The sequence below is a fragment of the Coloeus monedula genome (assembly GCF_965178545.1).
Source record: "Coloeus monedula genome assembly, chromosome: 4".
Classification (NCBI taxonomy): domain Eukaryota; kingdom Metazoa; phylum Chordata; class Aves; order Passeriformes; family Corvidae; genus Coloeus; species Coloeus monedula.
In genome coordinates, this window is record NC_138784.1 from 41,179,482 (window position 1) to 41,288,490 (window position 109,009).

At 39.0% G+C, this 109,009-nt stretch overlaps 2 protein-coding genes across 5 annotated transcripts; both read right to left on the reverse strand.

The window, feature by feature from the left end:
- Window positions 1-32,294: 32,294 nt before the first annotated feature.
- Window positions 32,295-72,894, reverse strand: MYRFL (myelin regulatory factor like; the record flags this gene model as incomplete). Its single annotated transcript, XM_082280356.1, has 24 exons — window positions 32,295-32,381; window positions 32,474-32,548; window positions 34,595-34,703; window positions 35,685-35,759; window positions 35,977-36,064; window positions 43,611-43,775; window positions 43,906-43,952; window positions 44,077-44,142; window positions 44,921-45,006; window positions 45,731-45,794; window positions 46,388-46,551; window positions 49,944-50,053; window positions 50,509-50,617; window positions 50,997-51,197; window positions 53,973-54,063; window positions 54,622-54,732; window positions 55,992-56,068; window positions 56,501-56,696; window positions 59,889-60,036; window positions 61,866-61,957; window positions 62,747-63,005; window positions 63,101-63,168; window positions 66,118-66,208; window positions 72,849-72,894. The coding sequence occupies 24 exons, from the start codon at window positions 72,892-72,894 to the stop codon at window positions 32,295-32,297; spliced, it is 2,625 nt and encodes an 874-aa protein (XP_082136482.1).
- A 2,518-nt stretch (window positions 72,895-75,412) lies between these two features.
- RAB3IP (RAB3A interacting protein) lies at window positions 75,413-108,496 on the reverse strand. 4 transcript variants are annotated; one of them, XM_082279832.1, is made up of 11 exons: window positions 108,424-108,496; window positions 99,881-100,156; window positions 99,415-99,676; window positions 92,497-92,592; window positions 89,937-90,014; window positions 89,372-89,575; window positions 84,503-84,631; window positions 82,159-82,271; window positions 78,700-78,799; window positions 78,522-78,591; window positions 75,413-75,781 (listed from the first exon to the last, which is right to left on the reverse strand). In XM_082279832.1, the coding sequence occupies exons 2-11, from the start codon at window positions 100,129-100,131 to the stop codon at window positions 75,699-75,701; spliced, it is 1,386 nt and encodes a 461-aa protein (XP_082135958.1). In that variant the 5' UTR covers window positions 100,132-100,156; window positions 108,424-108,496; the 3' UTR covers window positions 75,413-75,698. The 4 variants fall into 4 exon arrangements, with proteins under 4 accessions (XP_082135958.1, XP_082135959.1, XP_082135960.1 ...); XM_082279833.1 differs by lacking the exon at window positions 108,424-108,496 and adding an exon at window positions 107,752-108,013; XM_082279834.1 differs by lacking the exon at window positions 92,497-92,592.
- Between the last annotated feature and the right edge of the window lie 513 nt (window positions 108,497-109,009).

Genomic DNA, 109,009 nt, shown 5'->3' on the forward strand with positions numbered 1-109,009 from the left:
GAGGACCAGAGATGAACTTTTCTAGGAATGGGGAAAAAGCCATAGATGTATAAAATGTAGAAAGTCATGAAAAGGACAGGAGAAAGTAGGAAAAGTTTGGGCGTGGGTGGTCCTGGGGAAGTTCAGGGAGAAGGAGCATTTAAGAGAACAAAACAAGTTTTATTCCTAGTACAGTCTATTACCAACAGGTACATTTTCTTTAAGGGATTTCAGGTTAAGCAAGGTATATCTAAAACATGTTGAGCACATTGCATGAGGTGAGCAAACTCCTCTGATACTCCACCAAAGATGTAATGCCTTTCTAGCATCCGGTTTTGTGCCTACGTCTCCTCATGAGCAGTTCCTTGGTCTGTTCATTTCTCTTCTGGGCAGGGCAGGCAAAGCTCACATGAGACTGTGACCACCTAGAGCCATTGGGGTCTTCCAGGTGGGCCATGCCTGGTGCAGAGATGTGCTGCATTAACAGCTGCTGATGCTATTTGGATGCAATTGCCTATGAAATGAGGTAAAGATATGTATAATCCATACCCAACAGCCCACGTCGAGGAGATGTGGTGTCCTACAAAACCCTTCCCAGGGTAAGAGGACAGCACTTCAAACCATTTATGCTCATATTAAAAAAAAGGTTAATTAATCACTCATATAGTTGGGATTATGAAGCAATTAAGAGATAACATTAGTTAAGACCAGTAAGCTAGGCTTGGCATCCTTCTCCCATTTTCAATAGAGGTTCACAGAGCTCTGTGTTTCTAGCAAAGCTCTGACACAGGGAAAACACCCTAATGTTCCTGAGATGAGAAGGAAACTTCTTGTGGTCACCAGCGTGAGGTCAGATCCTGGTACACTGCAGCCTCTTTCTCTCTTCCTAGTGTTCTTTTCAAAATACTGATACCACTGTGTTCCTAGAAAATATCAAAAGATCAACACGTAAATGCTGCAACAAACAATACTTCTTGTCCTCACGCAGTTCTTTTCCCTCCAGGGCTATAGATAATTTAATGGGAGAATTGGTTATTTCAAAATGAACTGTTCATTATGGTATTTTCATTGACAGTTCAGTGAAACTGTCAGCTCTTCTTGCTCTAATTGCTTTTGATCAACAAAAGAAAAACATACACCCTTAAAAGAAAATTATTTTGATGTAGCTGGGACAGCTCCCTCTTTAAAGAGACTGATGGGGAAAAGAGCAAGCAACAGAAAACGACGAGAAAAGAAAAAAAGAAGGAAAAGAATTGACACATTTTCCCAAACAATCACTTGTTACTTCAGTATTTCTGCAGTCAAATGCAGTTACTCCAGAGGAAAATTTTCCATGTCCTTCAGCAACCTCTGCCAGAAGAATTTATTTGGATTGGCTCCTGCAAGCACTCATGAAAAAGCCAGTTCTCGAGTATTTACAGGGGAGCAAGTGGTTAGCTTGTGTTGCATCGGTCAGGTTTCTCACTGGTGCCATTCAATCAAGCTACAGAGATTAACTTGAATATACATCTAGTAAAACCTGCCATAGAATACCCATCATTGAATATAGGCTACAACATTAGTCATAACATAAGTAGCAGCAATGTAATCTTAAACTCTAGTGGAAAGTATGATCTGCCAACACTTAGGTTTTAACAGATTTCTGTAAAACACCTTGCATAAAAAAAACTTGGTTGCTCATTGCTTGCCCTTGGTAACTCATTAAACATTACTACGTCACACAGAAAGCTGACTAATGCCACAGGCCTTTAAAAATTAAACAGAAATTTCTGTTTCTTTTTAGTTCACTTCTCTTTCCCAAATCCTGAAGTATGGAAGAGAGAAAATAAAACTTTGAATCCCAGTTAGGTTTGGGATCAGATTACAAGGAAGGCCTTGCACATTCAGAAAAAGCACAGGAAAGCCCCCAAACACTAGATAACCACCAGCTTGCACTTTCATGGGGCTCTGGTGTGGTCAGGGTACTGTTGCCCCACAGAGTGCTCTTCCGCATGAGGCAGGATGGGGATTCAAGGCCAGGTCTCACCTCTCCTGCTCATCTGAACCATTCACTGCCCAAATATTGTCAGCCCTTCCTGATTCCCCTGCTGGTGCTCCACCCCCCACTGATAGCAGTGCTCTGCAGGACCCCGCCTCAGCCCTGTCCTCCCTCCTGTCTCTAGGCACCAGTTCCCTTTCTAGGGCCAGGAGCACCAGGCTTTGTCTCCAGGAAAAGCCCCTGCCAGAGACCTGGAGGGAGATGTCCCAGAGAGTGATGCAGATGAGAGTCCCCGTTTGGTTCCTAGCCAGAAAAGTTAGATTTGGTGTATCAGGTCAAGAAAAATAAAGCAGCAAGACCAACTGCTGACCACCTCTGGGACAGGTGTCAGCATGCTCTCTGAGAAGGACATGGCTGCACACCTGATGCTCCTTTCTTCTAACAAGGGCCTTGATTTCTAAACAGGTAAGATTAGAATTGATTTGGTTTGTTTCAAAAACCTGTGTACATAGCATACATTCTCTGCTAGCCAAAATGGTCACCCTTGGGATTTCAGCAGATTATGTGAATGCTCAGCTCTTCCAGGAACTGAATCACTCTTATTTATGTACCTAATCACAGATTTAAAAGCTTAACTTGTAACATGCTGGTTTGAAAAATACAGCCACCTCCTTTCTGGTTATGTGCAGCAGACATGGAAAAATAAAAATGGCTCAAGAATGTCTCTTAACCTGAAAGAGCTTGTTTTAAAAGCCAGATCTCCTGGGAGCACATGGAGGATATCTGTGTTTAGATGCAAGAGATAAACTCACCAGCTGTGAGACGGGGAGGATGGGAAGAGACCTTCATTTATCATGTCAAATCCAAGCTTCATGTGAAATTTCAGTCCCAATATAATCTGCTATTTTGAATAGCTGGTACTCAGTCACGCAAAAGCTTTTGAAGAGCAGAGTCCAGAATAGGAGAGGGAAAACAAGAGTATCCATCACCTCCCTGATAGCCTCTGCCAGCTCCATCTGCCCGTTTTCATAAAACATCTTCACCTTGCAGATACAGTGCAATTGAGAAAATCGCACTAGGCTTCATGTGACCACATTTTCCTCATGACCTTAAAGAAGACAAGATGAAAAACCAGGGGTTTCACTGTGCCTTTGCAGCCCTGCCTTTGCCCAGCCTGCAATGATCAAACCAGGGAAGGTTTAGATTGGATATAAGCAAAAATCTACTGAAAGGGCTGCCCAGGGAAGTGGTTGACTTACCATCCCTGGAGGTATTTAAAGATGTGTGGATGTGGCACTTGGTGACAAGGTTTAGTGGTGAACTTGGCAGTGGTGGTTTATTGTTGGACACTACAATCTTAAAGGTCTTTTGCAGCCTAAATGATTCTATGATTCTTCAAGAGTAACACCTGCAGGAGGCCACAGAGCCCACATGCTGTGTGTAATCCTGCAACAGTATCAAGCTTTCTTTGCTTTCTGACGTTTTTTTTTCCTCCTTCCTCTATATTTCCCTAGAAACCTCACAGTCAAGTTTATTCTAATTTTGTCCTTTCCTCTATCAGGTTATTTTTACTCCTGCATTCCTAATGTAGCTTGAAATTAGTGCAGCCCTTTTATTTATATATCAGCCTCCTCAATGATGTATATACATAGTTTGAGGAGAGATATAATTACAGGCTGTTGCAGAAGAGCACAACAGGTCATTACATCCCAGAGAAACTTCAGCTTTGTTTGGAATTCATGGCATATAGGATTTTTTTTAAGATGTTTGATCTGAATGTCATTCCCCCAGACCCAGTAATAATCTAAATCAGATCAGGACACAGCCAGTTTCCCTGTGAAGCATCAGAAATCACAGCAGAAGGGGCTGAGAGAACACGTCCCTGCTGCCTGCTGGACAGGGCAGTCCTTCATCCAGGGATTTTTGAGCCCAAATAAGGAATAGGAAAGTTTTGACTAACTCTTTAAATAAAAGCACTCCAGAAAAACACATCTACAACTAAGCAGTGGAGGGACAAAATCAATAAGAAAAACCTAAGTCCCCTTTGCAATGACACCATTCTTGGATCAGTGATGTGTTCTCGAACTGTGGATAAATCACTTATTGCCAGGAAAAAAAAGGTAAACCTTGCATTGCTATTTGAGAGAAGAGGTTTAGCTGTGACCCACTGGGGCCAGCCATGGCTGTGTATTTCATATGGCGAGGATTGCAAATGAGGAGAAAACCAAGGGACATTTTACCTGGAGACTCTGACCTGAAGCAGCTGCTAAACAACAATAAAAAGAGGAAAAAAAAGAGAAGAAGGATTAAAACTTTCTAGTGTCTTTCTAATGGCTTTTGCTGGGGTATCTTGGTGTGGCCTACAAATATTTAGACAGAATAAGTAGTTTTAATAAAATTAATATGATTTTATTTTTTTAAATAAAGCTCACCTCACCTTATCAATTCCCCCAAGGGTACTGTGGTTGAGATTAACTCTGGCTGGAAAATGGCTTTCTCATGCTATGAAACCCCAGAGTTTCCTAATCTCAGGGTCTTTCTACCAAAAAAGAGAAGGTGGATGGGAGCCTACAGAAGGTACCAGAGGACAAGGCAGAAGAGCAAAAAAAAACCATCAAACTTCCAAGACCTTCTTTTAATACTAAATAGAGCATCATCCAGGGATTATGTATATCTTTGCTTTATAGGAGGGACTGAGGTTTAAACAACTGAGGTTTAGCCTTTGGATCTGTCATTTCTATTCTTGGCAAAATTTGATTTCCATTGAAGAATATTTGTTGAACCTCCTTCATTTGCTCATTGTACAAATGACATATATAATAGTGATGAAGGCAGGAAAAAAATGAAACAATTGCTTATGAAAATGAGACATTTTAATTAAATTTACACATCATGGTATTTAAACAAGGCAGCACTTTTTGTTTAACATTGTTATGAGATGGTTTTTCCCTTAAATAAATTTTGTGTTCCAATCCAGGTACCAAACCAGGACTATTCTGAGCATTCTCAATGAACACTCTGGCCAGTTGGATACTGCACAACCTTGTGGTATAAAGACCTTTGCAAGTATGTAAGTAAGGTGGTAAATTGGGATGGTACTTGTTTTACCTAGGTGTAGGGTAGATTAATCTCATCTAATCATGCAGGCTTCCTCCTCTGGCAAAGGGGAAAGAGAGCATCTCCAAATGGCAGATCATCTCCTTAAGGGTTTCAGATTTGTAGGTTAAACAGCCATCTGTGGGTGCCTCTCTGCCTGCTCTGAGCATGGAGCAGGAACTAGAAGAGTACTTTTGACATCTGTACTCACTACTAGATGAATAAAAATAGAGGGACAAATAAAAATAGAGAGATGACCTCATGCTTTAGCTCAAGCCTTTAATTTACTAGCTTTGGCATGAACTGTTGCACTAATTACTAGGAATTACTCCCATATTTCAGGGGAAAAAACCCAATGAAACAAACATGGAAATAGTAGAATATGAGGCACTTCAAAAATTACTGTCCCACGTAAGCAGTTTTGTATAAAATGGTAGATCAGAAACCAATTTAAAATGAAAGGGGGGGGGGGGGGAAATAATCTCTGCAGTCTGTAAAATTTCAATCTTATAAGAAGCCAGCTATAGTTGGTTTGGTTCTACTTTGAAAGGTACATTAAAACATCTCAAAAGAAAATTTCACTACACTATGACAACAATAAATAATTTTTTAACTAACCAGCAGAGCACTTCTAGAGAAATACCTATGAAAGTACTGAGCAGGAAAAAAAAGTGGATGGATTTTCTTACTTTTATGCAAAAACCTCGCTGGACAAGTTTGGTTGGAAACAGAGGGAGGTTCAGCTCTGCAGACCTCTCCATTTAGGAGGAGGTAGGACCTGTGTCACACTGTGTGCACTCCCACATATTCATCAGTCATCTAGAAAAAACCAAAAAAGTTTGGAGATGGACTTTGCTGGATGGCACTGAAAGGCACTGGAAACCCCCCAGCAACCAAGGTGGGTAAGTAAAATGCTTGAGACTAAAACCAAGGAGTGAGGGGCCTCTGCTTTGACCCATTCTTCTGATGATGCCAAAGTAAGTGCTCCTCAGGTCTGAAACAAGATTTAGCCTTTCCACATCACTGCAAAGATCCAAATTATTTCTCCAGTGAATATCAAGAAGAAAGAGTCACTTATTGGCCAGAGACGCACGAGGGCTATATCCCCGCCTTGGCAGATCAGTGGTTTGCCCCACTGCCCCCTGCAAAAAGCCCCTTTGTTTCTTGAGAGCTGAGTGTTGGATTTTGCCAGCATCTCAACCCAAAACCTCCCTGACATATTTTATTTCTTTTCTCTTATAAGGCTGGACAAAAAAATCTGCACTGTTTGCCCCTAGCTAGCTATCAAACAAATGCACAGTTACATATCTGAAGAGGAGATGGTGAACATTAAGGCTATTCCAATTATAAAACCATCCTATTCTTTACTGAAACCTGTCATCACAAAAACGCCATATTTCAATGTGATATTTTGTGAAATGGTAATACTGTGATAGCGATACAATTACTGCAAAGCCTGTATAATTGGATGATTTAGGATATGCAGGGCTTTTGAAATACATTGGGCTTGTTCCTTTCTGTAAGATTGCTAACACTTTCTTTTAAGTCTTTCATTTTACATTAATGTATTCATTTTACAAAATCCCCTCTTAAGCTAGTACTAGAAGGAAAGTCAGTTGGGCCAATTTGCTTTCTCTGTACTGTTTGCTAATGTACGTCCTTCCACATGTCTCTGCATTCATCTCTGCTCTAGCTGAAAATATCTATTTTTTTCTGTTGTATTTCCCAGAGATCTTTTCCTGCTCTCATTAATTTTTATTGTGTGGTCCAGAGCACTCTCTGCTCTGCTAAACAACAGGAAAACAGAAGAGAAGTAATGTTCCTAGTAAAGTGGACAGCAAATTCCTCAAAAGGAAAAATAATAACCCCGTGTAATTTTTTTTTCCACTCTGACCCTTACACAATCTGGCATTTGAGTTGTTGTTTTTAAATTACTAACTACATCAGCTGGAGGTTTTCTGTGTTCTGTCGTCAGTCACATCTAGCTTTTTCTCTCCACCCTGTCTGCAAATTAATCCAGCATCCCCTGAGGTAAATTCATTGTTCAAATCATTCCTGTCAGCAGCTTGTGAAGGTCTTGGCTGGCTCACCAGCTCAAACACTGATCCCAGACCTCGGCACCTCAGCCAGGACACAGCTGCTCAGTGCCACGCCAGGCTGAGTCCTGTCCCATGGCAAGGGCCAGACCACCCCATGGCAAACTCACACAGTGAGTTTTGTCTCTCAGCAAGAGGTAGGATTAGTGCTTGCTCTCATTCATCATCCAAGAGGGGCAGAAGTACTTTTTGACCACTGCATGCTGTAACCTGAAAGGGTTGTGCTCCCCCCTTGCACACACCAAAATGAAAGACCTTAGTTAATTGTTCTTCCCAATCTGCCTGCTTTAAGGGGAAATAGCTAGCGCCAATGAATAATAAATTGAGTATTTGCATGTTTTCTTTTTTTTTCCTAACTGAAATATTTGATGTAATTTGCCAATTATGGGCCTATTTTCTTATTGCCCCTTTTTGAGATGATTTGTACACTGAGCAAACAACTCCATGGCTCAGCTACAGAAGGTGGAAGTGCTGGCCTGATGAACGTTGCCAATTTCAAAACCAATTATTTCCTTTCTCTTTTGATTAGGAGGAAAAGGTGGCTAAAGTCTGTTTGGTTTGCCTATTACCTACCTGTTTTATTTGAGCCAAGTTATTTCCACAATCCATTCAATGCACCAGAGCTACTCAGTTTAATGGAAATCCTTCCCTCTGAGCTCACAAAAAGAACACAGCCACAGCTCCTGAGGAGCTCTTCCCCTTGGAAGTGTTGAGACATGGTGTCCACTGAGAGACTGGACTCGCTTCAAGCCTCAAAGCATTGACTCTGTGTGACAAAGCCTCAGCATCCTCAATGAAAAAGTAATCCTGCCGGGCTGGCTGAGTGCAAAACTGACAGAAAAAACTGCTCAAATGATCAATTTTTTTTGTTTTAACCTGAATACCACTGAGGTGAAGCTCAACTAAACAACATATAGGCTTAGCCTCAACTAACTATGTAGAATAAGAAAAATTGTTCTCACTGGGATTTTTAGGTTACAGGAGCTATTTCAGTGCTTTTACACGATTGTAAGGATAATATTTAAGAGTAATTAATTTCCTAGTTTATCTGCAGAGTGCCTAAGTGAAGATAATTGTGTTTTACAGTGCTTGAGAGAATCCAGAAAGCAGTTCAATGTCAACTTTTCTGCTGAGGCAGTCCAATCTTGCATATTAAATACTGATAAACATACTGAAGATGCATAACTCTTGGTAAATGCTAAAGCTCATCATACTGTAAGTGTAATTTTGATGATGACTACTTTGCCACTAATTGAAAACAACACCTGTCATTGTGTTCGAAGTAGGCAAAGCGCTGAAATGACAGTGCTGGAAGCTGTGCTCCTTTATTCAGAGACGTCTTACGGAGACACAAGTGCAGCATCAGCTCCTGCAAACCAACTCGTCTTCATGTTTCCACGTCTTATGGGAAAGGCTGTGGCTTTCAGAGAATGAAAAAATCTCTCCTTGCTCACCCCTGATCTCTCTACCAAAACAGGGAGCAGCAGAGTGCTTCTACGATACCAGCTTTTGCAAGAGGCTTCCTTCCCTGTTGTTGAATAAATAACATAACACAAATAACACCCATGATACCACACCCCATTGTGACAGGGGTGGGTGAAAACTTAGCAGGGGCAGCAGCCTTTGCTCCTAACCTATGCTCAGGAAGGTTCATTCACTGCCCTCTCATGCTCTGCCTCTCCCAAATCCTGCTTGCTGGATATCCCTGTATCACCTGACACCTTCCTTAATGATACAACTGATTTCTCTGCTCCTGTTCATAATATATCAGCCACTATATGCATTTCATTGTCTTCCTGACCAGTGAAAAGAAAACCTAAAAGTTAACTCACCTAAGAAGACATCAAAAGACACATACCGAGAACCAGTGGGCTACAGCACTCAATTCCACTGCTTTTCCATCCACATCAGATCAGCCATGGGTTTGCCATGCTCCTCAGTGCCGAAGCACATACTTGTCACAGCCCTGGAAGGAGAACAGGGTGCACTGGCAGGGTGGGCACAGGAGGGCTCCCCATCTCACACTCATACCCCAAGGACCTGCCCCGGGCAGGGCAGGTGGAGCTCTGCACAACCTCGGCCCTCAGCTTGGGCCAGTGTCACTGCACACACCATCAAAGAGCTCCAGAGTTTTCATCTTTTGTGTGACTAATGCTAATTTACTGCTTAATTACATCTCAGTGAGAAGCAGTCCTTCTCCCAACAGAAAATATTACTGATGTCAGATGGGGCCAGCACTGGCAGGGCAGCAGCAATCTGTGCTTGAAGTAAGACATTATCAGAGCAGATCATTTTCCCTTCTTCTATTTTAAATAACATATTGCTCTTTAACTAGAATTTAGCAATCACAATACAAGTTTAAATACAAATCAACAATTTTAGATTAATTAAAAGGCACACGATTAAAAACAATCATATTGAAGATTGATAACTTTGCAACTAATTTTATGTTTCATAATTCCTGTTCTCCGATATTGTTTGCAAAAATCAGTTGGCAATTAATTAACCTTACATCATTCAGTCTAAACTAAAGGAACATTGGACATCTTATTCCATCTGTTAACAACTCTATTAAACAAAATAGCCAAAGACCCAACTACATTTTCATAACAAAATTCCTTGAGGACAGTTTCTGTCCCCAGCTTCTTGCAAAATGAAAATGAGTTGGAAGAAGTCAGATTTATCCTGAGGGACAAAGGAGGGCACCTCTGTCACATGAAACTGCTCCAGGATACTGTGAAAATATGCTGGTCATGCCTACTGACCTTCACCCAGCCACGACCTCTCCAGAGCTGAGCAATGATCCCCCAGCCTCTGCTACAGAAAAATAATTCCCAATGGGTCATTATACTCTGTGCACTGAGGTGCAAAGCCAAAAAGCTTCATTAAAAAAAAAAATCTGATGTCAAACAGAAGAGGAGAAATAAGAAGTCACAACTGTGAAAAGAATGTGTCAACTAAGACTGTCTCACTTATGGGACTTTGAAATAGCAAATTAAAATATCTCTGCAGCGCAAGCAGGCAAATGTAATACCAGCTAACGATAAAAAATGCAACACCTGAGCCATAATTCTCACAGACAAGATCTGGAAACCACCTCGTACTTACCTCTGCCTACTAAAGCACCTGATGGACAATTAGAGCTGTTTGGGGGGGGTTCATGACTGAGCTGCTGAGCTGGAGACATCCCGCATGGCTCACCTCACACCCCTTCCATTCACAGGGCTGGAGCTGCAGTCTCACCAGGAGCACCTGAAGATGAGGATGCAGAGACCCCCTGCCCACCCAGTCAGAAATTGCCCCTCACCCACACATAAAGGACACTGGGAGTACTGGGGACTATGTAGCAGGCAATAAGCCTAGTAATAGATGTATGCAGGAAAACAACTTTAAAAAGCACTGTAGGATTGAAAGTCTTCCCCAACAAAATGCTGGATGTCAGCCTCAGTTGATTAGCATTACAATTGAAATGTCCCTATAAATATATCATATTTTTGTAGCTCTCAGAAACCTCAAGAGCATTAGACAGTCCTCAGGACACTTTCCCTAAAACACAGCCTACAGAAATGTTCTCATTTTCCTCAACACACTGGAGAAAAAGACAAAAGTTTTATTGGTACTCAGGCATCACACACAGGTCAAGGGGAACATATGGGCAACACGTTATTACAGCATTTATGGGCATTTTTCCCAGCAGCATGGACCAGTTTGGAACATAGGACACCGACCTAGGTGTGGACTTGGGATTATCCTGGAAGGCAGTTCCTACATCCACAAAAGAGTGACAACAACCCATTACTGAGAATCTCTCATGGACATCTATTAATTATTTTATGACACACGAAGCTGAGAGAGAACAAATACCAGGGAAAGTGCTTCCCCAGTGGTGATTTATGGCCCTGTACTACCCCAGCTTGGTACCCGCAGGCAGAGACAACCACTTTGCACTGATAACAACCAGAACCTCCAGGTAACTAAAATGTAGTACAACCTCCCCAGTTTTCAAAGGTGATGGAATTTGGGGTGTCCTTTCTTGGTGCTTCTTTCTGCCTAAGAGAAAAACACCACCTCCTTTCAGGGTGGACTTGGCACCTCAGTCATGCCCATGTCACGTTCCCATAGTCACTCTCAGGCAGGGCTGGGGATGCTGCTGCCACACAGGGTGTCAGATCAGCTTATGGGTCTGACCAGGCATTAACCTCAGCTCCTTAATTTGATGTACTAGTTCTCAGTGTGTTCTCAGCCTGCATCCAGTGTACCAGTCAGCGGCCCCATAGTGTAGCTACTGACACCCACACAGAAGGGAGTGAAACATTGAAAGGGCAGACCCAGACGTCCCCCTGCACTCTTAACTCATCTTAAGCACATCAAGGTAGACTTGGTGAAGATGGTTATTGGAGAAGATGGTTATACTGAGACTGGGGATGTAAAGGAAAACCTGTAGCATTCTCTGCATTGATCTGAGCAACCAGCTGAATGTGACCTCATCACTTCTGTGATGAAAACTCAACATTATATGAACTTGAAACAAAACAAATACCATTAAATCACTAAGAACAAGCACCCTACAAGTGCAGTTGGCTGAAAGTTAAATGCATTGACTGCTAGTGAATTTTAGTGTGTGTCTGCATATACATATTTTTGTGCTTTTGCATATAAAGTATGCAAGGATATCTGGAGGCAATACTTTAAGCAGGGGGAATAAGGCATACTCCAAAGTCAGATTCGAAAATAGGATTTAATTATATTTTTCAACTTATTTGATTGTGTCATCATCAAAAGTCAAGGTAGGGATTGTTTCAATTAACGGACCTAAACCTTTTCTTCAGTGTGATTCTGTATTTTAAGGGCATATTAAGGAAGAAGCATCATTAGCCAAAGTTTAGGCAGTACATATGATCTAATTATTTATTGAGTCAAAATACATATTAAATAACATGGATTAAGATATCTTTTCCAAGCCTTGTTTTCTCTCATCCACAAAATTAGTATAAACACACATCTGTCTCTCTCATCTCTTGGGGGAGATATACTTAATATTTCTCATGTGATTTTACCTTTTGGACAATGTTTATGTCACTATTTATATTATGATTTCTCGCCTGATTATTCCTTATTATTTCAGTGTTATCATACTCTGCCGGGATACATGTTTGGTAGTCTCCCTTTTCAAGGGTATAGAGATGATTAAAAGTTTATTTTCACAAAGTACGTGGAGTGGTTCTCTCTGCTAAACACCAAAACAGTATTCAATTGGGAGAATTAAGCTTATGAAAGAGATGTTAAGGCAATGTCAAAGATCTTTTAGGAAGACGGAACTTCTATGCAATAACAACATGGTTGGATTAACTTTACAACAAAAGGAAATTAGACTGGATTTCTACGGAGTCAGTTTTGTTATTCTAGCTAACAATATGATTAACATTGAATGAATAGTAAAGGCTTCATTCATGCTTCACTTAGCCCAAATTAATGTGACTGATTACCCAGCCTCTCTGTACTGGCAAAATTCCCATGTCTCCTAGGCTCGTTTATCCAGAAGGTCTGTCTCACTTCTAAAGGAGTTGACCCCAGGTAAAAAAAAAACAATAGCTGAAGCCTTTGAAGCTTTTGCACTTTTGCTTTTTCCTCTGGACAACCAGCTCAATCTTCATGTTTAAGGTGCTAACAGTCTACAGCCCCAAAGATCCAGCTGGGCTCCCTTGCAGACACGCAGTTTGACAGTAATTTCAGAAATTGATCCTTTCTAGGGAGGTTAATTTTTTCTTAAATTATTCCCATGCTCCACACTGCCAGTGACCACAGACCATCCTAGACAGAGGTTTGTACTAGTCTTGGGATTAGCTGCTTGCCCTCCTTGAGGACCACCCCTGACTCCCCAAGGTCCCATGAATTAAAGCTTCTGCCAAGCACCTGAGGAACCTGAGAAGACCATGTGGGCTGTGAAAACAACAATATGCACATCAAGAGCTGTTTGTGTTTGCGGTGAAAAACCAAGTCAGCACAGACTGACATCAATGTCAGCATGATGAAGGCTGCAGAAAAAAATGTAAGCTGTAGATTTATCCTAAGAGGCAGGAAACCAGGCAGGAGCAGATAACTCCCATCCCTCCTGCTGCCACTGCCCCATTGCATCAGTAATACTGGAGCAATCCACTGCCAAAATGTAATCAACATGAAGAGTCTTGAGTTTGCCTTCTCCTCATCCTTACCCAAGTACAACACAGATGAAAACTGGAGGCAGTGAAAACAGTCCACATGCATACTCACATGCTCCTTACGTTATCCCTCAAAATATCTTCTACGTTCCACCAGAGGAGCCTGACTTTCACAAATGCACAGAAGGCACCTGCAAGACTGAGTGTCTTTTGTGGTTTCAAGACCTGCTGATGCGTGAATCAAAAAGGTCTTCAGCTGGATTTCTAGAACTGGACTGAATGGGGAACTGAATCCTGGTTTTATCCTGATGTATTCATGGCTGATTAAAAGGGAAGCCACTAAGGATGTAATGGCATTGCCAGGGTGCTCACTGGGATATTGGCACTGACGAGTGGGGATCTTATTGGACACCCTTCAACTTCTGTCTCTTTGATCACCAGAAAAATGACTGTACTCTCTTAAATGGCACTAATTCTCCTGCTGGACCAAGTGCAAGTCAGTGCAGTGCTGCATTAGGGGCAAAGCAGAAGGGGCTGACCTGAGGGTAGCCTGGAGGGTGCAAAATAGGAGAAAATGCATTGAGTCAAATTAGCTGCAGCTTACTTGGCTTCTGCTACTGGCAAGGTACTGAGAGGGCAGCACTGGAGGAAGACAGGGAAATGTGGGAAGAGGAGGACTGAAGAAGGCTCTGATGGTCTAAGTGGGAGAGGAGGAAAGCAGGTTGCTCAGAGTGAACATCCAGAGGAAACTCTGACACACCTAGGGACATCACATAATATTGTCACATTACTTCAATTTTTAAAGGCACTCACAGAAGTTGAATGCCCTACATAGTAGAAGGAAGTTTATCCAAGCTAGAGAATAGGGTATGGATCCTACCACTGGGGAAGTGAAGACAGCATCTCCTTTTTCAATGGATTTGCTCAACAAGAGTGCCTGAAGGAAACTAGTTCAAGTACTAGTTATTAGGTAAATTACTTTGAATGCAATTCTTAACGCTATAAGCTAGGTAAATCTTAACTGCTATGTTACTTCAGATAGAAAAAATCCAAACCCAATCTCATACCAAAGCTCGATATTAAACCAATTACTGCTGACTGTGAAACATATGCACATCTTGAAGGCTTTTGATCTTTCAGAATGGGTGACAGAAGCTTCTCCTTGCAACACGCTCCGTACTGAAATGATCTGGCTGTGGTGCCATGACTCTGAACATTGGCATGTGCTGCAGACAATCTGACCCAAAAAAAAAAGCTTTACTCCTTCACACTGGTCACTGATTTGAGCAGTGGAAACCACTGTTTTGGTCCGTTTTCACAAACCCATGTGAGAAGAACAGAAGGAATTACTGAATGCCTTCTCTAAATCACATGCACTTGGTAGCTCCTGCATGACAGGGTCTGAGTATCCTGAAGTTCTTTCTGGCATCTGCAACGTACATGTCACTGGCAACCAGAACCAAGCCAAATCCCCCTCAAGCCCTCTAAGACAAGCAAGAGAAGAATGGGAAAGTTTCCTAATATTCTTCCTGCCGAAATTATACAGTGGCTTATTTTTTATAACCATCGTGTAGACTATGTTTGCAAAAGTAAACAAAAAATAGAAAGTAAAAGAAAAGGTTTCTCCAAGATTATGCATGTAATTTTCACAGCAGAGTAAGTCATTGAGTCATGCAAAGGACAAAGCTGTGATAAAGTTAAGGTGGTATCACCTTAACTTCAGGCTACACACACTAAACATTTCACATCTAGCAACATTTATGTGTACTCCCAAAAGTAAAAATAAAGAAATTGTTACAGAAATGAGCATTCATACATATATATGTCTGTTTGACTCTTGACTGGAAAAAAAAAAGAGAGTTGTACATTAGATTGGAAAGCCCTATACTCCAGAATATGGTTCCAGAATGAAAACAATTAAAAGTCCATTCCAATAGATTGTATTGTCATAGTTTGTCCTTAGATAAAAGCAAATATATGTCTAATTTTAAAGATTTGTCATTAGGACATATATATATTTAGTAGTCTGAGCAAGAGACAGGAAAGGTGATCGGATTTTGTTACATTTTCTGGTGTTGCTTTTTCATGGTAGTTAATTCATCTACAAACTTAATTCTTTGTACAAAAGGTTTTGTAGAACTTACTGACTTCATGCTTTTGAAAACTATCCTGACATGTAACACAGATCACTGTTTTGATGATGGCAATGGTGTTGAAAACCAGTAAGACAATCATTACCCTTCCTGAAACAATACACAGCTTTTATGAGCATTTCTAGAAACAAAACAACAATAGTAATATGGCATTCCAGCACCAAAAAGGTGTGTATATGAGAAGAACTTTCAGAATAACACTAAAAGGATATTTAAAGTGTGTTGAGATGCTGGAGTATGTCCAGAGGACAACAAGGCTGCTGAAAGATCTGGAGCACATGTCCTGTGAGGAGTCTCAGAGGGAGCTGGGGTTGTTTAGCCAGGGGAAGAAGAGTTCAGGGGAGACCTTATCACTCTCTGCAACCACCTGACAGGAGGCTGTAGCCAGGTGGGGGTCGGTCTCTTCTCCAAGGCAACCAGCAACAGGACAAGAGGACACAGTCTCAAGCTGCACCAGGGGAGGTTTAGATTGGACATTAGGAAGAAATTCTTCATGGAGGGGGTGACTGGGCATGGGAATGGGCTGTCCAGGGAGGTGGTGGAGTCACCATCCCTGGACGTGTTTAAGAAAAGACTGGATGTGGCACTCAGTGCCATGGTCTAGTTGACAGGGCAGTGTTCAGTCATAGGCTGGACTCGATGATCTCTGAGGTCTTTTCTAACCTCGCTGATTCTGTGATTCTGTTCTCCTTGGGCAGAACAAAGAAAGGACTCAAGTCCTGGCAAGACAGACATGATACCAGAATCCAGGGCAGGGTGCATATGGGATTAATTAGACAACAGGACAAACATCTACAATCATTGATGATGATAAAACACTATACACACAAATACATCTGCACACTACATTACATACTATCTTTTTCTAAATCTAGCAAGTTTCCCTGCTCTGCCACGCACGTACAGTTTTCCGGGCTGGCTTTTACAAGGACAGAAGTCATTTACCCAAGGTAACTCTGCCAGGAAATCCCTCGGGATGGATGAAAAGCAAGAGTTCTCCAGGGCCTCCTGCCTGGAGCCCTTTGATCTCAGCCGCATGTCCCCGCTTGGCAGCAGGCAGGTACTGCACACGATGGCCCCGTGCCAGCCGCGCTGAGAGTCCGTGGCTCCTGGCAGAGAAAGCGTGTAATTCCCGGGAAGGAAAACCTCTTCTGGATGCCAGGGGAACAAAACAAAGTGACACCTGGCAGGATTCAGAACAGGGATTGTTCAAGCACAGCAGATCCAGGTATCAGTTTGCAGAGTCAGAGATTGAAAAACTGACAAGGCAAACACGACGGGGAGGAGGAGGTGGGACAGACAGATACAGAGATATCTCCCCACTTGCAAGCCAAATATACTGCTTCTGGCAAAAACATGATTAAGCTTTAATTACTAGGTAAGAACAATCTTAGAATCCCCAAAGGAAAATCCTGAGTTGTTCACAGCAGGAATAAACCACCAAATTAATTTTTGTCTGCACTTGCATAATCCGGGCTAAGGCAGAACTAACATTTGACTTAAAATTCCTTGAAGAGCAAATCTTTGCCTTATCCTGGAAGGGATTAAATATCCATGAACATGCTCAGTTGTGGTATCACAAACAAATAGGTTTTCTGGTAAAATAAACATACGGAATAGGCTTTATTGTGCTTATTTCATAAACCAGACCGGGGCAACAAACTCAGAAGGGCTGCCACTGAACCAAACCTTGCAGCTTCACTCTAAGATGGACAGGGAGACACACTGAATGCCAGGTGGGAACATCTGGCTGCCATGATCAGCAAACTCTTTTCCCCACAGCCTCAATTTCTTCTCCAGAAAGACACAAGGTACTGTGTTTTCCATGTTTTTGTAGAGGACAGAACAGCAGAGTAAGGCAAGTTTGTCTGCTTGGCTAGCATCATATAACATTCAAACCAAAACTTTCAACGCTCTTAAGAGACAGAGACACTCCCTGTTGAGCTGCATGTGCATTCCAAACTCAGGCAACAGGGACACTGTTCTAGTGTTTCACCACCCTCAACAAAAAGACCCTCTTCCTTAAATCTAATCTGAAGCTCCCCTCTTTAGTTTAAAACCATTACACCTTGTCCTATCACTACAGGTCCCATCAGTTTGTCCCCATCTTCCTACTAAGCCGTCCATAGGTTTTGCAGAGCTGCAGTAAGGTCTCCCCAGAGTTTGGAGCCTTTTTTGTCCCAGCTGAACAACCCCAACTCTCTCCGTTTTTCCTCATAATAGAGGTGCTCCAGCACTCCAACCATTTTCATGGCTGTCCTCTGGACCTCCTCTAACAGGTCCATATCTTTTCTGTGCTGGGCACCCCAGAGCTGGATGCAACTCCCCAGGTGGGGTCTCACCAGAGCAGAGCAGAGGGGCAGAATCCCCTCCCTGCTGGCCACACTGCTTTGGATGCAGGCCAGGACATGTTTGGCTTTTGGGCCTTCAAGCACACATTGTTGGCACATATCCAGCCTCTCATCCACCAACGCCCCCCAAGTCCTTCTCCACAGGGCTGCTCTCAACCCTTTCATCCATCAGCTTGTGTTGGTACCAGGGTAATCATGGCAGTCAAATAAACACAAGCAGCAAAGAATAGAGAAATTTTACAAGAAGCTGCACACAGATGTAAGCAGGAAAGGACCACGAAACTTGGGACACCTCATACTACAAACCTATAAATATTTCACCAGCTGATGCAAGTGAAGCTGCACAGTTTTGGCTTGCATAAGAGCAAAACTGGCTGCCACTGCTTCAGGCATGAAAAAAGGCTTGTGGATCCAAGCCCACGTCTGTTAGATCAGTTGATACAGCTGGAAAACACAGACAATACCTGCTCTTAACCCCCAAGCCTCACCTTGCTCACATTCACTGTGACCAAGCCCAGTGCAGCTCCAAGAACCAGGCACATAGCCCTGCCAGGACTTACAGGGGAGCCATGGGACCTGGGACCTAAGGGCCCTCAGTCCTGTGTCACAGACACCCCACTCTGGAGACCAAATAGCCCTGCCAGCCTGAGGGCTGCTCTGGACCAAAGCACCACAGCTATTTCTGACGATCAGGCTCGGACAGCGCGTGTTGGCACCCCCCTCCCCAGGCACACACCAGGCTGTTCAGCAGCAGCTTGTCTAGCTCAAGCCTGCCATTTGTACCCTGTGTGTGTAAATATGCCCTTTGCAGCTGTACAACCCCTTTGGATGTTTCACTGACCTATATTCCCACGTGTGCACCTCACAGAGCAGCACCAGTGCTCTGCAAGCACTATGTCTTCCACACATCGCAACAATCCCACCCATCACCTCACACACTGCAAAAAGGACCACTTCCAGCATGTCTTCAAGTCTCAGACAAAAACACAGCTCTTTGGCTGAGAATTTAGGCATCACCTCAGCTTTGACACTCTCACTGAAGGGGTTCGAGAGATGGAGCAGCACAGCTCACATCACCAGATGTACAACTGTGTCTGAACAGCAGCGGGCCAGTATGTCAGGCACTGCAGGAGCTCACTAAACAGGCCCATTAGCCAGAAAAATAGGGCACTCTGCCAATTAAATTATTAACCTCCAGGCATATTTGCATGCATTGAACATACTCAGCTTCTCCAGTTTTACTCCTTTTGCTACACTCAGTGACCCATACATGTCACAGCACTCCATGTGGCTAGGAAAACATTTTTATAACATTTTGTAAGTGAAGAGTAGCAGAGACTCAGTCCTGCAGAATATCATATGGCGAGTCAAGGGAAGAGCCTGGAGAAATGCCTCCTGACTCACCATGCAGTGCTCCATCCATCACATCACATTTCAGTGTAGGGACATTGCCACATGCTGATAAAGCCGTACAAGTGCAAACGAAGGTACTAAGTATGAAAGCTTAAAGCACGTGGGATTTTTACCTAAGTGAACAGCCTCTTTGTTTTCCATTCAACTTCTTACATGGATGAAGTTAAATGCACCTGAAAGTCTTTGTAGGCCATGCTTTAAAAAGTGCAAAGACCTTGCATTTCAAAATCTGTAAAAATAAAAAAAAAAATACATATAATAATAATTTTTTTTTTTTCAACTTGCATGGAACTATTTCCCTCTCCTTTCTGCTCTGAAGCAAATGCATGCTTCCAATCAATGGCACTCTGGGCTCTGTTGCATGGGGTAAATTGCCCTGAAGTCCTATCAAAATGCACAGCAGCCGCATAGGCCTCAGAGGCATTATTAGATCCTCTGACTACATTTACGGTCACAAATTTTTGACTGTAGTTACAGCTGAAAGAGTGACATTCTTTCATTCCTCAGATCAAGCTAATTAATATTTTAAGTATGTCAAAACTTCTAAAAATCACATGTAAATCACCATGGGTGGTTTTTTTCCTCAGTTTGAACAGGGGAAGTACAGACATAAGCATGCTGGGGAAGCTCTGCAGCACAGGAAACTCCTAAGTACAGCTCTCACTGGTTTTCAATGGGAATTATGCCCTTCAGCCTCACGAATGCTTTTGAACACTTACTCCACAATGCACATCTCTCTTTGCAAGCTCCATGCCAAGCAGCACTGCCCTTTGGCAATGGGGAATGTCTGACTGCTCTCCTGATGTAATGCAAACAGAGGAGTGAAAGAGAGACAAAACTGACCTTACTTCAAATCACAGAGCGGGGTTGTCTGTATTAATCAGTTCAAAACAAGAATATCAAAGCGAGGTTTCCGTAAGTTGATATATTTGACAGGGCATTTTGAGAGGCTCAGGGAAGCAGAAACTACTTTTATATAGTCAGAACAAAAGCAGCAGACAAAACCAGGTGCTAAAAAGCCTCTAACACTGCAGAGTTTCCCTTAGTATAGTCTGTTTTGATCATCGTATTTTAATGTCACACAGCTGCTAGGTGAACATCCTCTTAGCTGTATGCTCTAGCACCATCTAGCTTGTACCTAAGGTATTTTCTCCTCAAGTGGGGAAATGGTTTTAATTGCATCGTTTCCTTCAAATATGACTGACTGTGCTTCGGTTTTTTTAGTTATTTTGACATTATAATCCAAATGAAAGCAAAGGTAGTGAGTACAAATCCGCCTCACACGTTAAGAGGCCCCTTCATGGAGCAACTCCTTCAGCTGTATTCTTTTCCATCTGTCAGTTTCTCTGTTCCCTCTTTTCTGTGCTTGAATCCTACCAAAGATACATATGTGTGTTAAATATTTCTTAAGTTCACACTTCAAATTTTGTTTGCTTAAACAAGGTTCCTTAGAGGAACTCATTAAGAAAAACAACAAAGAAAGGGTCAAAATAACACACTACCAATTCTTATTACAAAGGAAAAAGCACCAACCAAAAAACAGGGAGGAGTTGCTATTCATCACAGGCTAGGCTAATGGTCAGTATTGCGAATGGCTTTGCTCATGGAGGATTGAGGTGGCTCCCAGTGGCCCTTGTACCCCACAGAAGCCACCTTGATGCATTCTCTGGCTCAGAGCTCAAATGCAGGCAATGCAAGTGAGAAGAAAGCCTCCAATGGACAACTTAGTGGTGTGGGAACTGATGTTTAACTTGGATCACCCAAAAAATTACACACGATTCCATTCAATGCTTGAGCTGACATTAACTCTCCTGCCCAGATTCCCTAAAGTGAGAATCATACTTACAGGAACTGTGATAAGGACCACCATTACCCTGCAGCAGGTGTCAGAAGACTTCTCCTGAGGAGACAAGAGGGCTGTTCTTCTTTCCCTAATCCTTGATGGAACTGTCAGGACAGTTTTTACAAGTTGTTAAGGCTCACTAGTTACACTGCTGCAGGGCTCATCAGCAATATTTGTACAGACCTCACTAATATTTTTGGGGTGGGTTTCTAGCTGGCTTGCCCACTTCTCTTTGGAAAGACCACGTAGTTGAACACTCACTCTGATGGCACAGGTTTACACTGCAGCAGTGTAACAGAGGATGAGGCTCGCAGACAACTTTTGTGCACAACAAATTGTGTGCAATGCCACTGAGGGAGGTCACATTGAACTAGTGCTCATGTTATCTCCCTCCTGAATGAGAGCAGACAGGTCCTAATGCACGGTGTCTGCTCTGGCAGCCCTAGGGAGCAGCCTCAACTCCTCCACTGCAAAGAACTTTGGCAAAAAGCAGCTGGGGCAGGCACTGATTTGGGTATCGTTCCCATTTTTGCTGAGCCAAAGCTTTAGGAAGGAACTCAGCTGGTTTGTTTTCCCATCAGCAGCTTCATGACTAAATCAGCTAGTGAGTTACAAAGTGGTGATGCCAAAAGGGCAGCAATGCAGGGAGCCCAGTCACAAGCAGGTGTATCTAGAGACCAGGCAAACCCTATCCTTCTGCCAAAGCCGCAGTATAGCTTTATGTGTTTATGTGAAAAGCCCTAAAGGCTGTCGGTCAGGAGCTTTCAACTTAATTTTGCAAACATGGTAAGTCTCCAAGACTTGAGTCTTTCTAATACAAGGTGATGAAAAACCCAGGAACCAGGCTCAGCAGGGACATTGCCCTTCAGAGGGATTTAGAGATCTCCAGCTCAGCACTACACCAGAGCAAACCATTTTCAAAAACCGCATTTTCCTGCCTGCAGGTTACAATATGCTCACAGAGGCAGAAAGCTCATTACCAGCCCTAATCTAAAGGCCATCCTCCCTGACTCGGCGTCCGCACGACACGCCCGTGCCACCGTTTTCCCGCACGGAGGGCGGGTCCCTGGGAGCACTCCCACCCCTGGGAGCACTCCCACCCCTGGGAGCTGCCGGGGTGGGCAGGCAGAGCACGGGCACGCTGACAGACGGCGCGTCTCTCTGCGGCGTTTGGCAGCACGGAGTGATTTCACAGAGGATGCTCCATCTGTCACCGCGTTCTGCAGCAGAGCTTGACCTCGCTAGCACTAAGGAAGCCCCAGCAGATTAACATTTAATGATGCTTTCAGTTTCAGCCCTTGTAGTATTTCATCTCTCAGAGGGCAGACACGGAAGAGAAAGAAAATGGTATACTATGTACAGCATATGGGTCTTCTTTCGGCCATCTGCTTTAATATGCTTGACTTTGACAGAGTCAGATTTTTTAAATTCTTTCTACATTGAAAAAAAAAATTCTACATATATCTTATTCCAGAAACAGAACATTGCTGCTTCTTGTATACACCGACCATTCTTGTTTTGATTTGTGTAGCCACCATACCTAATTCAGTTTAAATAAGTAAACACAGGGGATATGGTTCTTGGTAGCTGAACAGAAGCAAGGAAACTCAGCCTTGCCAAGACAGATGGATTAACTGAGATCCTTCATGTCACTCTTTGTTGTCTTGAAAAACACATACAACCACGCAACATAATGCAAAAATAAATCCTTAAGGGACAGTAAAGTGAACCAGAAACACAGAGTTTCCATTCTTTTTGTTAAGCACTTCTATTCATTTTTTGTATTTTCTGCTAGTGAAGCATCCAGCTTGCACTCTGTGTCCAGGAGCACATGTAGCTAAAGCACCTGGAGGTCTGCTATATGTTCCATCACTGCTATCTGGAGCACCAGCTGAAGTCAGTAACATCATCACAAACACCGAAGATGCTGAAGAAACAAAACCATGGTATGAAAGTTCACAAAATATATATTTGGTGGCATGGCTAAGCATTTGATGACTTAGGTAAGTATTTGTAGGAAATAGTGACCTGAAAGAGGGATTTACATGAGAAAGTATAGGGACAAAAGTGGTGGCCCAGAAGGAAGGAGAAACACAAAAGCCAACAGAGAGATCCCAAGCCCATTGAATATTTCTGAAGGATAAGAGTAAGAATTTTAATTTAGGGATGATATTTACCAAAAGACAAGGCAATAGTCAGATCCTTAAAGCAAGTAGATCACAAAGGAAAGTGATAAAACAACTGACAAGAGGATAATTTGTGCTACTTCAGCCATGATGCTGTAGGGGGAAGCTAGATGGGAACACAGGAGGCTACAGGGGGAGAGCAGGAACTGAATACCACCACCAGTCACTTCAGCTGCCAGAGCCCAGCTGTTATGTGCACTTTAGTAAAGAGAATACCTGAGATGGCAAAAGTCCAATGAAGGTAAGAGCTGTGCAGGGAGGGAAAAAAGGCAATTAACCTGTCCTACCCAGTAGCCTTTATAGTTTGTTTTTTTAAGTAGTGCCCATGAGCCTTCAGCAGCCAGCCAAGCAATGCTCACCAGCACCCTACCAGCAATGAGGTTACCTCAGCACGTTGCTAGCGCAAGTTTCTTTGCCTGAAGAAATCAGAGCTTCAAAAACTATTACCAATGCCTAAAAACCTGACAAAAGTAAATTCAAGACCCTCCAAAGGAAGAAAAAGAAATTGCTTTTTAAAGTTTGAAATTACAAAATCATACGGTTGCAGCAGACTCCAAAGCAGCCTAGAACCTGAGAATCACAAGTTTGTGGAAAGGGCACCAAATAAAGGCTTACAAGTCTCACAATAAGATAGAGAACAACTCCATTCACAGATAGAGCTCGTGCTCAACTGCTCAAGTCACAGCAGATCTGGCTCAGAGGAAACTTCATTCTTCTTGGTATCGTGGAAGGCCATGGGTTTAATGCTGCAGGTATTTCATGTCTTCATGGCCCATCTCTGTCCTGATCTGCTTTAGGATAGATACCCCTGCACTGGTGAGAGACATACTGACCTGAGGCATATCATTTCTCAGAGTGAAAGAAAACCTAGTAAAATTTGGGGCCTTGACTCTTCAACCTGTGCATCTCACATCACCTTGCTAAAGCTCAAAGGAGATAGTAATGGTATGAAATTCAAAAGGCAATTTACTTTGAATAGTAAAAATGGGTGTTTGCAGTTAAATGCAACTATGGAAACAAAAGAGTAAAGCCTAACACCAAATGGAACTCCCTGCAGCAAAACTCTGAGTTATTAGCAGGCATTATTTATAAGAATCATCATATTGTATTCTCTCTGCCCCAAATGTATGCACTGACACAGTCCCCAACAGCAACACAGAGCAGGGAAGGGAAGAGTGCAGCAAAGACCTGTAGGCAGATCTGTCTCCCTATGTAATATTTTCAATGAGTACCATCCTTAAGTGTAGGATCTCGGCCCACATATAGGTGGCATAACTACAGGATATAACCACTATAACCACCACTAGATGCAAAGATATCCAAACACATCAGCAAGAATATTCACAGTCTTTAATTAACACTGTGAGAAGTCAGAAAATATAGATCATGCTTAGTTACTGCCTCATTTTGTTAACAAGAAATAATTGAAAAAATACATGCTAAAGTGATTGCCTAATCATCACATCAAATTTGTTAAAAAATCAATTCACCGTGATCAAATAGTTATTTACGAAAAAAGCAACAACACACAGAGTACATTACTTGTTCGGGGTCCATCTCACCCAGTCTGAACAAACAGCCTTTGTGCAAGGAATTTTACAGAGGAAGGAAGATCAAGACTGTGTCCCAGCAGCCTTTGGGCTGATTTTGGGAATCAGAGCATCCTTCCTGCTGCTTCACCACCTTCAGTTTGAGAATTATTCTTGTCCCTTTGCTGTGCATCCTGAGGAACCCCTGATGTTGCCCCTTGCAGCAATACCCTGATCCCAGCCATTCTCCCTCTACCATCAAGGTAAAGAGTCCACAGGAAGAGTTTACATGACTCTGTGCCTCCAAAATGCAGGATTAGGCCTATTGACAATAAAAGTCCACTGTCACCTTCACCCCCTAATGATATTCTCTTAATCTAGGTTTTCAGTGAGGAAATGTATCAGCCAAATGCATAATGAAGTATTTGTAAGTAATTTAACTGGAAGAGCTTCGTTCCAAACTCATGTCAAGCTCTGCAGATATAACAAACCATTCAGAACAACTTATTTTAGGAATCAGCAATATGCTTTAGGCAGAAATCTCAACTTGTAAAGACTGCATTCTGGCCCTGCAGACTTCTTTCCTGATAGACCATGACCACTTCATAATTCTAGGGCAAAACCATGAAGATTAATAAAAAGCAGAAAAAGGATTTTAATCAACACAGCCAGCTGGTCTGTGGCTTGGATTATGTTGTGGAAGGCAAAGTGTAACATTAAGATTGAATGAAAAATGCAAAGCACTGATTACCCTGCAGACTATCTACCAGCTAAATTAACATTAAACTCAAATTTGCAAATCCTGTGCTTATATTACTGCATGTAGGCAATTGTGATATATTTAACATCAACTAGAAATTTTTAAATCTGCCTTTAAAATAATGAGTGTTGTTTCAAATCCTGTTCATAAAAGTCACTTTCCCCTCATTACTAAGATGATGACCTAGTTTAGATCTCATCCTTTAAAAGTATTGTGATGAGTTCCTTTTCTGGAGGGAGTAAAGCACGACACAGGATGTCTGGAAAAGCAACTAGTGAGGGACGGAGGAGAGGGAGACTGCTTAAAGCCCACGAGCAGGAAGATGAAGGCTTACCCAATACAGGGGCATGCAGCCAAAGGATAGAACTGTGGTCTGCAGAGGAACAGCTTTGGGTGCCTGGGAGAAGGTGTCTCCTCCAGGACACAGACCCAGAGAGGCTTCAGAGACTGCAGCCTGACCACTTCTCCTGATCAGCAGATATAGGCTGCTGCCAGCTGCTGTGGGGTGAAGGGAGAAGGGGGAAACAAGCTGGCTGGACCCTGGCCAAGGAGCAACAAAAGGCTTGTGTGCCATCCCCTCATCGTCCTGCCCCGCCGGCCACCCAGCCCGCAGAGCACCATGGCAACCAGAGTTAAAATTGGGTCAGGATTGCCAGTGCAAAACCTGTTATTTTAAATATAGGGTTCGCACTGAAAATGTTCATTCATGCACTGTTTTGACAGAAAACATGCTATTTGGTGAAGCTGAAGAGGGGAGAGAAAACTATGCTTATGAGGAAATCAATGCCCAAAGTTCTGTGAGTGCATGAATTTGTCTTTTTTTACTTACACCATGCCTGGACAAGACACACGAGGACTAACTATAGTTCCATTACATGTCTTGAACCTTGAGGTTCACCACCTGCCAGCACGGCCCAAAGATAAGCAGGAGGAGAAGCAAGTCACTGGACAAATATATGTAGTCTAGGACTGGGACATACTTGTGCCTTGGCCTTTCCTTAGAAAGCACAGTTCTTTCAGTTAAATGCGTGATTCATAGCCAGCAACAGCCACTCCAGGTATTATGTGCTGGTTTGCAGATGTTAATTAAAATTACTCTGTCCATATTAGAAGAATTTGACAAATACTTTGCATGCATAAGAACAGGGCAGGGGGTGTGGAAATATAACAATGAAAACACTTTCTTTCAATTACTTGATCCCCACTGTACAGAAAAAAATCATTCCTACTTTTCCTGGAGAAATATTTATTTGTAGCTTAACAAGGATTTTGAGTTAACATGCCAGGATTAAAGCATTCAAGCTGAAAAGCTAAATCTAGACCCAGTATACTCCTCACTGGGCCTGATTTTTCAAAAGTGCTGAGCACGTTGTTTTACTAAAACAGGACCTGTTTGATTAGTCCCAGTTTGATATATAATCCTGACACATCTGAGCATCTCAGTGTGCCTAATTCATTTACCCTTACAACACTGACCCACTTCCAAATCCTCTTCCCCTTCAGGAAGAAAAAACACAATTAGCAAAGTTTTATTAGTGAGCAATGGAGGCATGAAGGCTTCATCAGTGGTCCCAGGGCTACAGAGGAGCAAGACTGCATCCCAGCCTCCTTGTGTCACAGATGTCATCCAAAGCTCTGGAGCTACAAACTAAAACTTCCCAAATATCCTGTTTCAAAAAGAACCATCTCCCTTAAGAAACCTGAGAGACATCACTCAAGATTCTTTTGTCTGCAATGAACCAAACCCTGGCTTTTAACCGAATATAAAATTCAGAAGCTGATATGGTCAGCCTCACTGTTCTGCTTACTAATAATTTTAATGTGTTGACCAATTATGTTTCTTCAAGATTCAATAAAATCTGAAGTCAAGAAGTTAAAAAATACAAAACTTGTGCCCACAGAAAGAAACAGACAGGAACAATTTAATATTTCCAAAGGCAAGTAGGAAATCCCTGTGTGAGGGAGCAGCCAGTTATTCCCCATCAGTATGAGAAAAGCTCAAATCAAAGCCAGTCCTGCCTTTTGCCTTGTCCAACTTGTAGGGAGCATGGGAGGAATCAAACATCTTGTGGAGGAGCAATCCACAAAAGCCAGCAGAGCAGCTGGGATTTTTGCAGTGGCAGACTGTCAGCGATACCAGACACAAATCTGAAGGAAGTTGTTTCTCTGTAGCACTACTTATCTGGGACATTAATAGAATTATTCCAAGATTAAGGTAAGATCAGTAAATGATTCCTTATTGTGAGTTTCCATCAGCTGTGTTCAATGCTTCCAAGTGTACTGTAATGTCACATACAAAGGCCGTGTCTTCATATAGAGCAGCAGATCATAGAAAAGTCTTACAGCACTGCAATTGAAAAATTAGGATAAGTTTTCTGTGTATTTTGAAAGTAGTTTCTACACCTAAAATGAACTGGCTTATTTTAAACACACTGTAGCACTCTTATCAATAGAAAGAGTAAACCTGATATAAACCAGGTTTGCATTTTGCAGATGGATTGGCTCAGGTTCTATGCAACAGATCTGTCATTCAAGAAGTCAGTGACTCCTGAGTGAGGAACTTCTTGTACTGTGAGCAGAATTTAACCAATAGCAAATATTAATAAAAGTACTTTTCTGATTTCATAAAGCAAGCAAAATCCTAGAAAAATGTAGATAATCAGGACTTAATCAAAACCTCACCTCCAGGTCTCCCTTCAGACCTGTGCTGTGCAGGACTCCAAGCTCAGTTTTGGGATTGCTAATTTCTCAGGGTGGGCTCACATCATGCTACCAGACAGCCTCTTAACTGGAGAGTCACTTGAACTGAGCTCTATAAGAGACCAAAATGCCTCTTTGCTCACAGCTGTCTACAGCTGTGCCAAAGGCTATCAGCAATTCTAGCTGCAAACCCACACCTCAGAACCACTCATTCTGCTCTTTTGCCTCATCCTTGGCATCCGTGGAGTGGCCATGCAGCATTTTCAGTGCTCACAGCCTCTTGGCTTAGTGCACTGGGCTTTGAGGTGATCTCAGGTTCTTACTTCAAATGCCTCTGCTACTGCTAGATCAAACTCAGTAAAAGCACAGTGAAGTAATTTGTGTTACAGTCAAGTGAAAACGTGAATTGCCACATCATGCTCTTGGTATGCACAGCACAGTTTGAAACCCAGATCAAATGGTACAAGATTACCCCATTCCAGCCCTGCATTTCCTCCTGCAACTTACAGCTGTGACTTTCACACAGACTGGCAGTGTACTTTGCCTCAGCTCCCTCTTAAGTTAGGCAGAAATATTCCAGTGATGGATGTCTGAAGGTCTCTTACAACCACATCGTGGTAAAAATAGATAAGGGAAAGAGAATCTCCTGTTCCAAGTAGAATGTACATAAACCATTCATAATTCATTATTCAGTATTCACAAGAATTGTTTCAACTTAGAATGACCGCTATTAAAAACTGCTGTAATTTTGTTACTGAGAATGGTTACAGAAATGGCAAAAAAAAAACCCCAACCTAAACCTAACAAAGGACGCGCTTAAAATTTTTCGAACCTTTTCATTTGGAAAGGTCAATCCATACTTCCTTTGGCTGTACAGGATGGAAAATGCTGCTGGCCATGTTTTCCCTGTGGTATTCTTCTGTGGTAGTTCTAGTTCAATGCCATAAAAGGGAGAAGGACAGCAGGAGACCAAGAATGTCACCAGTCCAGTGCTGTCAAAATGAGTTCCACTTCCTGAAACATAGTAAAGTGAAAGCTCCGCAGTTATGGGAGTGAGAATCATTCCTAGAGCTTCTAGATTTCCAGTCCAAAATGGATCAAATTCTGGTCATGTAGGTCAGTCACTCACTGGGTATCTGGTGGGGCTGTGTCACAGTTTAACCCCAGTAAGCAGCTAAACAGCACCCAGCCACAGTTCTTTTAACTCCAAGTACGTAATTTGTGCTAGGTCTTCCCTAGCTTTTGCCAAGATTGGTATTTGTTATCTTAGACATGTTAGAACACAGCCTTCATACAAGCCACATGTCACCTTAAATCTGAATGAAATCTTCAACAGTATCTTTCTACAAACATAGGACAGGAGTAAAGAACTAGTTGAAAATTCTTAAATGGGCAAACTGATGTGTAATTAAATCACCACAAGCTTTTTAAGAAAGAAAATAGTTGCTATCCTGCACACACCTCACCTTAGACTCTAATTACAGAAAGCTTTTTGATGACAGGAAACACTTAGAGTTTATATTCTCCTGCTGCAGTGCTCTGTGCCATTGGGAAGACTATTAGAATCCAGAACAGTGTGATGAAAACCAGGTGGGCCTAAAAAGGTAGAATTTTTGTTCAAAATGCACCTGCTTTATCATCTGTGACCAGTTGACTCTTCCCTCAAGTATGGACTACAAAAAACTAAAGGCACAAACTTCTGATTATTTTGTATCCAGAGTTCCAAGACCAGTTAGTCTCTGGAATATTATAGAACAGTGATTTACACCACAAATAATTCCCAGGAAAAAAAAAAACCCACACCACAAAAATACCCTTAAACACATAAGGTCAAACTAGTGAGTCATTTAAGGAAAAAAAAGCCTGACATTGCAATTGACCCCAACTAAGCACATACATCTAAAAAAAATCAGTGAGAAGGACATCCTTAAAGGAAATCCCAAAATAGTGACAAAAGAAATGCCAAATCAAGGCACAGAAACAAACTCTCCCATCACATTATCAGGCCATAAATATACAATTAAGGCACACTGGTGTTTACAAAGACTGTGGCAAGGTCTTTTTTAGACATTCATTTTTCTTCCTAATGTTTCCCTTTCACCGCTAAATAATTTCATTCAGAGAACAGTTGTTCAAATGTAACTTTCACATCATAAATCTTTAAAAACCTGAAGTCTCTGTGTTATATTTACTTTCTTTTCTCTACACAAAAAGAAGGATTGATCTAAACATACCCTACAACACTATTTATACTTGATTATTATATCTGATTTCCTTCTGAGCAACTAATGTAAAATTGCATTCAAATAGCTTTTCCTTAAAAATGTGTTTCCTAAATATAAACAGAAAGAGTTTTCCCATGCAGGTGCATATCCATATGCAACTTAGAAAGCCACACAGGCAAGATACTCTTCTTCTCAATATTTCTATTCTTTCATCACACTATCACAAATCACAAACACCAAAAAAAAATATAACCTGAATTTAGGAGTAAATAGTTCATTCCTGCTGTACAGTTTCAGGGAAAAAAAAAAAGGTAGCTAAAACATAACTCATTGAAACAGCAGTAGCATTGTTAAATCACACAACTGTGGCGGTAATGATGGGACTGCTTTCTGAAATGGAAACACACAGGCAACTGAATTCACCTATTGTTCCCTAACTTACACTTATTTTAGAGGGCATTTTCACAGTGCTACATTTCTCTTTTAGAGTTTTGGTTGGGTTTTGTTCTGTTAGCAAAAAAATAAATAGATTTATATCCAAAATGGGCAGCAGATACTAAAAGAAGATGTATGCCTGTAGGACAGAAGCAGGTCTCCTTATTGCAAATAATATTTAATCATCTTCCCATTTTCTGAAAACTGAAGTGTATCCCCACTCAGCAGTGCTCCTACCCACTTGCTCTTGTCTGTTTAATGTACAATATCATATAACTTCACTATGATCCATATGATCATTTTATTTACAGATCTGTAGCAGGATGCTCTGTCTGGGATGCAGTAAAAATTTGAGCGATGCAAGTTTTGCAAAACTATCAGTGGTGAACTGAGAAGAGGTGTCATGTCTCTTTTGATGTTGAATTATGCAAATGAAATCTGACTCATCAACCCCAAAGTTAAACATCCTGATACTGAGGTGAAGGTGTGGCAGATATAGTAAAGTATCCTTATCTAAAGATGCTGAGCTGACACAGCTGACCTGGAGACATATGAGTAACAGTGAATCACTTTATACTAAAAAAGTACCACTTACATATATGCACTATATAAGTGCCACTTTCAAATGAGAGGGATTTCTAGCATACCCCTTCTTGGAGCGTGCGTGGAGATTCCTCCCTTGGGTGGGCATGCCTCTTAAGGTGAGCTAAAGATGTTTGCCCACAGTCATCTGTATGGGTGAGTAACATTGATCTCTACTCAATAATTGGAGGTTTTTTTGGTAGTTTTAATATCATTGCTTTGATACAGTACACTATCCTATACTATACTAGTAGCATTAGCTTCTATACCATGTAGTAAGTAATTCTGATTAAGATCTTTTTGCTCAAACATTTATCATATTAAATCATTCATTTTTATACATCTGGCTTGCCATCCTTAATCCTGCATGACAAAATTGTACAGAGGTTCAATCACATGTGTACAATTCCTTTGACTTAAACCGTTGACCAAGTCTGGGACTAAGATTGGATCGAACTGCACCTACACTCCTCTCTGAGTTTAGAAAGTCAGAGGTCATTCTGCACCTTGTGACTCAATGGGAGGGCTTCTCTAATAAACTTTGAAGCTCTCACTCCACCCACAATATCATCATATACTCCATTACCTCTTGTCTCTTTAGAAACAACTTCTGGAAATGCAGAGCTATGGTTGTTGTCAAACACTTTATTTTTCTACTTTTTTTTTTAATCTAAAATTGAAAAAAAACCAAGAAAGTCCCACACAACTCAGTAAGAGGCTTAAAAAATATCCAGGGTCATTTGCAAGTCTCTTTTTCATATCACATGTTTCTTCATCTTTTCCCCAAAGAACAGAATATTTGGCAACATTTTAGTTACACTGCCGATAAAAGTAGAAGTAGTAATCAGTAAAAAACATTCCAGCAAAATAAGGGTCTGTCAAGCAGCTAGCAAAACCCTGCAAAAGAAAAACAAAGAGATTCATATAGGAACTTCTGTCATTTCAGATGCTATTTGTCTTTTGCTATGTTGTCGTTTGAAAAGGCTTACCGGCACAGCTACACGGAAAGAATATGCGCTGTCATACAGCTTAGCTACCGGGAGAGCCCAAACATGCTGGCGTCCCTAGGTGATAAATGGGAGACATTAGATAACCCTATTTCATGGGGAATTGGAGAGAAGGATAAGCTCTGGAAATATTTAATTGACAAATGCAGTGCAAAGTAATTACAATACCAAGCCTTGATAGCTGTAGTCAAAGTATTTAAAGACCAAGTGCTGACTAAACCCTGTGAATGTCGGTTTACTCTGATCAGCTCCACAAGGGAACTGCAGGCATCTGACTCCCAGTGACACTCAGCTGGCTCTGAATAACTGGATTCCCTCACTTGTTTTCTAAGCAAATCCCACAATAAATAGGGATTGTTCCTGATGTGCCAGGTGGTCTGAGAGCTTCAAGTTGTAATAGTAGCAAATGGCAGCTCTGCTGATTTTGGGCCAGCAACTTTAGCAGTGCTCAGAAGACAGAAAAGTTCCTCTTTACATTCTGAAGATGTGGGTAGTGTCTTCACTCAGTATTTCAAAAACAGATACCTGCAAGGTTTCATGCTAATTTTTATTACAGTGTACTGCCATGTACACGTGAAACAATATATATTTTATACCTGAAATGTTTATGCTACAATGAATAAAACAAAATTCAATCCTCACCTCTCTTTTACCCAATGATCCATGGTAACTTTTATTTCTAGTGTCTCAACTTCTTCATCTTTTTCTCCTCACTTCACTTTCTGACACATCCTCTCTGCTGGAGATGATATGTTCACATGACAAAACTTATGTGGGACTGCTGAGTCCAAATGATTGCTGCTCTGCCTTTTGGTAGGGAATAAGCCTTCCAATCCCTAGAAAAATCCTCTTGAAAGAAACCTCTTCAACTAGGCAGCATTTCTATTCTGAGTCACATCAAATCTGAATGCTCACTGCTGCTGGAGGCTAGTTAGCTTTAGTCTTTTGATGTGGATTTCAGGTTGACACACGAAATCTCTTTGACCAGTTTTGTCAGTAAGCTTCAAGGACATTTCTGCATTGCAATACTCTCTATGTCTGACTTAATTCCAATTCTGTTGAAATTACAGCAGACAGGTCAAAACTTAGAAAATCTGGGCTTTCGGATGACTTTGCCACAGTTAGAGAGAAGCCTGCAACTTTTTGCAAAGACATTTGAAAACTTGAGCAAAAAGGCAGCTTAAGGCTGGAGGTATCTCAAGTGCTCTAATTTGACTAAGCACAAAAAAAAAATTAAAATCAATTAAAAACCTGTTATGTATGGGAGCATAGATCAGAATCCTAAAGACGACTCTGAAATTACTTCCAAATTCAGGGATGTTTCTCCTACAATGTGTTCAGAAATGCTATTATCATTGCTTTTGCCTTTCCTACCATTTTAGCCAGAATAAGCATTTCCAAACAAACATTGACAAATGGGGGCCTTAAGGAGTCTTGTATGTCCAGGGAACTCGATGAGAGTTTAAAGCCTTCATCAATTTACTGGAGATGCTTAAAGATTTGCAAGACCTGGTCACTAAATATTTTTTTATTGGGAAAAGCTAACATGTTTTAACAGTTTTATCCCCATCGAGGCAATCCAGAGAATGATAAGTAAACAACTTTTGCTTTTAAAATTAAGAATTTTCCCTAGAGGGATGTATTGGTAAACTCCTGTTCGCACAGAAATAAAGGGGAATACTACCATTGTTATCAGCAAATTCAAGACTTTAAAACTGGAATTCATTACCCATAAGATAATAATGGAAACCATAAAGTAGATGAGAGTTTGGAGGACTCTGTCTCCTAAAGCTCTGAGTGATAAGTTATTCCCATTTTTAAAGAATCTCTGGAGTTATAATGAGTTAGAGTGGTGACTTAGGCTGAAGCAGAATTAAAACTGTCCTTGCAGAGAATCACTGGATAGATTTTTGTAAAAGTCAGCAGAAAACTGACTCCAAAAAAGTTATTGCATCTCATTATGGTCATGCCAAAGTCAGCCATGACTGACAGACTCAAAAGTACCACTGGATTTTTAGTACTTTAACAAAAGTCACAATTTTGCAGCCATTAGTTTTATAAAAATGATCCCCACAAGCCAGAGTATTGCTGCAAAAATCTTACCTGTGTGGTTTCTTGGAAATCCTTCCTACTGTTTTGGCTTGAAGAATAATGGGAGCAATAATTTCCAAATGTGACTTTGCAGAGAAATATAATTAATGGTTCTGTGGTGCTTCAAGAAACAGAGAAAAATAAGGATAAATTACTTTATTTAAAATAAAATCAGTTACCCCCAAACCACAAACCAATATTCAAAATAAATTCATACTCAGTGAAACTCTGAGTGTGATGTATTAATCCCTACATGGGAGGGCTGTACTATTGGATTATAATGGCATACACTTAAAAGATAAATTTTCAGTGGCTGTAGAAAACAAGCAGACACTTCAGGAGTGTTCAGTGAAGTACAAACAGTACTTCAGGAGTACTGTTACATGTCATCTTATCTGAAAAAGGCAGATGTTTACAGGGATAACATTGAAGATCAAAAGACTGGACGAGTCCTTTCTTGCAGAGACAGGAGCCATAAAGTGTCATCAAGCAGATGGTTTGGCAGCTGTTCTGGCTATCACTGGCCTTTCTCAGAATAACTCCAAAAGAAAGGACTTGTTCCCTCTGGGAGAACATGAAGGTGGGCTTTTGAGGAGAAAATACCTGCTGAGAGGAATAAGTCTGCTGCTTTTCCCTGCCCTAAGTCACAATTTTATGTGATACCAGAAGCTCCTTCACAAGAATCCCCCTTTTACAGGGCTTGGCACAACAGGCTCAAAGAAGGTACTCTCTGGAGTTACTCATGTTATGTTCCTAATAATGTTTCTCTACAACAACAAAAAAAAGCTGATCCCTGGGCCAGAGGCCACAATCCTGCCAATATACACATACATGTCTGCTCAAATGATTCCTAGGATAGAAGCTTCTGGATTTCAATATCTGCAACATTGGGTGAAATTTTCCTTGAGTTGAGAATGGTATTGGGCCTATGCTAGAGCAAGGAATCTACCCAAAGATCTGCATTAAGAATTTAATTGTGCATAGATCTTTCCCACTCCTCTGAACAGGACAAATTTGTGTAACAATAGACATCAGGCAAGAATTTCTATCAAATAATGAACCACTGCAGTCTTTTGCATGTATTCCTTTTAATTGTACTTACTTTATTTCCAGTGAGATTTCTACATCCATGGGTGTGTATTTGTTAATAGGAATAACATAGCTGTAATTTCCAGAGCTGAAAAAGGTTGCATTAATACACATAGGATTTGAGATAGACAGTATCTTTGCCAAAACATGAAAACTGCATTTAAATTTAAACAGAAAGAAACATAAAAAGGCATCAAAGGCTCCTGCATGCTAGAGGAAACAACTGTGAGCAGGAGCCAGCCAGGCAGCCAGGCCACATTAATGGTGTTTTATTCCACCACAGCATAATAAAAAAATTCACCTACCTGCAGTGCAGATTTTTTCTACAATAGCGATTGTCAATGCTTTGCTGAGTTTCCAAAATCTGTATGGAACTGACTGTTGTATCAATCCCTAAAAGTATTAAGAACAATGGTTTATTCCTGATTATTTCAGAAACCTTAGATAAGAGCATAATAAAACTACAGTTAGTCTACTCTCTTGACTGACACTACAAGACTTGCTGCAGGTCTAAATTAGCACTCAGTTAAAAGTCTCTGGTTGATTACCTTCATTCTGCCATTGGAAATAAGATCCTTGTTTAGTTTGCAAGGACAAATATCCTGGGAACCTAACACTGTACCATTTTCTTTTGGGCAGACATTGAAGGCTGGTTTGATGGCAGCCCAAGTAGAATACAAATGTGTCAATATTCATTTTAATGTACTAGAAGCCATACTCATTCAAGTAACCATTAACTTGAAAAAACTTATCTTTGTTGAGACAAATAATACGGAATGCAACAAAACTTGTTTCTAATTCTCTGCGCAAGAAAACATAATTCCTTCATAAAGCGTTGCCTTGAACTTTCAAGAACTTTTGGGTTTGCAAGAGTTTTGTAATATTCTAGATATAGATGATGAGCATAGCCATGATAACGCTGTTTTTCCCTCGGGCAGATTAGCCCTGTTAGAGTTAGGCAGCAAGAACTAGGGTGCTAACACAGAAGTACAGGTTCTGCTTTCACAGCTGGCCTGGGAATAGCTTCACTGAGCTGCATCCTGAAAGCCTTTTTTCTTCTGGATATATCTACGTCATCCAATCCACAGTTAGAACCTGCAGCATCTCAGACTCTGAAACCAGACCATTTCCGTGTGCACTGTGGCAGCCCCTTAAACACAAGGGGCTGAACAGGCTTAATCCCTTTGAGTGGAACTAAGCTGATGCTGACAATGGTTTGGGAAAGGGCTGGGTGATTTGAAATCATAGCATTATAGAAAATCCTGAGCTGGAAGGGACTGACAAGATCACGGCGTCCAACTCTTAGCCCTGCACAGGACACCATGTGTCCAAATCCTTCCTGAATTCTGGCAGCCTTGGTGTCATGACCACTTACCTCGGGAGCCTGTTCCAGTGCCTGACCAACCTTGAGGTGAAAAACCTTTTCCTAACACCCAGCCTAAACCTCCCCTGACACAACTTCATACTGTTCCCTTGGGTCCTGTCACTGATCACCAGAGCAAAGAGATCAGTGCCTGCCCCTGCGCTTCCCCCCAGGAAGAAGCTGTGTGTCACCAGGAGGTCTCCCCTCAGTCTCCTCTTCTCTAGGCTGAATAAACCAAGTCATCTCAGCTGGTCCTCATATGGCTTCCCCTGCACACCCTTCACCAAGTCTGTGGTGCAGAAAGCACAAAGAGGACTTGGTTCGGCAGGCCCAAGCCCTTCACATCACGCTGTGCATGCTGGTTTTGCATTTCTGTTTCTCTGGTCTACAGCAACCATTCCTTGCTTTGCAAAGAAACTTGATGAGTATAGGCTGACCTGTTCTCTGATTATAAAATCTCTGTGTGGAAGTATATACTTAAATTTCAGCCTGCAAATATCTACAAGTGACAGAGGGAAATTGAGTATGTTCATCTCAGAGAACTAGCACAGGAGAACATTTTCCTGTGACAGAGCATCTCATTACAACATGTAACATAGTGATGCCCCAGAGGATTTTGTCTGGGGTGTGGGTACCCATGCAAAAAAAAAATCAGAAGGGGAATGATTTTTCCCAGATCATCCAACTGGGGCACATCTAGGCAACAAGCAGAACCTATTTCTCACCTGCTTTAAGTGCATTGTCTAGATGTCCAAGTCTAGGTGTTTTATCATCCAAATACTGCCTACTCTTTAATCAAATATTAATTTTAAAAAACAAGCCTTAAAACAGAGGATGCACATAAACCAAAAAGACACAAGGCATAATCCTGCTCATACTGAATGAATGCCAGAGCATGCTGTTATAACATATGTAGTCAGCAGATACTCGTCTTTACATAAAAGAATCAATATTTTCAGCCCAGACTGGCTCTGACAGCAGTGCACAGTCTCTAAAAGGGGAACCTGAAATCAAGCCAAATGTCCTGTGTCAAGGAACTTCATTTCATCTCCTCTGAAGCAGGCAGTGTCAAGATCTGAAGGCAGAGATGGCCCCTTTCAGCAGCTGACATTTTAATCCCTCAGGTGAGATGAGGCAAACCCCAAAACACTTCCTTCACACTGCATCATGTTTCCTGCACACAAATACTCACATACTTAAGCACTAGATTTTAGCCCCTGTCAAGGAAAATGCCAGTTATCATTTTATTGTATCTGAAGCCAAGCCTAAGAACTCTGTAGAGAGGGCAGTCAGAATCTATAAAAATTTAATGAAGATGTAAGAATAAACTGAAAATTACAGTGAATCACAGGTTTCCTGTGGTTCACAGGAACTAGACTCACAAGTGCTAATTCTCTATAATGATGAGTTATAGCTGAAACTTCTCTAAATTCCAGAAGCAGAATTCCAAGCCTAAAAGTAGATCTTCAAAGTTATACAAGTAAACATTTTAACTTTTTTTTTTTTTTTTTCATTTAAATATAGGACTTACAGTCATTTCCAAGATCAGGTCTTCCACTAGGTTTTTTGACCAGATGTCTTTTGGGTAACATGTCGCTTTTTTTTCCTGTGAAAGGATGAATGCACAAACAACCCCCAGATTAGTCTTGCTCAGCTGTAACAGCAAAGTATGAACACAAACCCAGGAGATATTTTTTTAATTATCTCTTGAGTAAAGTCAGGCATAACCACAAGAGAAGTCTTTAAAATATAAACCACCTCTATTCAGAAGAAGATATACACAGCAAAAGTAAGTTTGCAGATAACAAGAAACAAGCTTTTGACATCTACAGGATATTGAAAACATTTCCAAAAAATAGCCTAATAGAAAAGGCTTCACCACACACAGAGAACATCACCAATTTCTATAACAGAGAACCAAAGCGAAGGTCAATAAGCAGACAGGCACTTCAGCACAAATCTGATCATAAAGCCACATCTTTCTTATTAGTGAGAAAATGGCATTAGGAATGCAATCTGGATGCAAATGTAAGCTGGGAGAACAACTTGGATTTTTGAATGTGAGATGTTAAGATACTGAGGACTGAGCCATTGCTTCAGAGAGAGGATGCATAATCAAATTAAAAAGCTAATACACAGCTCTAACAGCACAATCACCATGTTCACTGACGTCACCTCTGTAACTTCAAACAATGAACTAGGCTGGGTAATATAAGCTGATGACTTCTTTTTCTAATTGTTATTCTATTAATTTTCTCAGCACTTCTCTAGAAAAGTGAACTTTAAAGGTCTTTTGAATAATCATCATACAGTACAACTTGGGGAAGGCAAAAGGCCCTTTGAGCCCATGGGAAATGGTTTAATGCTATTTAATGCTATTAATTTGTGCTTCTACAAAAATTGCCAGCTAAGAATCTGTTCAGAGACGTGTTACCAGGAAACGGGCACTGGGAAATGCCAAACTTGCCTAAACTAATGTGCTTCATCAAATACCATTTCTAGAATACCAAAATACTCCATTCCCATGTTTCCCAAAGGAATCTTTCTGATTTCAGAATGGCTGCTTAGAATAGAAATGACAGTTTCATGATAGGAAGGAAGGATGAAAATGCATTATAACTGATACTGAAACAAGACAGGTGGATTGACCTGACTGTTCTCTTATTCATTCCAGATTTGGATTTCATTTCAGTACTGGGAAATAAGAAAATCCAGTTTTTTCTCATGCTAGTAAGTGACCAAGAGCATGGAGCAACATTAACAACTGGAATCCAAGGGCCCAGAAGCAATGTAATACAAAATCCTCTTTGGGATTTTAATCTGTTTTGTGATTTTTTATGAACCTCTCATACTGCTGCCAGCTATTCCTTGAATCCATTTTCTATTTACTAGCTCATCATACAGATCTGCAGGTTCTGCCAGCTTTGGTGGTAATTGCAGCATTTAGTAGTCATCTGCTGTTCCATTTCGTTATGTGGTTCCACACACCTAGAAAAATGGCTACTGAACACATGCAATCACTTGTACATGTACAGTCATCTTGGGGCAGATCTAACAAAAGCCTGTTCATTCTCTCATTCCTCCCTTTAATTCACAAACTAATTGTCACACCTTCATTTTCTCCTGATTTCTCTTAATAATCCAGATATGCTCGCAATGCATTAAACACTGTAATTTTGTATTTTCATTAACAGAGAACTATTCTGTAGAAAACCTAAATCCCCTAGTAGAGGTAAAAGTTTGCTCTATGTAGACAAAATAGTTCAGCCCATGCAAGCATTGGCAGGAATGTATATTAAAAACTTGGAATTACCGAACACTTAAAACTGATTCTTTTGCAGATGACGGAAGAAAGTATTAAGCAGTATCAGAATTTTGTACAAAAATCAGGATAAAGACAGATTTACTTCACTAAGATTTCAACTATTCAAACAGAGTCAGTAACCAGTGTAGAAATTTATTTTCACTTGGGCTTTTACTCATCATAAAATTACCATTTCATTGTCCTTTAAGCTGCTGCATTCTAAATTTGGAATACAAGGTGCCAATTGAGAACACCAAGAATTACCATTAAGCACCACAGCAACCTTCAATAAATTGTAAATAAAATTCCACTCTTTCACATATAGTAACACTGAGGGTTTTCTTAAAGGCCCATGTGGGGTGTGACAATCCAATTCAATAACATACAGAACTACAAGCATGATAAGAACATAATGAGGAAAACAATCATCTTCAGATAAGATTGAGAAAAACTCATCCAATAAATGTGGTATCCTTTTTTTTTCCCCTCAAACACTCTATGGTTTTAATTCAAGTGAGTTGTAATATTCTGTAAGCAGTGCGGGAAAAATCTGCTGATGATGTCTCATGGTGCTGGTACTTTACCATGAATCTGTTAACTACCCTCTGAAGGCAATAAATGTGAATGCATGAGGCTGACCAAAATCCAGCAGGAGCCCTCACCAAACTTTTATTGTGAGGGGAGAGACACAGGGGAGAAACAACACTGTAGGAGGAAGCAAGTACAGCTCCTGGTTATTGGTGACGCTTAACATTAAGGGGAGAGCAATGAGCATTAATGGCATGGAAACAGAGAGCAGAAAAGGCCCAAATGCTGAAGGGTATTCACATTCCTCAGTTCCACTGAAATCAGTGGAAGCTCAAAAGCCTAAATCCTCCAGAGAAATCAATTAAAAGAAAGTATGAGGGAAAAAGGCCACATTAAGCTAGACGACATAAAGATGTGCTGAGTTGTTGTTTAATGCATTTTCTCTTGCTTATGAATGCTTTTGCTTCTGCTTGAACTTTCCTAACAGACTTTTCATCAACAAATCTGGGATGCAAAGGATTAGGAGCTCCAATGGATGCACTCCATAGTGGTCTGCTCCCACTGAATTCAGGTACTGCATTGTGGAACAGCAAAAGGCCTGTACTAACTCCTAAATTAATTCAATTGCAATTTCAAACAGTTCCACCTTTCCATTAATCAGATTAATCAGCTGATTCTAAAGTATCCACTTTTTATCTTGATTATTCCCCATATTTTAACTCGTAGCTTTTGGTTCTGAAAACATTTTCCTTTTCATCTATCTTGGTTACAGCTACATTAAACAGCTTGTTGGTTTTCCTTCTGTTTGGATTTCATATTGACATTGTTACCTTCCATCTGGGGATATATTCAGGTTCATTAAACTTATGCAGAACTGAAATCTTTCAGTAGCTTGTGTACTGTGCTGATTTTTCACTCTTGAATCCACAGTTAATGCTATTTGGAGCATAAGACCTTGAGAAGGTAATGCTTTGTGTTTATTCTTATCTTCTCTTTCCACCTAATATCAGAAGAAGCCAGCTGGGGACAGAAGGTTTTCATATTTCATTTTGACCCATCTACAGTTCCCTCACTTATAAATGAGATTAATGTCTTTTTAATTAATCAACACTCTTTCAGGCTTCAGAGCAATACAAATTACTCAGGTATGACCTCTTGAAAGCACTGTAGTGAGCTATATCTGCCACAGGGCTTACTGCAGCACTATTCACAAGAATCACAAGGACCACTTGCATACAGCTTGTCTGCAGAGTAAGGAATGACCAGTGGATGAGTCCCACTGAAACAGGTCATGCTGAGAGTGCCACAGCAGTCGGTAATGCCTGCCCGGGCAGATATTTGTACTTCAGAGGCTGAACTGCATCCATCCCCAGTTTAACCCCACTTTGCCAACTTTGGTGCAAGAATTGTTCCAAGGCCAAGACAGGAAGAGTATGAATGCTGGTTTAGTAATATTAACACTTGCTTCCAGAAACTGGAAATGTTAAGGACTGGGAAAGAGGAATACAGATTCCCATAGTTTATGCATACCGTTGTGGGATATGCCCAGCCACTGCCCTGGAGAGATGTCTGCTGAGATAAAAGATTTTGCAATTGCCCAGCAGGACTCCCTGGAAAGGTGACTACTTTGAGTCATGGGGAGGAAAAGTAGACCCACAATCCTTCGGGAGACCTTATGCAGATCATTCTGTAACCCATTGGTCTATCCCAGACCCTCTGTAATCCATTGGTCCCCTTGCTGATCCCCTGTATCCCTATAAAAGAAGACCAATTCGCGTCTGTAGAGAGGGTTCTCGTCCCTGGTTTTCCCCTTCGCCGGAGGGGACCCACAATAAAGCTGCCTCTGTGCGGAACCAGCCACATGAACCTCTCGTCTCTCTCTCCGGTCTGGCTTGGCCTGGAGGCTGCCCTGCAGAGCTGAGCTGGAATCACGAGCTGACAATCACTAAAGAGCTGACAGTCTCTGCAAGGGCCCTCCTGCCAGCAGCTGAGAGGAAGACACCGGACCCCGGGAAGGCGATTCCTTTCGGGACCATCTCCCCAGACCGGTCACCTCTTCCTGGGTACCAGCCTCGGACCCCACCACCAGCTGTAATATACCTTTATGCATTAATCCCTTCTTATAAATATTATAAAAGTTGTAAACAACACACCCTCTCATACACTACACATATAACATCTGGCAGACAATATCAGTAAAGAATTCATTCCAATTATTTTATTTTATAGAGCTCTGCCTACAAATAATACTACCCAAAACCCCTGCCTGAACAATCAGAGTTTGAAGTGTAAGTTTTATGTTTTCAGGCAGTTGGAATTCTATCTCTGCCCATAGAAAAGATGTAGTATCATTACATTGTGACACGATTCCGTTTTTGGGGGGTTTTTTACATCTGTTAATTCATTCTCTACTACCCCAAATCAACTCCCATCCAACTGTAGCCAAAGGTTAATTAAAAGGATTGGTGACTTTCCAGTTCACATCAAATAATTTACCAAGAATGGCCAGGAAGAACAGTGACACCTGAAAAACATCTTAGGGCCCCAAATTCTTAAGGGTAACCAGGCCAGATTTTTCAAAAACATATTGACTGTAGTGATGATTAGTTATATCAAGATTTTTTAAATCCTCTGGACTAAGCTCTTTTGTAGAAAGCTAACTACCTTTAAATATTCTTGCCCCTTCCCCCACATTTTCCATACAGTCTCTGCTCAAATCATAAATAACTAATTTTTCAACTTACCTTTTTCCTTTGCATTGTTTTTTTCATAACTTAGAGATTTGACTTTTGGTTGATGAATTGGACAACAATAGACCTTGTCACAAGGCAAAATGTCACAGAAATTCACTTCAGGGATCCTGCTAATGGGCTGTGTACTCTGAGAAATTGTGCTTTCCCTTTGCAATGCTAAAGCAAACAACAACAACAACAAAAAACAAACAAACAAACAAACACAAAACCTTAATTCTCACAAATGCTGTGTACAGGATTTTATAATAGCCCATTATGTATATGCAGACCAGCAGAGACACAGTACCTGCTGTGGTGGTAGAGGGAGAGACTGGAACAGAACTTGAGTTGCTGCTGATGAAGAAAAACAATTCATTAAGAAATGAACATTAGAGTTGAGGACCATAACAAATTGATCCACAATCTATTACTAATTCTACTCATTTGAATTCACTAATGGTAATTTACTTGCCTGTACACTGGATGTTTTTCAAAACGTCTGTCATGAATGCTAAGTAAATAAAGGCTCCATATTGTCAAAGCACTGTAGAAAGAGAATTATTCCATAGATTTACATCCATCTTTTATACAACACAATATGAATAATACCTTGACAGCACCATGTCCAAATGTAGTTATGCAAGTGTTAACTATCTCATCACTTTCCCTTTAGCGGGAAAAATTTCAGCTGAATATAATGGGGTTTAGATGAGATACCCGTATACAATTTTGTGTTCATATACTTGTATTCAACACAAAATATGGCCAGTTTCCAACCTAAATAGTATCACAACACCACTTCAAAGTACTCAGTTCACAAAGAGATTGTAAGCCACAGGTTTTTGGCCTGGAAACAGAAAATGGTAGTCTCAGAAGTCCAGAGCATACTTTCCTTTCCACAAGTCCAATGTCACAAGCTAAACTTTCAGTCACATACTTGCCCACCACAACGGGAACGAGTTCAGCTTCATTTCACACAACAGAATCACTCTGTACATCAGAAATTGTTCTTAGGCACAGAACGATTGGATAAAACATGCAGAGTCCGGTTTTGCACCTGTAGCACAAGCCACTGAGGGACAGTGAAGTTGCACCATATATTGTGACATGGAGAGAGATCAGCTGCGTGTCCATCACCTGAGTACCTCACTTTTATACAATGGTTTCAACTTTACAATATTACCAGGATATTCATTGTTAATTTTAACACATTGTGTTCTTTGAGTAGGAAAGGAAAAGAAGGGGAAAAAGTGCTATATTCTTTCAGATAAGTAGAAAAGAGAAGCAAGAAACAAGTCAAATTGTTGTTAATTAATTGTTACCATAGTGCCATAATAGCAAGCAAAGCTATTACAGTCACTCGGAAAATCTTCATGGAGCAGGATTCTTTGGTCTTTGACAAACAAACCTAGGGGGAAAAAAAAGTTTGGTTAATTCAAGTGGCACATATCTAAGCCACTACTAGTAGATTAAGAAATACTACACTAGGCTGACTTTACATCACCCTTGTTTCTTTCATGATCACCCTTATACAGGCGTCAGCATCTACAGAGGAAAAAATTCAGTTATTAAAGGGTCCTAAAATTGCGAGTGCACTGTGCATTGTTGATAGTGTGGGGACAAAAACATTACAGAGGACGAAAGGATAGCTAAAAGTAACAGCTCCTTGTCCTTTCTTCCTGACTTTTTTCATACTTTTGAGTATTTCAAAATCAAATTAAGAACCCAATAAGTGGCCAGAACTAAAAGTTCAGCAGCTTTCAGTATGTGCTCAGACCATGTTAAAGCAAGACTTGTAAAAATACAGAAGAAAGGCATTTTCCAAACAAGTAGGGTGATCTTAAATGATGGAGCATTTGACTGTCATTATGGTACAAAGAATATTTGACCTATTATATTGTCTTGCTCTTTGTCACTGGCAGAAGCAAGGTAGGCAAATGAGCATTGGTTCATCTTAAAGAATGGGACTTGGCAGCCTAGGAAGACTGTCTTGAAAAAGGTCAATGTATGTATTTCTTCCCTCATACAATCCCAGTGAAAAGGGGTATCGGCTTTCTATACCACCATACAAGCAAGAGAAAGTGAAAGCAAATCACAGTGAATGACTCAGACAAGGATTTAATTTCACTCACCTTCCTGGATTTTAGCGGGACTGGTTTTATTGATGGCAAAAGACTATTAGCTCGACTGTACCTGCTGTAAGAGACAAGATCTCTTTAACATTCAAATGCTTCAGCAACTAATTAATGATGAAAAGATATTTTTTAATGTGTTAATGTCATCTTGCTTTTCAATTCTAACATTTACAAAGGGAAAGGCAGAAGTGTCAGCAGATTCACTTTCAAGGACAAAGGTCTGCAGTTAACTCATTCAGGTGAATGCTCTTTAATGTTACATTTGATTTCAAAGCAAACTTGGGGAAATGGCTTAGAAACAGGAAATGCTCATCACTTCTGCTGAAGCCCCAATTTCTTTAAAGATTCCTTCTTGCAGAAGAAGCTCTGCAGATTTGCCTTAGAAGCAATTTCCAAGTTCCAGAGCTGTAACTGGACATAATCTACCCTTGCTTTATGCAACAGAAGCAATTACAAAGATTTAACAGCCATTTCAAATATGAATTTTGTCAGTGAGTAAAAAAAAATATGAGAAATTTGGGGTGTTTTGCACAACTTAAATGCTGGAAATTAGCTGAACTCTACTGTCAAGGAAAATCAGTTTTCACTTCTATCACAGAGATCACTTTAACAATTTGTGTGACAACTATTAGAAAAAAAACCAGCCAAACGTACCTGACTTTGCTCTCTTCACTGACTGTTGACTTTAAACTGCTCAGCCGTTTCAGCCTGGCCAGTTTCCTATTCCACTGTTCCAGTTCTTCTATTCTGACTTCAAGATTGTTTGTTAGTTTACAAAGCTGCTTTACAGCACCAACATTCTCCATAAAGATCTGATCCTGAGAAGCAAACAGTAACAAAAGTAGATCCATAGTATATTCATCAATCAGATGTAACAAGAAGAAATGAGTGCAGGATTTGCCTATAAAAACACAAGTTATCTCATTGTAAATGGGATGCACATATGACTATAAAAGCCTTTTTCTAGACATTTAAATGGCAGTAAATTGAAAATGAGGACTTGCAGAAAAATTTGAAGAAGCTAAAGAGATTTTTACACCAAGAATTTAAACTGTATTTTACCTTCATACTGTATTGAAACCTTAACACTGTTCTAACTACTTGATTTTCAGTGCTGCAGCTGAATGCAGATTTCAGAATTGCTTAGCAAAATGTCCATCCAACCATTTACCTACAGGCATTAGGTAGGCTCATACAAGCCAGAGTTTCTATCCATGTTGTACACATAATGTTAATCACACAGAGGTGAGACAGGTTAAAAACCAAAGCAGGAGTCAAGCTGTGATTGCATAATATTTTGCTTTCCCCTTCAGCCTCTCCAGTCTCTTACAGGAGTCTTGTAGTTTCTAATAACATGATCATCTCTGCAACTAAAACAGTTCAGACACCCTCCATTTACTCCTTCTGGATATTTTACCAGGGAAAAGCCTCCTATTCTCCTACCCCTGCTTATCATCTAGGTATCAATCTGCTGCTGGAGAAGCCCTCAGTATAACCATCCAGGTAGTAAGTATTTTATCCATTTCTGAGACAAAAATGGTTACTGATCCACTGCAGGAACATAGTAGCAGAGTACTTTGTTTGCTGTGTTTGAAAGAATGGCTTTCTCATACTAATGTGCAACCAGACTGGTACCATTGGATGAAGTTATTACTGCTAAGTGCTCCAGTCTAGTAAAAGCAGTTTTTCCTTTCACATTGTAAAAGCCATGCATACCTTTTTTTTAAAAGGTGACTGCATTCCACAAAACCAGACAGCATTTTGTGTAATCAGAATCAGAGCACATTATCAGTGGTAAGTCACAAGCTTCCTTACTGCCAGGGTACCAACAGCCCATTTAAATAAAAAGTGATTTCAAAATAATCTCTTTGTGCCTAGAACTGTGAAATTACTTATATGGTCACTTGCCCTCGTATCAATGACATGTGAGCAGCTGCCCTTTCCTTTGTCTTCAAATCAAGCATGAATCACTTCTAGGTGGCTTCAACTAGCTGAGAAAATGGCTCTTCTGGCAAAATGAAGAAATACTCTATTTGGGGAAAAAAAACTGATCAGAGTTTTACTGCCTCTCTCGTGACAAAGTACTGAGCACAGTGCAACTGAGAAGAAAAGAAAGATTCTGTCTCAAAAAACCAAATTTCACATAGTTGAGATGTTTCTCTAGAAAGTAGCAGAGCCTGGTTCAAATGTGTAATACAATCAATTAATTTTACCAAGTTCAACAGCTCCAAACAGCTAACTGAAAAAGAGACACAACACCCACCAGCACCCTACTTATCTGGAAATAAACTTGGAATATGAGATTAGAAATTTCAAAGTGTCAAAAAAAGTTATGAAGCACTGTCCATTTACTATCCAAGGTGCTGAGCTATTTCGGAGCTGGGAGCTCAGGAATTTAAATCAGATGTTCCACCTGGACAGAAGATGTTCCAAATCTCTGAATTCAGTATACATCTTATATTGTTAGATGCATCTCTCCAGCTCCTGTCACCCCAAAGCTCATGGAATTGACGTTCATATGCTCTGCCACAGGTGTTAGGAAAAAGAGGAGAAAGCACAGATTTACCTGACCATATTAAAACACCAAAGTGTCTGCGAAGTAATCCCAGGTCCAGATCTAGACAAGCAGTCAAGAAAATGCTAAGGAGCAACTAAGCCATTGCTGTAACAAACCATTCCTGCATGGGCCACATACACAGCAGAATCACACCCCGCAGGCATGAAGTAGAAAGCAGGCATTCTCCATTTGTAGGTCACATCCCTGGAAGACACCCTGGCAAGCACCCTCCAGAGACCCAAGGTACAGAGAAGAAAGGGAACGTGATGGGCCCAAAAGACAGTGGTGTGAGGCACTGTTAGAGATGGTATTTTGTGTGATATTTCAGCAAGGAAGAGATATGAACCAAAAGCTCAACTCTCCAACCTAATCTTCTGTCAGACAAAAAAACTGGCTACCCCAAATCAATTCTGGGGGCGTTCAAAAATGCAAATGATGCTACAGCTGTCATACAATGTAATAGGAAGGCCTAAAGGGCAAAACTAACCTGGAGCCACCACCTACCACCACTGCTCCTCTACTAGCATCTAGAAATCAGCTACAGGCTGGAACCCTGACCAAATACAGCACATTTTCTAAACATCTCCTTTACAACAGTATCTCCAGAAGTGCTCTTTCCACAGCTTTATTAAAGGTATCTAATTCATACTTCTTTTATATGGAATACAACCTAGAAGATTTAACCTATGAATTTAAACTATTTATAGACTAGCAAGAGATGACAAGTGAAATACAGCATTTTTATAGGTATTTTCCCCAAGTTTGGTGGTGTAAACTTGTGATTTCTATAGAATAATGAAAGAATGCATTATGATAATGAATGCCGGATTGTGTTCATAATAACATCCGGAAAATATAAGGTCACCTATCTCTAAAACCTCCCTCTTCTCATTATCAGCTGAAAGTGGGAAAAAGCTGGGAAGTCGTCTTTGGCATGCAGTGAACCAGCACTCAGCAGAGGGGCTGCTCTGAGACAAGTGCTGTCTGCAGTCTTGTGTGACTGGACTCCGTGACTGACAGTTCCTTGCAGTCCTATTTCTACAGAAAAAGGAGGGGAAGAGAGCACAGGACAACACCCAGACAGTGTTTTCAACTGATGAGCATGGTAACTACTTTGTGTGCCATTTCACAGCATATGACTTTGAACCTATAAAAAGTATTTCAGATTGCCAAAAAAACCCCCTTCACACAGAGCTAGCACTTGGATTTGGTATGTAGAGGTTATACCAGGATTAGAGTAAGGAAGTTTTTATTTAACAAGATGAATGTCATCATTGCTTAATTCACTTCTGGAACACCTAATTAACTGAACACTTCAACACAAAAGAATGTTTTGGAGTCCCGCTTGTTGAAGCAACACTATGAAATCGCTATCCACTTTTATTCAGAAAAGCTAGGCCTTTTTCTTTTTAACTGTATTATAGTTTATATAGTATTGTAATTAGTTTTTAGTATAGATTCTTCTTGTCATTAAAAGATTCAGTCCTTTACAAACAGCTGTTGTTTCAGTTTTTTTCGGTAATCCGCCAAAGGCCGTTTCTGTAACGCACGCGGAGAGCTACAGCTTTGTATGGGGCACAGCGCGTGTTCATAGCTCTCCACATGAAAGAACAGTCTAAATACACACCCCCACTTTCTCCCTCAAGACCATACCTTGTCAACCATGAGGAAGTTTTCTATTTTTTCTCCATCATTACAAGCAACATCTCCAACTTCTCTAACAGCTTCAGGTAAAAGCCCCTTCACTTCCTGGGCTATTATTCCTGTTCGCAAGGTAACAAAAAATAATGTCACGAAACACATTGGCATACCCACTGACTATTCTAAAAACTACAGGCAGAGCAAAAAAAGATCTAGAATTTCTCTGTGGTACAAAAATCCAGTATTTCAGGGTTTTTTCTCCATTCCACAGAGAAAAACTAGAAACCTTTAGAATTCTCATTTCTCTGCAGTAAGAACAAAATTGTTTGTAAGCACATACTTCATTCTCATTACTTCTGGAAAATAAACTCCCCATCTTTAAAAATTGAAACAGAAGTTGTAAAATTACAGACAATACCTAATTTTGGCATTTTTATACCACAAGAGATAGACGGCAAAGTGTGCAATTGCAGTAACCTAAAAAATGAGGATTAAATAGCAGGATGTTAAAAGGCCCTATGGCACAATAAATATCAGTAGATGTTAATGAAAAATGGGAACAGAGCTGACTTAATACCTGTTTCATGGGTATCTTTTATTCCCATAACAGATGCAAATTCAGGCTTGTAGTCATATTCCACCAGCCTCATTTGTGTTATTCTTCTCAACTGCTCATTTGTATCGACCTAGTTGGAAAAATACCAAGATTTACATGTTGAAACACTAAGCATGGCATCTAGGACACCACTGAGAGAGCAACTAGCCTGACACAGTCATTTGGCCAATCATCACACTGAAAAACATAGACAATCTTACCATTCCCCACTATCAGAGTGCTGTTTGTATTTGTATTGCCAGTTACCCTTCAGTTTGACAGCTCCCAGTTTCTACAGAGAGCCCTCTCCAAAGTCTATAGGTTCTACAGAGCACAGTGGTACATCTGGTTTCTTCAGGCCAGCATTTCAGCAGAGCCAGGATATAGGAGCTGCTTCATGTGTCAGAACAATGATCCACACATGTGCTGTGGTGCAAACATGAATGCCCTAAATACTGCATGGCCCTCACCTCCCGGATATTCTGTTTTGCTCGGCTGTCAGATGGGTGCATGACTCTGCCCATAACTTTGGCGTTTCCGCAGACAACCAGTGCTTCATCTGGTGCATCTGTGTTAATTCCTACTCGACCATGACACACTATAGTCTCTGGAACATGTCCTCGCTGCCACAGTACATCACTGTCATTCTCAAACTGTCCTGGGTTAGATGCCTGGAAGGAAATTTTTTGTTTAAAGGTACAGTATAGCATAGATGCACTATTGTTTATTCTATTAGAAATTCTGGGAAAATGAAAAGCCAAATCTTAAATATTGAAATTGTATTCAAAAGCTTTTTAACACACTAACAGAAAAAACAAGAGTGGAGTCACTTCTGAGTGTTTGTGCTCACACAGGACTGGCCTCTTCCCTTTTTTCCCTTGAATTCTACTTTATTAGCACCTTAAGCTAAATTGACAATGTCCAAAGCTTTCCAAATTTTAACTTTGACATTATAACCATTCTTTATCTACCACTAAATTTTAGCTGAGACTGAAAATCAGAAAAGAGAAAACAAGGAAGAGATAAACACATGTGACTCATAAAATCCTTTGTAATTTTTCAAATTAATTTGTATTAGAAATTTCATATCAAGGAAACAGGGTCTTTTAAAGAACACCAATAAAATGACAGAACATGTATAACGAGGAAAGGCATTTGATTTCTATAGCTCATTTTAGGGTGGTTTGTTGTTTTGGGGTTGTTTTTTTAAATTTGAGTTCAGGCCAAAGTACAATCATGATAAAAAGAAGCCAGGCTTTCACAGGGCTTTGCCAGCTACAAGGCCTGGCACTGTGTACTCACCACTGTTTGTCACAATTAGAGCATGATCTGATATGCCTGACAACCACCACTCAGCTGGTAGCTTTGTTGTGTTTGAGTGTATGAAAGGCCAGAAGATGAGCTGCTTTTTCTCACAGTGTACTTGCACAGCTTTGCCACTTTAAGGTAGCCAGTGGCTGACTCACTTTACCCTGCCATTGAAGCCCTGTTAGACATCTAAAAAATGACCTTTTCTTTCTTTCTATCTTTCCTGTTGATATTTTCACTACTTCAGACCAGAGCCTCTTGATCTTTCTGCCTTACTGCCTTCATTTTCCTTTCCCTGAAAGAGTGATCAGGTTTGCAAAATCTCATTCCATTAATTCCTGTTCAAGAACTGTCTCACATACATTGAAGGAGCCCTCTTCATTGAAATTTCAAAATAATCTAATATTAAAAATAGTAGGAAAATGTAAATTTCTAAATCTTACATAAAAATATATATCTTGTAACAAGTATGAGACAAATGTGAAAATTCAACAGCTTCCCCAAATTATTAATGATGTGATATCGATAACACAGATGCAGAAAGAGAAGTTCAGATGAAAACAGAATTGTGGAAATTAATGGACAAATAAAGGACAATAACTATAATATATGTAGGGATGATGCAAACACAGTGCTTCAACATCCTGAAGTGAAAAAGCCCACAGCAGCAGCCAGGATGATAAAACTTCTCAGCAGGGCAGAAAAGTGCTGAACTCCACACATTGCTTTCAAAGCCTTTTCACAGCTCCACCCCGAAAGGAGCTCTGGGCCATAATGCCCTCCAAAAACCTAACTGTAACTGCAGGAAGAGGGTTTATGGCACAAGACGACACCCAGATGAAAAAGGAGCCAGGACTGAAACCATCTGAAAGCCCTCATCTTCCTTTGGAAACCCCTGAGCAACACCCCATGGGCTGGAGATTTGCCCTTTTGCTCTGTCCAAACCCAAATGCTAAACCAAACCGTAGTCATAAGCCTAGGCAGATGTTGGGCTGCCAAACAGGCCCAAGCAATGGCCTGCAAAAATGGTGCCAGGACTGAAAGCTTTTGACAGCCCTCAACTTACTTTAGAAGCCTCTTCCCAGCTCCATTTAATACATCAGAGCTCTTGGTCTTACTCAACTCCAAACCAAAATGCTAAGCCTATTCCTCTCCATAAGCCAAGAGCTAGAAAGAGTCCATGCAAACAAGAAGCAGCTCCTCAGCTGACCCACACTAAAAAGTTCAGTGGACTGCAATCTTCCAGAGGCCCTCTCCATCTTTTGCAGCCCCACCACATGGCACCTATGTATTCCCCATCTTTCTAAGCCCTAAACATAGTATGCTTCTAGAAATAACTATAACTCCAGACTATGCCCAGTTCAAACATTAGCCACCACCTACAGATCACATGAAAAAGGAGCCAGGACTGAATACTTACAGCAGCCCCCACCTTTCCTTGGCAGTCCCTTGCAATCCCACTGCTGGGGCTCTGTGCTGTCTCTCTCCCCTAACCCTAATTCTCCATAGCTCTTGTTACATTCTAGATTTGGGATTTTTCTCTTTTCCAAGTCTAACTGTAGCCTAAAGCTGAGTACTAAAAGAAAAATGTTCTGTGAATGAGGGAACTGAAAAGTAACAGTTAAGAGGAAAAGAGATTATTCTTCCTTTTTCTAATTTGAAACCTGTATTACTACCATCAAATTGAGAGGTGGGACACTCTGAAAACACACTGGAAAGGTGAAGCTATGGGTCTTAATCTTCCTAGAGCTGCTTGACCTTCTTCCCTTACTTTTTTTTCCTTCTCATCCTCCTTGGAAAATGAAGACTCTAGCTAGTGAAAGCATTTACAAAATTCCTGGCAAGAGAAGTAAATTGTTTCACCTTGAATAAAAAAAGAATCTGGAAAAATCAATATATTTAGTATTGGAACTCATAACAAGCTTTCTTTTTAAATCTTTTTATAACTCTACTTTTAACATTTTTAATTTCTGATAATTAAAAGGTAACATACTCATACAACATGCAATTCTAGTTTTTTTCCTCAATCTTTTTGACTCAGTGGTAATTTTATGCCTGAGAATCATGACCCCTCAATCTCCTGTGAATATCAAAACAGTAAATATTTTTACATGAAAGTAATCCAAATTTATACCTACCCTCACAATGATCTTCTCAGAGACATTTGCAGATACTAAGTAGAACTGGTCCTGAGAAACAGCATACAGTCCAACTACCAGCATGAAGTATCTAATTTGAAATTGATTTAATCAAGACAATAATTGAAGTAATTCCTTCTCACAGAAAAAGATGTTTGAAATACAGCTGTTATTATTGATACATAAAAATACAATGCTTTAAAATGTATTTCTTACAATAGAAAAGAAAAAGTATTTCCTTCACTCTTAAGAAATATGCTCTTACAAACCCCACAATCACTGCAAATTAACAAAGAATATAATAATTTTGACAAATTTAAGTAATGAAGCCTCAAAGATGAAAATCTTTCCTGCCTCAGAAGAAAATTACCATTATTTTGCTTTTTTGGCTTCTTGATTTTGTCAGCCAGTATTCTGGCTATGATTTCCTGAAACTATTTCTAACCATGAGGATGAAGTTTGGGGTGTTTTATTCTCATATCATTCTGTGACTGTAGAGGAAGAGGCTTGTAAGCACATACCAAATATTAGAGAATTTGAAAAATAACACAGATTTGATAGCAGAGATTTTCACAAACATTAATTCCATTCTAAAGTAGACCTTCTCTTTTCTACTTTTAACACACAGGCCAACTAGCTACAGAAATACCTCTGATCAGGATTAGGTTTCCCCTTTTTTCTCATATTATTTGCTGTTGTTTCACTGAAATGCAGCCTTCCCAGTGTTACTTTAGTTATCTGGTCCCCTGGCAGATCAACTCTAAAACAGAAAATGAAACGAGATCAGGGAAGTAAGTGCTTGGAGATCTATCTGCTCAAACCAGATTTCCACAAACTCGTTAAAACAGTTCTGAAAAAACATGACAATTAATAAAACAGAGGAACCCCAGTAAAAATGCAGTAATCCTGGTTTTAAAAATATACTAAAAACAGTGACTACATCAGGGAGATAAACAGGATAAAGCACCAGAAGTAGGGAACCGTTCTTACTAATAAGAGTCTTATGTTTCTAGGTCTGTTTGTACATAGTTTTGAATATAATAAAACTGTATATGTTCCATATGATGGCTATTTCCTGCTCGACAGGATTAATAACTGCTTGCTTATTATTGGGCCTGAATTTCTACATTAAAATTAATAGATCTTACTGTTTGTCCTTCTTTCCATCTGCACCTAATTTGCATGTCTGGAAGTACACAACAGGCACCTGTGTCTCAAATACATAATGGTAGTCCTCCAGCAAGAGATAAATAATACAAATAATGAGTCTGTATAGATAAAATTACAGTTCACCAAACAGTCACACATAAAATAATTTACATACACACAGAATCTATTTGTCAGTACACAAAAGGAAGAAAAATGCCATGAGAGAGGCAATTTAGTGAAAGTCAAGCTCTTCTTCCAAGCTCAAAGTTCAGTTTAGGTGATAATATAGTGCAGCCTTTATCCCAGCACTGCCCTGTCTAACTTGACACTGTCTTATCTCTTTGTGTTATAAGGCCTATTTAATTATTTATAGAGAACAGAGCTGCTCCAACAGAAGAAACTTATGCCAGAAGAATAAACATAGATTCTGCCAGTGAGTTAAATGCTCAAGAATGGCAAAGCTCCAGAAAGATGCTGCACGTATGTTTCTTGCAGTGGCACTCCTCCTTAAAAAGTACTGCAAATGTATCTCATGCTCATCTAGGACAGGAAAATTCTGACATTTTTTAAGCTTGGAAATGCATCTGCCATACAGCTCTAAGCAGCACAGAAGAGTGTCTCTAGCTGAATATAAGTATTTTGGATAGACATACTTAACACATCCGTAAAACTGCTGAAAATTTTCCTTAACAAAGTGTGACCAGGTATGCATTACTACTGTGATTCTATGTGGGCATCCACAATGAAATCTGGACAAAAATCAGAAAACTGGCTTAGAGCTACTGTAAGTTTTCAAGAAGCAACTACTTCATATTTCAAACCAATCACACATATTGAAATAAAATGGAATAATTTTCTCAAAATACTTACTTAACGGGATTAAAAGTTTTTTTGCTTCGATCTGACTGGGACTGTTCAATAGCAATTGTTTGATCTGGAGTTTCCATCTATAAGACAAAAATAATTTTCAAAAATTGCATAAATATTAGATTTTCCAACACATAAAAATTGAAATATAAATTAATAGGAAAATTGTGCCTAAAACAGTGAAATTGCACTCATTTCTAATGGTAGGACATACAAATTAATAAAGATCAATTGATAATTGACATCTACTCTGAAGACCCAAGAAGTCAGTTGAAATGGAGAAAAAAAAAATGGAAAGTAAGTGCATTAATTTACAAAAGAAAAAATGTTTTCTGAATCCAGACCATTATTGGCTCATTCCATTCCGCAGATATTCAGCATGAGAACTGAACCTACATAAGGCAGTTACATGTTCTTGGTCAAAAAATTCCTAATAAAACAGTTCACTTCAATTATTTACCTCATTATACGGATAATTAAAAGTAATAATCTCAAAGAGGAGACACACTTGCCTTAATTCCATAAGCTTTCAAGTAAAACTTTTCTATTGGTTTCCTCCCCTGCTGAGTTTTGACATATTTTGGTTGTCCAGTGATTCTAATATGAACTGTGATTTGGAAATGATTCTTCTTTTGGCACACAAAGGCATCATCTGCTGTTGAAAAATTAAATCCTTTATCTGTGACAATGTGATATCCTACCGCAGGTCTACAAAAACAAGGAGAAGGAATAGCAACTTTAGGTACTGACATACTTGAGTGACATCTTGAGTTCCTATTTTTTTAAAGTGGTCCAAAAAGCCATCTGATTTTTAGTGACAAAACTGGACCAAAAATACATCCTTACAATCACCAGTTCTACCACTATTTTCTTCTTAACCTGTCAAAGGGGTAAAAATGAAAATGCATGTAAAATGTCCTCCAATTCTAGTCTGAAAAAGAAATGTTCAGAAACCAGAGGTTGAGGGGCTTACATAATCCTCACTTACAAATCTGATATAAAGGAACTCTGTGCACCTAAGAGCACAAACGAACCTTTTAGTGAATTCAGTCATTCATTACAACACTGCTATAAACAGCAGGCTGCAGCTAGTGCTGCAGACAACAATAAGCTAATGAGCCAGCAAGACTCCCCACTTTGTTCACAAATTCCCACACCAAGTGCTTCTGCAGAAGCTACTGGATTCAAATAAGGCTTTACTTAAGCTAAAAGAAAAGCTATCAGTAGCAACCCTCTGGCCTGACTATAAAACTCTCCTTTGTATATTGTACTTCCTACTCCAGCTAAAGCAACTCTATTTTATTTCTTCAAAGGGCAATGGTCACCTAATGAGCAAGAGTATTCTGTCTCTATGACTCACGGTAAACAAGTAAAGGTATCAACAGATCTTTCTATTAGAGAGGGTGAACTCACCATCCCAACAATGTTTCCAGTCCTCTGATTTAAGGGATGGATAATTCTGAAATAACAGAATTATGTGGCAAGGTTCTCTTATATAGACACTTGCTTTTCTTGTTAATGAAATTTGATAACAATGATCCTGTAGGATGCTACTGAGGACCTCTCATTAACACAACTACTGAAGATGGCTTTTCATAACTCTTCCCTTACTAGTTGGAAAAGTTAAAATGTACAGACTTTATAGGACATAAATAGACTTTATTATCTTTTTATAAATTATCAACAAAAGTCTCCTTTCAACTAACTATTGATTATCTGGGACAGGGAATAAAGAGAAAACTACTTTTTAACTACTTCAAAACTACTAAGTCATGTGTTACTTCATATTTAAAATTATAATGAAGGTTCTACCATCTCCTCAAATCATCATTATTAAAGTAGTAAAACTTCTTCAGTTTCTTCCTACAGTGGGCAATTTTTTTTATTTTTGTAGGAAATGACTATATTTCATAGTAGGGAAAGGAATAATTTTTCATATTTAGGTGTGCAGCAAGTTCATTAGCTAATATTCTTAATGCAATCTCAGACTATTTGCCTACACATAGACAAGCAGCTTGACAAGCAAAATTACAAATTTCCATGTCTCCAAGTTGCAGTGTTTGGAACAATGACTCTCAAAGAGCAATTTCATATTATAATTTTCTGAGTATGTAGTTTAATTAAGAGCAAACACATATTTTGTCCTTAGTGCACCAAGAATGATGAGTCTTACCAAGCAGTACAGTAAAATTTGGAATAACTTCTATGTAGCAAGAGATATCCCTGTCACACAGGTGTCTCTACCAGAAATATGCTTCAAATTCCTCTTTCTATTCAGAATTTAAGTGTTCAGGGACTTTAAGATCATTAGGACAGAGCACCACCAATATGAGACAAGGGCCAAGAATGTGCCAAGCAGACACAATGAAGGGCAGAATTAATAGTAGAGTAACCTTTTCTAATGAATCTACCTCAGCTAACAGCATTTTTGTTGTGAAAATGAAATAACTAAGAGGTTAAAGTACTGTATGAATAAAATGGAAAATAATAATTAACCTGAGAAATACCCCTCAAGGGGGTGCAGCAATTTGAAGGTGTGGGATCAATTCATCTACATTAAGCAATGAGAAGCGTGCGAGTCTTTTGAGGCCAACAGAACACAGGATCACTACTCAGAAAATCTGTGCAATGTGCTGTAATTACAGTGCATCTTGGAACAACAGCACTGCCACTGACGCCACTTCAAAGTAATACTGACTTCCTCTGCTAATAACATCTCAATCCCCTTGCACAGTAACAGCAGCAGAGCATGTATTGGGATACTTTATTGCTCAGCATCACATTGTCTTTGTTGACCCAAGTCACAAAGAAATGTGAGTCTGGAACCTCAGTTTTAGGTGTATGGGAAGCAACAAGTAACTGGGCAGTGGCAGGAGAGCAATCTCCCACCATGAGCACACTGCCCTCATGTAGTCATTGGCTCAAAGTGTAACAGGAGTTAGAAGCCACCTCAATTTAGAGTGAATACACATATTACAAACACAGCTGGAGGTTTCTGGGCTCCTCCAGGTCCCAAGGAGTGTAAAGGTCTGCTCTCTTGTCATGTCAGTACCTGAGAAGAAGGGTTGTGTGGGACATAGTAAGATGTATAATGCCCCTATCCCCTGTGTGCAAACAGGTAACATCAGTGTCCAGTGATGGCACTGATATGCACCTGATTCCCATGAGATATTTTGGCAGGTTGGGCTAGAGGAACATTACAATTTACTGTGCTATATAAGTCAGTCCTGTGGAGACAGTGACAAATTTTTTGCACCAATCCTGAAGAACTAACCAGATGCTGTAGAAAAGGGTTAATTTGCTTAAAGGGTTCATACACTAAGTATTAGAATGGAGAAAATCAGGGATGTAAAGTGAACTTGGAATGACCTTTTCCAGATCATGTGACCAAAAAAAAATTATTCATCGTTTGATTAACACAGGAAAACTCTAAATCTTTGACTGAACAGTTGCATGTCACACACACTTGTCTATAATGATTAAGATTTAAGTTGTATGAGCACAGAAGTAATACCGGTAATTTCTAATGTTTTCCTTTAATGTTTTAGGCCACTAGAGGGAAAGGTGCCATATGCTTAGCAATTACTTGCCCCAATGCACTTGATAAAATAAATAAAAGTTACCAGGTATCTTAACTTTCCTTTTGCCCCTAAATCCCTGAAGGGAAATCAGAAAACCTGGCATTAATTTCAACAAGTGTTTCAAGTTCAGCTTATCTGAAAAACCTGCAAGTTCATATTTCATCATACCTGTTATATTTCCTTCTCTGTTCTTATTTCCCGTAAGAACAAGGGATGCCAAATGTATCATTTATTCTTACAAAACTACAATAACAGATAAAAAAAAGGAAAAAAAAACAGAGGAAACCATTTTTTTTCTAGTGCAAACATTAGTGCTTACAGTTTTTCATAATTAGAGTTAAATAAGCTGTTCCACTGAGAAGTTTGATATGGTTGCCATGTAAGTGCTTGACAACATTTTTCCAAAGCAGCATTCTGTCCATCACTGTCATATTCTTGCACTTCAGCAGCACAGTCCCTTACAGCTGCTGTAGAGAGATAGTGAAAATTCAGTTATTTCTTTTGGGACTAGCCAAAAACCCCGCATAGACATTTTTATAAATATATTTACATAAATGCACATATATATAAATCACAAATGCATTGCATATATATTTAAATGTGATTATCCTTTGCAGTTATTCCACAAGATTGTGTTATATTCTCTTGCTCTAGAAAATAAATTTTTCAGCTTTCCTGATTTGCACAATAATACACAAGTAGCACTTCCTGTTTTTTATTCTCTCCAAAAGGATGGATAGTTTCCCTTGGTGGGGGGGCAGAAGGAAAGCTAAGAATTCTACTGTACATCTGCAACACTGCAAGAAGCAATTAAGCAAAATAATTACATTTGTTTCCCATTCCCTTTAGTATGGGTTTGAATTGAAGAATATACTACAGGAGGCACAGTTTTCCAATAACAAGCACATTCACCACCACGTCTGGTCAATGAATCTGGTTACTGCTTTCTGCCTATACGATAGAGAATTCTTTGACAGACAGGGTCAACCACAATTCTCTGACATATTATACATTTTATGAAGACAGAGGAGAATGTGATAAGAGAAACAGATAAATAGAGTGCAGTAAAGATAGGAGAAAATATGTCATTGAACATATAACTAAGATACATCCACAGGCAGTGACAGCACAGTAAGACAGAGCCTTCAGAATCACTTCAGGCCCAAGCTTCATTTGCAAGTCCTCACTTCTGACATACAGCAGTGTAAAAATAGATAGATAGATAGATAGATAGATAGATAGATAGATAGATAGATAGAACACCACAGTAAAGAAATTCACACCTCACTTCTAAATGATCCCCATGCCATTTTCACTCATACCTCTGTTCTTTTTCCAATGCACATGTCAGTGAGATTTTATTAGGAATGACACCCAGAGAAAGCCTGTTTCAAAGTTATATCTTTCCATATTAAAAACAGCAATAGCAATTTCAGATACAGAAGTGTCTGCTTGTCTTCTCTTTTCAGCAGTGGTTTACTTAGAGGAGTAGTCACAATCAAGAAACACTGATTAAATCAAAGATATCAAAGGAAAAGCAACCTACTAAATCCAGTTTCTACTCATTAAAAGTGTTCTAAAAGATTGATTTAATGCTGAAAATAACTTACTCTGAGGAAATAACAAGCAGCTCCTAGATTTTTCACTAACAGACATAGGTGAAATTCCTCAGATAAACTGGTCATTACAAACTGCTCATTCAGAGAGAGCCTCACAGAAGCTTCACAGAAGCTGATTCATTTCTGTACATGCCTGATAAAGTTTTTTTGTATCAACTGGTATAAACTTAACACTTTTATCTTGATAAAACAATGAACCAAATCAATATGGGGAATAGGTGGGAAAGAACATACAGCTTTTACCAAGTTTGCTCATGCATACACTTAGCAGAAAAAAAACAAGGAGTGGAGGAGATAATGGGAAAATGCAATCTCTTTGCTCATCCACCCCATTAATTCCCTGTTAATCTGACCCAAAATGTTTTCTTTGCCCTGTCAAGTTAGTGCCAAGCAAAGTTAGCAAAATATGCTATCATCTCCATACTGGAGATTCACATATGGAAAAGGGCAGAATATTCTATACAGAAAATCCTCAGGAAACATGAACCTCTAATGTTCTTCTCTCTTTGCCAAATCTAAACAGGTCCTAGTTTTCCAAAAAAGTACATTCCTCCAAACCTGGTAGTGGAGAACAATCCATTAATACCATTACCTTTTCTGGTAAGGCACAGAGCTGTGCTCCTCGAGTATTCACTTGTCTATGGCATAAAACATTTCATCTTCACACACTTGCTTACCTTGTCTGGAATCCTGAGACTGCACTGGAGAATCAATGACATCTCCTAGTAATTGGGAGAGCTTCCTTTTTTTGCTTGACACTGCAGGAATACTTTTGTAAAAACGTAAGTTGCATTACTCATTTATAAGTTTAAATATAGATATTACAAAATCATAACAAAAGAACACTCAGGATTCTATTACCTCATTTTAACTGCACTGTCACCCAAATTCTGATTTGCTGGGGGAGGAGATTGTTGGTGGGTTTTTAAAACTGAATTATCCAAATTTTTCCTTCCAAAACGTATTTTTTTTTTTATATGAATAAAGAAGTTGATCCCATTTAAAAATTTACACAGTCCATAAGTGTCAGGAGTTTAATTTCCTGACATTTGCATTAAAATCACAGCTTTTATCTTGAATAATTTTACTTTTTACCAGTTAATGTCTAAATACCAGAGCCATTTTAAATAATTAAGCACCTACAACGCATTGGTGGGTTAATATGGCAGGTAGTATATGATTACTGCTTCACTTGCTTACATAGATATGAGAATTTTTTTCTCTTATGTCATTTGCTAGAACACTTACAAGATCCTCATGCACAAATCTCTACAACAGGTATTGCAAAACACCTGAATATTTTTATAATCTAGTTATGAAAAACCTCTTGGTTTATCATTAGCCTTCTACAGTTTTAAAAATTGAAATCCATTCCTACTTCCAATCTAAACTTCAATCAAGACGGTTTAAAGAACCCTTAACCACAAGGGTCTCAAAAATGTCTAAACACTGCCATCCTGTGGAAAACCCTACACCCACAGGGATTTATAACCAGTCTTAAACCAGCTCTACTGTTTTTTGCATGTCTCATCCTTTGCATAAAAGCTTTATCATTTACCCAGAAATCTGAGCTGCATTAGGCTGGAAGCATGAATAATTAAAACCCAAACAGCTGGAGGATGTAGAATGATTCCATGGAGTCACAGCATTTTCTGTCTTCAGGCAGCAGTCTTGGGAGATGGTGGAAGGATGCCTCATGGCATTGGGGTCAGAGTAAGTCTCCATGAACCCACAGGGAAGCTTGCTGGGTGCCATGGCAGATGGGCATGGCAGTGGAGGCTGCAGCCCACTGGGCCACAGAGTATTGTACCATGGGGCTGAGCAAAATAAACAGATAAGAGAATAAGAACAACAAAGAGGAGCTGGAGATCTTCCTACAAGCTTGGGAAAGGCCAAAGTTAATATCACCTACTTTGTAGCTGTGGTGGGGAATATGGTTCTGATCCAGAGTCCGGTGGGGAGTCTGGCAACTGGGTTTGCCTAAACATGAAAAAGAGATTTTAATTTCTGCTGGAACAAGACATGGAGGACAACAGCCAACGCTGAAAGCAAGTGGAGAGGGACCACCAGGCTACTGACAAGGGTCTTCAGGAAGCATTGTTCACCATGTTTGCTGCCTCTTCTCACATGACAATGTCACTTACACTTCATCAGACCATCTCCTGTGGCCCTCCGCCTCTCTGCCATGCAGGAAGACCCCATCCCATCCCTTCTCATCCAAACCCACCCTTCACAACCCACTGACTTCAATCCTCCTTCCTTCCCATGAGTGGTTCTTCAGTTACCTCCAGGCACACCAGTGACTCTGAACATATGGCGCTCACAAGGGATTTAAGCCCCATTCTCTCTAGACTAAAGGTTAAAGACCTATAGCATCTTCATCTCTCTTAAGGAAGAGAAAATTCTATGCCATCTTGCTGCCATTCAAATGAACTACAGAGGGTTCTTCTGTTACATTAGGAATAGATGGAGGTTCAAGAAATGGATTCTCAATCCTTTCAGGTATTCCTATGAATTGTCAGCTGAAACACTGCTCTGAAGCCTGACCTGAAAGGCAAGTCTTAAGATGCATGTTAGGCTAAAAATGCTACAGCAGAGGAAGGATGAAAAATCTAATGAGACACACCTCCTTTACCAAAGCCTAGTGTTCTCACAGAAGCTGAATAAAATAAAATAAAATTCCTTAAAGGGACACCCTCATATGCATAAAAGCATACACACAGCAAATATTTTCAAGCATCAATGGACAATTTTCATTCTATTGTTTTCACTTCAGGTTTTGTATTTCTGAGTATGGATAGCATTAAAGAGAGCAGTTTCATTTTTGGTTACAGCCTATTACTTTTGACATGTGCTCATGCATTTCATAATGGTTTTGCTACTGGTCTTCTAACATGTCACATCCACAACCTTGCATTTAGGGTTAACTTCAACCACATGGCTCCTCTTTAAAAATAAATTTTAAAATTCCACATTAGAATTTTCTTTAATTTCCTTCAAAATAGATTCTCTGATGCTTTTAAATACCATGACTACACTCTAAACCTTGTTTTCAACTTTGAATAGTTAGTAAATATTTCATTTTAATTTTTTTTCCTGTGGGATGCTTGATCCATATATACTGAATTCCAATTGTGCCTTGTAAAATATAAAAATATACATATGTAAAAGTCTAAAACTTCCCTTCTACACATTCAGCTCATATTCTGGCTTCAAATGTGGCCTTGGGTACTTGATTTCTGCTTTAACTTAGATTATTTCAGTAAAATACAGACAGACACTTTCTAGGAGAAAGTATTTATGGAATACAGAGGTAGTAGGAATATATCTCCAAGTTAAAACTTTACTGAAATTGATACTGTGCTTTTTGAAGGAAAAGAAAATAATCTGTATTTTAAATGATCCTATATTACAAACAGTATATCAATGAAATGCCTACTTAGAAAAAGGCATGGCAACCCTTTTTCTCCTTTCACTGATAATGTGGAAGGTATTATTGTAGAAAAAGATGAGGAAATCACATGGTGCTTCACATGTGACGTAAGAGCAGAATAAATTTAAGGCTGATGGTCTTTCTGATGCAAGCTGATCTTCAATGGAAATTTCAAGGTACACCCAAGACCTTGGTGGTAACAGCACCCTTTTCATTGCACGTGACATTATGAAGTTCTGCATTTTATATGTGCATATGGAGGCTTTTAATATTTTTCTCCTTTGATATGTTTTGACAAGTTCCTTTATGAGATTCTATTCTGTTTATGCACAAATTGTCTGCACTACACACAAATACTTAATAATTTGACCTGTACAGATCTAATGATTCAGTAAATATTCTTAATCCCATAAATAATGAAGTAGGACTGTAGTATTAGTGTAAAACCCTGTTCAGCCTCCAAACCCATAATAGTTTTACAGATGGTTTTCTTGCATGTAAATACTTTGTAGCACTGTAACTATAATATCTAACTTCCTTACACTACATAATAGCATATTTATATATACATTTATATTTCTGTTGTATTTTGTGTATAAAAGCAAAATAACATTTTAAAGTTGTCATACAGGAGTTCAATAATCTTGTTAACCTAAAACACATTTAGTCACTCTAAAAATAAAGGCTATGGATATTTATATATAACCTCCTAATCGTTTTTTCTTTACTTTTATAGTGTGGGCAAAGAGAATTAACTCATTATTCATGATTTAGATCAGGTAGGAGCCTATTTAGCCCACTTTCAGTAAACATGTGCTGCTGAATCTGTCTAGAATGAAAAATTCCATGTTTAATTATTTTTAAAACATCCCTTCTTGCTCTGCTTCTTGGCAAGTGCAAGTGTAATAATACTATTAATAGTATTTTGCCTTGAACTACAATCATCTGACAGTTGTCTAGATGAAAGATTTGGGGTTTAAGTCTTTGATACATAATTTTCCACCCTTGACCATAAGCCTTTGCACTATGCATCCTTTGATAGTTTTAAAGTTAGTCTCAAAAGAGACTGACTGACAGTTTCTGTTCTGAACTAAGTAGGGTGAAAACAGTAACTCTGGTTCCTTCAAACTGGGAGACTTCCATTTTCTCTCAATTTATTATACAGTAGTCTTACTTTTATCGCTTATTCTGTACATAAACAGTAAATTAGCACTTACAGGAATTTTAAAGTACCAGTTCTGCATTTAGCTCAACAATTAGCTCAACAGTTGTGAACCAACGCAGACTTCATTATCATTCGTTCTGTTGAACAAGAGGACAACCATATTTCTATTACTGGCTGTAGTTAATTTTTTCTAAGTCTTCCTATGCAGCTTCAAGAAACAATGCCAAGAGAGCCACAATCCTCTTGAAACTCAGATTTTATCATGGCACCAATGAAAACAGTTCAAAAGCTGTGGCTAAGGAGAGGAAATACATGTTGCTATAATACTTACAAAGTTCCAAATTCTATGTCGCTACTAATGAATTCTTCCAACAGGCTTGTATCCACCATGGGATTTTCCAAGGCTCCGTGGACATCTTGCCCTGAAGTTAAAAGTAAAAAAGACAGAAATTCAGAGGGAATTGTCGGTGTTTCAGAATAAGTAATGCTGCCCATGTTCCTACACAAAGGAAAACCAAATCTCGCCTGTCTCATGTGTAATGAAAGGGTTATGCTTCTGGTTTAGTCACTCTGGGGAAAAGGATGATGAGAAATGCAGAGTAATTAATGATGTGCAGGGCACTGCAGATGACAGTGTAGCACTGGGCAAACACCACTGAATGCATGGCATTAAGGTTTCAGTGAATTACTACAGCAGGAAGAGGAACGACTCCAGTCTGCAACTGAGAAAAGGGCTTTTGAAGATCATTTCCAACTCTTTCACACTGAGGTCAAAACAGTCTGTTGGGTTGAAGCTCAGACATAGTCGTACACAGATCCACTTTGTGCATTAGTACTCACAAGTACTGCAAGTGAGTTTCTGAAACACTCAATCTAAAAATCCACCATCTGAGTTCAAATAAAGCCAAAATAAAGCTTTAAAAATGTTTGATTGGTGGCTTCCTTTTATTCTGCCTAAAAAATCCAGCCCACTAACATGTTAAATGTATTAGCAAAGAGAAAGGTTCCGTACTTTGTCCTTTGTTGCTTAGTAACTGGAGGCTATAAACAGATTTTATGATTATAAAGTTTCCAGAATTCATGTCAACTTTCATAGAAAGTCATCAGGCACTCATTAAAAAACCCAGACAAGCAGCCCTACTCTGCAGGCTCCCCACCTCTGCAGCAAGTCTTCCACAAATACAGGTGTGGCCAGTCAGAGTGCAAACAAGATAAGGACCTTGACATTCCTGCTTGAGCTGCAAGTGCCTCGGTACCACTTCATATATGATAAAATGGACCAGCCCACACATTCAGAGCTTCGAGGCTCAACCCTGGAGTGTGACACCAACCACGACCCCTCAGTTCAGCTGCAGCGTGTGAGAACACAAAAGATTAATCACTGCCACTGGCTGAGGAGTAGTCACTGCCTTTAGTGCGTTTGCTGTCTTCTCACTGTACTGCCTTGCATAGTACACTTACCCTAATATATCTTCAGTTCCTTTTCTGATGTCTTTCTCTGATAGTGTTCCTTCTTGATCTAGTGCTTAGAAAGGACATTCATGCAAGCAGAATCTAAAAATCCACAACCTTGCACAGGAATTCCCTCTTGTATCTATCTTAATACATAAATTCATATTGCTAATAGACATTTCCCAAATTGCTTTGGAATAGTAGATTAATCTAGGTTTTGTTTACTTGTTGCTGCTGCAGGCTTAATTTTGACTGCCTTTCACTGGGGGATAGCAACTTGCAGGTGTGCTACTGATAGATCCTTGCATCTCAATTTTTTGATGTTGTATACAAAGCTGTCCCACACACACCAGAGAAGAACCGATTCAATAGGTGCAGCCCACTGACTTAGCAAAATTGGAACACACAAAGTCTGGAAGCAGCAGCAAGTCACTTTGCAAAACCAGCTTAATGAGTACAAAAGAGCTTAACTTTCCTTAGCAGCTTTCCTCAAACCTGTTGGGTTCTCACCTTTTCATTCTTCATGTCTGAATATAGTGTAACCCCACCTTGAACTACAAACCCTTCTCCTTTTACTAATGTAGTGCACAGGAAAAGGATTCAATCACCTTCTCCTTCTCTTACCCCACCTGTTCTTCCTGTTCAAACTACCAAACCCTCATGCAGAATGATATCATTTCATTACTAACTTGAGGCCAGAGGTCAAATACATAGTGTTTTTCCTGTATAACACAACCAAGAATGCTTCATTTTGACCAAGATCAGAGACAGGCTCTTTTGAATCAAAGAATACAGCTCTAAACAAGGCCTTTCAAATGGACATCCCACAGCCCAGAGATCAGCTCTGTTGCTAAGTGATGACAACAGAAGTATCTATCATTTCTTCTTAATCTCTCCACTTTGCATGAACAGCTAAATGGGGAGGAGGAGAATGAAAGGATAAGCAGCACTGGGAGAGGAAGGAAGCACACCAGGAAGACAGCCCACAACTAATGAATGTTTGTGAAGCAGGTGAAAGGAAGAGCGGGTACATTTTGCTGCCCTGTGGAACTTTGTTAATGTACTTTCCAGGTCAGTGGCATCACAGGCTTGCACTGTTTCAGCAGAGGAGGACTTACTGGATCATATGCAAATTTATTTTAAATGGTGGCATCCACCTCACAGGCATTTGATCACAGTACGTACTTAACAGATGTGGGCGGTATGCAAGCCAGTCACTCACCTGGATGCTGCATGCTTGTAAGAGCAGAGAACTGCGTGTATGTGGCAGGACAAGCCCTGCTGTGAGGCTTCTGTGAATACAGCTTCCTGCACAGAACCATATGCATGGCTAAGAGCTGCTGGAGGATATGTGGAGTCAGCAGCCTCAATCATCAGCTTGTGCTTGGGGATCTCTGCTTGCAGTTCACGCTGCAATGTGCCCAGACATCTCTGGAAGAGTCTGCACTGAGTGACACATTCAACTTCAGTCTCACTGTGCAGAGAACTCCCAGCTACCCAACAAACAGATGAAGGTGCAAGGCCAAGGCAGGGCCATGGCAGGGGGTTCACACAGAGATGTTTGCAGAACACACACTGCAGTCACAGGCTGAATATTACTATATAATTTTTCTCATTTCTTCATAAGCTTGATACGTCTGTTGTTTGGTCCCTCCCTGTTCTTTCTTGCCTGTCCCTAATACTCAGCCACAGGCCCGCAAGGAGAAGTATGAATTCCAGCCTCTTAATTTGGCAGTTATTCTTTGGCAGACATCCCCTTCTTTCCTCCAGACATGAGGTTCTCATCACCCGGCTCCTCAGCTTCATTCTACAGTCCTGTAGCCAAGTCTCAATCCCCGAAAACCTACCTTGATCAATTCTCCCAACACTTTCATGTAGCCTTATATATATATATCCGCATTTAAATTGGCTGCCTCCTTTTCAGTGGTATCTAAATGGAAAGTGAAGGATGGGGGACAGAGAAATAGTATTGACTAAAGATCTGTACTAAACTAATAATTTCCTGACATTAGAAGAGGACACCAGGAAGCTTCCAGCCAAGTCCAGCAATGTGTAGTAAGATTAGTGTTAGATATCAGCTACTTTACACAGGAAACAATACCTATATACAGCTCAAGGTGTAAAAACAGCGCAGAGAACATAATCAGTGTTCAGTAATACCTGCTTGCTGAACAGACCAATTCATACTGTTTGCTACAAAGCCTTGCACCTTGAGGGATATGTTTCTGCTTGAGAATTAATAACTGATTTCCATCTAAAGATACTTTATCATGAAATTATGTCTTTTTTTTACCAAAAGAGGCTTCAGCACTTTATGAGCTCCACTATACAGGCTCAGTGGAAAGTCCAGCTGAACCTCATTGACTTACTAAGGTAAATATTACTTATGGGGCTTATAGGCCCTTTTTTCATGCTAAAGGACTCCAAGGACTGGTTGCCATTTAAATTGTTCACAAAGTCCAGCTCATTTTGACTAGAACAGACCTGGTGTCATTGACACAAGCTGCAGAGCTACAGGGTTGTAAATATAAACCAGATGTAGCTAGCAGTGCTGCAGCCAACCAGGACGTAGCCCAGCCTAGGTTATTCAACTTCAGGAAGACCTGTAACTCCAAAGTGTAAGGAGCGACTTTGTGTTAAGATAGACTTTTTTTCCCCCCCAAAGTAACATTTTCTGTAGAAACAAATCTTACCATTAATATTTTATATTTTTCATTTAATCTTTTATTCCTGTTTCAATCTCTCATCCTTAAAATGGTATGTGGCATCTCTGGGGTTTAAGTGTTTTGTATTTTAAGGGCATGTTTCTTCAGTGGCTTGGTTTATTTACCACAAACTCTAATCTATATTCCATGTTACCCATGCAGGAGCATGAGTATACAGAGAGGTGTTGGTTCCACTAAGGAAGAGATTTCTTTAGATCACAGACAGCACAAACAAAACACATTTCAGACACCTCAAAGGAACTTACAACAAAAGAGAAGACTGAGTTCAACAGTGTAACTAGGCTGACCTTCCATCAGGTCTCTCAACCCATTGATAACATCAGCCAGAACAGATTGTTCTGCCACACACAGGCAGAAGAGCTAATCAGGAACCCTGACCTTCCCTTGACAAATAGGAACTTTGTGACTATAAAATGCAAAATGTTTTAATTATAAATACTCATTTCAACAGGAATAATAGGGAAAAAGCCTGCATCAAAGATGAATTCTCTAATATGCAACTGAAATGAAACAGAAAAAAAGGTAACTTCCCAGCCACACAACACAAAAGCCATTTACTTGAATGAGAAAAAGCAAAGGTCAAATCCCTGAGTCATATCTAATGCAAAAGGTCTATCAAGCATTCAAAGAAGTGATTGTCAGGAAAACAAACATTATCTCACTTTCCTTGAAAAAAAATATCCTGTTTCAGACTGCCCCCTCTCAATATTGCAGATACAACTTTATCTTACTAGTGAGTGTCAAAACAAATATGCACTGTAAGGAACTAAAGCACAGGGGAGAGGGGATCTTTTTTGTTCATGAATTTCAAATCATCTTACAAAGCAGACCTATAGATTCATTAACTGCCAGCTGATGCATTTGTAAGCCAAAACTGAACCACTGAGGAACCACTCAGTAGCATCATTCTCTACCTGATATTGCAAGATTCAGTTTTTTCATAGCCTTGAAAAACAATGTTCTAACACTGCTATGACTAATCACAGAGACCACCAAACCAACACTAGCAGTTTATTACTCTTGCCTCATGAGATTTTGCCTCATTCAGGTGTTACAAAGCCAGCACACAAGCTGTAGTGCTAAGCTGCAGAGACGCCATCATTTAAAGCTGGCTTTGCACTCAGTAAACATAACCCCTGATTGAAAAGCGGGCTAACCACCTCTTCAATTCAGCTTGCTCCCTTTTCAGACTTACTTATGGTTTATAACAGCAAGAGAGCCTACTCCATGCTGAATAAATGATTAGCTCTTGCAGCCTTGACACATACCTGTGTCCAGATAATGAAATTCAGCCATCTAACAGCATCACCATATGCTGTATAGCCTTAGCACACCTTTGTCACATCCTAATGGAACACAGCAGAACCCCACATTATGGAAGAGACATGACATCCCAAGAGGTTCGTTTTTCCTATAACTAAAAGGAATCAACAGAGCTTCTCCCTCTCACACTGGCAGACTATCAAAAAACCTTCTAAAAAGAATTAAAGTAATAATTATATAATTAAAAATATTAATTCTCGTTAAAGAGCTCAGCTAAAATCTCTGCCATACCTTCTACCATCAAAATATCATCATCACAAAAGCTAACAGAACCTAACCCATACTCCCTAGAAAGTGGTTTTCTCCAAGATGGTTCCTAAAAAAATTTGTTTTTAAAAATATAATTCATGTTCAACATGATTTTGAGTATTTAACAGCTATGCAATGCAGCAGCTGAAAAAAAAAAGCCAGATAAAAACAAATATTATGCTGCTGAAAGCAAAGCCAAAAAAAGTTTGTTAGCTTTTCAACTCCATGATGTAAACTGAACTTAAGGAACATGGTATGGATTTCCTACAATCTATACACCACACATTTGCTGGCTAGCAGCCCTAGATTGTAGCTCACCAATTTAAATTTCTTGGCTTAAATGTACTTCCTTGATCAATTTTTTAATTTCCTAGTTTGAAATCAAAACTTAAAAGTTACACTTGCCACCTCTCACCCAGGCCAACAAAGGGGCAGGGGAAACAAAAGACAGAAAGAAAATCACGACAGGAAAGGTAATTTCCCAAGTTACTTTGACATCAATGAATACCTGCACAGATAACAGATGGAAAACAAATACAACAAAAACAGCTTAGAATAGAACGGTTAATGTATTAAAAACAAAACAAAAAGCAAAGTGCAAACTGGAAGAAGGGAACGAAAATAGTAAAAAAATTAAAAAGTAAAAAGCCTTTGAACACATTATCAGAGAATCTAAAAAATGCAGTTTTATTATGGAATCTATTAGAAAGTGAATTGTGTAGTAAGAGAAAGTTATGAAACTAATTGGACCAGCTTGAATAGAAAATGTCTTGGAGAAAAAGGCAGAAAGACAGATGATCCCAGGCAAAAGACAAAAATATCCAAGTTTAACGCCTCAGAAGGGTCCTGAGGATACCAGCACAATTACCATTTTACCGATTACAATCAGGCCATTTCAGAAGAATGTTAGTGGAAAGAAAACCCTCTTTATCTCACATGCTATAACTGAGAAGGAAGTGAGATCTCTAACCACATGAAAAGCACTACAATTTCAGAAGTGTTACACTGCAATGAGTCCTCAGTCACTTCCCAGTTTTTCTTCAAGGCAATTACCTCGCCAGTACCACAGGGTTTGCTGGGTCTGCCTTCCCTTTGGTATTCTGGCCAGAGCACAAAGAAAAAGGCACTGCAGCACATCTGTATTATTTGTAATACTTCATTCTGGTATTGTCTTCCACAATAACTTCGTGTAAATATAGCTTTGGGTTTCAGGGCACTTTTTCTTCCTCCTTTCTCCCTCAGTGACCCCCAAACAATTACTGGTTTTGCTGCCACCAAAAATTGTTAAGGCTTCTCTTGAAACTATTCTTACCTTCAAAGAACTGCTGCAAGGCCTCATTTTCTCCCACCACATCCATGAAAAGCCAGTAGAAGTGTTTTGCTTTCCTGCTACTTGAAGAGCTCACGTTGGGACAAACGCACTCTCTTCCAGATGATTATGAACATGCCAAGGAACACATCATACTTTTGTCAGAGGTTTCAATGACTTTGTCCCAGCTGATTTCATTCCTCCATAACTAGAGCCAGGGTTATACTTAGGCTTTATGTAAAGGACTTAAACTACACATGAAGGAGATTCTAACAAGGCTTTTGAGGCAAGATGATGTGTGTTCTATCTGGTAAGTCTAATGTTCTCGTTTTAAGGACCTTTGGTCCCAGTACTAATCACACATGCGCAAAAAATGCAGCAATAAAAATTACTTATCTTGTCTTTGTACTTTCACACAGGTCATGTAATTAGTAATACTGATGAAAGCAACAGTAATCAAAAATGCAAGAGCAAAGCCATCACTGGTAGGAAAGTAGAACTTCTATCTTGTTACTATTATTAACAAAACTAAATGACATATTAACTTGTTTGTCTAATGTAACATTGGAAAACATATGGGAAAGCAGAACACAGAACAAAACTCTTTTAAGGCTAGCAGCAAACTCCACTTTCTCGTAGTTCATCTTTAAACACTGAAAACTGCTCATTCTGTCACCACTAAGCTAACAGGAGAAAAATATTCAAATGTTTTGAGTAGACATCTAAAAAAAGGCATTTGGTAACGAACAAAAGTTCCAATGAAATCTGGAATTAGGACAGTTTTGGAAGTAATTATATCTACCAGCCAAGTAACTGGTGTCCAATTTTTACAAGTCCCAGGCACTCACAGTGACACAGGTTTCTCATGATGAACAGCTCATATGAAAAACCTGAGTATGGGCATGAAAACAGAAGCCAGTCAGCATTTACAAGATGTTATGTAATTGAGCCAGTCATTACTACTGAGATGTACTACATGGGGTCCATCTTTGTCATCCCTAATACAAGAAAATACAGCGTAATACATTTTAGATACTACCATGTATAGAAAGGACCCTTCTCTCTGCTTAAATGAGCAACAGGATTTTGTTGTTGTAAAGGATATTAAGTCAGAATAGCACCAGCTACTGGCTACCATTTGCCTACTGCTAGCTAATCATGGAAACAGCTCTATCTCATTGTCTAAACTAAGGATTAACAAGCATTTAGGAAGCATTTATGAGCCTAACATAAAACATTAACACCAATAAACACAGCTTGTTTTCTAAGAGTGACTAAAGCCAGACTTCCTTAGCATTATTGAATGAACAAACAATCCTTTAACAGTTGCTGGTAGAATTATTCCAGGTTTCTACAACAGATTGATAAAGTATTCCCTCAGTACTTAAATAGCCCAGCTTGGCCATACATACTCCATTACTAGTAATATTTAGGTTCAGTTGTTTGTTTTACCTTAACATTGAAATGCCCAGTCAAAGCCAACACTTGCAAAGTGTTTTCAGGCACATACAAGAAACACAAGTATGATATTAAATTTCACTGCTCATTCTATTGACTTTTATGAAAACAGAGAACATTGCAGTAAGATAATGATGAATACTGTTGGTTTTGTTCAGCATCAAAGAGATCTGTATCCACTGAGACGCCTCTTGTTAAAAAAACAGCTGAATAAGCTCACCTTCTAATGTTTCTCAGTTCACCTGCCAAAGTTTTAATCTTATGTGCAACTGACAAATGCCTGTCAGGACTTCGATCTAATGTTTTTCCAAAAAGGCAAGTCTAGTACATACCCACAATTATGTTCCTTGTAACATCATCAACTGCCTGCTTTCAGCTGAGACAATGCCCAGGAAAAAAATGATCACTTGAACTTCAAGTGCCAAAGTAACACTTCCAACAGAAAAGGCATCTGTCTTAAGAGGCCATGATCCTTTTTTGGGTTCTCTGACAAGTTTTTTCACACACACAAATTGTATCATCATATGGAAATTATCATCAGCATGTTGAAGAAATCACATAATGGAAATTTCCGAGTTTCAAGAACAACTGCTGGGAAAATTATGTATAAAACTTTGAAAACTGGAAATCCCAGAAGAGTGGGAGAAAAAACCAAATAATTTAAAGGAATGAAAAAATCTAGTGAAAGAAAACTAGGGGGAAAGAGAAAGTTTTTAGCAGTCAGATAGGGATCAGAACAGATTTCTAACCAAAGAACAAACAAGATAATTTTATTGTTCCTTCATATTTGAGAAGCACCCTTCATTAAAGAGAAGATACTCAGGTTTACTGTGCTGTGACTCTTCAATATACAATATATGTATTTCTCTTCTTATGTACATATTTTTAAAAATTTTAAGAAAGCAGACCTTCAAACAATTCCAAGTTCTCACAGCTGTCTGTTAAGTGTATTGGCATACATGCATAGAGAGCTACGTAGGGATACATGAACACTACAATGAAGAAAATACCAGGCATTTATTCAGTCTTCATAAAACCAGTTTTACATTTTAGAGTGTGTTATTGAGGATATTCACATCATTCTGCATCACAAAGAACAGAAGACAGAGACTGTTTCAGATTAACACTTTAATCAGAAGTTTTGTTTTTAAATGTAAATTACAATCACTGATACACCTGCAAGTGCTTACCACATTTGTTCAACTAAGTATTATATGTACGCATATACAGCATAGGTCAGTTTAAAACGATCACAGTACTTCTTAGTGCCATCTGCAAAAGGAGAAAGATCTTGGACCCACTTTGTGGAAATAAATATCAAGTGACAAAAAAAGGTTCAGCAATTTTAGTTATTTATATTCGATGAAGGTCATGCACGCGCAAGAGTAAAAAGATTTAGAGCTCTTCCTTGTAATACCCAAGTTTTGCTAGTGACATCTCTCGTCTCAGCTGCATAACTTCCCAGAACATCTGATCCACTAAAAAAGACAGAAATATCATTAAATATACCAAATTCACATTTTTTATTTCAACTGATGTATTCAGGCTGCCTTACTCTATATGAGTTTAGGGGAACTTCCTAACAAACATCTGGTAAAACCAGCATAAATATGTGTAAGGGCTAATTGTGCTTGGTTTTGATAAAATTTGTTCAAGTACATATTCTAAACATTCTAAATGAGATTTCCATAAAAAACTCCTCAGATTTTAGATTTCTTTAAAATGGAGAACAGAACTATATCAGTACTTCTTGTCAGCTTCAATTAATTGCAATTTCTCATTTAAGCTTCCCTGCCCCTTGACTCATTTTCTGTGGAACTAAATGACTACAAAAAGAAAAAAGGAGAGCTTGTTAAAAATTGTTTCACCAAAGAATCTGTAATTTAGTTACAATTTTGCCATTTATAGCCTTTCTTGCTCTTTTTTTTTCTACAGTAATCTGCCAGCAACAATAAACTGGGTAGGAAAAAAAAAAGGGTAGAAAACCCTTTTTTCTTACTTCATCTGTATCTTCCTAAACACAAAGCTTCTAGACATCACAGCAACACAAATCAAAATCATGGAGTATGTAATTATTCAAGACTAAATTTCCATGCAGTCAAGATCCTGATGTAGATTGTCTACAAATCTCATTAACTTGAACAACAGTGCAAGCTCTTCCCTACCGTATTTCAAAAAACACTTTCGTAAAAGTGACCTCTGTCTTAAAAATTATATGGTGCATTAGTGCAAATGCATGTACACAGTACACAGACAATTATGATGAGTGCCTACATTCTTGTGAATGTATTGTTGAAATCCTTACATAAAGCTACAAATGCAAATGCAAATTCTATGTTTTAGTGGTAAAGATGACAACTGAGCTGAAACACCAAACTCAATTTTTTTTACTAATTTCTTGTGAAGAATAAATAAATCTGATAATGCTGAAAATATTTCATTATATGATGTAAAAAACTCATTAATTTTTTTCATCTCAATAGCAAAATAAACAATTTTTAGTTGAAACTTCACAGGTCCTTTTGGTCAAAGTAAAAGCCTTTTAACTACAAACCATATTAAAACTTAAATAACACATTTTCAAGGTCTTCAGTGATGATAGTAAATCAGTAAAAATTACCACGATCTGAAGGTTGTATTAAACATAATTAAATATATGAAATAGCTGCATTTCTGGTGAATTCTATGACCCTTTGACAATGAAAATTAACAGCATTATTTTTTGTAAGGCAAAGTCTATCTATCACCTCAGGAGTACTTCAGGTTAGAAATATTTGGGTGTAGCTAAAATCCTGAGCTCTTGAAATTTGGAAACATCAGGAAGAGATGACTATAGGTGAGGTAGCAAAGCGGGGCTAACTCTAGCCAAATTCTTGATGAAGAAAATCCACAGAGACTCGAAAACTGGAATAATGAAATGCACAGACATCCATAAACATTACAATGTTTAACTGTTTTACTTTACTTTCAAAAATACAACTGAACTAAAAAAAATTTACATTTTCACAGTGAAAGCAAATATTTTAATTTACTATTGACACAGGGCTAATGACACTTTTTCCACTATCTGTGCTCAGTATTTCTGGGAGCCTAAGTGTTATGACCTGCTTCAAAAAAAATTTGGACTGAAAGCTGTTCGGCAATATCCTTTCACCTGGACAGGAAATACCATTAAATTAACTGTGTGCAGTTTAAACACAGCCAAACCATCTTCCTTTTCTTTTATAGTGATAAACATGTAAAATGCGCTTGGAAATTAAGACAAAACTATGACTCCAACATCCAATATATTTTTAAATTCCAGAATTAAGTAACTAGGTTTACAGTGAATATGCCTTCATGAACATATTCACAAAAATAATGTTTTCTTCTTTTATATGGACATATTGAAACCACCTAGAACAGTTAAGCAAATTTCTGAATTACTGTGCAGACACAGTTTAAATAGGCAGTTGTTGGATATGATATTCTAACATGACCAAAGCAACTGGGTAACAAAGGTAGGGACCCCCCCCACAAGCTACAGCCTGAAGCAATGTCAGTAAAAAATACATTTCTCTTTTTGGGTGGAGGGTGATCAAGCCTTACATTTATAACCAAAGCCCTAATCGAGATTTGGCCATGCTACTGCAATGCTCTGATTTCTCAGCTGCAGTCAGATGAATGATTACAGATTTTCTGTATCTATAAAAGGTTACCTGTTACCTTTTCACAATTTAACCCAAAATACTCTCTTTTCTTGCCAGTTTCCCCTGAAAAAATAATCTGACAAGAACAGCTGTCTCAATTATCACTGCACAAAATGAGAAGACATGCCAAAACATCAAGCTAAAGAAAAAACGGCCCAGATCAAACCAAATGCAAGTTTTTTGCATCCAAAATCCCTCCATATTCTGTAACAGAGATTTGATTTATGACTACTGTGTGGAAAAACTCTGGCTAACTCCCCTAGTTAGATTATTTTTAACATTTCTTACTGTATAGGGGGGGTTTAAATGGACTGAAAATCAATACACTGGTTTGTTGTTTTAAAATGTAACTTCATTGGAGACAAATATGGTGAAATATCACCATATTCTTGAAATTACAACACTGACTATAAACTGATGGCTTTCCTGTAATGTCAGCTCACAGCTATTGTGCACAGATAGCAACTTTTAGGCACAGGCACTATGTAAACATCTCTTTATGTACATCGAACACAATTTTTTTACTCACCATCTTGCTGCTTCAACAGCCCTTGCTGGATGTATCGAATATATGTAAAGAAGTTACACACAGAAGTGATCTAAACTCATATAAAAATAATGGTGGTTAATATAATTTTGTATAAAGGTATGGGAAAAAACCAGTAAATAACTACCAGACAAAATTAAATCACAGTAAATCTACTTACCCTGTAACGACAGAAAGGAGAAATGTAGTAATAACTGCTTGAATCTCCTAATTTGATTCTATGCTTGCATGACTTACTTTGTCCACTGAGAGCACATTTCCTACAAATATAAAGGTCACATGATTCAATAAACAAATCTGACATTAATGTCTAAACACCTGCATGTGTTTATGGCATTAATGTAACTGCTTCATATTGGCACAGATAGATGAGTATCTACCTTCATTTTAAAAGCTGCAATTATTACATTATGTTGTCAATTATTTTAGTTCCACAAGGCCTAATTTAATTTCAATACTGGTGCGTCATAATGCTTTTTTTGAATTCTAAAACTTCCTTCAGGTCTGGGAATGCACTTTCATATTCACTAATTTAAGTCAGCTTGACAACTCTGGCACAGTGGGACTTCCTTAATTAACTCCTGATATGTCAAATAAACATTTTTTTAATTATTAGTTGATGCCAACATTTAAACAGATTTTTTTAAAGTTCTGCTTGATATTGTATTTCATTATAAAAAAAATATCAGCCCCACAGAAGAGCAGTCAATTCTTTGAAGCTTCTCCTAGATGCATTTTAAACCCAGCTTTGCATTTATGCCCAAATTGAAATCGTATTTTACATTCAGAGTATAAAATCTTTTGGGACAAGGGAAAATGGGCTGTCTGGCAATAATTCTTTTCGTTACCATTACAAAAAGTGAGAGTAAAATAATCAAATTTACTTCTGGTGTATTGCAACTATGCAGTATTCAGGAAAAGTCGTTAGTCACCACAAATTGTTCCCAAAAAATAAAAAAAACAAATTTAGGAAAACAATGACTTTTTAAAGATGAGAAGAATTTGATTTATTCAGAATGTCTGTATTACAGCATCTCAGATGAATTGAGTTGTCATGGCAACCACTGTTTCATTAATTTTAAAAGCTGCTGGTTCTTTCTCCCATTTCTACCTCATGAAATTAGGGAGTCTAAGAACAATTTGCCTTTCAAAAGTGAAACAAAAATTACTAAGCTTCTGTGTTCTGAACAGTGGCTCATGGGCCCTTTTAAATTGACTGCAGCTGGTCCACAGAACCATGTAAAACAGGAGAAATTTGAACTGTGTATATGATTTTCCATGGCAATTTATGACAACTGACAGTAGTTCATTGATACAAGAAATCCTATACTAGCTGAAGCAAGCTGGATCACAGTTTCAGTCTAGCTTTTGTCAGAAGACAAACCTTCAATGCTAGGAAAATAAAACCCCTTTTTCCTTCTGGTTACATAATTGCCTTCTCTATGTTGTCTTCCATCACACCAGTTAAATGCTGAGGGTTTCTGCCAGTGACTCAGTTTCATGCTGTATGGCACATGCAGCTCAGCACTTTGTTCCCCATAGGGACAATTATTTGAATCTTCTGGGGAAACCCAGCTGTCTTTTGTTAAGGCAGCACTTACTGCACACCATCACAGGCACCATTCAGGAAATTCTGTATATTAAGAACCCTTCTGCACTACCACCACAGCTCTCTGTCCTCCGCTCCTTACTGTGCTATTCGGGCAGTTAACCACTATTTTATGCATCTGTTCCCCCACACAAATGCACAACAAAATGACTTCTTTAAAAACATTACTCTAGCTTTTGTTATCATTTATTTTCAGTTTCTCTATATTACATTACCCATTTAAGAAGACAGTTTCAATTAAAAAAGTGTTTTGCACCGTATGAAAATAAAAACCTGCAACTGCTACGCCAATTCAGGGAAGACTGGAACACCTGTTTCCCATTCAGTGCCAGTAATAATATATAAGGCAAAGCACAACTGCTGTTAAATTACACTTAAATACTGAGTATTTCTTACCTATTACTTATCTACAAGTTTTTGTCGGTACAGAAGAGTTGGAAAAGGGAGAAAAGAATTTTCCTAACCTTTTGATACACCTAAAATAACTAAATTACAAATTGTGCATTGTCATCTCAAAACACTAATCTCTATCTTGCAAATATTTAAGGATTTTCTAAGCTCTGATTTGAAAGTTATCCTACACTGGAGAAAGCAGGTTAAAAATCTCCAGAAATTTCTGAATAATGAAATTGAATCTCGTGTCTGGTTAAGTATTTCATCACATCAAGATGTAGTGAAGTTGCTTGAACCACAATGACTTTAAATCCATTTGCCAATTTTTCTTTAATGACACATTACTTGTTTCAGTAGTTTCTGACTGTCCAGATTCTCTACTGCTTTCATGGAACATAGCTTACAGTGGCAAATCTTGGATAGGAATTCACTACCACTTGAGTAGCTCCAAAAACTGGTGTGGGCCCTTCTGATGAGAGGCTACTACAGCTCTAAAAGTGTGTGTTCTAGTGACAGGAGAAGTTGAAGAATATTTGAATGCTTGAACTTTGTAGGCTAGAAAGGATCAAAGACGAAGTCATAAAACACAATTTTCATTTTACACAGCTTCTTTAAAGAGAAAGAATTTTGAGATGTGTTAATTGTAGTTTCTCTTCCACTCAACAGAGAAAAAAAAGGATTAAAAAGCAATGGCAGTGAGAAAGAAAAAGTAACTTAAGAGTCAGACGAAAACATTTCAATTGAAGTTTTCTATTGTAAAACTGAGCGCTCTCGAATCAAATATTATAGAGTAAATTGTCAACTTGTCTAAAATACCTCCAACAGAAAAGACAAGTCTTTCTCAAGATTTGGAAGGCTCCAGATTAATCTCGAGACTGACCTTCCTTTCTTACTCTGACATACACTAAGGCATCCTACAATCCCTTTCCTTCTCCACATCATCAAAGCTCCAGTGCCTCAGGCAAGTCCCTCCCACCTCACTTCAGTGTTTGTATCAGTTCCTGACAAGTCTTGTTTCACATTCTTCTAGGACCACTCCAGAACCTCTACATAAATTTCCTGTCATTCAAGCATACTTCCTACTTTACGTTCAAACTCTTATTCATCTTCATTCCCACTTACATTCCTCCTGCTCAAATTCAGAGGATTAACACTCTCTATTTCTCCAATACCTCAGCTACCTTTGTCAGCATCTTGCGTATGTCCTAAATTTTTTATGCCACAAGTACTCCAGATTTCGGAAACCCAGCCTGTACTATTTCAATACCTATTTTTTTTCATGATGCTTTCCAGCTGAGAGGCCCTAGTTCAAAAGCTTCTGTTTTAAATATCAGAATGGTCTTCTCTAAAGAGGTGAAGGTTACTTTCAGGGTCAATGCATCAAAAGTCAAGCAAACAGCTCTCCCCAAAAGGCAAGATTTGTTCTTAGGTTTTTTCTGAAGTTTCATTTATTAGTTGCTTACTTTCCCAACAAATTTGTAACAACAATCTTGAAGTCTTAAATTTTAGGAAATAAAGACAGACAAATTTTACTGAGGTAAACAGTTGATAGCAATTTTCTCAAGCCAAGAGATCTCAAATGAATCAAGATTATCCCCTTGTGTTAGCTCAACATACTTTGGTCCCCCACATTCAACTGCAGAAGCTTTCACAAATCGAACAGGTTGCAAGCCAACAGGTTCAATGCTCAGAGTGTTGTTTTCAACAGCTTCCAGAACAGCTGAGGCCAACTGCAAGAGAAATTTAGAAAGCAGTTAAAAACAGCTCTGCTTCATCCATTGCCTCAAAGCAGTGACATATTTCTTCTTCTAAGAAGCTAAGAACACCCACCCAACAAAACCAAACCAAACAAAACAAAACCCAACCCACCAAACAAAAATTCTATTCCAAATAAGATTTCACTTTCATCATGAGCAAGAGGTCCCATTTCCAAGCTCCTGTTTAAATTCTGCCCTCCAAATAACCCTGCCTTCCCTGAGGCAAGCTAACTTCCTTTACAGCCAGGAATGTAGTCAAGCATGTTTAAAATACTAACTGTATTTTCAGCCTTTCCTCATACACCCAAATAGCACATGTATTTGTACAGGCTGTGTTCCTGCCAGAGACTGAATATGGCACAAACTTTATTTTAAAAAATTGGTCTAATTTTATTGCGTGCTATGAAAAACACAAAATTATGCTGCATCCATCTTTATCTTGAATAAAACAAGTAAACGTTATGTCACTGTTTTTCAGCTAAGGATAGCTCTAGCAAGGTGTTCAAACAAGTTAAGATTGAACAATATATAGAAAAGCCAGTTGCAACTTCCAAACACTAGTCACTTAAAGTGCAGCTTTGCTCATGTTTTTTACATTCACTCTTTATAAACAATCATAAGACACTGGAAGTGTGACCTTTTTGCTTGATTGGACTGAACACTTGCCCAAGACCACTGTTTCAAGTAACAGCCATTACTTGATTTAAAAAAAGGTGCAACTTATGTTACTATTGAAATAATTTTGTGCCAAGGTTCCTTCCTACTAAGTAATAAAGATATTTTTTCTATTGTACTTTAATTAAGAACAGAATGTTACTATTGAAGTAGTTAATATGAAATACTCTCCCTGACATCTCCCAAAAGAAAAACACTACACATACACACAAGAGGCTACTGAGAGCTAATGTAATACTTCAATCATTCACATAACTGCATTTTCAATCATTCAAAAACATAACACGTGTGTAAATTATTGTTTGGCTTAACTGCACACTAGCCTATCAATAGCCAAGTGAGAAGTTGGTCACTACACACAGCATCTGGAAACAATAAATCGTGTAACTGACAAGTGCTAGAACCCTCACTCTTCCCTTAAGAGGCAATACACATCTACAGTAATTATATTACCAGTGAAGATCAAAATCCAAAATTAAGTTGCTGCAAAAGACAACAGGATGGCCTACTTACATATACTGCAGAAGCAATTTAATTCCCATAGTAACCAAGCAAACTTTTTAGTGGGAGAGATTTATATGATGCTGTACACCAACCATAACAAACTGGTGTACAATTAACTAGAAGACTGCACGTGCTTATGGCCAGAAAGTAACAGTAGATGAAAAGCATGGGTAAAGAACATAACATCTCCTGAAAACGACAGATAAACATTATGAAGAAAATGTAGAATTTTCTATGTGAGGTGTTTAACTTTATTGGGAAAGAGTATTAATACTTAAGAGACTTTAAAATTTCTTATCATTTTTCAATAAAAATCTAAGAATAGGCTCCCTTTTCCCTACTGACTGATACTACAACTACAACCTGTAAATGCTGCTTAAGAACAAAAACTAAGTAAATTAGTTGGATCTGTAATCAGTTCCATGTTATTCCCAGGACAGGTAAAACTCCAGTCTTTCCTCTGTATGGGAGAATGTGTAGGAGTAACACAAGGGAAAAAGTCTCAGTTTGATTCCTCTAAAACCATATTTACAAACTGCCCCTGTTGAATCTTAAATCCCAAAGTCTAATTCTTGTAACTCAAACCTCTCTTCAAGAAAAGGCCCAGACTGTGCTTGCAGTCTGCTTTGACTGATACGAGAGAAAATCAGTCCATAAAATTAAATATATTGGTCTCTACTGCCCCCTATATAAACAAGAGACAGAACATGACTTTTACACTGTATTTGAAGTATCAGGAAGAAAACTTCCATCCCTCCCTACAAACATCAGACAGACAGGAGTAACATTTGAAGAAGTAGATCTAAAAAGGCCGCATCTGGAAGAGCATTAATGGAATAGTGAAGAAAAAAAAAGGCCATTTCAATACTCCAGACCAAACTTCAGGACTTCACTGTAAATTGTCACACACCAATGAAACAAAAATGGTTAGACTTCATATTGAAACAATATAGTAGTCTTTTTGGCTCCATGTAACATATTCAAGGGGAAGACATCAGTGACCACATTAAGACCATTTCCATTACCTCACTTTTGGAGAAGGTTAAACATGGAAAAATATCTTCCCGATAAATTTTGTCCAAGAAAGGACATGTTCTGTCCATAGTAGGCTCATCCTTCCAAGACCTGAAGTCATTGTACAGAGACAGGTCAGCCTAGAACACACAAAGATTCAATATTTTAGTAATGTAATTATCACACTAGTGTCTACCATTTGCAAATATCCACAGGTAAATAATAAGCATTAAAATGCTTTCTACTGTAATGTGAAAGAATGCTATTATGGTTCAGCTATGAATACTTTCTTAAATCTACTTTCCTAAGCCTGTAAATTCAAGCAAATCAAAACATACAATTGTCGGTACACAGAGATAATGCATCTACCGGTTACCACCACCCAGGGACAAGTTAATTACTTTTCCCCCATTTCCTAAGCTTACAGATAGCTTTGAAAAACTTATGAAGAGCCAGAAAACAGTTTCCATCTTCATGGATCTTCATTACAGTATTTTAGTCTGCCTCTATTTATATGAGTTAAGAAAAGCAGAGAAATTCAAAGAAAACAACTGCAGTCCTAGACATTTTACACGTTCATGCTGCATCTGACGCAAACATGCTGCTATCCAAACACAAAAAGAAAATAGACTAACACACTGAATACACTAAGAAAACAGGAAGTCAATGTACAATTCAATTAAAAGTACACTGTTATTCTTCATTTTTCACCTTTATGCCAAAACCCTCTCCTATACCTCCCTACAACAGAAAGGCAAGGATGCTCACTGGGAATGATTTATAAGCCCCACAGCTCCTCTAGTCAAAGAGGAAACGCTAAAATTACCTATTAAATCATGCTAGGATGAACTGTGTTCTGTGTTAGGAAAAGATAATTGTACCTGCTCTGGAAACACCTTGTTTTGTCATCTCCATGCTGAGATCAGTTAGCAGCAGAATGGCACCCACCCAGAGTGGTGGTCCAGAGATGGATACTAGGTTGCTATTAAAAATACATTTCCATTATGGGGCAGCCTGTCCCACGGGCTTGCTACCCACTAACAGCCAGAGCACAGAGAGGTGTTCCCAGAGCACATTGTCTGCTTTAGGGTTACTTGAGAAAGATCTCACTCATGGGCTCCAACACTGCTGCAGGACATAAACCAGAGTCGGGGTGAGTGCTTCTGACATATACTCCTAATCCAACATATAAACCTAACTCCAATCCCAAAGGGATATGCAACACCATCCTGCTCCCCACAACACGACCCTCAGACTGGTTTTGACATTCTGCTTCAGCACCTTTTCCCCTGTTTAAATCCCCTTCTTGAACTACAGCACACCTATACTCCTAAAACTCCAGAAAGGATGTACACTGCAGTAGAAACATAAGCCAGGATGTGAATTTATAATTTTGTACAATTAAAAACAAATAATACAGATAAGATAATGAAATGGGGAAATAGCGCATACTAAAAATTGATTTTTAATACTATTTAAAAGATCAGTATGCTGCTTTGAACCAACTTCAGTCTCTTTTTCATTCCCCAGGCATTACGCCTTCTCTGAATTCTCAGCACTTTGCCATTCTTCTACATGTATGCTTTGGGGGGCTTCTTTCATCACTTTCAGGGGTTTTTGGTTAAACTTTATTATTTTTCTTTTTTTCCTTGAAAAGTAACCTACAAAAATTAGACTGGAAAATTTGTTTTTTGTTAGAGCCACTTGCACTATGCTCAGGTACAATCAGGAACAACTACCTTAATTAAGCTAATCTGTAAGTGTTCTGGTTGCTAAGCCACCAACTTCATTGTGCAAATGGAATTCAATAGGTGTAACTTGCTTCCTAAGGGAATGTTTCCCATAACTTAAAACCCACCTCAGGTCTGGCTTTAAAATTAATACAATCAAGAGATACCAGCAGAAAAACATCAACTTTTGATTTGTAGTCTAGAATTCTAAAAATTAAGATGCATTTCTTATTAACTTGGTTATTTTCCAGATTTACTCAATTTTACCCAAACCTACAGTTTATAAAGAAGCTGCCTTGAAAAAAACTGTTCAGTGACCATAGCTTGATGTTCTTCCTTTTCAATCTACAATGCATGATACACATGTATCTCCTCCCTGCCTTTACTTATGCTTTCACTAGATACCAGTTTCGATTACCTGAAATTAAATATACAATCAAATGTAATAATAATTCCAGTTAAATTTTTTTTTATGCTTTCATTACAGTAAATATGACATCAGCAAAATAGCTCTTTGAACAACACTGATGCATTTATCAACACTTCTGATGAGATCCCCTTCTTGAGGGGTTGCTACCTGTCTGCTTAAGATCCGGCTAATCTCAATCTTTTTAATGTCCAAATTCATTAGACACGTCTATTTATCATAAAGGTTATTACCACATGCTAGGAAGTATTTCTCTGGGATGTTGGCACCTTTCTAGCTCCACTGCAATTTAGGGTGGACAGCCAGCCACTCTTGACTCTGTCTACATTCCACAAAGAAATCCGAGAGCTGACCTCTTTACACCCAGCTCCATCCCAAAACACAAAGCTCTAGACTCTGCAAAAGGGTTCAAAGCTATTGGCTCAGGGCCAACACACAGCCCTGAGCAAAGGTACTCTTGACCCCCTTTTGAAGTCAAGTCACTCAGAATCAAAAGAATGAGATTCAAAGAGTAACAATTCAGTGGCAAGAACAACCAGCAAGAAGGGGACAGAACTAGGGTTTCAGACCCAAGCTCCCAGAAATGCAAAAAAATTTACCTTAGAGCAGCTATAAATAAAACCAGTAAATAAAGCACTGGATAACAGGAGCAGATGGGAAGGTATGCCTCCCCTGCTTAAAACAATGTCCTACCTACCATGCCAAAGGCACTCTTGCTTTTTCCACCCCATTCTACATTCCATTAAATACCCCTGCTCAGAAGAGAAATAAGAATATTCAAGTCCCAGTGGGTGGAAAACCCATGTGTTTCTTAGTGATTCCCTAGGCTGTCACTGGAAGAAAAAGTCACCAGTTTGAGCAGTCCTGAGCAGCCTCAAAGTGTCTCCTTATGCAGCCAACAAGAAGGAGAATGAACTGAAGAAAGTGTCAGGCAGACTGGCTCTTCTGCAGCATGTCCTCCATGATCACCACGTTCTCTCCATGAGAAACTGAGGTAAAACGTATTTCTCCCATCTCTCACTCTTGCACAACACTTAAAGAATTCATTGAGTCATGACCTCGGTCAGATGCTTACAAAGTAACCAGATTCCACCCCAGTTCTCCTGTTTGCTGAAGGGCAACAAGGATTCAGTTTTAGTAAGGAAAATATCCTGGATACCACTGAAAGTGGGCAAGCAGGTTATAAGTCATCTGATTTTTTTTTAAAGTTTGAGTATGAAACACAAACTGGAAGATGCCTTAATTTTCTAAGTTTATAGTAAAATGGTGTCTAGTACAAATGCAGTTAATGATGACTGGAAAAATAAAGTATAAAGATCCAGTCAGCATATTACCCCTCTGACAATAGTCAGTAGCCACAGAGCTGGCTGAAGAGACATCTGAGAGAAAAGACAGTGATGCGTATTCTTTTACAGCCTCAAAACTTCTAGCAGTCTGTAGCTAAAAAAGCTTTCTAAGCCAAATATCCTATCTTCTATACACCTTGACAGGCTTTTCTTTTGTCACTTTGCATGACTTTATTTTGAACATATTTTTAATCTTGCTTCCTCATGACAATGTTTCATTATGTACTGACTAAAAATTATTTTCCTTTTAACTTCCAGAGTTTTCATTAATTTATTAACAATTGTTCATCACTCATCTTCCCCATGTCACCTGAGATTGCAGAGATTTTTCTTCTACCTCAAGTTATCTCTCTACACAGAAATCTTTCCATTAGGTTTGACCATATATGTCACACTTCCTTGTATTTTCACAATTTCCTTTCTGAGAGGAATATATCATAGCTGCGTGTACAGAAACAAACTTTTACTACATGTTCCTACAATATAATACTTTTTATTTAGTATTTATTCCTTTCCTAAGGACTTCTAAGTCTCTGTAGGTCTTTGACCATCACTGAACACTGAGATGGGGTTTCAGACAGTGATCAACAGGGACGCTATCTTTTTTTCCAGTACAATGTAGCTCTTTCCAAATTCACAACTGCAAGCTTGCTAGTTGCATTTTTTTCCTAGATGCCTCGTTTCTCATTTACTGATTTTTGGATTTCATCTGCTGTTCTACTGACCACCCAGTAAAATAAGCTCCTTCTCAACTCTTTGGTCAATTTTTACTACTACCATTCCAAGGACTCAAGTACCAAGCTCTCACCTTATTATTTCCTCATTTTCAGTTATACCAGTAGATTTAAAAAACAAGCAAACAAACCAACCAAAAAAACAAACAAACCAACCCTAAACCATACCAAAAAAACACCCACACAGGCCCCCAGGATTCCAGTGACTCTTCACCTGTTCTCTAATAAATTACTGATTTCATCTTTTCCCTGGCCTCTTTCACCCACTACCGATCTATAACATTACTCTTCCTCTTTTCTATGGCAGTTCATACAATGCTTATGAAAGTCTATGAACTTTCAGTGATGGACTTCATAAAAAAGCCACCAGGACATATCATCCAGTTACACTGTTTGGGGTTTTTTAATTACCATGTGCAATTCCAATATATGAAAACTTATCTTCCCTTAATGACTTAAAGGTAAACATGACTTGGAAAAAACACCTCCTTATTGGTATGTAAAGGAAGCTCTTTCATTAATGAAAAACGTCTCTAAGATTGTAAACATTAAATGAAGATTAATATATATCATATTTATTGTGAGTAAAACAAAACAATAAAGTCAGTTTATCAGCAAAAAGAGAACAATCCTTGTACGTTACCTCTTTACAGTCTTTTACAATTGGCTGCACCATGGTAAGGTCCTGATGACTGCCGCCCATAGCACTGCTTGTACTCTTGTTTCTTGCATGGCCCTTCTTAAAAGGAGTTTTTCCACCAGACTGGAACTCCTTAGTTGGAGATGTTGGTGAAGTAGACAGTACTAGTGTTTTCAGTGCTGCTACTTCAGCCTGGAGGACATCAATCTTCACGGGGCAGGGGGAATAAAGTCATTAACAAACAAAAATATACTCGTTTATAAATATGTTAAATCAATTAACATCATCTCTGGCTATCTTGGTGCAAATCAAAACTTCATCTTCCAACTGTACTAACACACAGATGCCTGTGCAATTGCATATTGTATTAACATCGGCTTCCTATGCACCTTGCTGGCTGACATGACACAAACACCGTGTCCATGGGTGTTTGCTAAGAATATGTCAAGCAACACAAAACAACCGAGTATATATTCTAAAAATGTATACAGGTAATGCTCTATCTTTATGATTCACATTTCAGATTTAAAACCATGTGAAAAGACAAAACAAGCTGGGAAAAACTCACCTTTCCTTGTGCTTCTTTTAACTGTTTTTCTGCTGCAGCTTGTTTGACATTTGCTTCTTTAACCATTTTGTGTGCTTCCTATAAAAGATGTTTAGCTAGTGTAAATGCTTCACACAAATTTACAAAAAACCCAACAACTAATGGCATACTTTTGTTTCATGAAGACTACTTGTGAATATTAAGTTGTGCAATAGTCTGAAATGAAATAGCTACATTAAAAAAAAATCCCTACAAATCTATCATTTTGATTCATCACTGGCACCTACAGTTCTCCTTGGTTCTGAGCCCAGATTCAGCAACTCCACCCACCCCCCTCCAGCAGGAACAATACCTGTCAGGAACACCAGGCTCCAGTCACACTTTGGTGGCTGACAAGTTCCTTGACCCCCAAGAGAAAGACTCAGCCAGTAGCAACAAAAGCAACATAGGCACAGTAGCACATTCAAAAGAACGTCTCCCTTCTTGTAGCCAGAACAACCAGTTTTAGACAACTGTAAATTTCTGCACAAAGGAAACCAGTCAAACAACTATGATGTCTAAATTCTCGTCATCAATAAAAGAGATAAAACAACAGCATAAAAACAGTTCATCATTTAATAAACATTTCTTAAGTAGAATGGAAAAAGCACTAATAAAACAATCCAAGTAAAGACAAGGCTAAGCCAATAAAGAAGGAAGCATAAAAGGACTGAGGGTTTTTCAAACATCCTTTTACGTCATACCTCTAAGCCTGTTGTCTGTAAAATGTATTTGTTTAGGCTCTGATCCAGCAATTTGCACCTACGATCAAATTCCTGTTCTCACATGGTACTTACTGAAGGCAACAAAAATTGAAATATCAGAGCCATCAACCAAATTACTTGAGATAGGATCCTTTTCATATCTGTAAAGCGCCTAGCACATCTGGACACTATATAAATAAAACAAAAAAGTTCATACATCTTCATACCAAAAGATCTGGCTCCCACTGGCATACAAACACAGCTGTATAATATGGGGCTGTAAAATTCTAGTAAGTAACAAGACACATGCAGGAATGGGAACATACACATTTATACAATGTGTACAAATACATTTAACATTGACCATGCAGTTTCCGCTTAGTGATGCACCTTTGAAAGCAAAGCATGTTACTGTGCTATTACAGTGTAATAACGTAATATATGCACCCAGCTGTGCAAAACAAGTCTCAGTCCTCCACTGGGATGCAACAACCTAGCAAGACCTAGCATATCCATTTATATGGCTGCTGAAATTAGTGGGATTCAAAATTAAACATGAATTCAAGGGCTGCAGATCCCAGTGCAAAAAATCAATAAACCTCACCACTATGTCTTGTTAGAGCCTCTCAGTGAAATCAAATCACAAAAGAAAACTTGGGTAACATGCCTATAACAGTCTGGAGAATTCAAACTCAAACTGTTATTACTAATAAACTGTATTTCAAACATATTTTTAACAAATTGACACACTGTTCTAAGCGATGCAATGTCATAAATATAAAATTTCACTGATAATTTTCTTTTTATTCCTCCACAGTTAAAATACCTTCCCGACATTTTCCTCCCCCCAGCATACACAAGTATTTATGCTAAAAAATACCCTTCCACTCTTCTATTTTATTTTTTTTACACAAAGGAACTGCTCAATATTTTAAGTAACCTTGCCCTACCAGGATGTAGTTTGTAATTTGATTTTGAATGTCAGTATTTTCAAATGTTTAACAGCACTTTTATACAACTTCACAGGTTTAAACACTGCTTCTAAAACATACCTAATGTTGTATCCTTAAGCATATGCTGAAGGCCTATAGTTCATGATTTAGTAAATGTATAAATCACCTATGGATTATGGAATTTATTCTGACAGTTAAAGACACCACAGTTTAGGCCCAAAGCATTCCTCTATATATTCCTAAGATAAAATGAGAACTGATCCTACTTCAAGTTACAGATTTAGCATTTTTTTTTCCATGTAATACAATCTCACAATCTTTGCTGATACTACTGCCTTTTCCTCAAATGCAATGGTCCCACTTAAAGTTCAGGCCTCTCACTTGGTAACCAGGTTTCACCCCGGTGCATCACTCAGCACTAATGTTTCTTTTGAAGTCTGTGGGTGAAGCATGCTGCCAGACCCAAAATTCAGAAGCTGAAAGCATGGTTAAGTTATGTACTTGCTACCTCCATTCATCTGGAACTACGTTATTTTTTTTATTTAGTCACCATGGCAACCCCAAATTTAGCTCTTATCTAGATAGCCTTGTTGTCAGACAGAGAAGCTGTCTCAAAATAGTTATGCCAAAAAATAAGCTGATATATTTTCTTTATTCTCTTCATTTTGTGTCTAGGCAGGTTGACAAGCTCAATAAGGTATCCCGCATCTAAGTGAAAAGTCTGCTGCTTTCTGTTAAGCCTCTACTTCAACACACCCAAGTCTTCAGGACACAAATCCCTTTATATGCCTATTGCAGAAAAATTCAGCATACAATATACTGGTTCTACATAAAACATCTGGCTCAGCTTCCCTTAAGTATATCACATCGAAGACTCCAACAAACCTCAAACAGACTAGCTGTAAGTTCTTCCAATTCCTGTCCAAGTTGATCTCGCACTTTAGAAAGCCTTTCACATTCTTCATCTTTTAACTTCAGCTCCTATGGAAAATTGAAAGTTATTTATTCTGACTTAGAGTAGTAATTTGGCCTTTTAAAGCTAATACCACAAGAGAGGGGGGACAAAAAATAAAAGCAAATAATCAGAGGAGCATAAAACCTTTGCTAAACAAAGCCTTTCAAAATAGTCATCTTAACACTAAAAACAATTAAATAAATGCTATGCATATATAGCTGTTTCTTCCTGATGTACAGAATAATACCAGCCCAATCTAATGTATACCTAAGCTAAACACGAACATTTCCAAAATACCCAGAAGTAAAAAAACCTTTTTTTTCCTGGAAGTATAAAAGGCTGTAATCAGATAAAATATAGATCAAATTAATTACTGGGGCAGACAGAACACCAGTTCATCTACCCATTCCTTAAAATATACTTAAAGTAATCCTTTTTAAAAAATAAAAAAATTAATTTAAAAAAATCAGAAAGCACTGTCTCAGGACAATCTGCAATTCTAAAACCTTAAAACATTATTTTACTGCAAATACTGTCTTCCAAATATCTCCTTACAATGTTTCCAAAATCATACTTTAATTATATCCTTGCCCTTGTTTATGCAGATATATAAATAAAATTAAAGCAACTTAATGAAATTCCAAATGTTAGTGTCTATACCACTAAAATTTGAGTGAAGGTCTGACCATAATCATTTTTACAGTAAGATTTTAACACAGATTTGGCAGTAGAAGGGTTACATATGCCCAGTCTCATGCGTACTGAGGATAAACTGGGGTACTTTGCAGAGAAGTAGAAAAAAGCTGATAAGAAATTTGAAAGAAAGTTCTTCTCCCCTTCTGCATCCATTAAACCCTGGAATCTCTTGCAGAAAGAGAACGATGTAGACAAAGTAAAAGAAAGAGAAGTAGCCAATTCTGACCTTCCAAACTTTTTTTGGCCCTAACTCCGTTCTCATCCCCATCCATCTCTTTTTCCCCTTCCCCCCACCAAGAAAGGCATTTCATTCCTGAAATGCAAGAGCCAAGACTATCACTAGTAAGTAAGACTTCAAATACAACCTAACAATGATTTGCTCTGAAAACCTCCACAAGCCAGTAAAAAATAGCTGCCTTCAGAAAACTGTGGGAGGCCAGTCACAAGAGAGTCACAAAAAAAGGCCCGAATGGAAGCTTCCCTTGCGTTTTTGGAAGGTGGTTATTATTTCTTCCAAAGTCTTCATGATTCAAGTAATGTTGCATACAACAAAATGTGGGAAGCTGCATCTTGCCTTGTAGCATGCTGGTATTAGGTCTTGCTCTCAATTTCTGCAGTGAAATTGGCAATAAATTTTTCTATAAGGTAAAGAGTCCTGTTTGACTTCAGCTCCTAGGCTGGACAAGAATTTAGGGACTCTTCTAGAATCATTTCGTATCAAAGGCATTATCCTTCTTTTATCTGGCTTTAACTTTGAATATATTCATTAATTTTTAGTCTAGTTTGTCATTTGGATTTTTTTGCATTCCATACACAACTACTTTGAAAGGTACCACTTAAATGATGGGAATTTTTCCAAACACGGTATTTCTCAAATTCTATTCAAATCTTACTTGCTAGCTACTATTCTGCACACAATGGCCTATCTCTTTCTCAAGAAAAAAAACCACAACAAACACCAAAAAGGCAGCAGGAAAATAGCTACAGATGGAGGCATGAGAAGAAGAAAGGAATACAAAAAAACTGAACACAAAAAAAAAAGGAAAAAAGAAGAGGTCAAAAAAAGAAAGGGGGAAACAAAATTTAATTATTTTGTGTTGGTTTAAAGTATTTCCCATATAAAGTATGGTTCTTAATCAGGAAATGGAAGATTCTGATGCAAAATGCTTAAAAACTCAAAAAAAAGTTGAAACTTTTCCTATAAATGCAGAGGAAATGTCAACATTTCCTTTGGCTTACTTCCCTGATTTGTAACGGAGGCTACATACGCATCAATACACCTTAAGAGGAGGTTACATTAATATTCAGGTCAAGAGTTGTCAAACTAACCATGTGAGTAAAACTACCCCAGGTTCACCTACCACTACTTACATAAAACATTTTGCCTGCAACTGGAAAGATTAGGAGAGATTAAATTAAAATTTAGGCAGATGAGTGAAGTTTCTTAACAAAAACAAAAAGACGACACCAGGCAGTCTACTACGCATGGCTGCTTAGCTGGATTTGTCAAACACTGGGCAAGTTTCCATGACATGATTCAGGAGAAGCATAATGTAAGACGTTATTTTTGTAAAGCAAATTTAAGCTCAGGTTTTTTAGGCAAGGCAGAAATAAAGAGTGCCCAAAGCAAAAAGCTTGGCAATTATTAGAAACATTACTACTGCCTGTGTCTTAAAGGCATTACTAGAGACTTCCCAGCCATAGCCAATAAGGAACCAGAAAAGACAACTGTGTGTGCTAGACTAACCATTAATGCTGCAGTCCTTCAGTTCTGAAAAAGTAACTACATGAAGATGAGGAACTATTAAAAAGCACACTTCAAACACACTTACAGAAGGCAAGAAAAAAAATTAACTTGCATGGGGAAAAAAAACCCCACCTTACAGTTTAAAAGAAATCTGTATCAAAGAGTCATATTGTTGTTTATTTCTCTTTGATCTTCTCAGACTACAGGGTGAGTCTTTAAAAAGAACCAGTGAGATAAGAAATGCAAATTACTGCTTCAAAACCATTCACACTTTACATTCTAGAAAGAAAATCATCCTACATCTAGCTCAGCAATTTAACCAAGTCAGAACTAGACGTGTAATACTGAGGAAAGAACATTTTCTACAGATATCACCTAAATTCTCAACTGTGGGTACTGCTGAATTCTGAAGTCACCAAAAAAGTATTTATATTAAATACACTCCTATTTGACTGGTCTTCACTCAGCACACAAGTTAAACAAGCTACATAAAAATCAGTCCTTTGTAACCAGATTCACAAGGCTGTTTAATGTGACAGAAGATCCAGAATATCTTTTCAAAGTTAGCAGTGTTTCACAAACTACTGAATTATCTTATGGTGTGGGTGAAGATGCTGCTATTTTGCTTTCATACAGTCTTCTTTCTGCTCGCCTGAGAAAACTTCTCTGCCTACAATACACTGCGACAGCGTAAGAGGGGTAGAAACTTTCATCAAAGACAGCCCGGAATCGCTAAAACACCTTCAGAGAACCAATATGCATCCTCAACAATCACAAGCCTGTGGCCTTACAATTGAACTACAATTTGATTTTAGAAAAGACTGAAAGCATACTCTTCAGGACAGCTCTAACACACCCTCATTTTTATTGTTAACTTTAAAGAAAATAACGCAAATTTTAAAATGCTGAATAGTACTGTATAGCACTACTGGAATTCCTGGGTAGTTATTGTGAACCTGTTTATTGATTAATCCATGCAGAGTTTTAAAATATCACGTTTTACTGCTGATCTGAAGACACGAGATCAAATTGTAACACTCGGTTTGTTTCCGAGATGAAAAATGTATACAGAAATTGAAGCCTTTGAAAGAAAATTTTAGATCTGAGAATCAGGCTTTCAAACTGTGTTGAAATTGACCATGCCACATTCTGTACTATCACCTCTTTCACCAGCATTACTGTATTGGGGGGAAAAAAAAAAAATCAATTTTACTCTACTAGGAAAATATAATTAATTCACATTTTACTACAAAAAGTCAAACATGGTTTTACTTGTTACTAACAAGTATACAGATCTTACTCTAAAGACCATGGGAATCATGGAAACCAAGTGTGTTGGAACCATCATCTCTGGCAGACTGCTCTTTCCTTATCAAAGAGGGCTAAAACATCAGTTTGTTTGACAAGGAAATAACTTTGGGCCAAATCACACAAAAATTCAAGGAAAGAATTCAAGTTCATGACTATAAACTGCTAAAGCTCAGAAACTATAGGTAAGCTATCCAAAATACATGCAGGATGCTGGTTAACTAAGCTGAAAAGCAAAAGGTATACGGTATATATAGGTATATATGAAAGATATATATTTGCAAGGATTCCACTAAATTTGTACATCAAGACATACCCTGTATCAAAATACCATCACTATTCTCTGGGAGGCTATCTACACGTGGTTGAGCTATCTTCAATAACCACAGCGAGAGAGCTCAATCCAAACACAGCAGAGAAAATACAAATGCATAGAGACGTGAGGACATAAGGTCCCAGGCATTACAATCACTAAGCCTCTTAACACCTTCTCAGTTTCCCTGATGCTGCTTTAGAAGATTAGCGAAACAAGAAGGGTTCAGATGATGTAAAGCAAACACTACCCATCTCCACCTTTAGAATATAGCCAGAAATTAAGACTTCAGTGAAAAAATAAGCAAAAAATAATCTGAATGGTCTCAAAATTTGAAAATAATCTATCATTTTAATTAAGGGAGCACTTTAAGGCAAAAGTATGTAAACTCTTATATGCCCTTTTAGTACAGAGTTGAGCACTGCTGTTAACCTCTGACCCAGCCTTTCTCCCAATTTTATTACATGATTTGATGCTGCAACTGATCTAGATTGAAGTAGAAAGTATATTTTTCTCTCATCAAGGAACAAAGTTTTGAAAGACTTTTTTAACGATTTTGCCAGCAATGCCATTCATCTTAAGAAGTCTATAGGCTTAAGAAATCCAAGGCATACAAAAGCAGAAAAATAAGAAAATAATACTTATTCTATTACTGAATAATTTATTCAGGAACCATATTGAAATGTCTAACAATTACATGGCATACATACATTATGTAATATAAAAAACCTGACAGCACATTAAGAAAAAAGTTTAACTCCAAGCAAAGACATGAAAAAAAAAATAGTGGATCCCAAGGCCTAAAATTTCCATTTCCTTTCTAGTTCCCTTTCTGATCACAACTGCAACAAATTCAAATCAATCTTTAACATATAGTCCAATAGCACACAGTTTGGGTGGGAAATTTGGAACCAATGAAAAAAGCAAAATAGCAAATTTGCATTTACTTTGTTACTCTCTGCAGCCTGTAAAATTTCCAGGTTCAGTGAGCTCACAAAATTCAAGTGCAAACTGTAACTCTCATTTTTCTCACTAGTAAACAGCACAGAGAATTACAGAGAATTTAAAGCCATTACGCAAAAGACAACCAGTTATACAAAGACACTACCTATTCATTACATCCCTACAGGTTTTGAACTGAGTACTCATCAACAAAAGTGAATATGCTTGGAAACAAAAGTTTAAAGATTGCATGATATATGAGTATCACAGAGAGAATACAGCACTATGTGAACAGCCATGAGTTTTGGAAGAAAGATACCAGAGATGGATTAGGGATAGGAAAAAATAGTGCTCACGCAGGAAGAGGAAGAAAGCGAGTATAATGGAAGGAATAGGGTTTATTGTTGTACAGTCTGTACAGACTCCTGCAGTGACTAAGCAATTCTGAAACAGCGCAAGTTTAGAAAGACAAGCAGAGTAAGCTACCCTTCCAGTATAACACTGGTAAGAATCACATGAGGACTTGAGAATTAGCAAGAACTTTGACATCAACAGTCTCAAGTTAGTGCTGAATTGCTTTTGTTAAGACCACACAAAGAGTTTGAAAGCACATAACATGCAGTTTAGTATGTCCTAGCAGCCTTCATGCTGTTTCCTTAACAGCCTTACCAAATTTCAGAGTGAAGCAGGAAACACTTCAATATTTAAGAGACAAAGTGCGATACACTGCAGTAAGATTTTTAGATCATTCCAAGCTATCAGTAGCAGATCTGAGTTGTGGTATACTGTAAAGAAGAGCTTTTCTAAAGCTTAAATGTTAATTTGTTCTTATTTTCTAGGATTCCAAGTTTAACTGCTAGGATTATATATTCACATGCAAGGTCCTCAAATGTAGCTCAAGTTAATGTTTTCTTTCAGTGGTCAAAAGCTAAGTAAACACACACATTAGCAAAGGAAGCCACTGCTCAGCAATAAAACAATCAACAGAAAAAGCAACGTCCAAATCCATAGTTAAGATTCACTATGACAGTAATGACGACTGCATTCAACAAGATGAAGTAGCAAACAGAGGGCAGCAAGTTCAAACACAAGATGAGCTTAACCCTAAACAAGAATGGAATTACCTAGAAGAGAAGAAAGGGCACATATACAAACAGCACAAAACCTACTCAAAACTTAAGCACAGAGAAATGTTAAAATGACAAATAATGGCTTTGCATTTATATAGCACCATCCATCCAAACAAGACAAAGCGCTTTACAAATATTAATGAATTGAGACACAGTGTCTTCAAAGGTATCCATATTCAATTTGAAGTGTGGTGTAACAGTACTCTAAAGAACACCAGAGACATTTTTACTGCTTCTTTCCTATGCAGTCATTCCCCTGTGAAACATCCCTGTTTCTAAAGCATTTATAAATTCCATGACACATGCTACACTTTTAAACTCTAGAGGAAAGAAGACTCGAAAGGTATATAATCAGTGTCTATAAATACTTATTCAGTAACAACAGAATGACAGAAAATTAACTCCTATTCTCAAATGTCAGAATGAAGGAAAGCCTGCATTTCAAAAAGAGAGTGTGTTTAACCACATATTGCAGCAAAAGTTTCCATGGTTAAGTAGCAGCAGCAGCACTAGGAAAAAAAACATTATCAAAGAATAATTATATGACATCAGCACAGCACTTAGAAAATTTTACATTAAATAATTACATCATAATAAAGCTATAAGAAAAGAGTAGACTTCAAGTGCACCTTCTGGCCCATCTATCATTCTGCAATATTAGAAACACTCTGAAGAGAGAAAAAGCGGGAGGAAAGAAGACAACGAACCTTACCCTCTGAGCTTTTGCAAGTTCTTCTTTCAATCGCTCATAGCCCTTTTCTCTTACTTCCAGTACAGATGGGCTCCGTAAGTGAGATAAACTGTCTGTACTCAACCCAAAAATATCTTCATTTCCTTCAGCAACATCTGCTACTGTAGTGCCCTGCAAAAACTCTCTCTCTACGTTATTGCTCTCCTTCCTGGCATTACTGTGATTGAATGACCCACTCTGGGGTCCAGAGGTAGAACCAAGTACTGCGTCGGTAACATTGATGCTGTAAAGAAAGCAATATATTTTTTATTTATATAATACAGTAAGAGTAGTATTTTAGAAATGGCAGTAGTGATGGTGAATACATAATTATGGACACAATTTAATATTACAACATTGTAAACATTAAAATTGTATCTGTAATGAAGCAAACAGTTTATATGCAACAAACATCAGCAATTTAAATAAAAAGACACATGGCATTTACCTTATACCTGATACTTCTCCACAATTCAGTTGTCTGGGAGATGAATAAACAGGTTGTGTAGGAAGGTCAGAAACATTTAATGCATTGGGTTGGATTGGTGTGGAGGACACAACAGAAGGATGTGGTCGGTAGATTACACTGGGTGAGGTAGTTTGTTCCTGAGTCCCTGACTCATTTACTCCAAGAAGATCTGGTGTAGTAGGCGAAGCAAGGTTCACTTCATGAAAGCCTTCCAAGGGGTCACTGGCCATAATAAAAGCCTCATTATATGAATCCCTAAATGAAATAATCACATTATCAGAAAATAAACAGGAAATAGCTGTCAGATATATTTAAATATTTGAATGAAACACACTCAAATATGTTCAGAATACTTCATGATAGAATGGAAACTCTGGACTGTTCTTGCAAAAGTCCAAACTTCAACCACCAAAAATGTTTCTTCCCACCCATTGCACTGCTGAGTCCAGAAGATCTAACAGCAGACTCTGCATCTAAATGGGATGATGAAATCAAGAACATACTCTACATCATAAAACAATGTAATTTTTAATACAATCTAGAGCTGTTTCATATCAAAACAAATGTATTTCATTCATGAAAGGGGAAGACCTGGGAATCAGTGAAGAAAAAAAAATTTCTAAATGTAAAACTTCAACTTTTCATCTCAATGAAGCAAATAATCTAGAACAGAAATCAGTGAACCTTTAAATAAATTACAGTCCATAGTGGTTTTGGTTAAATTACTCATCTGATCTTTTAACAGTTCACTGAAATGACAGACTTAGCCAATAAGATTTCTCATTAAGTATGATGATGTATATTTAACACATCACATGATCAAGTGAACAGGACAACTGTGAACAAGTACACCAAAAATACATTACAGGTAGAAAGTACTACAGATTGGCAATTTATGACAATCTTTCAATTTATTTTTTAATTACATATGCTTTTCATCAGATCAACAGAAAACAAGTACAACACATGATTTTTACAAGTCCTATTTTTCAGCAGTTTATCAGAGATGACCAAAATCTTTGCATAATTCAAAACTGGAAGTTGGAAGTAGTATGGAGAAATCTGTGAAGGAATTACTTAGCACTGATTATTCACTGCAAAAAAAACCAACAAACCTTTTCCATGTTATATAAATACAGAAGAGAGAAAAGGCTCAAAAAAGATACTTAATGTGGAAAAAAAAATCGTGCATCTAAACAAAATAACGTATTGTATTTTACAGAGAAAGTTGCCTGGATCTTACACTTGAAAAGACAAGGCAAGGAGAAGATCTAGAAAGATGATGATCATAACCATGAAGAAAGGATGCCGTCAACTTATATGTACCTCCAGTTCATTAGCCACTTCACAAAACACACAGGAAGACACCAAGAATGGAATCCCAAAATTACACAGGAAGCAATGTTTTAGTTAAATTAAGACTTTCTGGTCACCTTAAATTCAAAGAACACTACTCAAAACTGTTCTGCATCTCAAGGATTGTGGTGTGTATACACCAGTGCAAAACAAGTAGCTTTACCACATCAGCAGGTACATGTGGGAGAAATTCAACTGTTCAGACAGCAAGAGTATGTTAATTTTTCTCTGCCTCTGCTAATTGCTCCCACCAAAAAAAAAATCACGCCCCTCTAAGAAACGGCCCGGACTCAAAGGACAAAAAGGACCTTACACGAATGAAAAGGACTATTTTTGTTTCAGATTTCTTTTATGCAGAAAATTTTATGCAGAAATTTGTTTTATTTTGAACTATCAAAACAGTTGATATTGTTTCATTTGCACAAATATGATTTACACAGAAAAACACTGTCACAGTTTTGTGCTTTGAAGCTTTCCTATTATAACAGAGATGAAAAGCTTATTTTTGAGTTTAAGTAACTTTGGCAAATATTGCTGTTTGTTTTCCCTATAATTCTTCTTAACTATTGGAAGCATTATAATTACATGCTCTACATGATGATAAAGCCTGTTGAGTAGACAAATTAAAATGAAGGAACTGACACAGCTACAGGACATTTCTCTTCAAAGTTAAATTTCAAGAATGTTTTCAGCTCTACAATGCAATTATTACATCATTGTTTTACATTTCGTAAGCTAAAATACTGCTGTCTTTGTAATTCATCACTCCAACTGAAAAACATCTATGTCACAGATCTCAAAGTCAAGGTCACATCTACACAAACGCTTTCCCTTTCTTTGTTCCCACTGCTCTCCTCTTCTTTGAACACCAAGCCAGCCATACCCAACACCACTATACTGGCAACAACACCAGCCGTCACTTCCCATTTCCGATTCATTGGATCCCAGTCTTCACAACTAACAAAAGACACAGGCCCTGAACAAGGATGTAGAAGGGCTGCCTGGATGCCTTGCCTTTTCTACAGCGTGTAGGAAAGTGCACCCAAATCCACAAAACCAAAGCAGAAACTCAGACCCACCTGAGAAGAAAACAGGAACATGCTTCTGTCCCATACTCCCTGCTATTGACTAGTTTCTATTTCAAGTTTGAAAGACACATTGCGAGTCACTCTTAAAACTCAAGGTCAGCCTTGATACTCAGTAGAGGTATCATGGAACTTAGATCACCAGTACCGCTGACTGTCTACAGTACATGCCCATTAGGCTAAACTTTGCTACGCAAGTTTTTCTCAAAAAACTGATTTTTAAAAAAATACTACTTAACCTTCCCCAAGAATAAAAGAAGGATCCAGAAAAGCTTATTTGTTGTTCTTTAATTTATTTTACTTTTTCTATATAAATCTTAGGGATATCTGTTTGGACCAAATACTTTTAAGTACAGAGAGTAAGCAACAGGTAAAAAGATGCACCATTCCATATATTTGTGATAATAGACACAAGTTCATCTACAATCTGAAGTGCAGAAGGCCATGCTGGCTCACACACACACAAAAAAAAAACAATTGAAAGCCTACTTATTATCTTTCAAATGTTCAAATGCATTTCTAGCTGTCCCTCTGGACCACCACATCAATTTCCGATGCCAAAATAGTATGTTTGGGGGGAAGGACAGGAGGACTCTATCCCACCTACAAGGTCCCACTCCTTTGAGAAATGTTCCACCTAAGTCTTTTCTACAGCTTTTCCACCTGCCTATATCCTAACCTGTCTATATCCTGCACTATTTTTAACAGTAAGAAAAAGAAAGAGCCCAAACCAAAAAGATTATGGAATTTTATTTACAAGACTATCACTCTGCTTATCCATTAAATATTGACCTCAGCCTAAACAGTAAACAAACCCATGCATAACCTCTCAACTATCAAAGAACAACCTCTTTCTGAAACATTAAGTTAAAAAGTTTAAAAAATTATACAAGTTATTCCTGGAAGAGCTGAAAATAAAGCCCCTCAGATATATTTTTCCCATAGCCTGTCAAATGGGCACTCATAACCAAACCATCTGTGTAAAACACTTTCCATTCACAACTTTTTTCTTCCCTAAGATTACTTCTCACTAGGCAGTGAGCAGGCAGAAGCTGGGTACACCACCCAGACAAGACAAAGAAGCCCATATTAAGTATCTCAGTTTCAAGACCCACCAACACCATTATGAAGACACATCACACATTAATGAAACCAAATACATAAGCAAAAAGGCAGGTGGTAGTAAAATTAAAAGCTCTCTTTTGGGAAAGAACTCTTCAAAGTAATGGTACCAATAGGAGAAGGATTAAAAACACACATTAAATGTCAGTGTCATTAAAGATTAGAGGCTTCCTTAAGGCTTGCAGGAAGGATTCATATTATTGGCTAAGGCAGCGATGAAGAGCCTTGCTGTGAAGGAACATGAAGCGAATGGTAAGCAGAGGAGAGCTTTACTTGGAGCCAAGCTGACTGTGTGCAAAAAGCACACACTGTTGACACAGCACTCCCGAGTAGTAGTTCTGCTACTGTGAACAAAAGCTGATATTCTGGCATTTCAGGCCAGCACACAAATAAAATAATTAATTTTCTGAACACCTTTTCTCCTACATTAATATAAGGTGAAAGCGTGGAATCACATTAGTGCCTCCCAAATATGTGATTATTTTTGTCTTAGTTGATAGTATGCAATTAGGATCACATAAAAAATGTTAAGTACTGTAATAAATCAGAATGAAACAACAAAATTAATTCATTTCTTTATGCTTTCATCTGGGAAAAAATGCAAATTTGGTGGGAGCTGACAAAATGTCACTTTTTATTACCTCTTCGCTGCCACACTTGCACTGCTGACTAACCACAACTTCATGAGGAAACTATGCTCAAATCTGTTATTTTCTCTAATAGTTAAACTGATTTCTTTGTAGTACATTTTAGTTTACAACAGTCAGTTAAACACTTCCTATAGCTTCTAACAAATCGAGAACCACAAACATTTTTTACAGCAGTCAAATCAAAATGCTCAACCTAATTTTTCTATTATAACTCTAAGAGGGGTTTAGCTACTTGTCTGATTCAAAGCACTCAATACTAAAAAGCTCCCTGAAATGCAATTTATTGTGGTTTGTTTCCTTTTGGGAAAAAAAAAAAAAAAACACATTGTTGAAAACCGCCTACTATGAACTCTGGAGTTTGTCTTTCACAGATTGCTTTTGAATACCAGACACCTTGAAGAGAACAACTCTGAACAATCTCCTAACTGCTATAGTCCATTTAAAAGCAAAGCCAACACCAAACATTTCACACATCAGTAATCTCATTTTTAGTTTTAATAGTAAAGAGTACCATCACTACAGAATGGCTACCTGTTCAAGTAAGAAGGAAAGAAAAAAAATCCCCTAAGGAAGAAAGTTAACATCTCTAAATATTTTTATCAACAGCAAATTCTAGTTAGCATTTCTCAAAAGAACTGCCTATTAGCCACTGTGGTTTAACCTCCATGCAGCAAGCCTTTTAATATGTAACTGAGTCTCAAAGACTTCATTTATTCAACTCCGTCTGCCTCAGTTGATTTGAGAGGGCTCCAGAAAGTGGAATTTTTTGCAGCAGTTCCTCAAAAGGACTGGCACTAGCCCACCACTGGGCCTGCATTCTTCTCAGTTGGTTTAGGAAAAAAAAAATTAAATATGTAGCATTATAGAGCCTGGAATGTAATATGTTTTTAACTCTAAAGAACTTAGTAGGAAATTAAGAAAAGTGGACTAATGAACACTTTTTAAAGAAGCAGTTCAATTAAGTAGAGCTACTTCAAACCTATCAGATGCAAATAAGCAGGTTAAAATTTAAATTGTTGTAAGGCATATACGGGCATTAATTTCAAGTTAAAAACTAATTCAATTACATCTATCCAGCAACAGATATTCATGAGATGCAGGCACAGGACAAAGTTTGGTAGATTCTCTTCCTAAACTGTTTTACATTTAAGCTTAGCCAGAGATTCCAAGCAAGTTTAAACACCATTATCAATGCCAGTTGATTGCAAGAACACAATTCAAGATTTGGCATAGGAATTCCTTTAATGTTTGCAAAAAATAATTCCCACTCCTAAAATTTTGCAATTGTGATAGGAGTTTCTGCTTCAGGAACCCAAAACAAAACTTTTTTTGGGTTTTTTTGAGCCAGCAAGATATGAGAGAAAACGAAAGCACTGAACTACCCCAGTCTTAACATATTCTACTTTTATTTACAAGTGACCTCACAACATGTATTTACCAACAGGTGATAATTAGGCAAGATGGTAAATGGAAGGTAAACTGTAAGCTCGGCAAGTCTACAGAATTTAACAGCTAGCAGAAACACACTTGGCTTAATGTGAGAATATTTTTCTACTGCATTCCCTCTAGTGTTGTCATATAATACTACGATGTGGGTTTTCTGTTTTTATTCTCACTTTATGCATTGAAAACACTATTTGCACTGTTTTAAAAGAAACACAGTTTACTTGATAGCAAGATTTTGTGAAGTTAAAAGGATTTTTGTTTTGATGAACTGATGATTAAAAAAATCTCTTTAAAAAACTTAATTATAGGTGTATCTTCAATTAGAAAAACATAGGTACAGATAGTAAGTGTCTCTCTTACAGAAACAAGTAGCACAGGAGATTCCGTGACCTATATTCATGAAGTGCTTGTGAAACTTATAAATAAACATGGTTTAGACTCTGGTAGATAGTACACCTCTTACTAGAGAGAAAAGTCAGTGCTTTGCAAATGCAAAGAATACCGCAAACTTTCACTGTAAACAAACATTCAAAGAATGCTGTTCCGTTCAAAAAGACTCTCAAACCAAGTTAATAAAACTGAAAATATGATTCTCTTTGCAGATGCTGTTCTTTTCAAAGCAGAGCATTGATCTGCCTTATCTAGTAAACAACTTCACAAGCCCATCTCAGGTTTAAACCTGATCACAATGACTGTAGTGTTATTCTTGCCAAGACTTGGACCTAAAGACCCTCTTGTTTTCAGTTACCATTGAAAATATTCAGTAATTTAAAATTCAGTAAAATTATGATGAATTTCCTGACATTGTATTTGCAAATGCATTTAAAGAAATATTTTCTTAATTTATTAAAAAAATGGTTAGTACATTAGTAAGTGTTAATAAAGTCTCTAATACAAGTCTTGACAGTCAGGTTACAGTAAGACAATATTTTACATGCCATATTAAAAAGGGTCTTAAAAATAAAAATCCAAAGTACGCGTCTCTTTTCTGAGAAAATCCATAAACCTAAGTGGAAGAGTGAGTGACCAGCTCATTTGGTATTTCACATGAATTTTTAAACCAAGTCAATAAAAGCTATGAAGACAGCTGCAGTCTACAATCAAAATGCTTCTTGTGACTGTTCTGTTCTCCTACAGAAAAAAAATCCCCTTTTAAATATAGCATAACAAGATGGATATTCCAGTTGCAGCTGTGAGGTGCACTCCCATTTGTTATTTATTAAAAGCATAATGAGAGAGGTAAATTATTCATCCTTCTTTGCTCACTAGGTAACATTAACCAAGCACAACAGATGAATGACTGCCAAGACACAAATACAGAATGCCAAACTTTAACCCTTCCAAAAACTCATTAAACAGATCTATAAAAGAAACAACAATAAAAATACTAAAGCAACAAGATTTCAGGTTTTGCCCTATAGTGAGGAATACAAATATTCGAACAGATGGTAGCTGCCAATACATACTTCTAGTCTGAATAACCTTACATCTGCTTCAAAAGAGCTGATAATTTCACAGTTACAGCAAGTCTGTAGAAGATTAATTATTTTATCTATCTAGATAACTGTTTCTGAGACTTCCTAAGAACATGCTTTAAAATGAACACAGCAGACAAACCAAGCAATACAAAACTTAGTACAGTATCTGCAAACAAAACAGACAATACTTTCAAACTCATAAAAGCACTGTAGCTTTTGGCACCAAGACAAACTCTGGGGGTATCATTAAGGCTTTGGTCACTCTGTGTTCTCTTACTTCCAGATCCCTGAGACTCTCGGGGAATTAGTGGAGCATCAGCACTCTAGCAGCACAAATTTCTGCATAGCCCATCGCTTGAAATCAACTTGTAACCAGAATTTACTTTCTGAGCCTTACTCTCCAACATAACTACATCAGAAATTAAAGCTAACTCAAATCTGCTACGCAACTAGTACAGCTTACACCACCACTTACCGGCGACTAGGTATGACCCTCGATACTGCTCGACAGACCATAGGCATCCAGAAACGCTACAGGCGAGCGCAGCCCCACAGTCCCACAGCGCAGAACGCCCCTCCGGTCCCTGCTCACGCTGCTCTGGCACCCCTCGAGGGGGGTGAAATCTGCGAACCCCACGAGGGGCCCTGCCCGCCCCCCCCCCCCCCCCCCCCTTCTTTCTCTGCCCCTTTCGGCGCTCTCCCCTGATCCGCACCTGCCGCCCCGCCGGCCGAAAGCTCTGTGAGCGGAGGCGAAGCGTTCAGCACTAGCTCAGCTTCTTCTCGCATCCCTCCTCTCCTCGTCTCGGTCGCTGCTGCCCGGCCGCCCTTCCCCTCGGGCCCCGCACAAGCACTACGTGGGGAGCACGGCAGCTGCTCCGACCCGCCGGCGCCCGGGGTGCGATGGCTCTTTGTCCGCCGCTGCTGCCTCCCTCGGGCAGGTGCTCCCGGCACTTCCCGGCGTGATCCCTGAGAACTACTTTTGCCCAGTTTTGCCTTCGACTGCGGCTGGACTCGGGGACAGGCGCATCCCTGCCGCCGACTGCCCCTTCCGTGCCCACGCAAGCCCCGACGGATCCGGGGACGCCCTCCCGCCGCAGACGGGGACAGCAGCACGGCCCGGACCGTCGCCTGTCCCCACGGTCTTCCAGGCAGGGACTCACAGCCGCCACAGCCAGCCCGCGCCCGGTCACGGCGCCCCGGCTAGGGGCAGCGCTCCCCGGTGGCGCCGGCTCCGCCCGCCTGGGCACAGGCTCCCGGAGACGCGTCGGCGGGCAGGTGCAGCAGCACTGGAGGGGAGCCACGGCCCAGGCAGCCACCCCACGTTCCCGCCGACGGAGCCGGAGCTGCAGCCGGGGCCAGGGCCGCGCAGCCCCCGCCTCACGTACCTGCCGAGCCTCGAGAGAGGAGCGGCCGCCGCCACCGCCGCGTCCCCTCAGCGGACCTGCGGGGCCGGGCCGCGCATGCGCGGCGCAGCGCAGCGCCCGCAGCGGGGCGGGGGGGCAGGTGTGCACGGCCCCGCTGGCGCCCCCTAGGGGCCGGGGGTGACCTCCGTGACGGGAGTGGGCGGGACGGAGGGAACGGCCCGGGCCCGCGGGGGCCTCCGCTCGCCGCAGAGGGTTAAAACAGGGCAACATTGCTTCTGGTCAAGGGCAGGCGAGGACAGGGCTGTTAAACTGAGTGTTTTGTTGCCGTGGAAAACACAAGGAAGTTAATAATTCTGTGTTTAACGGTATGCAGTAACAAAGGCACCGGATTGCACAATTAAAAATGAGAAAATGAAAGATATGCCAGATGATTATCCAGCAATTTTCATTCATGGGGCATGCACTGCTCCAAATTGTGAACCTCCCTAATGTGTATCATAATCAAAGACTGAACTCTGCACACTAGATTTCTAAAATGAGGCCATGTATAGAGCTATAAAAGGACTCACTTGCTAAGAAGAGGTGTTTTTCCAGCCCCAGTAGTTTG

Coding starts and splice junctions, on each gene's coding strand:
- RAB3IP (XM_082279832.1), bottom strand. CDS start 100,131: ATGGCCAGTGACCCCTTGGAAGGCTTTCATGAAGTGAACCTTGCTTCG. Junction 92,593..99,414: donor AACTTGCAAAAGCTCAGAGG/GTAAGGTTCGTT, acceptor AATTTTCCATAG/GAGCTGAAGTTAAAAGATGA. Junction 75,782..78,521: donor GCTGTTGAAGCAGCAAGATG/GTGAGTAAAAAA, acceptor TGTCTTTTTTAG/TGGATCAGATGTTCTGGGAA.